The sequence below is a fragment of the Scyliorhinus canicula genome, chromosome 23 (genome assembly GCF_902713615.1).
Source record: "Scyliorhinus canicula chromosome 23, sScyCan1.1, whole genome shotgun sequence".
Lineage (NCBI taxonomy): Eukaryota > Metazoa > Chordata > Chondrichthyes > Carcharhiniformes > Scyliorhinidae > Scyliorhinus > Scyliorhinus canicula.
Window position 1 is genome coordinate 22,953,616 of NC_052168.1, and position 143,792 is coordinate 23,097,407.

The 143,792-nt window shown below is 52.6% G+C and overlaps 2 protein-coding genes across 2 annotated transcripts; one reads left to right on the plus strand and one right to left on the minus strand.

The window, feature by feature from the left end:
- Positions 1–32,718: 32,718 nt before the first annotated feature.
- Positions 32,719–81,700, minus strand: LOC119956578 (chondroadherin-like). The gene is made up of 4 exons (XM_038783897.1): positions 81,589–81,700; positions 66,555–67,005; positions 46,740–47,347; positions 32,719–34,898 (listed from the first exon to the last, which is right to left on the minus strand). Exons 1-4 carry the CDS (start codon positions 81,631–81,633, stop codon positions 34,164–34,166), a joined length of 1,839 nt encoding a protein of 612 aa, XP_038639825.1. The 5' UTR covers positions 81,634–81,700; the 3' UTR covers positions 32,719–34,163.
- A 9,694-nt stretch (positions 81,701–91,394) lies between these two features.
- LOC119956560 (chondroadherin-like protein) lies at positions 91,395–136,516 on the plus strand. The gene is given in 6 exon segments (XM_038783861.1): positions 91,395–91,529; positions 108,274–108,435; positions 111,710–112,106; positions 112,109–113,388; positions 116,767–116,933; positions 136,201–136,516. Coding segments are annotated over 5 exon segments (2,232 nt in total). The 5' UTR covers positions 91,395–91,529; the 3' UTR covers positions 136,427–136,516.
- The last annotated feature ends 7,276 nt before the right edge of the window (positions 136,517–143,792 follow it).

Below are 143,792 nucleotides of genomic sequence, written 5' to 3' on the forward strand. Positions count from 1 at the left end.
ACACCTAGGGACAATTTAGCACGGCCAACCCACCCGATGGGTGGTTAGCGCTGCTGCCTCAGAGCTAATTCTGGCCTGGTGTGACTGGGCGGAGTCTGCACGTTCTCCCCTAGTCTGAGTGGGTTTCCTCTGGGTGCTCCAGCTGCCTCCCACAGTACAAAGATAATAATATAATAATCTTTATTGTCACAAGTAGGCTTACATCAACACTGCAATGAGGTTACTATGAAAATACCCTAGTCACCACACTCCGGCACCTGTTCGGGTACACCGAGGGAGAATTCAGAATGTCCAATTCAGTAACGTCTTGGACTGTGGGAGGAAGCCGGAGCACCCGGAGGAAACCCACGCAGACACGGGGAGAACGTGCAGACTCCGCACAGACAGTGACCCAGCCGGGAACCGAACCTGGGACCCTGGAGCTGTGAGGCAGCAGTGCTAAACACTGTGCTACCATGCCCCCCCCCCCCCCCCCCGGGACAATTTAGTATGGCCAACCGAGGGCGGCACGGTGGCACAGTGGTTAGCACTGCTGCCTCACTGCGCTGAGGACCCGGGTTCGATCCTGGCCCTGGGTCTGCGTGGGTCTCAACCACACAACACAAAGCGGGAGAGGACCTGGGTTCAATCCCGGCCCTGGGTCACTGTCCGTGTGGAGTTTGCACATTCCCCCGGTGTCTCACCCCCACTACACAAACGATGTGGAGATGCCAGCGTCGGACTGGGGTGGGCACAGTAGTCTTCCAACACCAGGCAGCACGGTAGCATTGTGGTTAGCACAATTGCTTCACAGCTCCAGGGTCCCTGGTTCGATTCCAGCTTGGGTCACTGTCTGTGCGGAGTCTGCACGTCCTCCCCGTGTGTGCGTGGGTTTCCTCCGGGTGCTCCGGTTTCCTCCCACAGTCCAAAGATGTGCAGGTCAGGTTAGATTGGCTGTGATAAATTGCCCTTACTGTTGGGTGGGGTTACTAGGTTATGGAGATAGGGTGGAGGTGCTGACCTTGGGTAGGGTGCTCTTTCCAAGAGCCGGTGCAGACTGGATGGGCCGAATGGCCTCCTTCTGCACTGTAAAAGGGGCTGGTTTAGCACACTGGGCTAAAACACTGGCTTTTAAAGCAGGCCAGCAGCACAGTTCGATTCCTGTACCAGCCTCCCCGGATAGGCGCCGGAATGTGGCGACGAGGGGCTTTTCACAGTAACTTCATTGAAGCCTACTCGTGACAATAAGCGATTTTCATTTTTCAATTTTTTCATTTTCAAATTCTATGATAAGGTCCAACAGGTTTGATTCAAACACTAGCTTTTGGAGCACTGCTCCTTCCTCAGATTCAGCTGAAAGCTAGTTTAGATTTAGAATTTAGAACAGTACAGCACAGAACAGGCCCTTCAGCCCTCGATGTTGTGCCGAGCAATGATCACCCTACTTAAACCCACGGAACCCGTATACCCGTAACCCAACAATCCATGGTGGTTAGCATAAATGCTTCACAGCTCCAGGGTCCCAGGTTCGATTCCCGGCTGGGTCACTGTCTGTGTGGAGTCTGCACGTCCTCCCCGTGTGTGCGTGGGTTTCCTCCGGGTGCTCCGGTTTCCTCCCACAGTCCAAAGATGTGCGGGTTAGGTGGATTGGCCATGATAAATTGCCCGTAGTGTTCTAAAATGTAAGGTTAAGGGGGGGTTGTTGGGTTACGGGTATAGGGTGGATACGTGGGTTTGAGTGGGGTGATCATTGCTCGGCACAACATCGAGGGCCGAAGGGCCTGTTCTGTGCTGTACTGTTCTATGTTCTATAATCCCCCCCATTAACCTTACACTACGGGCAATTTATCATGGCCAATCCACCTAACCCGCACATCTTTGGACTGTGGGAGGAAACCGGAGCACCCGGAGGAAACCCACGCACACAGGGGGAGGACGTGCAGACTCCACACAGACAGTGACCCAGCCGGGAATCGAACCTGGGACCCTGGAGCTGTGAAGCATTGATGCTAACCACCATGCTACCGTGAGGCCCCTAGTGTTTGGAACAAACCTGTTGGACTTTAACCTGGTGTTTTACTGTGGGCACAACACAAAGCCAGAGAAGGTGGATTAGCCACGCAATGGGGGAAGGGAGGAAATTGGATACTCCAAGAAACAAAGCAAAGGGAGGGGGTATGAGAGCAGCAAAGACCTGATTCTGCCTTGTAACCATCAGGGGTAGAGTGGAGGGAGATGGAACTGGATGGCAATTGTCGGTAGCCCTCCCCCTACTGTAGGGGGAGCCGTGCCCACCTCCCCGGCCCAAAAATTACACTGGACACTTACACATCCAGTGAAGTGAGTCATTGTCCCCGGCCAAGCAGCCAGCCCGCCTGGTGTCCCTCACCACTGACCACCTTACCCTCAGTGTGACTGCAGCCTGAGCAGACCCCCCCCCCCCCCCGCACACAACCCAATTCACCTCAGCCCCTTTCCCTCATTCACCGCCCGACTCCTCATCCCGACTCCGGATTGACCGGGATCTCTTCCTGGCGCCCGGCTCCATGCCGCCATCTCATCTGCATACACCGGCCAATCGCTGGCCGCCGGCGCGCGGCTGATTGGCCCGGCCGCCTGCCACTCACAGCCCGGCCCCGTCTTCTGATTGGTGGACGTCGCTCCACCAATCAGAAGTGGGGCTTCTGGTTTCCCCTCCCACTCACTTGTTGGCCCGTCCCCTCACCTGCGTTTCTGTAGCGCCTGTCCCCATCCGCTGGACGTCCCAAAGGTCTTTGCGCTCAACTGTTTTTTTTTAATGAAGTGGTCGGTGTTGTAATGCGGGGAATGGAGCAGCGGAGAGCTGCGCCCAGTAAAGCCCCCACAAAGTTAACAGGGGAGGTTAACTTTAGGGGTGAATGTTGGCCAGTATACCGGGGGATCATACTTCCTGCTCTTGTTTGAGAGAGTTGTTTTCATATGACCATAAGACGTAGGAGCAGATTTAGGCCACTCGGCCCATCGAGTCTGCTCCGCCATTCAATCATGGCTGATATTTTCCTCATCCCCATTCTCCTGCCTTCTCCCCATAACCCCTGATCCCCTCATTACCCTATCTATCTCTGTCTTAAAGACACTCAGTGACTTCGCCTCTGCGGCAAAGGTTGAGGAAAGGTTGGACCACGAGGTCACGCTGCAGCTGTACAAAACTCTGGCGCGGCCGCTCCTGGAGTACTGCGTGCAGTTCTGGCCACCACATTATAGGAAGGATGTGGAAGCTTTGGAAAGGGTTCAGAGGAGATTTACTAGGATGTTGCCTGGTATGGAGGGAAGGTCTTACGAGGAAAGGCTCAGGAACTTTTCCTCATCCCCATTCTCCTGCCTTCTCCCCATAACCCCTGATCCCCTCATTACCCTATCTGTCCTATTTGGGGCAGCAGGGTAGCATGGTAGTTAGCATAAATGTTTCACAGCTCCAGGGTCCCAGGTTCGATTCCCGGCTGGGTCACTGTCTGTGTGGAGTCTGCACGTCCTCCCCCTGTGTGCGTGGGTTTCCTCCGGGTGCTCCGGTTTCCTCCCACAGTCCAAAGATGTGCGGGTTAGGTGGATTGGCCATGCTAAATTGCCCGTAGTGTCCTAATAAAAGTAAGGTTAAGGGGGGGGGGGGGTTGTTGGGTTACAGGTATAGGGTGGATACGTGGGTTTGAGTAGGGTGATCATGGCTCGGCACAACATTGAGGGCCGAAGGGCCTGTTCTGTGCTGTACTGTTCTATGTTCTATGACTTGAGGTTGTTTTCGTTAGAGAGGAGAAGGCTGAGAGGTGACTTAATAGAGACATATAAGATAGTCAGAGGGTTAGATAGGGTGGACAGTGAGAGTCTTTTTCCTCGGATGGTGATGACCAACACGAGGGGACATAGCTTTAAATTGAGGGGTGATAGATATAGGATAGATGTCAGAGGCAGTTTCTTTACTCAGAGAGTAGTAGGGGTGTGGAACGCCCTGCCTGCAACAGTAGTAGACTCGCCAACTTTAAGGGCATTTAAGTGGTCACTGGATAGACATATGGATGAAAATGGAATAGTGTAGGTCAGATAGGCTTCAGATGGTTTCACGGATCGGCGCAACATTGAGGGCCGAAGGGCCCGTACTGCGCTGTAATGTTCCATGTTCTAAGTCCAGGCTCTTTCTTTCCGCAGTTTCTAAAAGAGCAAGGGGCTTCTTCATTGTCACACTTACACATGCCAATCTCTTCAGTACCTGTCTCGCCCGACATTCCTGACTCAAGCTGGACAAGTTGAAGGCCCAGCTACCACCGAGGACAGTGTCAAAGTCTAAAAGAATTAGCAAACGAGGAGATGCCCCTCCCTCTTTGTTATCTTATTTGCATATCGGCCACTGGCCAATTACACGGCGATGGCTGTTCGGCCTAACTTCAAGCCACTGATTGGCTCAATGCATGGCAATCACAATAAAACCCTGCCTACCCGATTGGTTGTCCCCAATGTCATAATATACATCTATGTATATGATGGAGTGTAGACAGGCAGTGATTGACACACAGGATGACCAGTGAACACACAGAACACAGCAGCCAATCACCAGACAGGATACGGCCACTATAAAGCCAGAGGGCACCAGGTTTCCCGCTCTCTCGGGATCCAGCCTCTGAGACAGTCAGAGCTCGTGAGCAGCAACTAGAACAAACACCATGTGGTAGTCAGATAGTCTGGTCAGGTTAGCCTCAGGTCTCCAGTCAAGTCAGCATAGTGTCAACCCACAGTTGAACATGTGTAATAGTTTAGATGTTAAATTAAATTGTGTTGCATCTCATCAAATGTGAGGGTTAGGTGGATTGGCCATGAAAAATTGTCCTGAGTGTCCAAAATTGCCCTTAGTGTTGGGTGGGGTTACTGAGTTATGGGGATGGGGTGGAGATGTTGACCTTGGGTAGGGGGTAGGGTGCTCTTTCCAAGAGCCGGTGCAGACTCGATGGGCCGAATGGCCTCCTTCTGTTCTGTAAATTCTATGTTCTATGTTCTAAGTGTTGGAAGTCTGTCTCTCGCTACACTGCATCAAGTGCAGTCCACATCGACCCAGCCTGCCCAACACATCACCCAATGCCACTTAATCCGCACTGTGGCCTTGAGATTGGTGAGGTTTGTTGGGGGAGGAGCAAGGTTCGCTCAAGCCAGCACAGTTGGTAGGATTTCGCAAACCCAGGCCATATAGTGGGGGGGGGGGGGGGGGGGGGGGGGAATGTAATGCGACATGAATCCAAGGTCCAATCTGAGGCCGTACTCATGTGCGGAACTTGGCTATAAGTTTCTGTTCGGTGATTTTGCATTGAATTGTCCTGGCTTGAGACAATTCACACCTCTTTACCCTGGGGATTTCAGATCCAGATCTCTGGATCTGCTCACATTCTAAGCATTGTCTGGCATCTCTGACTTTGTCTATATAAATGTTTCTGGAACATACCTCTCCATTCACCTGAGGAAGGAGCAGTGCTCCGAAAGCTCGTGTTCGAAACAAACATGTTAGACTTTAACCTGGTGTTGTAAGACTTCTTACTGTGCTCACCCCAGTCCAACGCCGGCATCTCCACATCATGGCAATTATACAAGGCATTGGGTAAGACCGCACCTGGGGTATTGGGCACAGATTTGGTCCCATTATTTGAGGAAAGATGTAGTGGCATTGGAGGCAGTTCAGAGGAGGTTCACTAGATTGATTCCAGAGATGAGGGGTTTATCGTATGAGGAGAGATTGAACAGTTTAGGCCGATACTCTCGAGAGTTCGGAAGAATGAGGGGAGGTCTAATTGAGGTATACAAGATGCTAAACGGTATGGATAAAGTAGACGTGGAGCTGATGCTTCCTCTTGTGGGGCATTCTATTCTTTTTAAAAATAAATTTAGAGTACCCAATTCATTTTTTTTTGCAATTAAGGGGCAAGTTAGCGTGGCCAATCCACCCACCCTGCACATCTTTGGGCTGTGGGGGCGAAACTCACACAGACACGGGGAGAATGTGCAAACTCCACACGGACAGTGACCCAGAGCCGGGATCGAACCTGGGACCTCAGCGCCGTGAGGCAACAGGGCTAACCCACTGCGCCACCGTGCTGCCCTCTGGGGGGGGGGGGGATTCTAGAACGAGAGGTCATAATCTTACAATGAGAGGTAGCAAATTTAAAACAGATTTGAGGAAAAACTACTTCTCGGAAAGGGTCGTGAACCTGTGGAATTCGCTACCCCAGAGTGTGGTGGATGCTGGGACAGTGAGTAAATTTAAGGAGGAGTTAGACAGATGTTTAATTGGTAATGGGGTGAAGGGTTATGGAGAACGGGCAGGACGGTGGAGTTAAGGCCAGGATGGGATCAGCCATGATCACATTGAGGGTGTTAAGCTCGGGAGGCTAGATTGCCGACTCCAGCTCCTAGGCCATGTGTTCTAAGGAGAAGATGCTCTGGCTGATTTTGCAATCTTGGTCTGTAGCATTGTAGGTAGCAGATGAGGAACATATCAGCCATGATAGAATGGCGGAGCAGACTCGATGGGCCGAATGGCCTAATTCTGTTCCTATGAAAGGCAGTAGCTCTGATGGTGCCAGCACTCTCTTGAAAATGAAAAAATAAAAATCGCTTCTTGTCACAAGTAGGCTTCAAATGAAGGTACTGTGAAAAGCCCCTAGTCACCACATTCCGGCGCCTGCTCGGGGAGGCCGGTATGGGAATTGAACCCGCGCTGCTGGCCTTGTTCTGCTTTACAAGCCAGCTGTTTAGCCCACTGTGCTAAACCAGCCCCTAAAATTCCTGCTCCAGGTGAGAATCGAACTGACTACCTCGGTATAGCTCGCTGTTTACACTGCTATATAAATACTACGCACTAACTGTTTATGCCACTGGAGCAGATATTGCACTGAATGTCATCCGAGATGTTCATGCTCTCGAACTGCGGGTGGGGTGGGGGGCGGCGGCGCACTGCGTGTGAGGTGGGGGGGGGGGGGGGGGGGGTTCCTGAAACCACAAACACCTGACCCCTCCAGGATTGGCTTGGAGTCTTTGGGAATTGATTCATCTCCAGGGCACTGCTGCGGCCAGCTCTGGAAAAACATCATTGGGATATTAAACTGCTTTGGGTGGTTTACAATGCTTCAGGTGGCGTTTGGTGAGTGAGGGAGTTTGGTTAAGAGAAGGAGAAGGTGCTTCTTTTTACTTCCATAGAAGGGGCAGGGTAGCACAGGTAGTGATTAGCACTATGGTGGCCTAGTGGTTAGCACAACCGCCTCACGGCGCTGAGGTCCCAGGTTCGATCCCAGCTCTGGGTCACTGCCCGTGTGGAGTTTGCACATTCTCCCCGTGTCTGCATGGGTTTAGCCCCCACAACCCAAAAAAATGTGCAGGGTAGGTGGATTGGCCACGCTAAATTGCCCCTTAATTGGAAAAAATAATTGGGTAATCTAAATTAAAAAAAAAAAAAGCACTGCTGCTTCACAGCGCCAGGGACCCGGGTTCGATTCCCGCCTTGGCTCACTGTCTGTGCGGAGTCTGCACGTTCTCCCCGCGTCTGCGTGGGTTTCCTCCGGGTGCTCCGGTTTCCTCCCACAGTCCTGAAAGACGTGCTTGTTCGGTGAATTGGACATTCTGAATTCTCCCTCCGTGTACCCGAACAGGCGCCGGAATGTGGCGACTAGGGGCTATTCACAGTAACTTCATTACAGTGTTAATGTAAGCCTACTCGTGACAACAATAAAGATTATTATTATATTTTGTCAGCCACCGGTAGTTGGGACTTTGGTACAGAGGAAGAAGCTAAGTAACAGGTAAATTATTCTACTTATCATAATTGTAATCAATAAAGTTACAGTATGACTGCTCAACCGAGTGGAATGTACATCCTGTTGTGTGTGGGAAGTCATGGACCCAGTATGTGTCCGAGACAAACACATATGCAGGAAGTGTCCCCGGAATCAGAAGCCTGCGTTCCTGGATTTCGGAGCGCAAGCGGCAGTGGGAGTCGCTGAGGCTGAGAACTACAGGGACAGTATGTCCAGGGAGGTGGTCACACCTCAGGTTAGGAGTGTGCAGGCAGAGAGGGACTGGGTTACAGTCTGAAGAGATGCAAGCAAATAGAGCAGGGTTCCCCTGCCTTTATCTTGCTTATGAATCGGTTTTTCATTTTGGATATATTTTGAGGGCAATGTTTCTTCGGGGTGAGTGCAGCTGGAGCCGAGTCCGTGGTACCATCGATGGCCCAGCTGCACAGGAGGGGGGGAAGAGGAATGGAAGAGCATTAGTGATAGGGGCCACTCGGCCCCTCAAGCCTGCTCTGCCATTCAGTAAGATCCGATTGTAACCACAACGCCACATCTTTTAAAAATTTAAAAGTTTAGTGTACCCAATTAATTATTTTTTAGGGTACCCAATTTTTAAAAAAATTCCAATTAAGGGGCAATTTAGCATGGCCAATCCACCTACCCTGCACATCTTTGGGTTGTGGGGGGCGAAACCCACGCAAACACAGGGAGAATGTGCAAACTCCACACGGACAGTGACCCAGAGCCAGGATCGAACCTGGGACCTCGGCGCCGTGAGGCAGCAGGGCTAACCCACTGCGCCACCGTGCTGCCTTCCTTCAACGCCACATTGATACCGACCCCCAATAGCCTTTCACACCCCCCCCCCTGTTTGTTAATCAAGAATCGATCTAGCTCTGCCTTCAAAATATTCAATGACTCTCTGCTTCTGCCGCCTTTTGAGGAAGAGAGTTCCAGAGACTCGCAAACCTCTGAGAGAAAAAGTTCCCCTCATCTCTGTCTTAAATGAGTGACCCCTTATTTTTCGTAAGAAGTCTTAAAACACCAGGTTAAAGTCCAACGTGTTTGTTTCAAACACAAGCTTTCGGAGCACTGCTCCTTCCTCAGGTGAATCAGGAAGGAGCAGCGCTCTGAAAGCTAGTGTTTGAAACAAACCTGTTGGACTTTAACCTGGTGTTGTAAGACTTCTTACTGTGCTCACCCCAGTCCAACGCCGGCATCGCCATATCATCGCCCTTATTTTTAAACGGTGACCCCCAGTTCCAAATTCTCTGATAAGGAGAAACATCCTCTCCACATCCACCCTGTCAACACCTCTCAGGATCTTAACGGTTTCGATCAAGTGTCCGCTTACTGGGGCAGCACGGTAGCATTGTGGATAGCACAATCGCTTCACAACTCCAGGGTCCCAGGTTCGATTCCTGGCTTGGGTCACTGTCTGTGCGGAGTCTGCACGTTCTCCCCGTGTGTGCGTGGGTTTCCTCCGGGTGCTCCGGTTTCCTCCCACAGTCCAAATATGTGCAGGTTAGATGGATTGACCATACTAAATTGCCCTTAGTGTCCAAAAAAAAGGTTTAGTGAGGTTACTGGGTTAGGGTGGAGGCGTTGGGTGCTCTTTCCAGGACCGGTGCAGACTTGATGGGCCGAATGGCCTCCTTCTGCACTGTAAATTCTATAATCTTCCCTCATAAGACAACCCACCCATTCCTGGTATTAGTAACAGGTGCCGGAATGTGGCGACTAGGGGCTTTTCACAGTAACTTCATTGAAGCCTACTCGTGACAATAAACGATTATTATTATTATTATAGTCTGGTAAACCTTCTCTGAATTGCTTTTAACGCATCTTTCTTTAAATAAGGAGACCAATACTGTACTCAATACTCCAGAAGTGGTCTCAACAATACCCTGTGCAACTGAAGCACAACCTCCCAACTTCACAATGAACACACACGGTCGGCATGGGCTTGGAGGGCCAAGGGCCTGTTCCTGTGCTGCATTGTTCTTTGTTCCGAGATAACATTCCATTAGCTTTCCCTAATTACTTTCTGTACCTGCATTCTAATCTTTTGTGATTCATGCACTAGGGCATCCAGATCCCTCTGCATTTCAGAATTCTGCAATCTCCCACCATTTAGATAATGAGCTCCTTTTTTAAAATTCTTCCTGGTTCTGGGGCAGGTGGGACCTGTACAAGCCGGACAGGCATCAACACCGGGCAGCACGGTAGCATTGTGGATAGCACAATCGCTTCACAGCTCCAGGGTCCCAGGTTCGATTCCGGCTTGGGTCACTGTCTGTGCGGAGTCTGCACATCCTCCCCGTGTGTACGTGGGTTTCCTCCGGGTGCTCCGGTTTCCTCCCACAGTTCAAAGATGTGCAGGTTAGGTGGATTGGCCATGATAAATTGCCCTTAGTGTCCAAAATTGCCCTTAGTGTTGGGTGGGGTTACTGGGTTATGGGGATAAGGTGGAGGTGTTAACCTTGGGTAGGGTGCTCTTTCCAGGAGCCGGTGCAGACTCGATGGGCTGAATGGCCTCCTTCTGCACCGTAAATTCTATGATAATATTCCTGCAAGAGATTTGTTCGGGGAGGGAGGATTGAAAGGAGCTTGTCAGAGGGAGACAAGCCTGAGGGTTGCTCACATTGGTAGGAGGTGATGTTGGTCATCAGACAAGAAGAGGGAGCTCACCCTGAATGTCTGTCCACAGCATTCACAACAAGGTAAATGATCTAAAGGCACAAATGGGCGATCTCGTTGCCGTGACAGATATTGGTCCCAGCTCTGTTGAGGCACCAACTGCCCACCTTTCTGCCCCAGAATATGTTCCATTAGCCCGGGTGACAAATCAAGTTCTTTACCCGTCAGTCTGGCCTCAATAAAACTCGAGAGGGATTTGTAGGTATTGTATTATTTATTTTTAAACAACTTGCAAGGCTGACCCGCTCTATAGAGATTCAGAACACACAGGCAGTCTCCTGAACCGAGTGAAATCAGAGACAAAGAGCACTCTACACATATCATTCAAATGGCATCAAGTTTCACATACAAGATTCCCATAGGTCATCCTTTACACCTCCTGACCTGGCCATATATCCTGATTGACTCACTTCGCATTCCTCAACCCTGGGCCTCTTGTTACCCAGCATCCTTTTCACCTCCCAGCCGCGTTACTCCCTCCATAATACTCCCGTAAGTCAGCTGACTCCTGCTGACCCCGGCAACTCCCGCCACTTCTCCGACCCCTCCCAGCGTGGGGCTACCCCTCCTCCCCAGTGCCCACCAGCAGGCTGTCCTCCTCCCCCTCCCGCGGGAAAAAAATAAATAAAAATTAAGTTTGCGCTTCTCAGCTCCAACCGCGCCCCCATCCACCCTCAGCGCGGGAAAAAGCCCGCGCTTTCCACCTGCCCGACCCCCACCTCCTCTAAGGCAGCTCCCATTGTCGGCCCAAGCCCCTCGCAGGGTCCCAGCCCCCTTCCCAGAGCTTCAATGAAGTTACTGTGAAAAGCCCCTAGTCGCCACATTCCGGCGCCTGTCCGGGGAGGCTGGTACGGGAATCGAACCGTGCTGCTGGCCTGCCTTGGTCTGCTTTAAAAGCCAGCGATTTAGCCCAGTGAGCTAAACCAGCCCCTGCATGTTAACATTAACAAATAATAAAAAGGAATGAGGAATCACCCGTAGTCACCATGAGCACATACAGAGGGCAGCAGGGTGACGCAGTGGTTAGCACTGCAGCCTCACGGTGCCGAGGTCCCAGGTTCGATCCCGGCTCTGGGTCACTGTCCGTGTGGAGTTTGCACATTCTCCCCGTGTCTGCGTGGGTTTCACCCCACAACCCAAAAATGTGCAGGTTAGGTGGATTGGCCACGCTAAATTGTCCCTTAATTAGAAAAGAAAAGAAAATACATAATAGGGCAACACAAGATCCACAATGTAACTACATAAGCATTGGCATCGGATGAAGCATACAGGGTGTAGCGTTAATGAGGTCGGTCCATAAGAGGGTCATTTAGGAGTCTGGTGACAGTGGGGAAGAAGCTGTTTTTGAGTCTGTTCGTGCGTGTTCTCAGACTTCTCTATCTCCTGCCCGATGGAAGAAGTTGGAAGAGTGAGTAAGCCGGGTGGGAGGGATCCTTGATTATGCTGCCCGCTTTCCCCCGGCAGCGGGAGGTGTAGATGGAGTCCATGGATGGGAGGCAGGTTCGTGTGATGGACTGGGCGGTGTTCATGACTCTCTGAAGTTCCTTGCGGTCCTGGGCCGAGAAGTTGCCATACCAGGCTGTGATGCAGCCAGATAGGATGCTCTCTATAGTGCATCTGTAAAAGTTGGTAAGGGTTCGTGTGGACATGCCAAATTTCCTTAGTTTCCTGAGGAAGTATAGGCGCTGTTGTGCTTTCTTTCATGTTTTTTTATACATTTAGTGTACCCAATTCATTTTTCCAATTAAGGGGCAATTTAGCGTGGCCAATCCACCTACCTTGCACATCTTTGGGTTGTGGGGGCAAAACCCACGCAGACACGGGGAGAATGTGCAAACTCCAAACGGACAGTGACCCAGAGCCGGGCTGTTGTGCTTTCTTGGTGGTAGTGTCGATGTGGGTTGACCAGGACAGATTTTTGGTGATATGCACCTCTATGAATTTGAAGCTGCTAGTCATCTCCACCATGCTGACAGGGGTGTCATAGAATCATAGAATTTACAGTGCAGAAGGAGGACATTCAGCCCATCGAGTCAGTACCAGCTCTTGGAAAGAGCACCCTACCCAAGCCCACACCTCCACCCTATCCCCATAACCCAGTAACCCTAACATTAAATGAAATGAAAATCGCTTATTGTCACGAGTAGGCTTCAACGAGGGGCTGGGTTAGCTCACAAGGCTAAATCGCTGGCTTTTAAAGCAGACCAAGCAGGCCAGCAGCACGGTTCGATTCCCGTACCAGCCTCCCCGGACAGGCGCCGGAATGTGGCGACTAGGGGCTTTTCACAGTAACTTCATTGAAGCCTACTCGTGACAATAAGTGATTTTCATTTCATTTCATTTTCAATGAAGTTACTGTGAAAAGCCCCTAGTCGCCACATTCCGGCGCCTGTCCGGGGAGGCTGGTATGGGAATTGAACCGTGCTTCTGGCCTGCTTGGTCTGCTTTAAAAGCCAGCGATTTAGCTGAGTGAGCTAAACCAGCCCCCAATATTGGACACTAAGGGCAATTTAGCATGGCCAATCCACCTAACTTTGGACTGTGGAGGGCAGCATGGTGGCGCAGTGGGTTAGCACTGCTGCCTCACGGCGCCGAGGTCCCAGGTTCAATCCCAGCTCTGGGTCACTGTCCGTGTGAAGTTTGCACATTCTCCCCGTGTCTGCGTGGGTTTCACTCCCACAACCCAAAGATGTGCAGGGTAGGTGGATTGGCCAGGCTAAATTGCCCCTTAACTGGAAAAAATGAATTGGGTACTCTAAATTTTAAAAAAACAAAAAACTTTGGAATGTGGGAGGAAACCGGAGCACCCGGAGGAAACCCACGCAGACACGGGGAGATCGTGCAGACTCCGCACAGACAGTGACCCAGCCGGGAATGGAACCTGGGACCCTGGAGCTGTGAAGCAATTGTGCTAACCACTATGCTACCGTGCTGCCCTCAATGCCCCACAGTGCCAGGGACCTGGGTTCGATTCCGACCGTGGGTCACTGTCTATGTGGAGTTTGCACTTTCTCGCCACGTCTGCGTGGGTTTCCTCCGGGTACTCCGGGTGTGTACAGCACTTTGCTTTCTGAAGTCAATGACCAGCTCTCTAGTTCTCTGGGTCTATTTGTAACACTTGTGTTCTGCCACTAGATGGCATTGGCATGCAATCAGCAGGTGATGTTAAATGCATTCTTTTCCTTGCGAGTTCGATTCAATAGAATGATTTTTAAAAACTTTATTAGCAGAGGTCACATGATTATGGCAAGCTACCTGGGACCTTTAACTATGGTTGCATTTCAAACCAATCACAGGGTTACTTTAGAGACGTTTATAATTTTTTTGGGAGTGGGGGGAAGCAAAGTTCCAATCAAGTGAAGTCATGGCTATTCAGCCATGGGAGTATCACATTTGCTGTTGTCATCCGTAATGCTTGCCGTTGAGTAACTGACTTTCTCATCTCATGTACTGAGGCCAAATGTTGGTCTTAGAACATAGAACATAGAACAGTACAGCACAGAACAGGCCCTTCGGCCCTCGATGTTGTGCCGAGCAATGATCACCCTACTTAAACCCACGTAACCCGTATACCCGTAACCCAACAATCCCCCCATTAACCTTACACTACAGGCAATTTAGCACGGCCAATCCACCTAACCCGCACATCTTTGGACTGTGGGAGGAAACCGGAGCACCCGGAGGAAACCCACGCACACACGGGGAGGACGTGCAGACTCCGCACAGACAGTGACCCAGCCGGGAATCGAACCTGGGACCCTGGAGCTGTGAAGCATTGATGCTAACCACCATGCCCCCTAAAAGAAATAAAACATCTTCTTCATGATGGGCCGAATGGATGCCTCGGCTCAATGTTATTCATTTTCCCTGGTTTGGTTTTGGATTGGGAGCAAGGTGCCAGAGGGTGGCTGTGGATCCAAATCCCTAAGCAGGTCGAGATGGTCAGGAGAGGTAGATGGGAGAAATGATTGGTGCTACTGCTTCCCTTTCCAATCTTACGGCATTGAAACCTTTATTGGCTTCAGTTAATCATAGAATCCCTACAGTGCGGGAGGATGCCATTCGGTCCATCGAGTCTGCACCGGCCCTCTGAAACAGCACCCCACCCCAGCCCTCTCCCCTACCCTTTCCCCCCACAACAGATTCATTAGCACTGTTGCCCCACAGTGCCAGGGTCCCAGTGTTCGATTCCTGGCTTGGGTCACTGTGCGGAGTTCTCCCCCGTGTCTGCGTGGGTTTCCTCCGGGTGCTCCGGTTTCCTCCCACAAGTCCCGAAAGACGTGCTGTTAGGTATTTTGGGCATTCTGAATTCTCCCTCTGTGTACCCGAACAGGCGCCGGAGTGTGGCGACTAGGGGCTTTTCACAGAAACTTCTTTGCGGTGTTAATTTTTTTTTTTTTAATAATTTTTATTGGGATTTTTTACAGAAAATATAACAAAAAGTATAGCAAAAAGCAGTAATATGCAACTAACAGCCCCATAACACCCACAATTCCCCCCATACCGTAACATCACATGTATCACATTCCCCCACCCCCCCCCCCAAACAAGAGAACTTAACCATAAATTAAAATTAGATAAATCAAATTTAAATAAAATAGCTAACATAATCAACGTCCCCCCCCCCCCCCCCCCCCCCCCCCGGGTTGCTGCTGCTACTGTCCCCGTACCCTATCGTTGAGCCAGAAAGTCGAGGAAAGGTTGCCACCGTTTAAAGAACCCTTGCACCGATCCTCTCAGGGCGAATTTAACCTTCTCAAGCTTAATGAAGCCCGCCATGTCATTGATCCAGGTCTCCACGCTTGGGGGCCTCGCGTCCTTCCACTGTAGCAAAATCCTTCGCCGGGCTACTAGGGACGCAAAGGCCAGCACACCGGCCTCTTTCGCCTCCTGCACTCCCGGCTCCACCCCAACCCCAAAGATCGCGAGTCCCCATCCTGGCTTGACCCTGGATCCCACCACCCTCGACACCGTCCTCGCCACCCCCTTCCAGAACTCCTCCAATGCCGGGCATGCCCAGAACATATGGGCATGGTTCGCTGGACTCCCCGAGCACCTGACACACCTATCTTCACCCCCAAAGAACCTACTCATCCTCGTCCCAGTCATGTGGGCCCTATGCAGCACCTTGAATTGGATAAGGCTAAGCCGCGCACACGAGGAGGAAGAATTTACCCTCTCCAGGGCATCAGCCCATGTCCCGTCTTCGATCTGTTCCCCCAGTTCCCCCTCCCACTTCGTTTTCAGCTCCTCTACTGACGCCTCTTCCTTCTCCTGCATAAGCTTGTAGATATCGGATATCTTCCCCTCCCCGACCCAGACCCCCGAGAGCACCCTGTCACTCACCCCCTTCGCGGGGAGCGCAGGGAATCCCTCCACCTGCCGCCTAGCAAATGCCTTTACCTGCAGATATCTAAACATGTTTCCCGGGGGGAGCCCAAATTTCTCTTCCAACTCCCCCAGGCTCGCAAACCTTCCGTCGATAAACAGGTCCTTCAGCTGTCTAATGCCCGCTCTATACCATCCTCAAAATCCCCCATCCATGTTCCCCGGGACGAACCTATGGTTCCCCCTTAATGGAGCCTCCATCGAGCCCCCCACTTCTCCCCTATGTCGCCTCCACTGCCCCTTTGCGGTGTTAATTGTAGCTCAGTGGGCTAGACAGCAGGTTTGTAAGGCAGGACAAAGCCAGCAGGGCGGGTTCAATTCTCGTACCGGCCTCCCCGAACAGGCGCCGGAATGTGGCGACTAGGAGCTTTTCACAGTAACTTCATACTTGTGACAAGAAAAGATTATTATTAATGTAAGCCTACTTGTGACAATAATAAAGATTATTATCGACCTAACCTACTGTGGTGATATGATTTGCATACCTGCCTGCCATTGGGGCAGAACACCGGCTTACCATTGGCCCTGGTCGGTCATGTGCCTCTCGACCGATTGGTCGAGAGGCTGAGTTAACCACGCCTCCTTGCCGAGGTATAAATAGTCAAACGCCCGGCGGTCGTCCATTTTATTGTAGACAACCGCAGGGCTAAGTTCTAGCTTATTAAAGCCTAACTTTTGTAACGCAACTCGTCTCTCGTGCAATTGATGGCTCATCACCTACATATCTTTGGTCACTAAGGGGCAATTCATCATGGCCAATCCACCGAACCCGCAGGGAGTGAGGGTGATTTAGAGATGTGGATCAGAAATTGGCTAGTTGAAAGAAGACAGAGGGTGGTGGTTGATGGGAAATGTTCAGAATGGAGTTCAGTTACGAGTGGCGTACCACAAGGATCTGTTCTGGGGCCGTTTCTGTTTGTCATTTTTATAAATGACCTAGAGGAGGGCGCAGAAGGATGGGTGAGTAAATTTGCAGACGACACTAAAGTCGGTGGAGTTGTAGACAGTGTGGAAGGATGTTGCAGGTTACAGAGGGACATAGATAAGCTGCAGAGCTGGGCTGAGAGGTGGCAAATGGAGTTTAATGTGGAGAAGTGTGAGGTGATTCACTTTGGAAAGAATAACAGGAATGCGGAATATTTGGCTAATGGTAAAATTCTTGGTAGTGTGGATGAGCAGAGGGATCTCGGTGTCCATGTACATAGATCCCTGAAAGTTGCCACCCAGGTTGATAGGGTTGTGAAGAAGGCCTATGGTGTGTTGGCCTTTATTGGTAGAGGGATTGAGTTCCGGAGCCGTGAGGTCATGTTGCAGTTGTACAAAACTCTAGTACGGCCGCATTTGGAGTATTGCGTACAGTTCTGGTCGCCTCATTATAGGAAGGACGTGGAAGCTTTGGAACGGGTGCAGAGGAGATTTACCAGGATGTTGCCTGGTATGGAGGGAAAATCTTATGAGGAAAGGCTGATGGACTTGCGGTTGTTTTCGTTAGAGAGAAGAAGGTTAAGAGGTGACTTAATAGAGGCATACAAAATGATCAGAGGGTTAGATAGGGTGGACAGCGAGAGCCTTCTCCCGCGGATGGAGGTGGCTAGCACGAGGGGACATAGCCTTAAATTGAGGGGTAATAGATATAGGACAGAGGTCAGAGGTGGGTTTTTTACGCAAAGAGTGGTGAGGCCGTGGAATGCCCTACCTGCAACAGTAGTGAACTCGCCAACATTGAGGACATTTAAAAGTTTATTGGATAAGCATATGGATGATAAGGGCATAGTGTAGGTTAGATGGCCTTTAGTTTTTTTTTTCCATGTCGGTGCAACATCGAGGGCCGAAGGGCCTGTACTGCGCTGTATCGTTCTATGTTCTATGTTCTATGTTTGGACGTCACAGCCATGGGATACACCATCCTTCTCCATAGCTCCAGACTGCAACGCGTATGGAGAAAGTGCAGGTTACCACAGCAACCTGGACTCTCGGAGGGAGCATTAACGCACCTTTCCATTGAGGTTGCAGCTTTCAATGAGAATTAGAGAGTGCTGGCGCCAACGGGACCATTTATATTTCTCCAACGTCTCTTCGCTTTCTAAACACAAGCTTGCTGCTTCCCAACTGTGACTTCCTTCAACGCCTCGGCCTTGTGAAACTTGGCGCCCTGCATTCCAGCCCTTGGCTCTCCACATTTACGGGCAGCAGGGTAGCATGGTGGTTAGCATCAATGCTTCACAGCTCCAGGATCCCAGGTTCGATTCCCGGCTGGGTCACTGTCTGTGCGGAGTCTGCACATCCTCCCCGTGTGTACGTGGGTTTCCTCCGGGTGCTCCGGTTTCCTCCCACAGTTCAAAGATGTGCAGGTTAGGTGGATTGGCCATGATAAATTGCCCTTAGTGTCCAAAATTGCCCTTAGTGTTGGGTGGGGTTACTGGGTTATGGGGATAGGGTGGAGTTGTTGACCTTGGGTAGGGTGCTCTTTCCAGACTCGATGGGCTGAATGGCCTCCTTCTGCACCGTAAATTCTATGATAATATTCCTGCAAGAGATTTGTTTGGGGAGGGAGGATTGAAAGGATCTTGTCAGAGGGAGACAAGCCTGAGGGTTGCTCACATTGGTAGGAGGTGATGTTGGTCATCAGACAAGAAGAGGGAGCTCACCCTGAATGTCTGTCCACAGCATTCACAACAAGGTAAATGATCTAAAGGCACAAACGGGCGATCTCGTTGCCGTGACAGATATTGGTCCCAGCTCTGTTGAGGCACCAACTGCCCACCTTTCTGCCCCAGAATATGTTCCATTAGCCCGGGTGACAAATCAAGTTCTTTACCCGTCAGTCTGGCCTCAATAAAACTCGAGAGGGATTTGTAGGTATTGTATTATTTATTTTTAAACAACTTGCAAGGCTGACCCGCTCTATAGAGATTCAGAACACACAGGCAGTCTCCTGAACCGAGTGAAATCGGAGACAAAGAGCACTCTACACATATCATTCAAATGGCATCAAGTTTCACATACAAGATTCCCATAGGTCATCTTTTACACCTCCTGACCTGGCCATATATCCTGATTGGCTCACTTCGCATTCCTCAACCCTGGGCCTCTTGTTACCCAGCATCCTTTTCACCAGCCTGCACGAGGCTCCCCCCCTCCCCCCCCCCCCCCCCCCACACACACCCTCCCTTCCTAGCCATGTTTCGCTGAATCCCTTTGTCCTTTGTCTGCGAGCTCACTACTATCAGACTGGCTCACATCTACGTTATTCTAACTATTAATCCTATTTTGTATCTCATTTGTTTGCTCAATTCCTCACGTGGACCTGAATTCCTCCCTGCCGCACCAATTCACCACTCATTAATGTGTTAGATCCTGCCATTCCTATGCTCATGGAGCTTGGAGTGCTGTTATTTATTCGTGGTGATCTGGGCTTCGCTGGCAAGCCCAACATTAGCCAACATCCCTAATTCCTCCAATCAAGGCAGTTGGGAAGCTGTAGGGCTCCGCCATATTGCCCGGGGGCTGGCGCGGAGACGGGAACCCACGCGCATGCGGGAATTTGCGCCGGCCGCAGCGCGCAAGCGCGAACTCGTGCTGGCCGCGACGTGCCAGCTGGAGCAGCAGAGGCCACTCCGGCACCGACCTAGCCCCCCCAGGAAGGGGAGCATACCTGACAATCGAGGACCGTAGACGCCGGAGTGGTTTGCGTCGCTTTTCACGCTGGTGTCAGATCCTGGCCGCGGGATTGGGGAACCCCGGCCGGTGTATTTGGACTGCCGAAAGACATTTAATAAAGTGCCGCACAACAGGCTTTTCAACCTCTTGGAATAAAACGGACAGTCTCAACATGGTACAGAATTGGCTGGGTGGCAGGAAGCGGAGGGCAGGGGTAAATGGTTTTGTCTGGGGCTGGAGAAATGTTTGTAGTGGAGTCCCCCGGGGGTCAGGACCCATAATCCTCCTGATAATCACCGTGACCCTGGTGTACAGGGCACAGCTGGAAGAGCCGTGGACTGTGAGGAGGATGGTGTAAAACCTCAAAAGAACATTGTTGGGGGGAGAGGCAGTGGCCGGGGGGGGGAGGGATGGGGGGGGGCAGGGATGGGGAGGGAGCCTGTGAGAGGAGAGGTGGTAAACGAAAGAGAAAAAAAATAGGCAGTAGAGCAGGGCAGCACGGTAGCATGGTGGTTAGCATAAATGCTTCACAGCTCCAGGGTCCCAGGTTCGATTCCCGGCTTGGGTCACTGTCTGTGCGGAGTCTGCACATCCTCCCCGTGTGTGTGTGGGTTTCCTCCGGGTGCTCCGGTTTCCTCCCACAGTCCAAAGATGTGCAGGTTAGGTGGATTGGCCATGATAAATTGCCCCTTAATTGTAACATTTAACAAAAAAAACAATCTGGAAGAAGGAACTGAGGCCATTGTTCCAAAGTTGGAACAAACAAACATAGAACAAACAGTGCAGAAGGAGGCCATTTGGCCCATCAAGTCTGCACCGACCCATGTAACCCTCACTTCCACCCTATCCCAATAACCCCTCCTAACCTTTTATGGACACTAAGGGCAATTTAGCCTGGCCAATCCACCTAAACTGCACATCTTTGGACTGTGGGAGGAAACCGGAGCATCCACTGCTCCCTCTCCTCCACACATCTGAGGTAGGAGCAGTGCTCCGAAAGCTAGTGATTCGAGACAAAGCTGTTGGACTTTAACCTGGTGTTGTCAGACTTCTTACTGTGCCTATATTTCATGGTCTTATGAAGTACAAATTTTGTACTTCATACCCCCCCCCCCCCCCCCCCCCCCCTCCCCCGGGGCTGCTGCCACCGCCTAAAGATCCCCTGTACTGATCCCCTCAGGGAAAATTTCACCCTCTCCAATTTTATGAACCCCGCCATATCGTTGACCCAGGCCTTCACGCTTGGGGGCCTCGCATCCTTCCATTGAAGCAAGATCCTCCGGCGGGCTACTAGGGACGCAAAGGCCAGAACACCGGCCTCTTTCGCCTCCTGCACTCCCGGCTCCACTGCAACCCCAAATATTGCGAGTCCCCAGCCTGGCTCGACCCTGGATCCCACCACCCTCGACACCGTCCTTGCTACCCCCTTCCAAAACTCCCCCAGCGCTGGGCATGCCCAGAACATATGGGCGTGGTTCGCTCTGCTCCCTGAGCACCTAGCACACCTGTCTTCGCCCCCGAAAAACCTACTCATCCTCGTCCCAGTCATGTGGGCCCTGTGCAGCACCTTGAACTGTATGAGGCTAAGCCTCGCACAGGAAGAGGAGGAATTCACTCTCTCCAGGGCATCCGCCCACGGCCCCTCCTCAATCTCCTCACCCAGATCCTCTTCCCCTTTACCCTTCAGTTCCTCCACCGAGGCCTTGTCTACTTCCTGCTTCACCTGATACGCTTCCGAGTTCCTCCCCTCTCCAACCCACACCCCCGAGAGCACCCTGTACCGTACCCCACGTTGGGGCAGCAGAGGGAACCCCTCCACCTGCCGCCTGGCAAACGCCCTAACCTGCATGTACTTAAAAATGTTCCCCCGGGGGGGAGCCCGAAATTCTCCTCTAATTCCTCCAGGCTCGCAAACCTCCCATCTACAAACAAGTCCCTCAACCTCCTAACACCTGCCCTGTGCCAACTCAGGAACCCGCCATCGATTCTCCCTGGTACAAACCGGTGGTTCCCCCGTATCGGGGACCCCATCGAGACCCCCACCTCCCCCCTATGCCGTCTCAATTGCCCCCAAATTTTGAGGGTAGCCGCCACCACCGGGCTCGTGGTATACCTCGTTGGAGGGAGCGGCAACGGCGCCGTTACCAGCGCCTCCAGGCTCGTGTACAAACAGGACACCATCTCCATCCTCTTCCACGCTGCCCCTGCCCCGTCCATTACCCACTTACGCACCATCGCTGCGTTGGCAGCCTAATAGTACCCACAGAGGTTGGGCAGCGCCAGCCCCCCCACTATCCCTGCCTTGCTCCAAAAACCCTTCTCACCCTCTGAGTCCCATGCACCCATACAAATCCCATAATACTCCTGTTGACCCTCCTAAAAAGGCCTTCGGGATAAGGATGGGGAGGCACTGGAACAGGAACAAAAGCCTCGGGAGCACCGTCACCTTGACGGACTGCACCCTGCCCGCCAGCGACAGCGGCAACATGTCCCATCTTTTGAACTCCTCCTCCATTTGCTCCACCAGCCTAGTGAGGTTAAGCTTGTGAAGGGCCCCCCCCGATCCTAGCCACCTGGACTCCCAGGTACCGAAAGCTTCTCCCCGCCCTTTTCAGCGGGAGCCTACCAATCCCCTCCTCTTGATCCCCCGGGTGCACGACGAACAGCTCGCTCTTACCCAGGTTGAGCTTATACCCTGAGAAGTCCCCAAAGCCCTGAGAATCTTCATCACCTCCGGCATTCCCCCCACTGGGTCCGCCACATAAAGCAACAGGTCGTCCGCATACAGCGACACTCGGTGCTCCTCCCCACCCCGCACCAGTCTCCTCCAGTTCCTCGACTCCCTCAGCTCCATGGCCAGGGGCCCAATTGCCAACGCAAAGAGCAACGGGGACAGGGGACACCCCTGCCTCGTCCCCCGGTAAAACCGAAAGTACTCTGATCTCCTCCTATTCGTGGCTACGCTCGCCATCGGGGCCTCATATAGCAACCTCACCCAACTGACAAACCCCTCCCCAAACCTTTCCAGCACCTCCCACAAGTACCCCCACTCAACCCTATTAAAGGCCTTCTCCGCGTCTAATGCTACCACTATCTCCCCCTCCCCTTCTACCGCCGGCATCATTATAATATTCAGAAAGGGCAGCACGGTGGCCTAGTGGTTAGCACAACCGCCTCACGGCGCTGAGGTCCCAGGTTCGATCCCGGCTCTGGGTCGCTGTCCGTGTGGAGTTTGCACATTCTCCCCGTGTCTGCGTGGGTTTCACCCCCACAACCCAAAAATGTGCAGAGTAGGTGGATTGGCCATGCTAAATTGCCCCTTAATTGGAAAAAATAATTGGGTAATCTAAATTTATAAAAAAAAAAATAAAAAAAATAATAACATTCAGAAGCCTCCGTATATTGGTGTTCAGCTGCCTTCCCTTCACAAACCCTGTCTGGTCTTCATGAATGACCCCGGCACACAGTCCTCTATCCTTGTGGCCAAGATCTTCGCCAACAGTTTGGCATCCACATTTAACAGCGAGATCGGCCTGTATGATCCACACTGTAGGGGGTCCTTGTCCCGTTTAAGGATCAAGGAAATCAGCGCCCGTGACATAGTTGGGGGCAAACACCCCCCCCCCCCCCCCCCCCCCCCACCTCCCTCGCCTCGTTAAAGGTCCGAACCAACAAGGGACCCAGCAGGTCTGCGTACATTTTATAGAATCCGACTGGGAACCCATCTGGCCCCGGCCCCTTCCCCGACTGCATGCTGCCTATCCCAGTGACCATCCGGCCCCGGCCCCTTCCCCGACTGCACGCTCCCTATCCCAGTGACCATCCGGCCCCTTCCCCGACTGCACGCTCCCTATCCCAGTGACCATCCGGCCCCTTCCCCGACTGCATGCTCCCTATCCCAGTGACCATCCGGCCCCATCCGGCCCCGGCCCCTTCCCCGACTGCATGCTGCCTATCCCTTTAACCAGCTCCTCCAGCTCAATCGGCGCCCCCAGTCCCTCCACCTGCCCCTCCTCCACCTTCGGAAATCTCAGCCGGTCCAAGAAGCGCCCCATTCCCCCCCCCCCCCTCCACCTGGGGTTCGGACCGATACAGTTTCTTGTAGAAGTCCCTAAAGACCCCATTAATGTCCACCCCCCTTCGCACCACATTGTCTCCCCTATCCGTCACTCCACCAATCTCCCTGGCCGTGTCTCGCTTTCGGAGCTGATGCGCCAGCATCCTACTCGCCTTCTCCCCATATTCATACACCGCTCCCTGTGCCTTCCTCCACTGAGCTTCCGCCTTTCCGGTGGTCAGCAAGTCGAACTTGGCCTGAAGGTTACGCCGCTCCCTCAGCAATCCCTCCTCCGGAGCCTCCGCGTATCTCCTGTCCACCCTCACCATCTCCCCCACCAACCTCTCCTCTCTCTTTGCTCTCCCCTCTCCCTATGGGCTCGGATGGAAATCAACACCCCTCTAATCACCACCTTCAATGCCTCCCAAACCGTCCCCACCCGGACCTCCCCATTATCATTGGCCTCTAAGTACCTCTTGATAAAACCCCCGAACCCGCCCACCCACCTTCTCATCCGCCAGCTGCCCCACCTCCAGGCGCCAGAGCGGGCGCTGGTCCCCCTCCCCCAGCTCAAGGTCTACCCAGTGCGGGACATGGTCCGAAATGACTATGGCCGAATACTCGGCATCCTTCACCCTCGAAACCAGCCCCCTGCTCATAATAAAAAAATCGATCCAGGAATAGGCCTTGTGCACGTGGGAGAAGTATGAAAATTCCCTGGCCCTCAGCCTCGCAAACCTCCAGGGATCCACCCCTCCCACCTTGTCAATAAGCCCCCTCAACACCTCAGCCGCCGCTGGCCTCCTCCCCGTCCTGGATCTGGATCGATCCAGTGGCGGATCCAGCACCGTGTTGAAATCCCCCCCCCCCCATTATCAGACCCCCCCGCCTCCAAATCTGGAATCTGGCCCAACATGCGCCGCATGAAACCTGCATCGTCCCAGTTCGGGGCGTATACATTGACCAACACCACCCACTCCCCCTGCAGCTTACCGCTTACCATCACATACCTCCCGCCGCTGTCTGCCACCACATTCGACGCCTCAAACGACACCCTCTTCCCCACCAGGATCGCCACCCCCCGATGTTTTGCATCCAGCCCCGAATGGAACACTTGGCCTACCCATCCCTTCCTCAATCTAACCTGGAGCATGGCCACGTCCGCCTTCAGCCCCTTCAGGTGCGTAACCACCCGGGCCCGTTTGACCGGCACATTCAGCCCCCTCACATTCCAGGTTATCAGCCGGATCAGAGGGCTCCCTGGCCCCCCTCCCCTGCCGACTAGCCATAACCCGTCCCCTGCCCGCTCCAGGCCAGCGCCCCCCCGCTCGGCCCCCCTGCAAACCCCCACCCCGGCCCCCCCTGCATACTCCAGCTCCTTCCTGGCCATTTCAGCAGCAACCCGGTTACCCCCCCCCCCCCCCCCAACCCCCCCCCCACCTCCAAGCTAGGACCCTCCTAGCCGCGTTACTCCCTCCATAATACTCCCGTAAGTCAGCTGACTCCTGCTGACCCTGGCAACTCCCGCCACTCCTCCGACCCCTCCCAGCGTGGGGCTACCCCTCCTCCCCAGTGCCCAGCAGCAGGCTGTCCTCCTCCCCCTCCCGCTCTCACGCTGGAAAAGAAAAAAAAAAGAAAAGCCCGCGCTTCCCCCATCCACCCTCAGCGTGGGAAAAAGCCCGCGCTTTCCACCTGCCCGATCCCCACCGCCTCTAAGGCAGCTCCCATTGTCGGCCCAAGCCCCTCACAGGGCCCCAGCCCCCTTCCCACCATCAGCTCCCCACACTACAAATCTACCCCCCACCTCGAGCCCATCCACCGAACCCACCCAGTGCCCCTCCCGCCCTGAAAACAACACAGAACCAGCATTAAACAAAAAAGCCCCCCCTCAGAAAATAACACAGTTACATACAGACCCCTGCACCCAAACTTCAGTTTGAGTCCAACTTCTCGGCCTGCACAAAGGCCCACGCCTCCTCCGGGGACTCAAAATAAAAGTGCCGGTCCTTGTAGGTGACCCACAGACGCGCCGGCTGTAACATGCCAAACTTCACACTCTTTCTGTGGACCACCGCCTTCGTCCAGTTGTACCCGGGCCCTCCGCTTAGCCACCTCCGCACTCCAGTCCTGGTAGATCTGCACTACCGTGTTCTCCCACCTGCTGCTCCGCTCCTTCTTGGCCCACCTAAGCACGCACTCCCGGTCAGCGAACTGGTAGAACCGCACCACCACCGCCCGCGGCGGCTCATTCAGCTTGGGCCTGCTGGCCAGTATTCTGTGGGCCCCCTCCAGCTCCAGGGCCCCTGAAAGGACCCAGCTCCCATCAGCGAATTCAGCAAAACGACCACATAGGCCCCCAGGTCTGACCCCTCCAGCCCCTCCGTGAGGCCCAGGATCTGCAAATTTTTCCACCTCGACCGGTTCTCCATCTCCTCGAACCGCTCCTGCCACTTCTTATGGAGCGCCTCGTGCATCTCCACCTTCACCGCGAGGCCTAAGGTCTCGTCCTCTCTTTCAGAGGCCTGCTGTCGGATCTCCCGGATTGCCAACCCCTGGGCCGTCTGGGTCTCCAGCAGCTTGTCAATGGAAGCCTTCAGCGGCTCTAGCAACTCCGCTTTGAGCTCCCTGAAGCAGCGCTGGAGAGTCTCCTGCTACTCCTGCGCCCACTGCCGCCATTCCTCTAGGCCTCCGCCGGCCGCCATCTTGTGCCTCTTCCCTCGCTTTTTCGTAGGCGCTGCCACCGCTCTCTTGCTGGCCCCACTCCTGGTCCAAGCCGTACACCGATGGGGGACTGCTGCTGACTCCTTCCCACGTCGGGGAATCGTCGAACAAATGCCGCCGGGGGCCCTAGAAAGAGCCCAAAGGTCCGTCCCTGGCGGGAGCTGCCGAATGTGCGGCTTAGCTCCGCATAGCCGCAACCGGAAGTCCCCGGTTTAACGAATCCATCCTCGCTCTGAAGTAAAAACCTTCCTCGTGGAGGTGGTGTGCTGAACGGAATATGTATTCCAAACGATAAAGCTTTCAGATCTATCAGCACAGTGAGACTGCACGTGTCTGCGTGGGTTTCCTCCCGTTTCCTCCCACAGTCCATCTTTGGTTAGGTGGGGTTGTGAGGATAGGGTGAGGCACTGGACATGGGTAGGGCGCTCTTTCAGAGGGTCGGTGCAGACTCGATGGGCTGAATGGCCTCCTTCTGCACTGTGGGATTGTATGGAATTCTATGGATCTTTCCATAGAGAAAATGGATCAATCCACAGAAAACCAAGGGGGAAACTGTCTAGCGATCCCTATTATATAATATTTTAATCATTTTTTAAAAAGTATTTTTATTCTCCTCCTTTCTCACATTTTCTCCCAAATTTGCTCCCAACAATAAACAATAATCAGTAACGGATGTAATGTCGATCCCCACATCAATAACAACGATCCCATCCCCCCACCAAACCCCCAAGCAGCAGTCTGAAATATGAAATGAAAATCGCTTATTGCCACGAGTAGGCTTCAATGAAGTTACTGTGAAAAGCCCCTAGTCGCCACATTCCGGCGCCTGTCCGGGGAGGCTGGTACGGGAATCGAACCGTGCTGCTGGCCTGCTTGGTCTGCTTTAAAAGCCAGCGATTTAGCCCAGTGAGCTAAACCAGCCCCTGCATGTTAACATTAACAAATAATAAAAAGGTATGAGGAATCACCCGTAGTCACCATGAGCACATACAGAGGGCAGCAGGGTGACGCAGTGGTTAGCACTGCAGCCTCACGGTGCCGAGGTCCCAGGTTCGATCCCGGCTCTGGGTCACTGTCCGTATGGAGTTTGCACATTCTCCCCATGTCTGTGTGAGTTTCGCCCCCACAACCCAAAGATGTGCAGGTGGATTGGTCACGCTAAATTGTCCCTTAATTAGAAAAGAAAAGAAAATACATAATAGGGCAACACAAGATATACAATGTAACTACATAAGCACCGGCATCGGATGAAGCATACAGGGTGTAGTGTTAATGAGGTCAGTCCATAAGAGGGTCATTTAGGAGTCTGGTGACAGTGGGGAAGAAGCTGTTTTTGAGTCTGTTCGTGCGTGTTCTCCGACTTCTGTATCTCCTGCCCGATGGAAGAAGTTGGAAAAGTGAGTAAGCCGGGTGGGAGGGATCCTTGATTATGCTGCCTGCTTTCCCCCAGGCAGCGGGAGGTGTAGATGGAGTCCATGGATGGGAGGCAGCTTCGTGTGATGGACTGGGCAGTGTTCACGACTCTCTGAAGTTCCTTGCGGTCCTGGGCCGAGCAGTTGCCATGCCAGGCTGTGATGCAGCCCGATAGGATGCTTTCTATAGTGCATCTGTAAAAGTTGGTAAGGGTTAATGTGGACATGCCGAATTTCCTTAGTTTCCTGAGGAAGTATAGGCGCTGTTGTGCTTTCTTCCATGTTTTTTTATACATTTAGTGTACCCAATTCATTTTTCCAATTAAGGGCCAATTTAGCGTGGCCAATCCACCTACCCTGCACATCTTTGGGTTGTGGGAGTGAAACCCACGCAGACACAGGGAGAATGTGCAAACTCCACACGGACAGTGACCCAGAGCCGGGCTGTTGTGCTTTCTTGGTGGTAGTGTCGATGTGGGTTGACCAGGACAGATTTTTGGTGATATGCACCCCTATGAATTTGAAGCTGCTAGTCATCTCCACCACGCTGACAGGGGTGTCATAGAATCATAGAATTTACAGTGCAGAAGGAGGACATTCAGCCCATCGAGTCAGTACCAGCTCTTGGAAAGAGCACCCTACCCAAGCCCACACCTCCACCCTATCCCCATAACCCAGTAACCCCAACATTAAATGAAATGAAAATCGCTTATTGTCACGAGTAGGCTTCAATGAAGTTACTGTGAAAAGCCCCTAGTCGCCACATTCCGGCGCCTGTCCGGGGAGGCTGGTACGGGAATTGAACCGTGCTTCTGGCCTGCTTGGTCTGCTTTAAAAGCCAGCGATTTAGCTGAGTGAGCTAAACCAGCCCCCAATATTGGACACTAAGGGCAATTTAGCATGGCCAATCCACCTAACTTTGGACTGTGGAGGGCAGCAGGGTAGCACAGTGGTTAGCATTGCTGCCTCACGGCGCCGAGGTCCCAGGTTCGATCCCAGCTCTGGGTCACTGTCCGTGTGGGGTTTGCACATTCTCCCCGTGCCTGCGTGGGTTTCACTCCCACAACCCAAAGATGTGCAGGGTAGGTGGATTGACCACGCTAAATTGCCCCTTAATGGGAAAAATTGAATTGGGTACTCTAAATTAAAAAAAAACAAAAAACTTTGGAATGTGGGAGGAAACCGGGGCACCCGGAGGAAACCCATGCAGGCACGGGGAGATCGTGCAGACTCCGCACAGACAGTGACCCAAGCCGGGAATGGAACCTGGGACCCTGGAGCTGTGAAGCAATTGTGCTATCCACTATGCTACCGTGCTGCCCTCAATGCCCCACAGTGCCAGGGACCTGGGTTCGATTCCGGCCGTGGGTCACTGTCTATGTGGAGTTTGCACTTTCTCGCCATGTCTGCGTGGGTTTCCTCCGGGTGCTCCGGGTGTGTCCAGCACTTTGCTTTCTGAAGTCAATGACCAGCTCTTTAGTTCTCTGGGTCTATTTGTAACACTTGTGTTCTGCCACTAGATGGCATTGGCATGCAATCAGCAGGTGATGTTAAATGCATTCTTTTCCTTGCGAGTTCGATTCAATAGAATGATTTTTAAAAACTTTATTAGCAGAGGTCACATGATTATGGCAAGCTACCTGGGACCTTTAACTATGGTTGCATTTCAAACCAATCACAGGGTTACTTTAGAGACGTTTATAATTTTTTTGGGAGTGGGGGGAAGCAAAGTTCCAATCAAGTGAAGTCATGGCTATTCAGCCATGGGAGTATCACATTTGCTGTTGTCGTCCGTAATGCTTGCCGTTGAGTAACTGACTTTCTCATCTCATGTACTGAGGCCAAATGTTGGTCTTCTTCATGATGGGCCGAATGGATGCCTCGGCTCAATGTTATTCATTTCCCCTGGTTTGGTTTTGGATCGGGAGCAAGGTGCCAGAGGGTGGCTGTGGATCCAAATCCCTAAGCAGGTCGAGATGGTCAGGAGAGGTAGATGGGAGAAATGATTGGTGGTACTGCTTCCCTTTCCAATCTTACGGCATTGAAACCTTTATTGGCTTCAGTTAATCATAGAATCCCTACAGTGCGGGAGGATGCCATTCGGTCCATCGAGTCTGCACCGGCCCTCTGAAACAGCACCCCACCCCAGCCCCCTCCCCTACCCTTTCCCCCCACACAGGGCCGGCTCAAGGCACGGGCAACTCGGGCAATCGCCCGGGGCGCCATGTGCTGGGGGGTGCCAGAGACTCGGGTCCCGCGCATGCGCAGTTGGGCCGGTGCCAACCAGCGCATGCGCGGTGGCCGCCCTCCCCCAAGGCGCCCCCCCCCCGGTCCGCCCCGCCGCTCGGTCTGCTCCCCCCCCCCGCTCCCCCCCTCGGGTCCGCCCCCCCCCCCCGCCCCCCCGTCGGGTCCGCCCTCCCCCGCCCCCCCCCCTCGGGTCCGCCCTCCCTCGGATCCGCCCCCCCATCGGGTCCGGCCCCCCCCGCCCCCCCCTCGGGTCCGCCCCCCCCGCCCCCCCCTCGGGTCCGCCCCCCCACCCCCCCCTCGGGTCCGCCCCCCCCTCCCCCCCCTCGGGTCCGCCCCCCCCGCCCCCCCCTCGGGTCCACCCCCCCCGCCCCCCCCTCGGGTCCGCCCCCCCCCTCGGGTCCGGCCCCCCCGCCCCCCCCCCCCTCGGGTCCGCCCCCCCCCGGGTCCCCCCCCCCCCTCGGGTCCGCCCCCCCGCCTCCTCCTCGGGTCCGCCCCCCCGCCCCCCCGCCCCTCGGCCCCGCCCAGCCCCCCTGCCCCTCGCCCCCCCCCCCGCCCCTCGGCCCCGCCCCCCCCAAGGGCGCCGAAGTTCAGCTTGCCCGGGGCGCCAGCAACCCTAGGGCCGGCGCTGCCCCCACAACAGATTCATTAGCACTGTTGCCCCACAGCGCCAGGGTCCCAGTGTTCGATTCCTGGCTTGGGTCACTGTGCGGAGTTCTCCCCGTGTCTGCGTGGGTTTCCTCCGGGTGCTCCGGTTTCCTCCCACAAGTCCCGAAAGACGTGCTTGTTAGGTGAATTGGACATTCTGAATTCTCCCTCTGTGTACCCGAACAGGCGCCGGAGTGTGGCGACTAGGGGCTTTTCACAGTAACTTCTTTGCGGTGTTAATTGTAGCTCAGTGGGCTAGACAGCTGGTTTGTAAGGCAGAACAAAGCCAGCAGCGCGGGTTCAATTCTCGTACCGGCCTCCCCGAACAGGCGCCGGAATGTGGCGACTAGGGGCTTTTCACAGTAACTTCATACTTGTGGCAAGAAAAGATTATTATTAATGTAAGCCTACTTGTGACAATAATAAAGATTATTATCGACCTAACCTACTGTGGTGATATGATTTGCATACCTGTCTGCCATTGGGGCAGAACACCGGCTTACCATTGGCCCTGGTCGGTCATGTGCCTCTCGACCGATTGGTCGAGAGGCTGAGTTAACCACGCCTCCTTGCCGAGGTATAAATAGTCAAACGCCCGGCGGTCGTCCATTTTATTGTAGACAACCGCAGGGATAAGTTCTAGTTTACTAAAGCCTAACCTTTGTAAAGCAACTCGTCTCTCGTACAATTGATGGATCATCACCTACACATCTTTGGTCACTAAGGGGCAATTCATCATGGCCAATCCACCGAACCCACAGGCTTGGACATCACAGGCATGGGATACACCATCTTTCTCCATAGCTCCAGACTGCAACGTGTATGGAGAAAGTGCGGGTTACCACAGCAACCTGGACTCTCGGAGCGAGCATTAATGCACCTTTCCATTGAGGTTGCAGCTTTCAATGAGAATTAGAGAGTGCTGGCGCCAACGGGACCATTTATATTTCTCCAACGTCTCTTCGCTTTCTAAACACAAGCTTGCTGTTTCCCAACTGTGACTTCCTTCAACGCCTCGGCCTTGTGAAACTTGGCGCCCTGCATTCCAGCCCTTGGCTCTCCACATTTACGGGCAGCACGGGAGCATGGTGGTTAGCATAAATGCTTCACAGCTCCAGGGTCCCAGGTTCGATTCCCGGCTGGGTCACTGTCTGTGCGGAGTCTGCACATCCTCCCCCTGTGTGCGTGGGTTTCCTCCGGGTGCTCCGGTTTCCTCCCACAGTCCAAAGATGTGCGGGTTAGGTGGATTGGCCATGCTAAATTGCCCTTAGTGTCCTAAAAAATAAGGTTAATGGGGGTTGTTGCGTTACTGGGATAGGTATACGTGGGCTTGAGTAGGGTGATCATTGCTCGGCACAACATCGAGGGCCGAAGGGCCTGTTCTGTGCTGTACTGTTCTAAAAAAAAATTACTGCAAAAAGCAGCCTCGGAGCAACAGAAAGTTCCGCAGGAGATGTGGGAGCGCCGAGGAACAGCGACAAAGGTTTTGCAGGAGAAATTCCAGGAGCCATTATCTTTCAACTATGTTTATTGGCAATCTGAATACAAGGAAGGAGCACTACCCTGAGGCTAAGGGGGCATGGCTCACAGGAAACACTTGACAAGCTTCAATGCCACCAGCTTCCTTTGAAAGAAACACAACATACACAGCAACAGTTCTCCCTTTGTGTCTGCCCATGTTCTGATGGATATTAAGGCCGGTTTGCCCTGTTTCCAGGACCAATTTGTTGAATTAGATTCTTTGACTGTCACATGGGGCTGGATTCTCCGTTTCAGAGGCTACGTGGCGGCGAAAACTCGCGGGCGTTTTATGACCCAAAATTCGGCGGCGAACGCTCATCGATTCCGGGAACGGCGAGGGGCTAGCAGGGGCGGCGGGTGGGACCCCCGGCTCCTGCACGGGAAACGGCCGGGGAATGGACGATTCCCTGGCCGCGCACGCGCACGGTGACGACCTGCAGTGGTCGCGCCGTACAACATGGCGCCAGCCGCTACCCGCCGCCTGCGACCCACAGGTCACCCCCCTGGCCACCCCCCACCAGTACCCCCAGCCCTCACGGAGGCCCCCCCCCCCCCCCCCCCCCCCCCCCCCCGGCCAGCGGCACGGATCCCAGGCGAGTGTGGCAGCGCTGGACACAGTCCGTAGCCGCCACGCCGAGTTCCCGACCGCTGAGGCCACACGTCTCCCGTGCGGTCGGGAACGCGGGCCATCGGGGGCGGAGCATCGCGGGAGGGCCTGCCGATTATGCGCCAACGGCGTTTCTACGGCACGCAGCGGCGACACGATGACGCCATTTTGAAGGGGGCGGAGCATGGCGTGCCAAACCGGCGCTGGCCTGATTTGGGCGTCGGAGCCCATTCTCCGCCCGATCGCCGATTATGATATCGGTGTCGGGCAACGGAGAACCCTGGCCAAGACCTTCCCATTGCAATGATCGTGTGACAAAAGGATCGAAGTTGATTTAGTTACAGTGATACAGTTAAAAAAATTATTTCTGTGGACAGGCGTGTTGCTTGTAATCGTCCATCTCCAACAACCTCAAAGGTGCCGATGAACCATCAGGGAAGGAACAACTGATATATTTCCAAGTCAGGATGGTGAGTGGCTCGAAGGGAGCTTCGGGATGGTGGTGTTCCCAGGCGTCAGCTTCCCTCGGTCCTGCTAGGTGGTCGCGGGTTTGGAAGGTGCCTCAGGAGCCTCGATGGGTTCTTTGCAAGGTGGTGGATCCATCTGCCAGTGGGACAATGTGCGGACAATGAGGAGTGTGAAATGTCAGCTGATGGCTCTAGGTATCGAATTGTTGCCTCTGACAGGATGCTGCTCACTGTGAACCAACTTTGCCATCAGGCCCAGATGCTAGTGAGGGCCTTCTGCATCACCACGATTGCACAGCAGGAGTGCCTTGCAGCCGACCCCGGTGCCTAATCCAACATTCCTGGCAGCGTCAGGAAGAGACAGGCTCTGTCAGAGGAATGCTGCGCAGTAACGGCGGAAGTGCTGAATTTCTGAAACGTCCCTCTCCAAGTCAGGGCATTCCAAAGCATTTCAGTTTTGAGTATCATACGGGAAACACAGCAGCGAATTTACACACAGCAAAATCCCATAAACCGCAATGAGACGATGGGGGAATAATCCGTGTTAATAATGGTTCAGGGATGATTATTGGCCAGGAAATTCCAAACGTTGGATTTTAAATCCTCCACGTTTAATACTGGTCACGGTGCTGCAGTAACTTATCTCAAAAGGTCTTTGCCGGGGGGTGGGGGGGACGGGCAATTATTGGTGTGGTATCATCAGAATAAGGTTGGCGATTTCTTCAATCCACCTTCCAAGGATTCCCCTGCGTAAGTAAATTTAGAAATAATTTGGGCAGGCTGATTAATTTTTAGTGACGACACGGCGTTCCTTTCCACAGGGTATCCGCCGATTGGATTTGGAGATGTTAACCGTTATCTATTTTGAATCATCGAAGCTATGCATGTTCAAGTGGCTGGTTAGAGGTGTATCCAGGCTCCTAGTCGACCTTTGCACGTTGGACCACGTGAAGGAAGTTACACATCGCCCTCGTCAATTATGTTTTCGTAAGCGCCGTTCATTTGATCAAAGCCCATCTTGTTTTGGTCAGTTTCGAAATGCTCGACGTAGGTGCTTGCATCTTCATCGTAGTGTCTCTGGAAGCCGGCGCGGTTTGACCTGTACTTGAGAACGACGATTAAAGCACCGACAATTAACAGGATCATGACCACAGCGATCCCTGTCCCGAGGGCATACTGCCCCTTCCTGCTCTCAGACTGAACGGGCTCCTTGTTGCCACGGAGCCCCAGGGTCTGTGCCACTGTGCATTGATTATCAGAAGGCCTCGTGCATTTATCAATCAGGCTGCTCTGGGGGACGACGCAGATTTTGTAAACGGCTCCAGTGTTGAGCTCACTCAGCTCCATCTCCTGGACGCCCCCGATCACCCGCAAGCCTTGCCTCTCTGCGCCGGTACTGTACCAAAGCTCGTATTCGTCGCCCAGATCTTCCAGAACCTTCCAGTTCACCAGCAAGGAGCTGGCGGTGATTTCGCTCACGACGACCTCTGTGATCCTTTTAGAGAAACAGGGGTCGGGGTTCGTCGGGGTGGCATTTTCTGACGTGGTTGCCCTCGGCGGCGTCAGTCTGCCCCTCGTGCTTGCTGGGGTGGGGCGGACGGTACTTTGAGGCCTTGGACTGTAGCTCTTGGCGGTTCGAGATGGTGTGGCCGAGGCTTTCAGGTTGTCAGGCGCACATGTCAGATATTCCAGCTGAGGAGAGACCACAGTTATTAAAGGAGATACGGACATTGAATTCTCACAAGGAAACAAATACACTGCCCCACTGGCCTGTGCTGGTGTGACGCTTAACACAAGGCTGCTCAAATCCTACTCCAACAAAGAACAAAGAAAGGTACAGCACAGGAACAGGCCCTTCGGCCCTCCAAGCCTGTGCTGACCATGCTGCCCGTCTAACCTAAAACCTTCCGCACTTCCGGGGTCCGTATCCCTCTATTCCCATCCTATTCATGTATTTGTCAAGATGCCCCTTAAACATCACTATCGTCCCTGCTTCCACCACCTCCTCCAGCAGCGAGTTCCAGGCACCCACTACCCTCTGTGTAAAATACTTACCTCGTACATCTCCTCTAAACCTTGCCCCTCGCACCTTAAACCTATGCCCCCCAGTAATTGACCCCTCTACCCTGGGGAAAAGCCTCTGACTATCCACTCTGGCTATGCCCCTCATCATTTTGTAGACTTTAAAAAAAAATAATTTTAATTCAAATTTTCACATTTTCGCAAAAAAGAAAACAATAACAGAAAATTCTAAGAAAGAAAAGAACAGAACCCCCCCCCCCCCCACCCCCCCGTAAATACAAAAGAGAAACAATAAATTAACGCCCGTCGTTGGCAAAAAACAGATATTCAACCCAAAACAAAAACAAAGAGACAACCCCCCCCCCCCCCCCCCCCCCCCCCCACCCCGGGTTGCTGCTGCTCCTGACCTTTTGATTTTACCTTTCTGCCAGGAGATCTAGGAATGGTTGCCATCTCCTGAAAACCCCTGCACTGACCCCCTTAGGGCAAATTTCACCCTCTCCAATTTAATAAACCCCGCCATATCATTGATCCAGGCCTCCACGCTTGGGGGCCTCGCATCCTTCCACTGAAGCAAGATCCTCCGCCGGGCTACTAGGGACGCAAAGGCCAGAACACCGGCCTCTTTCGCCTCCTGCACTCCCGGCTCCACTGCAACCCCAAATATTGCGAGTCCCCAGCCTGAATTGACCCTGGATCCTACCACCCTCGATACCGTCCTTGCTACCCCCTTCCAAAATTCCCCCAGCGCTGGGCATGCCCAGAACATGTGGACATGGTTTGCTGGGCTCCCTAAGCACCTAATACACCTGTCCTCGGTCCCAAAAAACCGGCTCATCCTTGTCCCGGTCATATGAGCCCTATGCAGCACCTTGAACTGTATGAGGCTAACCCTCGCACACGAAGAGGAGGAATTCACTCTCTCCAGGGCATCCGCCCACGTCCCCCCCTCAATCTCCTCACCCAGCTCCTCCTCCCATTTACCCTTCAGATCCTCCACCGAGGCCTCGTCTACCTCCTGCATCACCTGGTACGCTTCCGAGATCCTCCCCTCTCCAACCCACACCCCCGAGAGCACCCTGTCCTGGACCCCATGCGGCGGTAGCAGAGGGAACCCCGCCACCTGCCGCCTGACAAACCCCCTTACCTGCATGTACCTAAAGGTGTTCCCCGGGGGGAGCCCAAACTTCCCCTCCAGCTCACCCAGGCTCGCAAACTTCCCGTCTATGAACAGGTCCCCCAGCCTCCTGACACCTACCCTGTGCCAACTCAGGAACCCGCCATCAATTCTCCCCGGAACAAACCGGTGGTTCCCCCGTAACGGGGACCCCATCGAGGCCCCCACCTCCCCCCTATGTCGCCTCCATTGCCCCAAATCTTGAGGGTAGCTGCCACCACCGGGCTCGTGGTATACCTCGTCGGAGGGAGCGGCAGCGGCGCCGTTACCAGCGCCTCCAAGCTCGTGCCCACACAGGATGCCATCTCCATCCTCTTCCATGCCGCCTCCCCGTCCATTACCCACAGAGGTTGGGCAACGCCAACCCCCTCCATCCCTGCCCCGCTCCATGAACACCCGTCTCACCCTTGGGGTCCTGTGCGCCCACACAAACCCCGTAATGCTCCTGTTAACTCGCCTGAAAAAGGCCTTCGGGATAAGGATGGATCAGGAACAGAAATCTCGGGAGCACCGTCATCTTGACTGATTGCACCCTACCCGCCAGAGACAGCGGCAGCATGTCCCACCTCTTAAACTCCTCCTCCATTTGCTCCACCAGCCTTGTGAGGTTTAGCTTATGCAAGGCCCCCCAGCTCCTGGCCACCTGGACCCCCAAGTACCTGAAGCTCCTCTCCGCCCTTTTCAGTGGGAGCCTCCCAATCCCCCCCTCCTGATCCCCTGGGTGGACCACAAACAGCTCGCTTTTCCCAAAGTTAAGCTTATACCCTGAGAAATCCCCAAATTCCCGGAGAATCCCCATCACCTCCGGCATTCCCCCCACTGGGTCCGCCACATACAACAAAAGGTCGTCCGCATAGAGCGACACTCGGTGCTCCTCCCCACCCCGGCCCAGCCCCCTCCAATCCCCCGACTCCCTCAGCGCCATAGCCAGGGGCTCAATTGCCAACGCAAAAAGTAGGGAGGACAGGGGACACCCCTGCCTCGTCCCTCGGTATAGTCGAAAATACTCCGACCTCCTCCTATTCGTGGCTACGCTCGCCATCGGGGCCTCATACAACAGCCTCACCCAACTGACAAACCCCTCCCCAAACCCGAACCTTTCCAGCACCTCCCACAAGTACCCCCACTCAACCCTATCAAAGGCCTTCTCCGCATCCAGCGCCACCACTATCTCTGCCTCCCCTTCTACCGCCGGCATCATTATAACATTCAAGAGCCTCCGTATGTTAGTGTTCAGCTGCCTCCCCTTCACAAACCCCGTTTGATCCTCGTGGATAACCTGCGGCACACAGTCCTCTATCCTCGTGGCTAAGATCTTTGCCAACAACTTGCCGTCCACATTGAAGAGTGAGATCGGCCTGTACAACCCACACTGCAGGGGATCCTTGTCTCGCTTAAGGATCAAGGAGATCAGCGCCCGAGACATCGTCAGGGGCAAAGCCCTCCCCTCCCTTGCCTCGTTAAAGGTCCTAACCAACAGGGGGCCCAGCAGGTCTGCATACGCCTTGTAAAATTAAACCGGGAACCCATCCGGACCCGGCGCCTTCGCCGGCTGTACGTTCCATATCCCTTTAACCAGCTCCTCAAGCTCAACTGGCGCCCCCAGACCCTCCACCCGTCCCTCCTCCACCCTCGGAAATCTCAGCCGGTCTCGCGCCCCATCCCCCCTCCTCCGCCGGAGGTTCGGACCGATATAGTCTCTCATAAAAGTCCCTGAAGACCCCATTAATGTCTACCCCCCTCCGCACCACATTTCCTCCCCGATCCTTAACTCCACCAATCTCCCTGGCCGCATCCCGCTTACGGAGCTGGTGTGCCAGCATCCTACTCGCCTTCTCCCCATACTCGTACACCGCACCCTGAGCCTCTCTCCATTGAGCCTCCGCCTTCCTGGTGGTCAACAAGTCGAACTCAGCCTGAAGGCTGCGCCGCTCCCTCAGCAATCCCTCCTCCGGGGCCTCCGCGTATCTCCTGCCCACCATTTTGTAGACTTTTATCAGATCATCCCTCAACGTCCGTCGTTCCAGTGAAAACAATTCAAGTTTATCCAACTTCTCTTCATAGTCCTCCATAACAGGCAACATCCTGGTAAATCTCTTCTGCACCCTCTCTAAAGCCTCCACATCCTTCTGGTAGTGTGGCGACCAGAATTGAACACTATACTCCAAGTGTGGCCTAACTAAGGTTCTATAGAGCTGCAACATGACTTGCCAATTCTTATACTCAATGCACCAGCCAATGAAGACAAGCATGCCGTATGCCTTCTTGACTACCTTCTCCACCTGCGTTGCCCCTTTCAGTGACCTGTGGACCTGTACACCTAGATCCCTCTGCCTGTCAATACTCTTGAGGATTCTGCCATTCACTGTATATTCCCTACCTGCATTAGACCTTCCAAAATGCATTGCCTCACATTTGTCCAGTTTAAACTCCATCTGCCATCTCTCTGCCCAAGTCTCCAAACGATCTAAATCCCGCTGTATCCTCTGACAGTCCTCATCGCTATCCGCAATTCCACCAACCTTTGTGTTGCCCGCAAACTTACTAATCAGACCAGTTACATTTTCCTCCAAATAATTTATATATACTACGAACAGCAAAGGTCCCAGCACTGATCCCAGCGGAACACCACTAGTCACAGCCCTCCAATCAGAAAAGCACCCTTCCATTGCTACTCTCTGCCTTTTATGACCTAGCCAGTTCTGTATCCACCTTGCCAGCTCACCCCTGATCCCGTGTGACTTCACCTTTTGTACCAGCCTACCATGAGGGACCTTGTCAAAGGCCTTGCTGAAGTCCATATAGATAACATCCACTGCCCTACCTGCATCAATCATCTTTGTGACCTCTTCAAAACACTCTATCAAGTTAGTGAGACACGACCTCCCCTTCACAAAACCGTGCTGCCTCTCACTAATGTCCATTTGCTTCCAAATGGGAGTAGATCCTGTCTCGAAGAATTCTCTCCAGTAATTTCCCTACCACTGATGTAAGGCTCACCGGCCTGTAGTTTCCTGGATTATCCTTGCTACCCTTCTTAAACAAAGGAACAACATTGGCTATTCTCCAGTCCTCCGAGACATCACCTGAAGACAGTGAGGATACAAAGATTTCTGTCAAGGCCTCAGCAATTTCCTCTCTCGCCTCCTTCAGTATTCTGGGGTAGGTCCCATCTACCTGGGGACTTGTCTCCCTTAATGTTTTTCAAGAAGCCCAACACCACCTCCTTTTTGATCTCAATGTGACCCAGGCTATCTACACACCCTTCCCCAGACTCATCATCCACAAAGTCCTTGTCTGGTGAATACCGATACAAAGTACTCATTTAGTACCTCACCCATTTCCTCTGGGTCTGGTATTGAATCCCATTAGAACATAGAACATAGAACAGTACAGCACAGAACAGGCCCTTCGGCCCTCAATGTTGTGCCGAGCCATGATCACCCCACTCAAACCCACGTATCCACCCTGTACCCGTAACCCAACAACCCCCCCCCCCCCCTTAACCTTACTTTTTTTTTTATTAGGACACTACGGGCAATTTAGCATGGCCAATCCACCTAACCCGCACATCTTTGGACTGTGGGAGGAAACCGGAGCACCCGGAGGAAACCCACGCACACAGGGGGAGGACGTGCAGACTCCACACAGACAGTGACCCAGCCGGGAATCGAACCTGGGACCCTGGAGCTGTGAAGCATTTATGCTAACCACCATGCTACCCTGCTGCCCCAGTGGGCCCCAAGTAGCCCCAAGGGTCCTTGAGTGGGCCCACCCATTCCCTAGCTACCCTCTTGCTTTTTATATATGAATAAAAAGCCTTAGGATTTCCCTTAATCCTGTTTGCCAATGACTTTTTGTGACCCCTTTTAGCCCTTCTGCCTCTTTGCTTAAGTTCTTTCCTACTTTCAAAGAATAAAACACAATACAGCACAGGAACAGGCCCTTCGGCCCTCCAAGCCTGTACCAGTCATGATACCAACCTTGGCCAAAACCCTCAGTACTTCCTTGTGCCGAATCCCTCTATACCCATCCTGTCCGTGTGTTGTCAAGATGCCTTTTGAACGCCGTTAATGTATCTGCTTCCATAATCTCCCATGGCAACGTGTTCCAAGCACTCACCACCCTCTGCGTAAAAAACCTGCCTCGCACATCTCCTCTAAACTTTGCCCCCCTTCCCCGTGTTTGCATGGGTTTCGCCCCCACAACCCAAAGACGTGCAGGGTAGGTGGATTGGCCACCCTAAATTGCCCCTTCATTGAGAATTTTAAAAATTGTTATAATTAGCCTTCTCTCAGTCTAGCACCTTCACCCTGAGGACTAGAACAGTCCCTTAAAACCTACTCAATTATGGTCACTGTTCCCGAAATGCTCCCCTACTAAAACTTCACCAGGCAGGAATGTTCCCTTCCAGTCGGGGAACACGTCAGCAGTCGAGGGCATTCAGCCTCTGATACTCGGGTAAGCGTTCTCCAAGGCGGCCTTCAGGACACGCGACAACGCAGAATCGCCGAGCAGAAACTTATAGCCAAGTTCCGCACGCATGAGTGCGGCCTCAACAGGGATCTTGGATTCATGTCGCATTACATTCACCCCCCACCATCTGGCCTGGACTTGCAAAATCCTACCAACTGTCCTGGCTGGAGACAATTCACACCTCTTTAACCTGTGATTATCCCTCTCCCTGGATCTGTAATGATTTGATTACCCGCAAATGCTCGCATTCCAAGCATTGTCCAGCATCTCTGACTTTGTCTATATAAATGTTTCTGGAACATACCTCTCCATTCACCTGAGGAAGGAGCTGCGCTCCGAAAGCTCATGTTTGAAACAAACATGTTGGACTTTAACCTGGTGTTGTAAGACTAAACATAAGAACATAAGAACTAGGAGCAGGAGTAGGCCATCTGGCCCCTCGAGCCTGCTCCGCCATTCAATTAGATCATGACTGATCTTTTGTGGACTCAGCTTCACTCTCCGGCCCAAACACCATAACCCTTAATCCCTTTATTCTTCCAAAAACTATCTATCTTTACCTTAAAAACATGTAATGAAGGAGCCTCAACTGCTTCACTGGGCAAGGAATTCCATAGATTCACAACCCTTTGGGTGAAGAAGTTCCTCCTAAACTCAGTCCTAAATCTACTTCCCCTTATTTTGAGGCTATGCCCCCTAGTTCTGCTTTCACCCGCCAGTGGAAACAACCTGCCCGCATCTATCCTATCCATTCCCTTCATCATTTTAAATGTTTCTATAAGATCCCCCCTCATCCTTCTAAATTCCAACGAGTACAGTCCCAGTCTACTCAACCTCGCCTCGTAATCCAACCCCTTCAGCTCTGGGATTAACCTAGTGAATCTCCTCTGCACACCCTCCAGCGCCAGTACATCCTTTCTCAAGTAAGGAGACCAAAGCTGAACACAATACTCCAGGTGTGGCCTCACTAACACCTTATACAATTGCAACATAACCTCCGTAGTCTTAAACTCCATCCCTCTAGCAATGAAGGACAAAATTCCATTTCCCTTGTTAATCATCTGTTGCACCTGTAAACCAACCTTCTGTGACTCATGCACTAGCACACCCAGGTCTCTCTGAACAACGGCATGCTTTAATATTTTATTGTTTAAATAATAATCCCGTTTGCTGTTATTCCTACCAAAATGGATAACCTCTTATTTGTCAACAGACTTCTTACTGTACTAAAACTTCGACCACTAGGCCGGGCTCATTCCCCAATACCAGGTCCAGTACAGCCCCTTCCCGAGTTGAACTATTTACATATTGTATCAAGAATTCTTCCTGGATGCTCCTTACAAACTCTGCCCCGTCCAAGCCCCTAGCACTGTGTGAGTCCCAGTCAATATTGGGGAAGTTTAAATCACCCACCACAACAACCCTGTTTCCTTTACACCTTTCCTAAATCTGCATACAATTCTGTTCCTCTATCTCCCGCTGGCTGTTGGAAGGTCTGTAATAAACCCCCAACATTGTGACTGCACCTTTCCTATTGCTGAGTTCTATCTATATAGCCTTGCTCTATATAGCCTTGCTCTATATAGCCTTGCTGCCCTCTGAGGTGTCCTCCCACAGTACGGCGGTGAGATTTTCCTTAACTAGTAGCACAACTTCCCCACTCCTTCCACATACCCCGCTATCCTTTTTTCAAAATAAATTTAGTGTACCCAGTTCTTTTTTTTTCCCAGTCAAGGGACAATTTAGCATGGCCAATCTACCTACCCTGCACATCTTTGGTTTGTGGGGGTGAGACCCACGCAGACACGGGGAGAATGTGCAAACTCCTCACAGACAGTGACCTGGGACAGGGAGCGAACCTGGGACTTCAGCGCCGTGAGGCAGCAGTGCTAACCACTGCGCCACCGTACCGCCCTCAGTGCACTGTTGCAATGTTGAGGGTCAATACTGAGGGAGCGCTGCACTGCCGGAGAGTCAGTATTGAGGGAGTGCTGCACTGTCAGAGGCTCAGTACTGAGGGAATGCCGCACTGTCAGAGGGTCAGTACTGAGGGAGTGCCGCACTGTCAGAGGGTCAGTACTGAGGGAGTGCCGCACTGTCAGAGGGTCAGTACTGAGGGAGTGCCGCACTGTCAGAGGGTCAGTACTGAGGGAGTGCCACACTGTCAGAGGGTCAGTACTGAGGGAGTGCTGCACTGTCAGAGGGTCAGTACTGAGGGAATGCCGCACTGTCAGAGGGTCAGTACTGAGGGAGTGCCGCACTGTCAGAGGGTCAGTACTGAGGGAGTGCTGCACTGTCAGAGGGTCAGTACTGAGGGAATGCCGCACTGTCAGAGGGTCAGTACTGAGGGAGTGCTGCACTGTCAGAGGGTCAGTACTGAGGGAATGCCGCACTGTCAGAGGGTCAGTACTGAGGGAGTACCGCACTGTCAGAGAGTCAGTATTGAGAGAGTGCTGCAGTGTCAGAGGGTCAGTACTGAGGGAGTGCCGCACTACCAGAGGGTCAGTACTGAGGGAGTGCCGCACTGTCAGAGGGTCAGTACTGAGGGAGTGCTACACTGTCAGAGGGTCAGTGCTGAGGAAGTGCTGCACTGTCAGAGGGTCAGTACTGAGGGAGTGCTGCACTGTCAGCGGGTCAGTACTGAGGGAGTGCCGCACTGTCAGAGGGTTAGTATTGAGGGAGCGCTACACTGTCAGAGGGTCAGTACTGAGGAAGTGCCGCACTGCCAGAGGGTCAGTACTGAGGGAGTGCTGCACTGTCAGAGGGTCAGTACTGAGGGAGTGCTGCACTGTCAGAGGGTCAGTACTGAGGGAATGCCGCACTGTCAGAGGGTCAGTACTGAGGGAGTACCGCACTGTCAGAGAGTCAGTATTGAGAGAGTGCTGCAGTGTCAGAGGGTCAGTACTGAGGGAGTGCCGCACTACCAGAGGGTCAGTACTGAGGGAGTGCCGCACTGTCAGAGGGTCAGTACTGAGGGAGTGCTACACTGTCAGAGGGTCAGTACTGAGGGAGCCCCGCACTGTCAGAGGGTCAGTACTGAGGAAGTGCTGCACTGTCAGAGGGTCAGTACTGAGGGAGTGCTGCACCTTCAGATGGTCAGTACTGAGGTAGTGCCGCACTGTCAGAGGGTCAGTACTGAGGGAGAGCCGCACTGTCAGAGGGTCAGTACTGAGGGAGTGCCGCACTGTCAGATGGTCAGTACTGAGGTAGTGCCGCACTGTCAGAGGGTCAGTACTGAGGGAGAGCCGCACTGTCAGAGGGTCAGTACTGAGGTAGTGCCGCATTGTCAGAGGGTCAGTACTGAGGGAGTGCTACACTGTCAGAGGGTCAGTATTGAGAGAGTGCTGCACTGTCAGAGGGTCAGTACTGAGGGAGTGCTGCAGTGTCAGAGGGTCAGTACTGAGGGAGTGCTGCACTGTCAGAGGGTCAGTACTGTACTGAGGGAGTGCTGCACTGCCAGAGGGTCAGTACTGAGGGAGTGCCGCACTGCCAGAGGGTCAGTACTGAGGGAGTGCCGCACTGTCAGAGGGTCAGTACTGAGGGAGTGCTACACTGTCAGAGGGTCAGTACTGAGGGAGTGCTGCACTGTTAGAGGGTCTGTACTGAGGGAGTGCTGCACTGTCAGAGGGTCAGTACTGAGGGAGTGCTGCACTGTCAGCGGGTCAGTACTGAGGGAGTGCCGCACTATCAGAGGGTCAGTATTGAGGGAGCGCTACACTGTCAGAGGGTCAGTACTGAGGGAGTGCCACACTGTCAGAGGGTCAGTACTGAGGGAGTGCTGCACTGTCAGCGGGTCAGTACTGAGGGAGTGCCGCACTGTCAGAGGGTCAGTACTGAGGGAGAGCTGCACTGTCAGAGGGTCAGTACTGAGGGAGTGCCGCACTGTCAGAGGGTCAGTACTGAGGGAGTGCCGCACTGTCAGAGGGTCAGTATTGAGGGAGCGCTACACTGTCAGAGGGTCAGTACTGAGGGAGTGCCACACTGTCAGAGGGTCAGTACTGAGGGAGTGCTGCACTGTCAGAGGGTCAGTACTGAGGGAGTGCCGCACTGTCAGAGGGTCAGTACTGAGGGAGTGCTGCACTGTCAGAGGGTCAGTGCTGAGGGAGTGCCGCACTGTCAGAGGGTCAGTACTGAGGGAGTGCTGCACTGTCAGAGGGTCAGTATTGAGAGAGTGCCGCACTGCCAGAGGGTCAGTACTGAGGGAGTGCCGCACTGTCAGACGGTCAGTACTGAGGGAGCGCCGCACTGTCAGAGGGTCAGTACTGAGGGAGTGCCACACTGTCAGAGGGTCAGTACTGAGGGAGTGCCACACTGTCAGAGGGTCAGTACTGAGGGAGTGCCTCACTGTCAGAGGGTCTGTACTGAGGGAGTGCTGCACTGTCAGTGGTTCAGTACTGAGGGAGTGCCGCACTGTCAGAGGGTCAGTACTGAGGGAGTGCTGCACTGTCAGGTGGCAGTACTGAGGGAGTGCTGCACTGTCAGAGGGTCAGTACTGAGGGAGAGCTGCACTGTCAGAGGGTCCGTACTGAGGGAGTGCTGCACTGTCAGAGGGTCAGTACTGAGGGAGTGCCGCACTGTCAGAGGGTCAGTACTGAGGGCGTGCCGCACTGTCAGAGGGTCAGTACTGAGGGAGTGCCACACTGTCAGAGGGTCAGTACTGAGGGAGTGCCGCACTGTCAGAGGGTCAGTACTGAGGGAGTGCCTCACTGTCAGAGGGTCTGTACTGAGGGAGTGCTGCACTGTCAGTGGTTCAGTACTGAGGGAGTGCCGCACTGTCAGAGGGTCAGTACTGAGGGAGTGCCGCACTGTCAGAGGGTCAGTACTGAGGGAGTGCTGCACTGTCAGAGGGTCAGTACTGAGGGAGTGCCGCACTGTCAGAGGGTCAGTACTGAGGTAGTGCTACACTAGCAGGGGGTCAGTACTGAGGGAATGCTGCACTGTCAGAGGGTCAGTACTGAGGGAGCGCTACACTGTCAGAGGGTCAGTATTGAGAGAGTGCCGCACTGTCAGAGGGTCAGTACTGAGGGAGCGTCGCACTGTCAGAGGGTCAGTACTGAGGGAGTGCCGCACTGTCAGAGGGTCAGTACTGAGGGAATGCTGCACTGTCAGAGGGTCAGTACTGAGGGAGCGCTACACTGTCAGAGGGTCAGTACTGAGGGAGTGCCGCACTGTCAGAGGGTCAGTACTGAGGGAGTACCGCACTGTCAGAGGGTCAGTACTGAGGGAGTGCCGCACTGTCAGAGGGTCAGTATTGAGAGAGTGCCGCACTGTCAGAGGGTCAGTACTGAGGGAGCGTCGCACTGTCAGAGGGTCAGTACTGAGGGAGTGCTGCACCGTTAGAAACACCTCTTTCTCAGTGCTTTGAAAAAAATTTAAATTTAGAGTACCCAATTCATTTTTTTTTCTTAATTAAGGGGCAATTTAATGTGTCCAATCCACCTAACCTGCACATCTTTGGGTTGTGGGGGTGAAACCCACGCAAACACGGGGAGAATGTGCAAACTTCACACAGACAGTGACCCAGAGCCGGGATCAAACCTGGGTCCTCGGCGCCGTGAGGCAGCAGTGCTAACCACTAGGCCACCGTGCCGCCCTCTCAGGGCCTGAAGGATCTGACCCACTGTTCTATTTGGGAGAGAGCAGAGTTGTTGTCTCTCATGCCCGAGACATCATTTATCCCTCAATTAATATCGTTAAAAGCTGATCGGCGAATCATAATGATTATTAATGTTTGTGCGCCATGCCTCACAGGCTGCTCTGCTTCAGAGAGTACTTCATTGGCAGCAAATCTCTTTGGGACATCCCGGGAAGCGATAGGTGCGACATGAATGGGAATTCCCTGGGGGGTTTTTTTTTACCTGCACATTGACCAGTGGCTTCCCTGATTGGGCATCGGGAGAACTGCACCTGACCTCATCCTGATCCGTCACGTTCTGCTTCAGAAGCCAATCCCGGAGCCACGTCAGGCCACAGTCACACCTCCAGGCGTTGCCGCTCAATCCGAACTGCTTGACGGACCGGAACGCGTTGCTGAAGCTGAGAGTTACCAGCCGGTTGCCCCTCATGCTCAGGACCTTCAGCCCCCGAAGCCTGGAAAAGGCCCGGGAGGCAGCGTCCCCCAGTGACGTGTTGTCCAGATAAACCTCCTCCAGGCTCCTGAGCCTTGGGCCGAAAGTGTCGGAACTCAGTGTGGGAATGACATTGTTGCTTAGCTGCAGGACTCGCAGTCTCTTCAAGGAGCGTAGAGCGTCGGTCGGCACCGCGGTCAGCCGGTTTCCCTCCAGGTACAGCTGCGTCAGCTCCCTGCTGCCTCTGAAGGCCTTCGGGGAGATGGCTGCGATGCGGTTGTCGCTCAGGAATAGGTGGCGCAGAGCTGAAACACTCTTGAATGTCTGGTCTCGGAGCGAGGTGAGACGATTGTTGCGGAGATCCAGAACATTCAACCTTTCCAAGGAGTAGAAAACACCTGGTGAGGGAGGGGAAGAGGGACGCCGAGTTACACAAAAATTAAATTGTTCATTGGTTAAAAAAAAAACCTCTTGAGCTGCGAAAGACAGAAAGAGGACGGGCCCTGTCACGGTCGTGTACAGCTGGGCTACTGCGAGTCATGGCTTTTAGTTAGATCCCAGGGCTGAAAACTTGGTTACGGTGATATGTGAGTTGTGTCTGTCACTTGGTCACACAGAACAGGAATATTACTATAATAAACGGGCAACACGGTAGCATGGTGGTTAGCATAAATGCTTCACAGCTCCAGGGTCCCAGGTTCGATTCCCGGCTGGGTCACTGTCTGTGCGGAGTCTGCACGTCCTCCCCGTGTGTGTGTGGGTTTCCTCCAGGTGCTCCGGTTTCCTCCCACAGTCCAAAGATGTGCGGGTTAGGTGGATTGGCCATGCTAAATTGCCCGTAGTGTCCTAAAAAGTAAAGGTTGGGGTGGGGGGGGGTTGTTGGGTTACGGGTATAGGGTGGATACGTGGGTTTGAGTAGGGTGATCATTGTTCGGCACAACATTGAGGGCCGAAGGGCCTGTTCTGTGCTGTACTGTTCTATTCTATTCTATTCTATTCTATTCTAAAAGGAGACATGTCACGGAAACTTTTTATCGTGTATTTATCAGGGCAAGAGTCTCAAATTTCCAACTATCTATCGTACAGGAGACATGACTGATGATTGGTTAGTGAGTCAACTGTGATTTAAGATAATCCATTGAGCTCATGAATTGGTTAATTTACGCTTGCTCAAAGTGACACTCAGACGGGGGCAGCACGGTGGCCTAGTGGTTAGCACAACCGCCTCGCGGCACTGAGGTCCCAGGTTCGATCCCGGCTCTGGGTCACTGTCCGTGTGGAGTTTGCACATTCTCCCCGTGTCTGCGTGGGTTTCGCCCCCACAAGGCAAAGATGTGCAGGGTAGGTGGATTGGCCACGCTAAATTGCCCCTTAATTGGAAAAAATAATTGGGTAATCTAAATTTAAAAAAAAAAAGTGACACTCAGACGAGGGACCCATTCTATGCAAACCAAAGAACAATGTAGCACAGGGAAAGGCCCTTCGGCCCTTCAAGCCTGTACTGGTCATGATACTAATCTTTGCCAAAACCCTCAGCACTTCCTAGTGCCATATCCCTCTGTACCCATCCCAAAGATGTGCAGGTTGGGTGGATTGGCTATGATAAATTGCCCTTAGTGTCCAGAATTCTATGATCTATGATTAACCTAGGACAAAAAAGGTTCGGCACAACATCGTGGGCCGAAGGGCCTGTTCTGTGCTGTATTTCTCTATGTTCTATCCATGTATTTGTCAAGATGCCTTTTGAACGCCGTTAATGTATCTGCTTCCACAATCTCCCCTGGCAAGGTGTTCAGACACTCACCACCCTCTGTGTAAAAAAACCTGCCTCGCACATCTCCTCTAAACCTTGCCCCACGGACCTTAAACCTCTGCCCCCTGGTGACTGACCCCTCCACCCTGGGAAAGAGTGCCTGCCCATCCACTCTATCCATGTCCTTCATAATCTTGTAGACCTCTATCAGGCCACCCCTCAACCTCCGTCTTTCTAATATGAAGTATACGTTTAAATCTTCTGCCTTTTAAACATTACCTGAGAGCTTGGGGAAGCTATAGTTCCCCCTTATTTTCTCCAATGGCAATGCCTTGGCCAATCAGAGTTAACTCACCAATTTTGGAATTCTTGTGTTTAATCTGATGAGTGCAAGGTGAAAAGCTTTGACAACGTCTCCCTTTTCAGCAATATTCATGTTCTCTGTGACCAAACACTTCCCATTTTTCTTACTGTGACCCTCCTTCCATTGTACGTTTAAAAATAGCTTGAAAGCTTCTTCAAAAGGACTTCAGTGCAAACCTGCCCCATTTATCTGGAAGGGCCAGGGTCAATATAGCACCTCTTTCACCCAGACCCAACCTTCCTTTTCGAAAATAAAATTAGGGTTTCCAATTATTTTTTCCAATGAAGGGGCAATTTAGTGTGGCCAATCCACCTACCCTGCACATCTTTGGGCTGTGGGGTGAGACCCACGCAGAGTACATGGATATTGTGCCAACTCCACACGGACAATGACCCGGAGCCGAGATTGAATCTGGCTCCTCAGTGCCGTGAGGCAGCAGTGCTAACCACTGCGCCGCCCTGCTGCCCCCAGACTCAACCTTCCTGATTGATAATCCAACAATGTGTGAGGAGTGGTTGAGGACTCTGGGTCTGTAATCGTTGAAGTTTAGAAGGACGAGGGGGGGGGGGGGGGGGATCTTATTGAAAGATGCAGGGCAGCAGGGTAGCATGGTGGTTAGCATAAATGCTTCACAGCTCCAGGGTCCCAGGTTCGATTCCCGGCTGGGTCACTGTCTGTGTGGAGTCTGCACGTCCTCCCCCTGTGTGCGTGGGTTTCCTCCGGGTGCTCCGGTTTCCTCCCACAGTCCAAAGATGTGCGGGTTAGGTGGATTGGCCATGCTAAATTGCCCGTAGTGTCCTAATAAAAGTAAGGTTAAGGGGGGGGTTGTTGGGTTACGGGTAAAGGGTGGATACGTGGGTTTGAGTAGGGTCATCATTGCTCGGCACAACATTGAGGGCCGAAGGGCCTGTTCTGTGCTGTACTGTTCTATGTTCTATGTTCTATGAAACTTGCAGGATACTGCGAGGCCTGGATAGAGTGGGCGTGGAGAGGATGTTTCCACTTGTAGGAAACACGAGGACCAGAGGCCACAGCCTCAGACTGAAGGGCCGATCCTTTAAAACAGAGGAATTTCTTCAGCCAGAGGGTGGTGAATCTGTGGAACTCTTTGCCGCAGAAGGCTGTGGAGGCCAAATGACAATGTCTTTAAGACAGAGATAGATAGGTTCTTGATTAATAAGGGGGTCAGGGGTTATGGGGAGAAGGCAGGAGAATGGGGATGAGAAAAATATCAGCCATGATCAAATGGCGGAGCAGACTCGATGGGCCGAGTGGTCTAATTCTGCTCCTATGGTCTTAACTGAAATGAAATGAAAATGGCTTATTGTCACGAGTAGGCTTCAAATGAAGTTACTGTGAAAAGCCCCTAGTCGCCACATTCCGGCGCCTGTTCGGGGAGGCTGTTACGGGAATCGAACCGTGCTGCTGGCCTGCAAGGTCTGCTTTAAAAGCCAGCGATTAGCCCTGTGAGCTAAACAGCCCCTGGGAGACGGGGCTTGGCCTTTGTGCTGTGGATTCCGATTCCTGGATTCTGCGTCCATCTGTGGTGTTTCCACTCAGATCTCTCTGCCACTCATAAAAACACCCAGAATCCTTCGCTCATGGTAGCGACAACCCCCATAATGCCCTGCCGCCCGGAACCTGCTCCATCAGTCGCACGTATTTGCCAGTGACAGGGGAGACGATTCGTTCACGGGCGGCTGTACTGTCTGAAGCCAGGGTGAAATGAAGGAACCAGATGCTTAAACAGGGGCGAAAGACACTGACAATCCAGCGAATCCACACTGACCATTAAAGCTCCGGGATTGAAACACCGCTTTGTGTCAAATTGGGTTACCCCAGAGGTGGAGGCAGTGGATGTGAATCATGGGATGGTTACAGAATGTGTCGCAGAGGATGGATCTGTCCACGGAGCTGTGGAAAGCTCCAAGCAGTTGGGCCCTGCTCCACCATCTGTCCCTCATAATAATCTTTATTATTATTGTCGCAAGTAGGGTGGCAGGGCGGCGCTGTGGTTAGCACCGAGGTCCCAGGTTCGATCCCGGCCCCGGGTCACTGTCCGTGTGTGCAGTTTGCAGATTCTCCCCGTGTCTGCGTGGGCCTCGCCCCTGTAATGGTATGGAGACTGACGTGTAACTAAGGGGTTAATCAGAACACCCGGCTGTGGCACGACCACTAGAGGGCACAACACAACTCATTATAAAAGCAGACACGCACTAGAACAGGGGCGGGCAAACTACGGCCCGCGGGCCGCATGCGGCCCGACAAAGGTTTTTATGCGGCCCGCCAATGAGGTGCCCGGAATCATAACCGGCATTTTTGAAAAGCCGCCGGGGAAAAGCCGCTGAAGTAAATGCGCTATAAGCGCATTTACTTCAGCGGCTTTTCCCCGGCGGCTTTTCAAAAATGCCGGTTATGATTCCGGGCACCTCATTGGCGGGCCGCATAAAAACGCGCGTAGTGGGGTGGATGAGTGGGGCTGTCTCATTGGTCGGTTTAGAACATAGAACATAGAACATACAGCACAGAACAGGCCCTTCGGCCCTCAATGTTGTGCCGAGCAATGATCACCCTACTTAAACCCACGTAACCCGTATACCCGTAACCCAACAATCCCCCCATTAACCTTACACTACGGGCAATTTAGCATGGCCAATCTACCTAACCCGCACATCTTTGGACTGTGGGAGGAAACCGGAGCACCCGGAGGAAACCCACGCACACACAGGGAGGACGTGCAGACTCCACACAGACAGTGACCCAGCCGGGAATCGAACCTGGGACCCTGGAGCTGTGAAGCATTGATGCTAACCACCATGCTACCGTGAGGCCGTGTGCGACCAATAGGAGTCCAGGTTACAAACAAAAAGCCTTATTATTGTTTGTAACCTGGACTCCTATTGGTCGCACACCCAACTAAACCGACCAATAAGGCAGCCCCACTCATCCACCCCACTACGCGCGTTTTTATCGTTGACTCGGCCAAGCTGTGCTTCTGTCAGTGTTAAGGATCGGCACAAGCAACTTGACACCTGATTTCAACAAACTGGTAAATGGCTGCAGTCAGATGCATCATTCTCATTGACATTGTTCTGTTACTTACTGAGTTACTTTGTTTTTCAAATAAATGTGCTTTTTTTTCTTTAAAGACCTTTTATTTTGGCTATTTAAAATATTAATTATTTTACTTAATATACTATGCGGCCCTTTAAAATTGTGAATTTCTGAATGTGGCCCTTGCACGGAAAAGTTTGCCCACCCCTGCTCTAGACCCTCGCTCTCACTCCTGGCTGGAACTGGAGGATTAGCACCAGAATAGTTTAGATCTCAGGCTGGGTCACCACATGTGGCCCAGTTGTACAGTTAGTCATTATCACTGAGTTACTAGAGTTGGATCAGCAGAGTGTCGAACTCATTTATCTAGTTGTTGTTACTGAATAAATCCTTTCAACTTCAAAGACTGGAGTGTCTTTCAACGTCGTCTATGGTCAGTAGCAACTTATATTAATCAAACAGCATAACATAACACCCCCCACAGCCCAAAGATGTGCAGGGTAGCTGGATTGGCCACGGTAAATTGCCCCTTAATTGGAAAAATTAATTGGGTACTCTAAATTTATTTTTAAAAAGGAAAAAAAAATTATTGTCCCAAGTAGACTTATATTGACTCCGCAATGAAGTTACTGCCTCATGAAAACGTTTCTGCAGAAAAAAAACTTTTTCTTTCATTGAAAGTACCCATTTCCTTTATTTTCTTCCCATTTAGCATGGCCAATTCACCCACTCTGCACATCTTTGGGTTGTAGGGGTGAGACCCACGCAGACACGGGGAGAATGTGCAAACTCCACACGGACAGTGACCCAGAGTCGGGATCGAACCTCGGTCCTCGGCGCCGTGAGGCAGCAGTGCTAACCGCTGCGCCACCGTGCCGCCCTTTTGATTTGATCGATCAGGAAGTGGTCTGGACATAACGTCCTCTAGGCCCTGCGGGAGGAGGAGCTGTTGGTCCTGTCGAGTGGTTCCCTGAGCAGACTGTATCGAGGTTATTTGGCAGATAACCTCATCGCCAGAACAAGCACCAAGACGTGGCTTGGCTGGTGGTGAGAAAGGCCCTCCTACACGCCCCCGTTCACACTCCCTCGGCACACTGAATTTGTCCTGATCAGTGCAACTCTAAAAGCTTCAACAATGTGTCTCTCCTTCCAGCAACGTTCAAGATCTGCCCGTGTTCCTGGAGGTTTCCAAATATCAGCCAGGATTTGGAGCCTTGATCTCAGCCCACTGGCTTCCGATGAAAAATGCACAAGAGGGGAAGAGAAATTGAGTGTGATGCTCATCCTCCTGTATTTAACCTCACTCACAAAGAATTCTCCGAGGAGGAAGCACCTTGGAGCCGGTGGGAATATTAGCTCAGGTAAAGGCACCTCATGGAAGGGGTTAAGTAGGGGACAGTAAGACACTGGGGCAGCACGGTAGCATAGTGGTTAGCATCAATGCTTCACAGCTCCAGGGTCCCAGGTTCGGTGCCCGGCTGGGTCACTGTCTGTGCGGAGTCTGCAAGTCCTCCCCCTGTGTGCGTGGGTTTCCTCCGGGTGCTCCGGTTTCCTCCCACAGTCCAAAGATGTGCGGGTTAGGTGGATTGGCCGTGCTAAATTGCCCCTTAGTGTCCTAAAAAGTAAGGTTAAGGGGGGGGGTTGTTGGGTTACGGGTGGATACGTGGGTTTGAGTAGGGTGATCATTGCTCGGCACAACGTCGAGGGCCGAAGGGCCTGTTCTGTGCTGTACTGTTCTAAATCTAAAAGAGGATTCTCAGGCAGTCTAGCACCCCTGCAAACCCCCAGCAAACGCACAAGGCTGGATTCTACTGAGGGCATCGGAAACCCAGAATGGAAAACAATTCCCGGGCGCCCCCCCCCGCAACTGGACTGGCTCGCCAATTTTTGCCAGGGGTGGCCCAATGAGAGGGGCCTCGGCAGCCTCACTGGGCGAGCTGGGCGCGGCTGGGGCAGGTGGGCGATCCCGGGAGCATCTCAAGGTGGAGGAGCCTTCATGGGCGGAGGCCGCAAATTAGAGTTCAGGGCGGCTGAGTGGGGAGCGGAGGCCACCACCGATCATCCCTCTGGGGCGAAGGGGAGGAGCTGCCTTTCCTGCACGCCGCCCCCCTGTGGGGGGAACGTGGAACGGCAGCTTTCACGTCTCCCCCAAGGTTTCCCTCCTTGAAGCTGGTCTGTACCATCGAGTTCTGCAAATCCTCTCCATTTAAATAATATTCGACTGTCCATTCTTCCTGCCACGGGGGAGAAGTTTGCTTATTCCCACATTATGCCCCGTCTGCTAAATATTTGCTCCTTGCAGACTCTCTACCTTCTTATAGGGGCTGGTTTAGCTCACTGGACTAAATCGCTGGCTTTTAAAGCAGACCAAGGCAGGCCAGCAGCACGGTTCGATTCCCGTACCAGCCTCCCCGAACAGGTGCCGGAATGTGGCAACTAGGGGCTTTTCACAGTAACTTCATTGAAACCTACATTGGAACCATTGAAACACTTTGTTTCACTGTATGCAGTTCTGGTCACCTCCATTTTAGGAAGGATGTGGAAGCTTTGGAAAAGGTGCAAAGGAGATTTACCAGGATGTTGCCTGGAATGGAGAGTAGGTCATACGAGGAAAGGTTGAGGGTGCTAGGCCTTTGCTCATTAGAACGGAGAAGGATGAGGGGCGACTTGATAGAGGTTTATAAGATGATCAGGGGAATAGATAGAGTAGACAATCAGAGACTTTTTCCCCGGGTGGAACAAACCATTACAAGGGGACATAGATTTAAGGTAAATGGTGGAAGATATAGGGGGGATGTCAGAGGTAGGTTCTTTATCCAGAGAGTAGTGGGGGCATGGAATGCACTGCCTGTGGAAGGAGTTGAGTTGGAAACGTTAGGGACATTCAAGCGGCTATTGGATAGGTACATGGATTAGGGTAGAATAATGGAGTGTAGATTAACTTCTTCTTAAGGGCAGCACTGGATAGCACAATTGCTTCACAGCTCCAGGGTCCCAGGTTCGATTCCGGCTTGGGTCACTGTCTATGTCGAGTCTGCACATCCTCCCTGTGTGTGCGTGGGTTTCCTCCGGGTACTCCGGTTTCCTCCCACAGTCCAAAGATGTGCAGGTTGGGTGGATTGGCCATGATAAATTGTCCTTAGTGTGTACAAATTCTATGATTAACCTAGGATAAAAGTTCGGCACAACATTGTGGGCCGAAGGGCCTGTTCTGTGCTGTATTTCTCTCTCTTACTTTGTGCCATCGGCAAATTTAGCCACCATTCCTTCATCCAAATCATTGATGTAGATTGCAAATTGTTTTTTTTTTTAAATTTAGAATACCCAATTCATTTTTCCCAATTAAGGGTCAAATTAACCAATCCGCCTACCCTGCATATCATTTTGGGTTGTGGGGGTGAGGCCCACTCAAACACGGGGAGAAAGTGCAAACTCCACACGGGACCCAGAGCCGGGATCGAACCTGGGACCTCGGTGCCGTGAGGCAGCAGTGCTAACCACTGTGCCACCGTGCTGCCCCAGATTGTAAATAGTTACGGTCCCAACACTGATCCCTCGTGGCACATCCCAGTTACAGCTTGCCGACCTGAAAAAGACCAATCCATCTCTATTCTCTGTTCGCTAACTAATTCTTAACCGTGCTAATATGTCACCCCCTACACCAGGCAACCCTCACACTCAGAGGAAGGGTCTGCAATTTTTCAGATGATGCAGAGATCTGGGGCGGGATTCTCCCCTACCCCGCGGGGCGGGGGGTCTCGGCTTAGGGGAGTGGCGCCAACCACTCCGACGTCGGGCCTCCACAAAGGTGCTGATTCTCCGGACCTTTAGGGGCTAGGCCCACGCCGGAGTGGCTCCCGCTTCGCCGACTGGCGTCAACGGCCTTTGGCGCCAACGGCCTTTGGCCCTTCGCCAGTCGGCGTGGGTCCGTGCATGCGCCGAAGCCTCAGTGGCCGCTGATGTCACCACCGGCACATGCGCGGTGGGGGGGGTCTCTTCCGCCTCCGCCATGGTGGAGGCCATGGCGAAGACGGAAGAAAAAGATTGCCCCCACGCCACAGACCCGCCCGCCGATCGGTGGGCCCCGATCGCGGGCCCGGCCACCGTGGGGACACCCCCCGGGGTCCGATCGCCCCGCGCCCCCCCCAGGACCCCGGGGCCCGCTTGTGCCGTCTGCTCCCGCCGGCACCAGGGGTGGTTTAAACCACATCGGCGGGAGAGGCCTGACAGCGGCGGGACTTCGGCCCATCGCGGGCCGGAGATTCGCCGCGGAGGGCCCGCCGACCGGCGGGGGCGCGAGTCCCACCCCCCGCCGATTCCCGGGTGGCGGAGAATTCTGGCCACGGTGGGGGCGGGATATACGAAGGCCCCGGGCGATTCTCCGATCCCCGGGGGGGGGGTGTTGGAGAATTCCGGCCCTGTTTGGGTGACGGGACTGTGGATTCCTGACAGCTACAGGAAGATTGGATGTGGTGGGGAGTTGGCTACCCGACTGGTAAATCATCTGGTTAAGTGCGGTGTTATTTTATTTTATAAATTTAGAGTACCCAATTGGTTTTTCCAATTAAGGGGCAATTTAGCGTGGCCAATCCGCCTACCCTACACATCTTTGGGTTGTGGGGGTGAGACCCACGCAGACACGGGGAGAATGTGTAAAAAGTGTGGTGTTATACACGTGGACAGGACTAATACTCAACATTCATGTACCAAAACGTCAAAGAAACAGATCTAGATATACATAGAATTTACAGTGCGGAAGGAGGCCATTTGGCCCATCGAGTCTGCACCGGCTCTTGGAAAGAGCACCCAACCCAAGGTCAACACAGTAACCCCACCCAACACTGAGGGCAATTTTGGACACTAAGGGCAATTTATCATGGCCAATCCACCTAACCTGCACATCTTTGGACTGTGGCAGGAAACCGGAGCACCCGGAGGAAACCCACGCACACAGGGGGAGGACGTGCAGACTCCACACAGACAGTGACCCAGCCGGGAATCGAACCTGGGACCCTGGAGCTGTGAAGCGATTGTGCTATCCACAATGCTACCGTACTGCTCTCATACATATCCTGGTGCACAGATCACTAAAGGTTCACGAGGTGATAGCTGGCGTGAATAGGGTATTGGAATGTATTTGTAGGATAATTAAAGACTTTGTCCTTGCCGAAAGGCTTTGGCCAGGTCTCATTTGGAATCCCGTGTCCAGCTTCGGTCTCCTCAGATGGCGGGCGGATTTGAGGTTTTGGAAACGGGCGTTAGATTTGTTCCCAGTTTAATGCATATAATTGAGTAGGATTTACTGTAAGTGCTGGGACTCTACGCTTAAGCGTCCTTAAGAACACAAAAGATAGGATTTAGCCCATTGAACCTGCTTTGCCAAGACGAAGACTATCTCATACCCCCTAACTCCCTTGTCAATCAAAAACCAGTCCAACTCAGCCCTGAATATATTCAATGACCCAGCCTTCACTGCTCTCTGAGGAAGAGAATTCCTCGGATTAACAGTCCTCTGAGAGAAGACACGTCTCGCCTGTCTTAAGATGGAGAGAGAGCTGAACATGGTTCTGCCTGCCTAGAACGTTGAATGCGTTGAATGATCACGGCCAGAATGATCTCTTCAACTCATTTTCTTTGCCAAATGCACAGTTGCTGGGGGTTACGGGCCAGAGAGAAACTTCCCAGGTATTTTATCCCAAATTGGCCCGGATATCTACGTGGTCACTGCATCCCAGAGACCACAGAGTTTCAGGGTGGAGTGCAGGGTGTGTATACTGGAATACATCAGATACAATGATTCCGTGGGCGAGTCTGATCGAGCGGTACCCTCTCCTGTCAACCTTCCAATGTGTAAAATCAACTGCCGAAATATGGCCTTGCATATCCACAGTGTTTATTCATTCCCGGGGCGGCACGGTAGCATTGTGGATAGCACAGTTGCTTCACAGCTCCAGGGTCCCAGGTTCGATTCCCCGCTGGGTCACTGTGTGGAGTCTGCACGTCCTCCCCGTGAGTGCGTGGGTTTCCTCCGGGTGCTCCGGTTTCCTCCCACAGTCCAAAGATGTGCAGGTTAGGTGGATTGGCCATGCTAAATTGCCCTTAGTGTCCAAAATTGCCCTTAGTGTTGGGTGGGGTTACTGGGTTATGGGGATAGGGTGGAGGTGTTGACCTTGGGTAGGGTGCTCTTTCCAGGAGCCGGTGCAGACTCGATGGGCCGAATGGCCTCCTTCTGCACTGTAAATTCTATCTATGTAACTGTCTGGATTCCATCCCCAGAATTAAGTTCAGCACTGCGCTGTCTCTTGTTGGATCCTCTACACATTGACCTAAAACGTTCTCTTGGTCAGGTTAGGTGGATTGGCCATGCTAAATTGCCCTTAGTGTCCAAAATTGCCTTAGTGTTGGGTGGGGTTATGGGGATAGGGTGGAGGGGTGCTCTTTCAAAGAGCCGGTGCAGACTCGATGGGCTGAATGGCCTCCTTCTGCACTGTAAATTCTATGATTCTATGAATGTGGTGTCGTTGGCGGGGCCTGCATTTATTGCTCATCACTAATTTCACTTGAGAATCGCTACAGTGCGGAAGGAGGCCATTTGGCCCATTGGGTCTACACTGAACCTCTGACAGGGTACCCTACCTAGGGACAGGCCCCCATCCTACCCCCTTAACCCAGTAACCCCACCTAACCTAACCTTTTGGACACTAAGGAGCGATTGATGATTGGCCAATCCACCTAACCCGCACATCTTTTGGACTGTGGGAGGAAACCGGAGCACCCGGAGGCAACCCACGCAGACACGGGGAGAACGTGCAAACTCCACACAGTCACCTGAGGCCAGAATTTAACCTGGGTCCCTGGGGCTGTGAGGCAGCAGTGCTAACCCACTGTACCACCGTGCCGCCCCACCAGACCTCCCGCTGCAGTCCATGAGGTGTAGGTACACCCACTGTGCTGTTAGGCAGGGAATTCCAGGAATTTGACCCAGCGACAGTGAAGGAGCAGTTGATATATTTCCAAGTCGGGATGGGTGTGTGGCTTGTGGGGGACCTTGTGGCGCTCCCAGATATCTACTGGCCTTGTCCTTCCAGGTGGCAGAAGGTGCTGTGGATGAAACCTTGCTGAGTGCATCTTGGAGATGGTACACACGGCTGCCACTGTGCGTCGGTGGTGGAGGGAGCGAGTGTTAAAGTTGGTGGATGGGTTGCCAAGTAAACCTTTGTCTGCCAGTTCTCCTGTGGAGGGTTCAGGCTGGTCACGTGGAACATGCGAGGGTTGAATGGGCCCGTCAAGAGGGTCCGTGTGTTTAAAACGATTGGAGGCGGATGTGGCCAGGCTACAAGAGACACACCTGAAGGTGGGGACCAGAATAGGCTGAGGAAGGGATGGGTTGGGCAAGTATTTCATTCGGGATTGGATTCTAAAACGAAGGGGGTGGCGATTGCGGTGAATGTGATTCACACCGGATTATAATCTGTATATACATGTGTCTATATTGTAAGTGCAGTTGCACTATCTGACCACCAGGGGGGGAGTAGCTCTGGGAATGCTCGAGAATTGTACTGGTTCCGCCCAGGACTCCTCCCCCTGGAGCTGCTGTATAAAGATCAGTGCCACATGGTCAGCCGGCCAGTTCACCGAAAGTTCAATGGCTCACCGGCTGGCTCTGTTGTGAGTATATTAAAACTGCTATTCTAATCCTACAAGCACGTGTCCGTAGAATTGTTGGTTCCATGAGCGATTTTAGTCAATAAGCGGGTAATGTTCGAGGTGGGTAATATAGTGACTGACTCTGGGGGAAGGTCCGCTGTGGTAAGCGGGAAACTGGGGGAGATGCCGGTGGTGTCAGTAAACATCTATGTCCCAAACTGGGACGATGAGGAATTGATGAGGTGGGTACTGGGGAGGATTTCTGACCTGGGGCGGTGTCGTAATCCACGGGAGGCAGGAGTTCCGTCACCACACCAATATTTATTTACAATAACGATATTACAGGAGCAGCTACAAACAGTGCTGCTAGCAGTCCAGTCAACTTAAGACTGGCTCACAAAGCCTACACAGGTGTTTATATGGGCCCCCCCTCAATGAGCTATCATTGAGGGAGCTCATACTCCAATTGGCCAACCAATAAAGCCAATTGGAGTTCATTACAGAGGGGATTCTCTGATCCCCCGCCGGGTAGGAGGATCGCCGGGGGGCCGGCGTGAATCCTGCCCCCGCCGTCTCCCGAAGTCTCCGGCACCAGAGATTCAGCGGAGGTGGGAATCGCGCCGCGCCTGTCAGCGCCCCCCCCCCCCCCCCCCCCCCCCGGCGATTCTCCGGCCCGCAATGGGCCGAAGTCCCGCCGCTGTCATGCCAGTCCCGCCGGCGGGGGGCGGGCCTGTGCCGTGGGGGGTACTCTTTTCCTTCCGCCTTCGCCATGGTCTTCACCATGGCGGGGGCGGAAGAGACCCCCCCTCCTCTGCGCATGCACAGGATTGACGTCAGTAGCCACTGACGCTCCGGCTCATGCGCGGGGCGCCAACCACTCCGGTGCGGGCCTAGCCCCTCAAGGTTAGGTATGGACACATCCACACCTTTGGGGCAGCCCGATGCCGGAGTGGTTCACACCACTCCATCCCGCCGGGACCCCCCGCCCCGCCAGGTAGGGGAGAATCCGGCCCCTGGACTCTGATTATAGGGGGGGGACCTTTAATGCGGTCCTGGATCCGAGACTGGACCGGTCGAGCTCGAGGCCGGGAAGGATGTCGGCTGCAGATAAGGAGCTTCGGGGGTTCCTGGAGCACATTGGGGGGGGGGGCGGTGGATCCGTGGAGATTTGGGAGGCCGAGGGCAACAGAATTTTTGTTTTACTCCCACGTGCATAAGGTGTATTCCTGAATAGATCTCTTCGTGTTTGATAAGACGTTGTTGGCAGGGGCGGTGGATGCTGAATATTCGGCAATAGTGGTGTTGGACATGCCCCCCCCCCCCCCCCCCCCCCCCCCCCCCCCCCACCTGGTGGATTTACGAGGGAGAAAGGGGGGCCCCCAGCCCCCACAATGAAGGCTGGATGTGGGACTGTGAGGGGAGGGTGCCGTGTGCGAGCGGCTGAGGAAAGCCGGGGATATGTAGAGATTAATGACACGGGGGAGGTTACAAAAGGGACGGTCTGGGAACAAAGAACAAAGAAAATTACAGCACAGGAACAGGCCCTTCGGCCCTCCCAGACTCCGCCGATCCAGATCCTTTATCTAAACCTGTCTCCTATTTTCCAAGGTCTACTTCCCTCTGTTCCCGCCCATTCATATACCCGCCTAGATGCCTCTTAAATGATGCTATCGTACCCGCCTCTACCACCTCCGCTGGTAAAGCGTTCCAGGCACCCACCACCCTCTGCGTAAAAAACTTTCCACGCACATCTTCCTTAAACTTTCCCCCTCTCACCTTGAAACGTGACCCCTTTGTAACTGACACCCCCACTCTTGGAAAAAGCTTGTTGCTATCCACCCTGTCCATACCTCTCATAATTTTGTAGACCTCAATCAGGTCCCCCTCAACCTCCGTCTTTCCAACGAAAACAATCCTAATCTACTCAACCTTTCTTCATTGCTAGCACCCTCCATACCAGGCAACATCCTGGTGAACCTCCTCTGCACCCTCTCTAAAGCATCCACATCCTTCTGGTAATGTGGCGACCAGAACTGCACGCAGTATTCCAAATGTGGCCTAACCAAAGTCCTATACAACTGTAACATGACCTGCCGACTCTTGTACTCAATACCCCGTCCGATGAAGGCAAGCATGCTGTATGCCTTCTTGACCACTCTATCCACCTGTGTTGCCACCTTCAGGGTACAATGGACCTGAACTCCCAGATCTCTCTGTACATCAATTTTCCCCAAGACCCTTCCATTGACCATATAGTCCGCTCTTGAATTTGATCTTCCAAAATGCATCACCTCGCATTTGCCTGGATTGAACTCCATCTGCCATTTCTCTGCCCAACTCTCCAATCTATCTATATTTTGTTGTAATCTGAAATGAAATGAAATGAAAATCGCTTATTGTCACGAGTAGGCTTCAAATGAAGTTACTGTGAAAAGCCCCTAGTCGCCACATTCCGGCACCTGTTCGGGGAGGCTGTTACGGGAATGGAACCGTGGTCTGCTTTCAAAGCCGGCGATTAGCCCTGTGAGCTAAACAGCCCCTTCGCTGACAGTCCTCCTCGCTATCTGCAACTCCACCAATCTTAGGCATTAAAGGCAGTGGTCAGGGGGGAGTTTATTTTGATTCGGGCAGGCAGGGAGAAGGCGGAGCGGGTGGAGGTAGAAAGGCTAGTGGGAGAAATCCTGCAGGTGGACAGGAGAGATGCATCGGAAGGGCTGCTAAAGGAACGGCAGAGATTGCAAGTGGAATTCGAGCTGTTATCTACGGGGAAGGCCGATAGGGCAGTTGAGACGGGTGAGAGGGGGCGGTGTACGAGCATGGGGAGAGAGCGAGCAGGATGTTAGCGCATCATATCAGGAAGCAAGAGGCAGCGGGAGAGATTGGGAAAGTGAAGGTCACAGGTGGGAATACTGTCCTGGACCCAGTGGGGGGGGGGTGTTTAGAGACTTTTATGGTTAATTGTACGAGTCGGAACCCCCAGCCGGGGAAGAGGGGATGAGACGGTTTCTGGGAGGGTCGGAGTTCCCGAAGGTTGGTGAGGAGCTGGTGGGGGGCCCCAATTGGGCTTGTAGAAGTAATGGAGGAGCTGGAGGTGATGGAATCAGGTAAGGCCCCGGGGCCGGATGGGTACCCGGTGGAATTTTACAAGAAGTTTTCGGGGTTTTTGGGACCCCTATTGGTGAGAGCCTTCAATGAAGCAAAGGAGTTGGGATTGCTCCCCCCCCCCCCCCCCCCACGTTGTCACAGGCATCGATCTCCCTCATTTTAAAGCGAGATAAGGCCTCGAATAACTGTGGGCCGATCTCCCTGTTAAATGTAAATGCCAAGCTACTGGCAGCGATCCTAGCCACGAGGATCGAAGACTGCAACCCAGGGATAATAGGGAAGGGCCAGACGGGGTTTGTGAAGGGGAGGCGTTTAGTGACCAGTGATCTCGGGATTTGTGTGGGTGGGTTAAGAAGGTGCTCCTGGAGTGAGGGGGGGGGGGGTGGTGCGCGCGAGTGGTGGGGGAGCTGGGGGGCTGCGAGGGGTGGGGAGGGGGGGCTGCGAGGGGTGGGGGGGGGCTGCGAGGGGTGGGGAGGGGGGGCTGCGAGGGGTGGGGGGGGCTGCGAGGGGTGGGGGAGGAGGGGGGCTGCGAGGGATGGGGAGGGGGGGGCTGCGAGGGATGGGGAGGGGGGGGGCTGCGAGGAATGGGGGAGGGGGGCTGGCTCTTCCGAATTTTATTAATTACTCCTGGGCGGCGAATATTGCGATGGTCAGGAAGTGGGTGGTGGGGGGGGGAGGGGAGAGGGGGGCTGCGAGGGGTGGGGGAGGGGGGGCTGCGAGGGATGGGGGGCTGCGAGGGATGGGGGAGGGGGGCTGGCTCTTCCGAATTTTATTAATTACTCCTGGGCGGCGAATATTGCGATGGTCAGGAAGTGGGTGGTGGGGGGGGAGGGGAGAGGGGGGCTGCGAGGGGTGGGGGAGGGGGGGCTGCGAGGGATGGGGGGGAGGGGGGGGGCTGCGAGGGATGGGGGAGGGGGGCTGGCTCTTCCGAATTTTATTAATTACTCCTGGGCGGCGAATATTGCGATGGTCAGGAAGTGGGTGGGGGGGGGGGGGGGGGGGGTCGGTGTGGGAGTGGGTGGAGGCGGCGTCACGTAGGGGGCACGGGTTTAGGGGCGCTGTTAACGGTACCTATGCCCTTGTCGCCGGCTGGGTACTCCACAGGCCTGGGGGGGCCGTGGCAGCTCTGAGGGTGTGGGGGCAATGGCGGCAGCACACGGGGTTGGAGGGGGCGCCGTTGTGGGCACCGATCTGTGATAATCACCGGTTCGCTCCAGGGGGGGGCTGGATGGGCGGTTCCGGAGGTGGCAGCGGACGGGGACCGAGGGATTTGGAGACCTGTTTATTGATGAGGGTTTCCCGGAGGAGTTTGCGTTGCCAGGCGGCAATGGGTTCCGGTATTTCCAAGCGAGGGATTTTGTGCGGAGACAGGTTTCCACCTTCCCGTACTGGGAACTGCAGGATAAGGTGGTGTCGGGAACAGGAGTAGGAGAGGCGAAGGTCTCCCAGATCTATAAGGAGCTGATGGAGCGGACGGTGCCCCGATAGTGGAGGTGAAGAGAAAGTGGGAGGAAGAGCTGGATTGGGATTTGGAGGCGGGGTTATGGGAGGAGACCAGAGGAGAGTTAATACATCCTCATCGTGCGTCAGGCTCAGCCAGATCCAGGTTAAGGTGGTCCACAGGCCACACATGACGGTGTCCTGGGTGGGCGGGTTCTTTGAGGAGTTGGGAGGATAGGTGTGGGTGCTGTGCGGGAGGGGGTCCTGCGAACTATTTCCATATGTTTTGGGCATCTCCGAAGCTGAGGGGGTTTCTGGCAGGGGTTTTCTGACGTCATGTCAGAAGTATTAAAGCTGAGGGTGGGGGCTGTTGTGTTATGCACTCTGGGATAACACAGGCTGCAACTCGATGCAGCTTTGACCAAAAGATACTCCAGACTTTGAAGTCAGTTCAATGTGATTTATTGAACCATTAGCACAGTTCTCTGTGAGTTCGACTCTCCTGCTAATCTTGCTATATTAACTCAGTCTAACTAACCAGTCTGCTCTAAGCCACGTGGTGGGTGTGATGCTTCTGATCTGACCTACTGTCCTACTCTTTAAGTGTCGCCTGTGGAAAGAGGCAGAGCATGTGTGCCCTGTCCTTATATATGGGTTGTGTAATGCCCCCTTGTGGTAGTGTCACCTCTGGGTATCTTGACTGCCCATTGGCCGTGCCCAATTCTATGTGTTCATTAGCTGTATGTCTGCACGTCTCTGGTGCTCCCTCTAGTGTTTATTTAGTTAGAACATAGAACATAGAACAGTACAGCACAGAACAGGCCCTTCGGCCCTCAATGTTGTGCCGAGCCATGATCACCCTACTCAAACCCACGTATCCACCCTATACTGGTAACTGAACAACCTCCCCCTTAACCCTACTTTTAACACTACGGGCAATTTAGCATGGCCAATCCACCTAACCCGCACATCTTTGGACTGTGGGAGGAAACCGGAGCACCCGGAGGAAACCCACGCACACAGGGGGAGGACGTGCAGACTCCACACAGACAGTGACCCAGCCGGGAATCGAACCTGGGACCCTGGAGCTGTGAAGCATTGATGCTAACCACCATGCTACCCTGCTGCCCCAAAGTTGTAGTGTATTTACATTAACCCCTTGTGTATTTACAGTGATGCATATCACCACAGTGCCCAGACCAGAGGTGGCGATGTTTGGCGTGTCGGAAGACCCGGGTGCCCAGGGGGTGAAAGAGGCCGACGGCCTGGCCTTTGCCTCCCTGGTGACCCGGTGAACAGATCCTGCTAGGATGGAGGGACTCGGAACCCCCAAAGTCAGGGGGCGTGGGTCAGAGACATGGCCGGCTCTCTCAGACTGGAGAAAATTAAATTTGCCTTGAGGGGGTCATTGCAGGGGTTTGATCGGAGGTGGCAGCCGTTCGGGGGGCGGGGGGGGGGGGGGGGGGGGGTGGGGGGGGCGGGGGGGGGGGGGAGTGGGAGAGATGAGTAAGGGCAGGAGAACCATCAGAGTTTCAAGGCAGGCCAGCAGCGCGGGTTCAATTCCCGCACCAGCCTCCCCGAACAGGCGGCAGATTGTGGTGACCAGGGGCTTTTCACAGTAACTTCATTTGAAGCCTACAATAAGTGATTTTATGGCAGCACGGTAGCATGGTGGTTAGCATAAATGCTTCACAGCTCCAGGGTCCCTGGTTCGATTCCCGGCTGGGTCACTGTCTGTGCAGAGTCTGCACGTCCTCCCCGTGTGTGCGTGGGTTTCCTCCGGGTGCTCCGGTTTCCTCCCACAGTCCAAAGATGTGCGGGTTAGGTGGATTGGCCATGATAAATTGCCCGTAGTGTCCTAAAATGTAAGGTTAAGGGGGGTGTTGTTGGGTTTCGGGTATAGGGTGGATACGTGGGTTTGAGTAGGTGATCATTGCTCGGCACAACATCGAGGGCCGAAGGGCCTGTTCTGTGCTGTACTGTTCTATGTTCTAGAGGGTGGGATGGGGAAGGTGACACTGTGTCAGCCATGTTGGCTGGGGTTTGTGCCCGAGGGAGTTTGTTGGTTATGTTGCGCTGCGTCACTGTTTTGTTGAAATTTGATGTTTAAAATTGTCAAAATTATAGATGCCTCAATAAAATATTTTCCAAAAAAATGCCTCGGGTTGTGCACGCACGCAGTTAACTATTCCTTACAACCTTGCTAAGCAAAATGCTTGATGGGTAAAAGAGCTTTGGCTACCTGGCATTAAGTTGGCGATGAGGTTGTTTTCCAGGTGTAGGTACGTCACAGTGGTTACCTCCCTGAAAACCCCAATCTCCAGCGCCTCAATGCTGTTGTTGTTGAGATGGAGATACTGCAGCTGGCTCAGTCCATTGAAGGCACCCGGCTTGATCTGCCGGATGTTGTTGCCGCTCAGGTGCAGAGCCATCAGGTGGCTCAGGTTGAGGAAGGAATCCGCCGGGATGATGGGCAGGTGACCGGCGGTGAACTGCAGCTCCGTGGTGACCTCGGGTAGCTGAGTGGGAAGGTCACCAAGGCTGATGTTGGCACAGTTGATGCGATGGTACAGTTGGCACACACAGCCGTTTGGACACTGGATGTCCGCTGAATGGGAAACTGAGTTCACTGCCAGGGTACAGCGCTGCATCAGGGTCACCGAGCACAGGAGGATCCCAAAGAATGGCATGTTCTGTGTAAACAAGATAATAGCTAGTTGAGCACTGTTGATCGCATATTAGGATATAGCAGTCATCTCACAAGCAACAAAGCCCCATCGTTGTGGCAAAGGACTTTACGCAGGTGGACATTTTCCCCGTTTGTACCTGTAAAGGAAGCGATCAGGTTTCCATTGCACCCGGGGTTGCACCCGGTGGTTAGCACTACTGCCTCACAGCACCAGGGACCCGGGTTCAATTCTGACCTTGGGTCACTGTCTGTGCGGAGTTTGCACGTCCTCCCCATGTGTGCGTGGGTTTCCTCCGGGTGCTCCGGTTTCCTCCCACAGTCCAAAGATGTGCAGGTTAGGCGGATTGGCCGTGCTAAATTGTCCCTTAGTGTCCAAAGGTTAGATGGGGTTATGGGGTTAGGGCAAGGGTTAGGGTAGGTAGGGTTCTCTTTCAGAGGGTTGTCCAGACTCGATGGGCTGAATGGCCTCCTTCTGCACTATAGGGATTCTATCCTATTCAACCCCGAACACAAGGACTCTATTCCTCCATCTCTGCCTCCTGCTCCATTCTCCGCTTCGTTCACTCGACCATCAGCAGCTACGTCCCCAGCTGCCTCAACCCTCATTTCCCCAGCCGCCTCAACCCTCATTTCCCCAGCTGCCTCAACCCTCATTTCCCCAGCTGCCTCAACCCTCATTTCCCCAGCTGCCTCAACCCTCATTTCCCCAGCCGCCTCAACCCTCATTTCCCCAGCTGCCTCAACCCTCATTTCCCCAGCTGCCTCAACCCTCATTTCCCCAGCTGCCTCAACCCTCATTTCCCCAGCTGCCTCAACCCTCATTTCCCCAGCTGCCTCAATCCTCATTTCCCCAGCTGCCTCAACACTCATTTCCCCAGCTGCCTCAATCCTCATTTCCCCAGCCGCCTCAACACTCATTTCCCCAGCTGCCTCAACCCTCATTTCCCCAGCCGCCTCAACCCTCATTTCCCCAGCTGCAGCAACCCTCATTTCCCCAGCTGCCTCAACCCTCATGTCCCCAGCTGCAGCAACCCTCATTTCCCCAGCTGCAGCAACCCTCATTTGCCCAGCTGCAGCAACCCTCATTTCCCCAGCTGCCTCAACCCTCATTTCCCCAGCTGCCTCAACCCTCATTTCCCCAGCTGCAGCAACCCTCATTTCCCCAGCTGCCTCATCCCTCATTTCCCCAGCTGCCTCAACCCTCATTTCCCCAGCTGCCTCATCCCTCATTTCCCCAGCTGCCTCAACCCTCATGTCCCCAGCTGCCTCAACCCTCATGTCCCCAGCTGCCTCAACCCTCATTTCCCCAGCCGCCTCAACCCTCATTTTCCCAGCTGCAGCAACCCTCATGTCCCCAGCTTTACCATGTACCTAAACCCCGCCCTCTGACCAAATATCTGACGGCCTGTCCTAAAACCTCCTTACGCGACTTGGTGGCAGTTCGTGTTCGATGACACTGACCTGTAACTCCTTGGGAGATTCCAGGCCGCTATACAAATAGAAATTGTTGTTGTTACTTGAGGTCTTTTAAAACTCTGTTCCCCGACCTACGTTGCCTCCCGGCCTAGCAACGTCTTAACTTCACAATTCCCATCCTTGTCTTCAAAACCCTTTATGGCCTCGCTCCTCCCTATCTCTGCAATCGGCACGGAGGCACATTGGTTAGTGGTTAGTGCCAGAGACCCGGGTTCGATTCCAGCCTCGGGTCACTGTCTGTGCAGAATCTGCACGTTCTCCCCGTGTCTGCGTGAATTTCCTCCGGGTGCTCCGGTTTCCTCACACAGTCCAAAAACGTGCAGATTAGGTGGATTGGCCAAACATATGTGTGGTGAATGTGATTCACACCGGATTATAATCTGTATATACATGTGCCTATATTGTAAGTGCAGTTGCACTACCTGACCACCAGGGGGAGTAGCTCTGGGCATGCGCCGAGAATTGTACGGGGCTTCTCCCTTGGTTCCGCCCAGGACTCCACCCCCTGGAGCTGCTGTATAAAGATCAGTGCCACAGGGTCAGCCGGCCAGTTCACTGAAAGTTCAATGACTAACCGGCTGGCTCTGTTGTGAGTATATTAAAACCACTATTCTAATCTTACAAACACGTGTCCGTAGAATTGTTGGTTCCAAGAATATGCATGTTAGGTGAGGCTAGGGTTACAGAGATAGGGCACCCTTTCAGTGGGCTGTTGCAGACTCGATGGGCCGAATGGCCTCCTTCTGCACTGTAGGGATTCTATGATATTGTAATTCTATAATTCTCTAGGATGCCTTCTACGATGCATGTGTAAAAATTGGTAAGAATCATTGTGGACATGCTGAATTTCCTTAATTTCCTGGGGAGGTATAAGCTGTTGTGCTTTCTTGGTGGTAGCGTCGACGTGAGTGGACCAGGACAGAGCGTTGGTGATGTGCACCCTTAGGAATTTGAAACTGCTAACCATCTCCACCTCGGCCCCGTTGATGCTGACAGGGTTGTGTACAGTACTTTGCTTCCTGAAGTCGATGACCAGCTCTTTAGTTTTGCTGGCATTGAGGGAGAGATTGTTGTCGCTGCACCACTCCACTAGGTTCTTTATCTCCCTCCTGTATTCGGACTCGTCGTTATTTGAGATCCGACCCACAATGGCCCTGTCGTCAGCAAACTTGTAGATGGAGTTGGAGCTGTATTTTTCACGCAGTTGTGTGTGTATAGGGACTATAGTAGGGGGCTAAGTACACAACCATGCGGGGCCCCGGTATTGAGGACTATCATGGAGGAGGTTGTTTAACCTCACAGGTTGTGGTCTGTGAGCCAGGAAATCGAGGATCCATTTGCAGAGGGAGGAGCCAAGACCGAGGTTTTGGAGTTTAGATGTGGGCTCGGCTGGGTTTATGGTGTTGAAGGCGGAGCTGTAGTCAATGACCAGGAGTCTGATGTAGGTGTCCCTGTTGTCGAGATGCTCCAGGGATGAGTACGGAGCCAGGGAGGTACCATCTGCTGTGGACATGTTGTGGCAGTAGGTGCAATGGATCAAGGCGTTCTGGAAGGTTGGAGTTGATGTGTCTCATGTCATCAGTCCGAGGGAAGTCTCGTCACGATTGTCCTGGGGGGGGGGGGGTTGGCAGGTGGCAGTGATGTAAAGGGGATTCCCGCTGAACTTTACAAAAATCTAAGTTGGTGGCTGAGCCCACCCCAGCAGCTGGGCATCATGGGACCCACCTCTTGTATATTCCTCATGATACAGGGGAGGAGGCCGCTATTGAGGCCGGCAGCTTCACCGCTACTTTTCCCGTCACTTTTCTTATCAACATAAGAAATTGTCGTATTTTATGGTGCGTCTGGACAAAGGAGTTGCTTCCAGGGCTCTCGGCTGAGCAGAAGGTTTTCAGCTTGTTCCTAAAAAAAAAATCCCAAGGACTCTGCACCAAGATAAGCAAGTAAAACCTGGTTGTTAACTTTATACATGGGTTTACTTTATTGGAATGTAGAGGCAGATTTCAGGAATGGGGCTGGTTTAGCTCACTGGGCTAAATCGCTGGCTTTTAAAGCAGACCAAGGCAGGCCAGCAGCACGGTTCGATTCCCGTACCAGCCTCCCCGGACAGGCGCCGGAATGTGGCGACTAGGGGCTTTTCACAGTAACTTCATTGAAGCCTACTCGTGACAATAAGCGAATTTCATTTTCAGGAAGCAAGTTAAGATGTCGTACCTGTTAACTGTAAAGCTCTTTCTTGGTTGCCAATGTGTTTAATTCTATGTTCAAATGAAAGTTTGTTTTAATATAAAAGCTATCTGGTCAGTGCTTCAAAAAAAAATTTTTTTTGAGTTTATAGTTTTCCAATTAAGGGGCAATTTAGTGTGGCCAATCGGCCTACCCCACACATCTTTGGGTTGTGGGGGTGAAACCCCACGCAGACACGGGGAGAATGTGCAAACTCCACACGGACAGTGACCCAGGGGCGGGATTCGAACCTGGGACCTCGGCGCCATGAGGCAGCAGGGCTAACCCACGACGCCACTGCTACCTGGTCAGTGCTATCGCTCCTGTGTTGCAGTAACGTTCCCTCACACTTTTACCAAGTGCAAATAGTTGGGATCTCATCCGGAATCTTAACCAAAGTCGGGGTTGTGTTCCAGACCCATAACATCGCCGACTGTGACACTTTAAAACAATAACTTCTGCTCTCTATTGCAAAGAGCAGTGGGCCAACTAAAACATCTGGCTTGCAAAGGAGCACATTGACACATTGAACTCAAAAGCGTCAGGAAATTGATGTCGGAAGTGATTTGAGAGGAGCTGACATCTGCACAATTCCAGGCAGGATTCCCTTATCAGAGACGCACAGCGTGCGCCTCAGGTTTTCCTGCTGTTTTCTTTCCACACTTTAACACTAACCTCTGGTGAGAGGCGCTGATGAATTCAACAGGAAGTCGAGCAACTTTGAACCTTGTGAGGTATCAAACAATTGATGCAATGAACAAGCATTGAACGGGAACACACAGCTGCTGAAACCTGCATTGGTCCCAGTGAATCGTCTCAACCCTTCAGGAAATTACACCCATTACGCAGACAGAAAGAAAAACTTGCATTGATGTAGCACCTTTCATGGCCATCGGGTATCTTCAAAGCATTTTGCCGCCAATGACGTGCTTTAGGAAGTGCAGTCACAGGTATAATGTAGGAAAAGCAGCAGCCATTTTGTGCACAGCAAGATTCCACAAGAGGCATAAGAACCAGGAGCAGGAGTCGGCCATCTGGCCCCTCGAGCCTGCTCCGCCATTCAATTAGATCATGGCTGATCTTTTTTGGACTCAGCTCCACTTTCCGGCCTGAACACCATAACCCTTAATCCCTTTATTCTTCAAAAAACTATCTATCTTTACCTTAAAAACATGTAATGAAGGAGCCTCAACTGCTTCACCGGGCAAGGAATTCCATAGATTCACAACCCTTTGGGTGAAGAAGTTCCTCCTAAACTCAGTCCTAAATCTACTTCCCCTTATTTTGAGGCTATGTCCCCTAGTTCTGCTGTCACCCACCAGTGGAAACAACCTGCCCGCATCTATCCTATCTATTCCCTTCATAATTTTATGTTTCTATAAGATCCCCCCGCATCCTTCTAAATTCCAACGAGTACAGTCCCAGTCTACTCAACCTCTCCTCATAATCCAACCCCTTCAGCTCTGGGATTAACCTAGTGAATCTCCTCTGCACACCCTCCAGCGCCAGTACATCCTTTCATACAATTATCATTGAATTTACAGTGCAGAAGGAGGCCATTCGGCCCATCGAGTCTGCACCGGCCCTTGGAAAGAGCACCCCACTCAAGCACACACCTACTCCACCCCATCCCCTTAACCCAGTAACCCCAATTAACCTTTTTGGTCACTAAGGGCAATTTATCATGGCCAATCCACCTAACCTGCACGTCTTTGGACTGTGGGAGGAAACCGGAGCACCCGGAGGAAACCCACGCAAACACGGGGAGAACGTGCAGACTCCGCACAGACAGTGACCCAGCCGGGAATCGAACCTGGGACCTAGAGCTGTGAAACAATTGTGCTAACTACTATGCTACTGTGCTTACCTTTCTCAGGTAAGGAGACCAAAACTGAACACAATACTCCAGGTGTGGCCTCACTAACACCTTATACAATTGCAGCATACCCGCCCTAGTCTTAAACTCCCTCTCGCAATGAAGGACAAAACTCCATTCGCCTTCGAAATCAGCAATGGGACAATGGCTAGATGTTCTGTCCGTGCCTCGCTGTTCTTCAAATTCTCCTTCGTTACTCCAGGCACCGTTCAAATGCTGACTTGGCTGAGCCCCGTTTCCACTCTCCTGCGCTTAGGAAAATCTCTGCTTCCCATCTCCTGAGTATCATCCATCGCTAAGCTACAAATGGACCCCGCAATGCCTCGTTTGTAAACTCATCATTGTCGTTTTCAGACCCCTCCCTGACCTGGCTCCTCCCCGTCCCTCTGCTGTTGAGCAGTCGCACAACTTCTGAGATCTCGGCCCTTCTCGGCCGTTAGTGTCCCTGCTGATTTTACCTGCAGGGAGTGCAGCCAGCTCCAGCTCCTACAAGACCGAGTTATGGTACTGGAGCTGGAGTTGGATGAACTTCGGATCATTCGGGAGGCAGAGGTGGTCATAGATAGGAGCTTCAGGGAAGTAGTTACACCAAAGACTGGAGATAGATGGGTAACTGTAAGAGGGACTGGGAAGAAGCAGACAGTGCAGGGACCCCCTGCGGTCGTTCCCCTGAGTAACAAGTATACCGTTTTGGATACTTGTGGGGGGGACGACTTACCAGGGGTAAGCCATGGGGTACGGGCCTCTGGCACGGAGTCTGTCCCTGTTGCTCAGAAGGGAAGGGGGGAGAGGAGCAGAGCATTAGTAATTGGGGACTCAATAGTCAGGGGCACAGATAGGAGATTTTGTGGGAGCGAGAGAGACTCACGTTGGTATGTTGCCTCCCAGGTGCAAGGGTAAGTGATGTCTCGGATCGTGTTTTTTCGGGTCCTTAAGGGGGAGGGGGAGCAGCCCCAAGTCGTAGTCCACATTGGCACTAACGACATAGGTAGGAAAGGGGACAAGGATGTCAGGCAGGCCTTTAGGGAGCTAGGATGGAAGCTCAGAGCGAGAACAAACAGAGTTGTTATCTCTGGGTTGTTGCCCGTGCCACGTGATAGTGAGACGAGGAATAGGGAGAGAGAGAGCAATTAAACACGTGGCTACAGGGATGGTGCAGGCGGGAGGGATTCAGATTTCTGGATAACTGGGGCTCTTTCTGGGGAAGGTGGGACCTCTATAGACAGGATGGTCTACATCTGAACCTAAGGGGCACCAATATCCTGGGGGGGAGATTTGTTAGTACTCTTTGGGGGGGTTTAAACTAATTCAGCAGGGGCATGGGAACCTGGATTGTAGTTTTGGGGTACGGGAGATTGAGAGTATAGAGGTCAGGAGCACAGATTTGACTTTGCAGGAGGGTGCCAGTGTTCAGGTAGGTGGTTTGAAGTGTGTCTATTTCAATGCCAGGAGTATACGAAATAATGTAGGGGAACTGGCAGCATGGGTTGGTACCTGGGACTTCGATGTTGTGGCCATTTCAGAGACATGGATAGAGCAGGGACAGGAATGGTTGATGCAGGTTCCGGGGTTTAGGTGTTTTAGTAAGCTCAGAGAAGGGGGCAAAAGAGGGGGAGGTGTGGCGCTGCTAGTCAAGGACAGTATTACGGTGGCGGGAAGGATGCAAGATGGGGACTCTTCTTCCGAGGTAGTATGGGCTGAAGTTAGAAACAGGAAAGGAGATGTCACCCTGTTGGGAGTTTTCTATAGGCCACCTAATAGTTCTAGAGATGTAGAGGAAAGGATGGCGAAGATGATTCTGGAAAAGAGCGAAAGTAACAGGGTAGTTGTTATTGGAGACTTTAACTTTCCAAATATTGACTGGAAAAGATATAGTTCGAGTACATTGGTCGTTCTTTGTACAATGTGTGCAGGAGGGTTTTCTGACACAATATGTTGACAGGCCAACAAGAGGTGAGGCCACATTGGATTTGGTTTTGGGTAATGAACCAGGCCAGGTGTTAGAGCTGGAGGTAGGTGAGCACTTTGGAAACAGTGACCACAATTCGGTGACCTTTACGTTAGTGATGGAAAGGGATAAGTATACCCCGCAGGGCAAGAGTTATAGCTGGGGGAAGGGCAATTATGATGCCATTAGACATGACTTAGGATGTGTAGGTTGGAGAAGTAGGCTGCAAGGGTTGGGCACACTGGATATGTGGAGCTTGTTCAAGGAACAGCTATTGCGTGTTCTTGATCAGTACGTACCAGTCAGACAGGGAGGAAAGGGTAGAGCGAGGGAACCGTGGTTACCAAAGAAGTGGAATCTCTTGTTAAGAGGAAAAAGGAGGCCTATGTGAAGATGAGGCGTGAAGTCTCAGTTGGGGCGCTTGATAGTTACAGGGAAGCGAGGAAGGATCTAAAGAGAGAGCTAAGACGAGCAAGGAGGGGACATGAGAAGTCTTTGGCAGGTAGGATCAAGAAAAACCCAAAAGCTTTCTATAGGTATGTCAGGAATAAAGGAGGACTAGGGTAAGAGTAGGGCCAGTCAAGGACAGTGGTGGGAAGTTGTGTGTGGAGGCTGAGGAGATAAGCGAGATACTAAATGAATACTTTTCGTCAGTATTCACTCAGGAAAAAGATAATATTGTGGAGGAGAATGCTGAGACCCAGGCTATTAGGATAGATGGCATTGAGGTGCGTAGGGAAGAAGTGTTGGCAATTCTGGACAAGGTGAAAATAGATAAGCCCCCGGGGCCTGATGGGATTTATCCTAGGATTCTCTGGGAAGCCAGGGAAGAGATTGCTGAGCCTTTGGCTTTGATTTTTAGGTCATCATTGGCTACAGGAATAGTGCCAGAGGACTGGAGGATAGCAAATGTGGTCCCTTTGTTCAAGAAGGGGAGTAGAGATAACCCCGGTAACTATAGGCCGGTGAGCCTAACGTCTGTGGTGGGTAAAGTCTTGGAGAGGATTATAAAAGATACGATTTATAATCATCTAGATAGGAATAATATGATTAGGGATAGTCAGCATGGTTTTGTGAAGGGTAGGTCATGCCTCACAAACCTTATCGAGTTCTTTGAGAAGGTGACTGAACAGGTAGACGAGGGTAGAGCAGTTGACGTGGTGTATATGGATTTCAGTAAAGCATTTGATAAGGTTTCCCACGGTCGGCTATTGCAGAAAATACGGAGGCTGGGGATTGAGGGTGATTTAGGGATGTGGATCAGAAATTGGCTAGTTGAAAGAAGACAGAGAGTGGTGGTTGATGGGAAATACTCAGAATAGAGTTCAGTTACGAGTGGCGTACCACAAGGATCTGTTCTGGGGCCGTTGCTGTTTGTCATTTTTATAAATGACCTCGAGGAGGGCGCAGAAGGATGGGTGAGTAAATTTGCAGACGACACTAAAGTCGGTGGAGTTGTAGACAGTGCGGAAGGATGTTGCAGGTTACAGAGGGACAAAGATAGGGGCTGGTTTAGCTCACTGAGCAAAATCGCTGGCTTTTAAAGCAGACCAAGCAGGCCAGCAGCACGGTTCGATTCCCGTACCAGCCTCCCCGGACAGGCGCCGGAATGTGGCGACTAGGGGCTTTTCACAGTAACTTCATTGGAGCCTACTCGTGACAATAAGCGATTTTCATTTCATTTCATTTCAGATAAGCTGCAGAGCTGGGCTGAGAGGTGGCAAATGGAGTTTAATGTGGAGAAGTGTGAGGTGATTCACTTTGGAAAGAATAACAGGAATGCGGAATATTTGGCTAATGGTAAAATTCTTGGTAGTGTGGATGAGCAGAGGGATCTCGGTGTCCATGTACATAGATCCCTGAAAGTTGCCACCCAGGTTGATAGGGTTGTGAAGAAGGCCTATGGTGTGTTGGCCTTTATTGGTAGAGGGATTGAGTTCCGGAGCCATGAGGTCATGTTGCAGCTGTACAAAACACTAGTACGGCCACATTTGGAGTATTGCGTACAGTTCTGGTCGCCTCATTATAGGAAGGACGTGGAAGCTTTGGAACGGGTGCAGAGGAGATTTACCAGGATGTTGCCTGGTATGGAGGGAAAATCTTATGAGGAAAGGCTGATGGACTTGAGGTTGTTTTCGTTAGAGAGAAGAAGGTTAAGAGGTGACTTAATCGAGGCATACAAAATGATCAGAGGGTTAGATAGGATGGACAGCGAGAGCCTTTTCCCGCGGATGGAGGTGGCTAGCATGAGGGGACATAGCCTTAAATTGAGGGGTAATAGATATAGGACAGAAGTCAGAGGTAGGTTTTTTACGCAAAGAGTGGTGAGGCCGTGGAATGCCCTACCTGCAACAGTAGTGACCTCTCCAACATTGAGGGCATTTAAAAGTTTATTGGATAAGCATATGGATGATAATGGCATAGTGTAGGTTAGATGGCCTTTAGTTTTTTTTTCCATGTCGGTGCAACATCGAGGGCCGAAGGGCCTGTACTGCGCTGTATCGTTCTATGTTCTATGTTCTATGTTCTATGTGCAGGGTAGGTGGATTGGCCACGCTAAATTGCCCCTTAATTTGAAAAAATGAATTGGGTACTCTAAAATTTAAAAAAAACCCCACAATTGGGCAGCACTTACTGAACACTCCTGAGTGCGCTGATAGGTATAGCAACAGCCAGTTGAGGATATTTAGTTGAGTTCATAACATGCCTCATTTACACTTGCTCGAAGCGACGTACATTCAGACGCAGGGACCCAACCTCTGCAAACAGAGACATTGACAATCCAGTGGGTCTGCAAAGGACCTGGATTGAAACACTGCTTTCTGTCAAATTGGGTTCTCCAGAGAAGGTGCAGTGGATGTGAATCATGGGGATGGTTACAGAATGTGTCGCAAAGCTCCAAGCAGTTGGGCCCCGCTTTACCGTCTGTCCCTCATGAATCGGTTTCTGTAGATAAACCTTTGACCACATGTTGATCGGGCAGTGATGCATAACGTCCTTGAGGCCCTTCGGGAAGAGGAGATGGTGGATCCAGGCGGGTGGTTCCCTGGGCAGACTGACAAGGTCATTTGGCAGAATGTGTCATCGCCAGAACTTTCAAACAAGCACCAAGACCTGGCTTGTCTGGTGGTGATAAAGATCATCCCGGTCAGATCCTTCCCACACGCCCGGAGTCTCATCCTATCCACATGAGGGGCCTCACGGTAGTAAGGGGCCTCACGGTAGCATGGTGGTTAGCATCAATGCTTCACAGCTCCAGGGTCCCAGGTTCGATTCCCGGCTGGGTCACTGTCTGTGTGGAGTCTGCACGTCCTCCCCGTGTGTGCGTGGGTTTCCTCCGGGTGCTCCGGTTTCCTCCCACAGTCCAAAGATGTGCGGGTTAGGTGGATTGGCCATTCTAAATTGCCTGTAGTGTAAGGTTAATGGGGGGATTGTTGGGATACGGGTTACGTGGGTTTAAGTGGGGTGATCATTGCTCGGCACAACATCGAGGGCCGAAGGGCCTGTTCTGTGCTGTACTGTTCTATGTTCTATGTCTATGTCTATGTGGCCCTTGGGGTGACTGTGGTGAGGAAGAGACCGTTACCCATCTCCTTGTGGACTGTGTCTTTGAAAAGAAGGCCTGGAGAGAGATGAGGTGATGTTTGTCGAGGTTCATCCCGAGCAGCTCCGCGGACGCAGGACTCTGTGCTCGACGGGCTGTTCCCAGGGACGCACTCCGAGACAAACATCAACTGCTGCTGGAGGGTCATCAACTCGGTGAAAGATTCTCTTTGATCTGCCCGAAGCCTGTTGGTTTTCCAAGGACAAAGAGTTGTCCCTGACCGAGTGTTGCAGGCTGGCACAAGCCAGGACTACGTGCTGAGGGGCGCCCTAAAGCTTGGGGCAGTCGTCACAGAGGGCGGCACAGTGGTTAGCACTGCTGCCTCACAGCTCCAGGGAACTGGGTTCAATGCCAGCCTGGGGTGACCGTGTGGTTTGCACATTCTCCCCGTGTCTGCGTGGGTTTCCTCCGGGTGTTCCGGTTTCCTCCCACATGGGGTTAGATGGGCTTACAGGGAATGGGTGGGGGTGTGGGCCCAGGTGGGTGCTCTTTCAGAGGGTTGATGTAGACTCGATGGGCCGAATGGCCTCTTTTTACGCCGTGGGGGATTCTATCCTCCTATGATTCATTGTCTGGAGGCCGTGCTCTTAGGTCCCTGAGATTGTTCAACGTAAATGAAAGCCATTTCCCCACCATGCCTCTCATTGGGGTACATCTCTGTGGTCAGCAGTTGACCTCTGACCTCCTTGCCGTGCTCAACCATGAAGGACACGGCTGAGCACTGCCCTGTCCCTTGGTCACCAGGCACCTGGTGTTCATCAGTCGCAGTTGTCACTTACTTTCCCTCCCCACCCTCTCTCCCCCCCCATCACCACTTCCTCACCCCAAGGGTCTAATTGAAACAAACAAAGAACAGAGCAAAGTGCAGCACAGGAACAGGCCCTTCGGCCCTCCAAGCCCGTGCCGACCATGCTGCCCGTCTAAACTAAAATCTTCTACACTTCCTGGGTCCGTATCCCTCTATTCCTCTATTCTTGGGGCAGCACGGTAGCATTGTGGTTAGCACAGTGGCTTCACAGCGCCAGGGTCCCAGGTTCGATTCCCGGCTTGGGTCACTGTCTGTGCGGAGTCTGCACATCCTCCCCGTGTGTGCGTGGGTTTCCTCCGGGTGCTCCGGTTTCCTCCCACAGTCCAAAGATGTGCAGGTTAGGTGGATTGGCCATGCTAAATTGTCCTTAGTATCCAAAATTGCCGTTAGTGTTGGGTGGGGTTACTGGGTTAGGGGGATAGGGTGGAGGTGTTGACCTTGGGTAGGGTGCTCTTTCCAAGAGCCAGTGCAGACTCGATGGGCCGAATGGCCTCCTTCTGCACTGTAAAAAAAAAAAAAAATTCTATTCCCATCCTATTCATGTATTTGTCAAGATGCCCCTTAAACGTCACTATCGTCCCTGCTTCCACCACCTCCTCCGGCAGCGAGTTCCAGGCACCCACTACCCTCTGTGTAAAAAACTTCCCTCGGACATCTCCTCTAAACTTTGCCCCTCGCACCTTAAACCTCTGCCCCCTAGTAATTGACCCCTCTACCCCGGGGAAATAGCCTCTGACTATCCACTCTGTCTGTGCCCCTCATAATTTTGAAGACCTCTGTCAGGTCGCCCCTCAACCTCCGTCGTTCCAGTGAGAACAAACCGAGTTTATTCAACCGCTCCTCATAGCTAATGCCCTCCATACCAGGCAACATCCTGGTAAATCTCTTCTGCACCCTCTCTAAAGCCTCCACATCCTTCTGGTAGTGTGGCGACCAGAATTGAACATGATACTCCAAATGTGGCCTAACTAAGGTTCTATACAGCTGCAACATGACTTGCCAATTCTTATACTCAATGCCCCGGCCAATGAAGGCAAGCATGCCGTATGCCTTCTTGACCACCTTCTCCACCTGTGTTGCCCCTTTCAGTGACCTGTGGACCTGTACACCAAGATCTCTCTGACTGTCAATACTCTTGAGGGTTCTACCATTCACTGTATATTCCCTACCTGTATTAGACCTTCCAAAATGCATTACCTCACATTTATCCAGATTAAACTCCATCTGCCATCTCTCCGCCCAAGTCTCCAACCGATCTAAATCTTGCTGTATCCTCTGACAGTCCTCATCGCTATCCGCAATTCCACCAACCTTTGTGTCGTCCACAAACTTACTAATCAGAAACATCCACTCCTGGGCTGAATTGTCCCCTCTGTGCTGTAACAATTCGATAATTGTTTTCCAAAAAGCATACTTTATTCATACCATTTGGAAAGATACATTACAAAATATTACATCTTGAAAAATAGAGAAATGCAATAAATTTTAACTTGTCTCCATACAGTCTGTCCCTCCCTGAGGTGCCTCGATACAATTTCAATACTCCTGATATTCACAGTGGCCAAGCCTTGTCTGGCGTACAGCTCTAGGGGCTTCTGTACAATTCCCAGATCCTCAGTTCTCTATGGCTGAAAGGTCTTACACAGCGACCTTCCCCCATTGTGCCTCTACATATAATCTACATAGAATTTACAGTACAGAAGGAGGCCATTTGGCCCATCCCTAAGGACATCCTACTTAAGCCCACTCCTCCACCCTATCCCCATAACCCAGTAACCCCACCTAATCGTTTGGACACTAAGGGACAATTTAGCATGGCCAATCCACCTAACCTTAGTTTTTTTTCCTAATAAATTTAGAGTACCCAATTCTTTTTTTGTAATTAAGGGGCAATTTAGCGTGGCCAATCCACCTACCCTGCACATCTTTGGGTTGTGGGGGTGAAACCCACGCAGACACGGGGAGAATGTGCAAACTCCACACGGACAGTGACCCAGAGCTGGGATCGAACCTAAGATCTTGTGGCAGCACGGTAGCATGGTGGTTAGCATAAATGCTTCACAGCTCCAGGGTCCCAGGTTCGATTCCCGGCTGGGTCACTGTCTGTGTGGAGTCTGCACGTCCTCCCCGTGTGTGCGTGGGTTTCCTCCGGGTGCTCCGGTTTCCTCCCACAGTCCAAAGATATGTGGGTTAGGTGGATTGGCCATGCTAAATTGCCCGTAGCGTCCTAATAGTAAGGTTAAGGGGGGGAGTTGTTGGGTTGCGGGTATAGGGTGGATACGTGGGTTTGAGTAGGGTGATCATTGCTCGGCACAACATCGAGGGCCGAAGGGCCTGTTCTGTGCTGTACTGTTCTAAATTCTAAATTCTAAATTCTAAATCTCGGCACCGTGAGGCAGCAGGGCTAACCCACTACGCCACCGTGCTGCCCCTTCCAATCCACCTAACCTGCACACCTTTGGACACTAAGGGAAAATTTGGCATCGCCTGCACGCATTTGGAGTGTGGGAGGAAACCGGAGCACCCGGAGGAAAACCCACGCAGACACGGGGAGAACGTGCAGACTCCGCACAGACAGTGGCCCGAGGTTGAGTCCCTTCTGCTGTACGACCTTTGGTCACCGCCAGAGAATAAATGTTTTGTACTCACCGCGGAGGAGGGAGAGCGAGTCAGAGAGTCCACCCCAGGGTCCATGCCTGTCCGGCAGTAAAGCCGCACAGTGTCACTGGCACAGCGGAGTCCACCCACCCTGGCTGTTGGTTGTCAGGAGAGAGGAGACTGCAGGCAGTGGACGGTCCATCGAGCTGTGGGACAAGGCTGCTCTGCGTGGACAGGAAACTGAGGCTGGGAGCGAACATTTCCTGTCATTGTCTGGCAGCCTGGGAGAGAAGCGAGGAAAAATAATAATAGGTTCTGTTGCTGTGAACTGCAGCGGGGCGGTGATAGCAGAGAAGCACAGCAAAGGGCAGCAGCGAGGAGCAAGGGGCCATGTCCCGTGCTGGAAAACGAGCCTTTCTCTCTCCCCCATTTCCTCCCTTTGCCTCCTGCTGATGCTGCAGCTTTGCTACAATGGGCCTTCTCTGTTGCCTTCCCCAAATGATTGGTGGGGTTTGAACCCAGCAGCGTTGGCCTGGGCCTCTGCACTGCAAATCCAGCGACATCACAAGGTACCAGACCACCTCACCGTGCCAGGGTCGCAGGTTCGATTCCCCGCTGGGTCTGTGCGGAGTCTGCTCGTTCTCCCCGTGTCTGCGTGGGTTTCCTCCGGGTGCTCTGGTTTCCTCCCACACTCCAAAGATGCGCAGGTTAGGTGGATTGACCGTGCTAAATTGCCCCTGAGTTTCCAAAAGATTAGATGGAGTATTGGGTTACGGGGACATGTGGCTAGGTACGGTGCTCTTTCAGAGGGTCAGCACAGACTCGATGGGACAAATGGCCTCCAGCTGCACTGCAGGGATTCTATAGAACATAGAACATAGAACAGTGCAGCACAGAACAGGCCCTTCGGCCCTCAATGTTGTGCCGAGCCATGATCACCCTACTCAACCCCACGTATCCACCCTATACCCGTAACCCAACAACCCCCCCCCCCTTAACCTTACTTTTATTAGGACACTACGGGCAATTTAGCATGGCCAATCCACCTAACCCGCACATCTTTGGACTGTGGGAGGAAACCGGAGCACCCGGAGGAAACCCACGCACACAGGGGGAGGACGTGCAGACTCCACACAGACAGTGACCCAGCCGGGAATCGAACCTGGGACCCTGGAGCTGTGAAGCATTTATGCTAACCACCATGCTACCCTGCTGCCCCATGGACGACTAAGAACCTCCAACCAAGCTCAGCACAGACGATTGACTGAACAGGCACCTCATCGATTATCCTACCTCAGCCAATCAGGGCGGGGTACTGAGACACAACAAGATGGCTGCCGTACGGGCTCCTATCCCACGGAACCAGTCAGCCAGAATTTGCCAACTGAGATTAAATATATTCCCGGAGGTTTCATCGCACGACTTGCCCCCATGCTTCCGCCATTAGTCTGGCAACACCGGTGTTGACGTGCTGACCTACCTACACCAATAGGAAAGCGAAGAGACTCATTACCCAATTGGATAATACTTGGACTGTTGTAAGGAGTCACTCCGGTTCAGAGACAGTCACTGGACGTAACAGAAACGAGAGATTGTGACGAGTATTGTGTTAAAACAATAATTTTATTGACTATTGAAGAATGATAATAATAATTTGATTAATTGATAATATCAAAGGAATATACGAGAAAGATGATTCATAGAATCCCCACAGGGCAGAAGGAGGCCATTCGGCCCATCGAGTCAGTACTGACCCTCTGAAAGAATACCATACCTAGGCCCACTTCCCCGCCCTGTCTCTGTAATCCCACCTAAACTTTTTTGGTCACTAAGGGCAATTTATCACGGCCAATCCACCTAACCTGCACATCTTTGGACTGTGGGAGGAAACCGGAGCACCCGGAGGAAACCCACGCAGACACGGGGAGAACGTGCAGACTCCGCACAGACAGGGACCCAGCGGGGAATCGAACCTGGGACCCTGGCGCTGTGAGGCAGCAGTGCTAACCACCGTGCCGCACCCTTATTTACATAAAATGCAAGAATGATAACTTTATTGAAAGAAGAAAGCATTTTGTTTTTATTGGAAGAGAAGAAGTCAGATCGATGTTTGTTCAAACACAAACAGTTATACCCAATACAGTCTGTTAAGCAACAGCTCCCCCCCAGGTTATTACGCACATTACTATCTCCTCTGTACACACGTTACTGTCCCCTCTGTACACACGTTACTGTCCCCTCTGTACACACGTTACTGTCCCCTCTGTACACACGTTACTGTCCCCTCGGTACACACGTTACTGTCCCCTCTGTACACACGTTACTGTCCCCTCTGTACACACGTTACTGTCCCCTCTGTACACACGTTACTGTCTCCTCTGTACACACGGTACTGTCCCCTCTGTACACACGTTACTGTCCCCTCTGTACACACGTTACTGTCCCCTCTGTACACACGTTACTGTCCCCTCTGTACACACGTTACTGTCCCCTCTGTACACACGGTACTGTCCCCTCGGTACACACGTTACTGTCCCCTCTGTACACACGTTACTGTCCCCTCTGTACACACGTTACTGTCCCCTCTGTACACACGTTACTGTCCCCTCTGTACACACGTTACTGTCCCCTCTGTACACACGTTACTGTCCCCTCTGTACACACGTTACTGTCCCCTCTGTACACACGTTACTGTCCCCTCGGTCCACACGTTACTGTCCCCTCTGTACACACGTTACTGTCCCCTCTGTACACACGTTACTGTCCCCTCGGTACACACGTTACTGTCCCTCTGTACACACGTTACTGACCCATCGGTACACACGTTACTGTCCCCTCTGTACACACGTTACTGTCCCCTCTGTACACACGTTACTGTCCCCTCTGTACACACGTTACTGTCTCCTCTGTACACACGTTACTGTCCCCTCTGTACACACGTTACTGTCCCCTCTGTACACACGTTACTGACCCCTCGGTACACACGTTACTGTCCCCTCGGTACACACGTTACTGTCCCCTCTGTACACACGTTACTGACCCCTCGGTACACACGTTACTGTCCCCTCGGTACACACGTTACTGTCCCCTCTGTACACACGTTACTGTCCCCTCTGTACACACGTTACTGTCCCCTCTGTACACACGTTACTGTCCCCTCTGTACACACGTTACTGTCTCCTCGGTACACACGTTACTGTCCCCTCTGTACACACGTTACTGTCTCCTCGGTACACACGTTACTGTCCCCTCTGTACACACGTTACTGTCCCCTCTGTACACACGTTACTGTCCCCTCGTTACACACGTTACTGTCCCCTCGGTAGACACGTTACTGTCCCCTCTGTACACACGTTACTGTCCCCTCGGTACACACGTTACTGTCCCCTCGGTACACACGTTACTGTCCCCTCTGTACACACGTTACTGTCCCCTCTGTACACACGTTACTGTCTCCTCGGTACACACGTTACTGTCCCCTCTGTACACACGTTACTGTCCCCTCTGTACACACGTTACTGTCCCCTCTGTACACACGTTACTGTCCCCTCTGTACACACGTTACTGTCTCCTCGGTACACACGTTACTGTCCCCTCTGTACACACGTTACTGTCTCCTCGGTACACACGTTACTGTCCCTCTGTACACACGTTACTGTCCCCTCGGTACACATGTTACTGTCCCCTCTGTACACACGTTACTGTCCCCTCGTTACACACGTTACTGTCCCCTCGGTAGACACGTTACTGTCCCCTCTGTACACACGTTACTGTCCCCTCTGTACACACGTTACTGTCCCCTCGGTACACACGTTACTGTCCCCTCGGTACACACGTTACTGTCCCCTCTGTACACACGTTACTGTCCCCTCTGTACACACGTTACTGTCTCCTCGGTACACACGTTACTGTCCCCTCTGTACACACGTTACTGTCCCCTCTGTACACACGTTACTGTCCCCTCTGTACACACGTTACTGTCCCCTCGTTACACACGTTACTGTCCCCTCGGTAGACACGTTACTGTCCCCTCTGTACACACGTTACTGTCCCCTCGGTACACACGTTACTGTCCCCTCGGTACACACGTTACTGTCCCCTCTGTACACACGTTACTGTCCCCTCTGTACACACGTTACTGTCCCCTCTGTACACACGTTACTGTCCCCTCTGTACACACGTTACTGTCCCCTCTGTACACACGTTACTGTCCCCTCTGTACACACGTTACTGTCCCCTCTGTACACACGTTACTGTCTCCTCTGTACACACGTTACTGTCCTCTCTGTACACACGTTACTGTCTCCTCTGTACACACGTTACTGTCCCCTCTGTACACACGTTACTGTCCCCTCTGTACACACGTTACTGTCCCCTCTGTACACACGTTACTGTCCTCTCTGTACACACGTTACTGTCCCCTCGGTACACACGTTACTGTCTCCTCTGTACACACGTTACTGTCCCCTCGGTACACACGTTACTGTCCCCTCTGTACACACGTTACTGTCCTCTCTGTACACACGTTACTGTCCCCTCGGTACACACGTTACTGTCTCCTCTGTACACACGTTACTGTCCCCTCGGTACACACGTTACTGTCCCCTCTGTACACACGTTACTGTCTCCTCTGTACACACGTTACTGTCTCCTCTGTACACACGTTACTGTCCCCTCGGCACACACGTTACTGTCCCCTCTGTACACACGTTACTGTCCCCTCGGTACACACGTTACTGTCCTCTCTGTACACACGTTACTAACCCCTCGGTACACACGTTACTGTCCCCTCTGTACACACGTTACTGTCCCCTCTGTACACACGTTACTGACCCCTCTGTACACACGTTACTGTCCCCTCGGTACACACGTTACTGTCCCCTGTGTACACGTTACTGTCCCCTCTGTACACACGTTACTGTCCCCTCGGTACACACGTTACTGTCCCCTCTGTACACACGTTACTGTCCCCTCTGTACACACGTTACTGTCCCCTCTGTACACACATTACTAACCCCTCTGTGCACACGTTACTTGCCCTTTGGGTTAGCACTGCTGCCTCACAGTGCCAGGGACCCGGGTTAGCACTGTTGACTCCAGCCTCGGGCCACTGTCTGTGCGGTGCTCTCCCCGTGTCCACGTGGGTTTCCTCCGGGTCCTCCGGTTTCCTCCCACAAGCCCCGAAAGTCGTGCTTGTTAGGCGAAGTGGTCATTCTGAATTCTCCCTCTGTGCACCCGAACAGGCACCGGTGTGTGGCGACTAGGGGCTTTACACAGTAACTTCATTGCAATCTTAACATCAGCCTACTTGTGACAGTAAGGATTATTATTATTGTGAATCTGTGGAAGTCTTTACCTCAGAGAGCTATAGAGGCTGGGTCGTTAAGTATGTTCAAGCCTGAGATAGACAGGTTTTCAATCAGTCAGGGGACCGAGGGTTATGGGGATAAGGCGGGAATGTGGGGTTGAGGATTATATCAGATCAGTCACGATCTCACTGAATGGCGTAGCAGACTCGATGGGCCGAATGGCTACTTCTGCTCCTATGCCTTGTGGTCTTGTGGCAATCAGAGACTGTAAGGCGATCTTCTTTTGTTCCTGTTGATACTTGATGGTTAAAATTGTTAAAATTCTAAATGCCTTCATAAAACATTTTCCAAAAAAAGAGATTGCGGAGGAGGGGGGGAGATGTAGTCTAATGGTTTTATTCCAACTGCTTAATCTATTAATCAGGCACAGGAAGATTGTGTCCAATCATTCTTGGGAAGGGGAGGGGGGAGGGGGTTTCGATGATAGGTTCGGCCCTCTTGCTTCCTGGTTTATTCCCCTCGAAATATTGAGTGGTATCGGCTTGAGTAGGGTGATCATTGCTCGGCACAACATTGAGGGCCGAAGGGCCTGTTCTGTGCTGTACTGTTCTAAAAAAAAAAGGGCCAAGTGGCCTACTCTGTGCCTTAAGTGACTCTGCAGCTTGCATTGTCTTTTTGAAAATCTTTTTATTGGCTTTTCTCATATTTATAAACAGTTATTACTGATATAAATTACATTTTTCTTGCCCACGCTAATTTGCTTTATTTTACAGAGAGGTTGACTAACTGTCCGTACATTTTGCTGCCCCCTGGATCGGTCTATGATATCCCCCCCTTCCTCCCCCTATTGGTTTCAGCATCCTTCTTCCTCTTCTCTTGTGCCCCCCCCCCCCCCTCCCCCCCCCTCCCCTCCCAACGAGCAGGATTCTCCGGCGTGCGATTAGGGAAGCGAAAGCAAGGACGTTGGCCCCCTTCCCCATATTGGGCTTGGCTTCACCCTCACCCCCACAACCTCGGAGAAGGCTGTCCAGAACCCAGCACGTTTGGGACATGCCCAGGGTTGTGGGTGTGGTTGGCCGGGCCCCCCTCTGGCACCGCTCACATTTGAAAAATGGAAATCGCTTATTGTCACGAGTCGGCTTCAATGAAGTTACTGTGAAAAGCCCCTAGTCGCCACATTCCGGCGCCTGTCCGGGGAGGCTGGTACGGGAATCGAACCGTGCTGCTGGCCTGCCTTGGTCTGCTTTAAAAGCCAGCGATTTAGCCCAGTGAGCTAAACCAGGCCCACATTTATCCTCCCCCCTCCGGGAAGAAGCTGCTGATTCAGGTTCTGCCCGTACTGCGCTGTAGTGTTCTATGTTCTATGTACTGGAGTTCTGCACTCACAGAAGCAGTCCACTCAGACTCACCTTAAAATGTTAGTTTACAAGGATTTCGGAACTCTGTATTTAAGGCCATTTGAGTGGAGATGCTGCAGTGTTCAAATATCACCCATCAGACCCGTCAGGAGCAAAAGCACAAAGGGACTTTAGGAGTCCTAGTTCAAAATTCTCTGAAGGTTAACGTGTAGGTTCAGTCAGCAGTTAGAAAGGCAAATGCAATGTTAGCATTCATGTCCAGAGGGCTAGAATACAAGACCAGGGAGGTACTTCTGAGGCTGTATCAGGCTCTGCTCAGACCCCATTTGGAGGATTGTGAGCAGTTTTGGGCCCCGTATCTAAGGAAGGATGTGCTGGGCCTTGGAAAGGGTCTAGAGGAGGTTCACAAGAATGATCCCTGGCATGAAGAGCGGTTCAGGATTCTGGGTCTGTACTCGATGGAGTTTAGAAGGATGAGGGGTTGTCGTGTTAGGTACACCGGTCTAACACTGGCTGCAACTGGAAGCAGCTCAGATCAGAAAGATACTCCAGAGCTTGAAGTTAGTTCAATCAGGTTTATTGAACTAATAGCACAGTTAGCACAGTTCTCTGTGAGTTCGACTCTCTGCTAACCTAAGTGTGGTTACTCTGTCTGACTGAACCAGTCTAGCGCTTAGCCACGTGGTGGGGGTGTGAGATTGGAACAACACCCTTGACTGACTCTCTAGATGTTCATCAATGGAAAGAGGTGCAGTGTAAGTGCCTCGTGTCTTTTATAGTCAGATCCCACCCCTGAGTGTCCTGCCTGCTTATTGGTCATGTCCTGTTCTCTGTGTCCATTAGCTGCTTGTTGGATATCATTATGTGTGTATCTGCATATCATGACAGGGGGATCTTATTGAAACTTACAGGATACTGCGAGGCCTGGATAGAGTGGGCGTGGAGAGGATGTTTCCACTTGTAGGAAACACGAGAACCCGAGACCACAGCCTCAGACTGAAGGGACGATCCTTTAAAACAGAGAAGTGGAGGAATTTCTTCAGCCAGAGGGTGGTGAATCTGTGGAACTCTTTGCCGCAGAAGGCTGTGGAGGCCAAATCACTGTGACTTTAAGACAGAGATAGATAGGCTCTTGATTAATGAGGGAATCAGGGGTTATGGGGAGAAGGCAGGAGAATGGGGATGATAAACATATCAGCCATGATTGAATGGCAGAGCAGACTCGATGGGCCGAGTGGCCTAATTCTGCTCCTATTTCTTGTGGTCTTATAGGAACTTGATGTTACATATCTGTGGATTTTTGTTATTCATTCACGGAACATGGGCGTCGCTGGCTAGATCCGTAATTGTTGCCCATCCCTAATTGCCCTTCAGAAGGTGGTGGTGAGCTGCCTTCTCGAACCGCTGTAGTCCCTGAGGTGTAGGTACACCCACTGTGCTGTTAGGGAGGGAGTTCTAGGATTTAAAAAAAAATAAATTTAGAATACCCAATTATTTTTTTCCAATGAAGGGGCAATTTAGCGTGGCCAATTCCACCTACCCTGCACATCTTTTGGGTTGTGGGGGTGAGACCCACGCAAAGACGAGGAGAATGTGCAAACTCCACACGGACAGTGACCCACTTTCTCCTCTTAATAACCTCTCCTCTTCACCATCTGTCCAAATCTCTCGTGTCTCTGATACCCCTCGTTTGATTACACTCCTGCGGCGAACCTTGGAGTGATTTACAATGTTGAAGACACTATGTAAATGCAAGGCGCCATTGTTTTCTCCATTCCAGTTTTGTGTAGCCACACACGGTCGCATAGTTTGGCCCAGGACCCTGATCTATTGAGATTGGATGGATCTAATTCCGCCTGCTTTCTCCTAAGAAGTCCCCCTCCCTCCCCAGTTTCCCGGCCAAGCCTTGAATATTAATTGAGCACCGCTTAAAAAAGAGGCAAGCTGTCAAAGTTTTTGTTCTTGAACGCACCAGGACAGGTTCGCAAGAATGCCCAATCTCAAAGAGAACAACAATTTACACTGCATGAGAAGAGGGTGTTGATTGATCGGCAAGTCGACTCCGATTGATAGAGCTGTTGCCGTGGGGAATGCACCAGGGGACAGTTAACTGCCAAGCCGTTGTTTAAATTCAAACCAGGCAAGTGGACTCTGATTGGCCGAGGCATTGTCACGGGGACTGAACCAGGGAATGGCGGTCCTCCGAGCTTGAGCTTTGTTGAAATAATGAAACTATTAATTGTCCCCCGTACCTCTGGCATCAAAGAGGGAGGACAAAAAAGAATCAGCCGGGGGCCTAATCGAATCGCTAACCTGTGATGACCTTGCCACAAAGAGCGCGTGGGGTAATGAGGAGAGAGCTGTGTTGATCCTGCCAGTGATGAACTCCGAGCGGAATGGCCTGCCTAAAGACCATGAGACCATAAGGCATAGGAGCAGAATTAGGCCACTGGGCCCATCGAGTCTGCTCCGCCATTCAATCATGGCTGATATTTTCACATCCCCATTCTCCTGCCTTCTCCCCATAACCCCTGATCCCCTTAATAAGACCATAAACTGGGGTGGCCTGTCGACGACTGTTGACTTGTCACTCTGTCCCTGCAGGAACCAGCTCCAAAAGAAAACATTAGTGTTTGGATTGAGCCCCGTCAGCTCTGGGACTCAGTAAACAGAGCGGACCAACAGCCCAGGAGAAAGATCTCTTTGTTCCCTCGTTTCCAGGTTCAGTAACAGCTCCTTCTGGAAATAGAAATCCCTGGATGCTTCTGCAGGCAGTGGAAAATTCCAGGTCCTCTCTCTCAGTCACCGGGCCTCCCCCCCTCCACACACACACACACACACACATCACACTCCCACCTCCTCCCCCCTCTCTCTCAGACACCGTGCCTCTCCCCCCCTCCACACACACACACACACATCACACTGCCACCTCCCTCCCCTTCTCTCTCCGACACGAGCTCTCGCAGCGCCGGTGGGACTGGGGGCCTCTCACTGGAAGGATGTAAAGGCACCGAACCTGCCCCCTCCCTCCCCTCACTGCCACCTTCAAAGTTTCACAGCCACAGGCTGCTCGTCTGCCGGAGATTCCTCAAACAGCTTCCAGTTTCAGTCCTGAATCCATAGCGTGGGCAAAACAGTTGGCGGGGTGGTGGGGTACGGGCGGCGGGGGGGTGGGGGCGGGTGGGGGGGGCAGGTCTGCACATCTGAAACTCTCAGTACACAGGAAAGCCCCCCCTTTATCCCTCTACCCTTCCCATTCAAGTTCAAGTTTGAGGAGGTTACAAAGACAAGTCACGTTCCCAGACAGACTCCACCTTAAGGAAAGGTAAGTGATTTGTGCATAAGTAAAATAATCTTTATTGGTGTCACGAGTAGGCTGACATTAACGCTGCAATGAAGTTGCCGTGAAAAGCCCCTAGTCGCCACATTCCGGCGCCTGTTCGGGTACACCGAGGGAGAATTCAGAATGTCCAATTCACACAACAAGCACGTCTTTCGGGACTTGTGGGAGGAAACTGGAGCACCCGGAGGAAACCCACGCAGACACGGGGAGAAGGTGCAGACTCCGCACAGACAGTGACCCAAGCCGGGAATCGAACCGGGGACCCTGGAGCTGTGAGGCAGCATTGCTACCCTGCCGCCCCAGTGACTTTATTGTTATTTTCCTCGAATCCCTTTTTCTCCTCTCTCCGGGCGTCGGGCCCAGTTCCACAGGCTTTCGGTGTCTCTGGTGGTGAAGGTTGGCACGTTGCCGGGCATGGCCATAGCAAGCGGGTACACTTTGCAATCAGACGCTGGAGGCTGGGACTGATATTAACCCTTTGTAGCTGGGGTGGGCTGGCGTCCGTTTTGCCCTCCCCCTGCTGAGGGGTGTCTGCTGAAGGTCGGTCACAAACTGACAGCGAGGATCAAATTGCTGAAAGAGACACGATACTGAGTTTTAGGGAAGTTGTATTTTTCTCGAATTCTCCGCTATTTTCTCCCCCTCCATCCCGGAATTGCCCAGTCAGTCTGACGGAGCTTGAGGTTCACAATCGTTGGAATTGAAAGTCTCCATAGTTCCCAAGGACCGTAGTCGGTTCTCCCCCTTTGAGGGGGGGGGGGGGGGGGGGGGGGGGGGAGCTGACAGGTGGTGGTTTAACCCGAGGGTCACCTCGCCTCAGGTGAGGGGCCAGGTTAAGAAGGCCCATGGATGACCCCAGCCGGTACGGGAATCGAACCCGTGCTGTTGGCCCCGCTCCGTATCACAAGCCGGCCGCCCAGCCAACTGAGCTAAACCGACCCCACGAGTCAGAGGATAACGCAGCGCATTCATAATTTAGAATAACACCTTTGCTTCACTGTTGCTGGGTCAAAATCTGGTGCCTGTCTGTGTGGAGTCTGCACGTCCGCCCCGTGTGTGCGTGGGTTTCCTCCGGGTGCTCCGGTTTCCTCCCACAGTCGCAAAGACGTGCTGTTAGGTGGATTGGCCGTGCTAAATTGCCCCTTAGTGTCCAGGGATGTGCAGGTTGGGTCACAGGGCTACGGGGATAGGGTGTGTTGGGGCTGTGGAATTGGGTGGAGTGCTCTTTGGGAGGGTCAGTGCAAATGGGCGAATGGCCTCCTTCTGCACTAATGATTCTATGAAAATCCTGGAACTCCCCAACAGCACAGTGGGAGTACGTACACCACATGGACTGCAGCAGGTTCAAGAATGCGGCTCACCACCACCTTCTCGAGGGCCGGGCAGTAAATTCTGGGCCTCGCCATCAACGCCCACATCCTGAGAATGAATTTTACAATGCACAAAGGGGGCCATTCAGCCCATCGAGCTCGTATTGACTCTCTGAAAGACAGTGGACGGGATTCTGCGGGAATTGGCGGGGCGGGAAACTCCGGCGAGAAGGAGTGGCGTGAACCACTTCGGCGTCGGGCCGCCCCAAAGGTGGGAAATCCTCCGCACCTTCAGGGGCTAGGCAGAGTGGTTTGCGCCGCGTTGGCTGGCGGGGAAGGGGCTTGGTGCCACGCCAACCAGGCGCCGAAGGGCCTCCGCCGGCCAGTGCGAGTTGGCGCATGCGCGGGAGTGCCAGCGTGTGCTGGCGTCATCCCAGCGCATGCGCAGGGGGGGGGGTTCATCTCCGTGTTGGCCATCGCAGAGCACCACAGCGGCCGATGCGGAAGAATAGAGTGCCCCTACGGCACAGGCCCGTCCGCGGATTAGTGGGCCCCGATTGCGGGCCAGGCCACCGTGGGGGCACCTCCCGGGGCCAGATCTCCCCCCGGGGACCCCGGAGTCTGCCCGTGCAGCCAGGATCCGCCGGCAAATACCTGGTGTAATATAGCAGGACTGGCCGAAAACGAGCGGCCACTCGGACCCGCCATTGTTTCCATTTCAAATTCTTCTCCAAATCCCTCTTCCAGTTTATTGGTCAATCTAAAGATTCTCTTTTCCTCCCCTTTTTGGTTCTTTTGCTGATTGTCTCAAAATTGTGTCCCCTGGTTGGCAACCCCGCTCATTATTTAGTCTATCAAAGACGCTCATGACTTTGAAATCCTCTGTCCAATCTCCCCCTATTGCTCGCTGCTCCAAGGAGCAGCATGGGGCTTTCGGTAGTAAACCGACCGACATAGAACCCTCCAGACTCACTCGGTTGGGTAGCACTTGCTTGGACTCTGCTGTGCGTTCGATGCCAGGGTCGAAGACTAGGCACGATGTGCAGAGCACGTGCACTTCTACTTTTACGCCAATAATATCACGGAAGCCGAAAGGCAAACGTTGATCTTGTTGACGACGTGAGGGGCTCTGACATATGGGGCTATCTGAGACCTCCCACATCCGGATGCGCCGGACATCCATACCTTAGCCCAGCTTGTGGAACTTGTTGGCCGGCATTTTAGCGCACCTCGTGGGTTAGCCCTGCTGCCTCACAGCACCGAGGTCCCAGCTTTGATCCCAGCTCTGGGTCACTGTCCGTGTGGAGTTTGCACATTTTTTTAATAGAACATAGAACATTCAGTGCAGAAAGAGGCCATTCAGCCCATCGGGTCTGCACCAACCCACTTAAGCCCTCACTTCCACCCTATCCCCGTAACCCAATAACCCATCCAAACCTTTTTGGACACTAAGGGCAATTTAGCAATGGCCAATCCACCTAACCTGCACGTCTTTGGACTGTGGGAGGAAACTGGAGCACCCGGAGGAAACCCACGCACACACGGGGAGAACGTGCAGACTCCGCACAGACAGTGACCCAGCCGGGAATCGAACCTGGGACCCTGGAGCTGTGAAGCCACAGTGCTAACCTCTGTGCTACCGTGTCTGCGTGGGTTTCGCCCCCACAACCCAAAGATGTGCAGGGTAGGTGGATTGGCCACGCTAAATTGCCCCTTAATTGGAAAAAATGAATTGGGTACTCTAAATGTAAAAAAAAATGTTAGCGCACCTCCCTCTGTGATCGTCCAGCAATCCTGTTTTAATATGACTAACGTGCCCCGGGTGAGTCTGTGACTGATTTCATGACCAGACTGTACCAGCTGACTGAGGTTTGCCAATACGGGACCTTGCTCTCAGACACGTTACGGAATCGCCTTGTCTGTGGCATCGGTGACGCCGAGATCCAGCGAAAGCTCTGGGTGAGCCCGCTTTGACACTCCAGCAGGCGCTCCAGATTGCCATGTCCCGGGAGAGCGCGGCGTTCAGGAAATCCAGGGAATGAGGGTCAACGCCCTGGGATCTTTGCAGCTGACAGGCCCTGATCAGTGGTCACCGCACCGCCCTCCACAACCAGAACCTTTTTCTGGACACTGGCACGGCAATGTCGGCACTGGGCCAGAGCATGTTCGCCATTATTCGACGGGGTGTTCGGACATTGGCTCCTCTGGCTACATATACAGGGGAGCAATTGTAGATCATGAGGACGGTGTGGACCCTGTCCTTTATGGCCGTCAATCGTTCCAACTCCCCTTATTGTAGTTGGAGACGATGGTCCCACCCTCCTGGGGCACGATTGGCTACCCCGCCTCCGCTCGGACTGGCGCCGCACCCTACAGGGTCTGGCGGACTGGGCGAGGCGCTGGGGAAGTTCCCCAAAGTTTTCCAGCCGGTTCCTGGGTCCATCCAAGGCTGACTCTGGAGGCGACTATTCGTCGTGTCAAACGGCGACTCTCCTCGTCTGGAGCCTTGACCCACTGTGACCCGGGTAAACCCCCGATAGTCACGTGCGATGCAAAGCCATACAGGATCGGGGCCGTCCTGGCCCATTGGATGCTGGACGATAAAAGGTGAATGGCGGGCAGCACGGTGGCGCAGTGGGTTAGCACTGCTGCCTCACGGCGCCGAGGTCCCGGGTTCGATCCCGGCTCTGGGTCACTGTCCGTGTGGAGTTTGCACATTCTCCCCGTGTCTGCGTGGGTTTCGCCCCCACAACCCAAAGATGTGCAGGGTAGGTGGATTGGCCGTGCTAAATTGCCCCTTAATTGGCTAAAGTTTATTGGGTATTGTAAATTAAAATGTAAATGTCGCCGAGGGGGCACCGTGTGGATGAGAAATAGGGAGGGGGGGGGGAACAAGGATAGATCCTTGCGGGACACCAAAGGTAATGGGTTAGGAGCAGATTCTGTGACTATGTTAGATGGACAAGAATGGGAACAGGTGGCATAGAATTTTACAGCGTTACAACAGGCCATTCAGCCCATCTGGTCTGTGCCAGTATTTATGTCATACACCAGCTTTTCCCACTCCTTTTGCTCCCATCCTATCTATAAACATTTCTATTCTCTGAGTTGTGGTAATGTTATTGGACTAAATCTCTGAAAGCATGAATTAAAATCTTACCACAGTAGCTCGGGGAATTTAAATTCAATTAATTAATTCAGTTAAGACGCTGCGACAACGAATGAACGGGCATCGTGCGACAATCACCAGGCAGGAATGTTCCCTTCCAGTCGGGGAACACTTCAGCAGTCAAGGGCATTCAGCCTCTGATCTCCGGGTAAGCGTTCTCCAAGGCGGCCTTCAGGACACGCGACAACGCAGAATCGCCGAGCTGAAACTTATAGCCAGGTTCCGCACGCATGAGTGCGGCCTCAGAAATGTAGGGGCTGGTTTAGCTCACTGAGCTAAATCGCTGGCTTTTAAAGCAGACCAAGCAGGCCAGCAGCACGGTTCGATTCCCGTACCAGCCTCCCCGGACAGGCGCCAGAATGTGGCGACTAGGGGCTTTTCACAGTAACTTCATTGAAGCCTACTCGTGACAATAAGCGATTTTCATTTCACTTAATTTTCAACCGGGATCTTGGATTCATGTCGCATTACATCCACCCCCCACCATCTGGCCTGGACTTGCAAAATCCTACCAACTGTCCTGGCTTGAGACAATTCACACCTCTTTAACCTGTGATTATCCCTCTCCCTGGATCTGTAATGATTTGATTACCTGTAAATGCTCGCATTCCAAGCATTGTCCAGCGTCTCTGACTTTGTCTATATATATGTTTCTGGAACATACCTCTCCATTCACCTGAGGAAGGAGCAGTGCTCCGAAAGCTCGTGTTTGAAACAAACCTGTTGGACTTTAACCTGGTGTTGTAAGACTTCTTACAATTAATTAACGACCCTGGAATTAAAATGTGAGTCTCATTAATAATGATCAGGAGCTATTGGGATTGTTGAAAAAAAACCATTTGGTTCACTAATGTCACAAATGGGGAAGGACGCCTTCCGTCCTTACCTGGGCAGCACGGTAGCATGGTGGTTAGCATAAATGCTTCACAGCTCCAGGGTCCCAGGTTCAATTCCCGGCTGGGTCACTGTCTGTGTGGAGTCTGCACGTCCTCCCCGTGTGTGCGTGGGTTTCCTCCGGGTGCTCCGGTTTCCTCCCACAGTCCAAAGATGTGCGGGTTAGGTGGATTGGCCATGCTAAATTGCCCGTAGTGTCCTAAAATGTAAGGTTAAGGGGGGGTTGTTTGGTTACGGGTATAGGGTGGATACGTGGGTTTGAGTAGGGTGATCATTGCTCGGCACAACATCGAGGGCCGAAGGGCCTGTTCTGTGCTGTACTGTTCTATGTTCTATAACCCCCCCCCCCCCCCCCCCCCCCACCTCTCCATTGTTGATCTCCCTGTAGGACTCGTGCAGTATGAGCTTCCTACTGGGGTGGCACAGTGGTTAGCACTTCTGTCTCACGGTGCCGAGGTCCCAGGTTCGATCCCGGCTCTGGCTGTAGCCACCTAAGATGGACACTGGGCTAACAAAATGGAGAACTGCTAAGACTGCAGGGAGAAAGCAGTTTTAGCCAAGACAAGCAGTCTGCAAAGACTAATTAGCATTCTGCACGTAGCAAAACTAGTTTATGGCCAGGTGGAAGATCTCAACCAAAGGTGCAAATGGAAAAACGCTTTGCATAGTAATGAGGCAATCCAGATCTGGGCACACACAATAGCAACATTTGGTTTTGAATGTATACTTTGAGTGGACGCCCAGACGAAACGGCACCAGAAGTATCCATCACAAAAGACCCTAGAGACCGCCCCACCCATCGAGAAGAGACCCTCAGATTGGGGGATTTGTGAGGCATCGATTGGGAATTGATCCAATCGATGCATGGCAGGTAAAGCCCGCCCCGAAAAGGCACGGACATTGGGGGCCCTATAAAGATAGACCCCGCACATGGTCCTGTCTGTTTTTGTGCTCCGGCTTGGACTGCTGTTTTGACTTCGACCCAGATCTGCTGTTGTATCCTGACTCCGACTCCAGCCGTTGATCCTGTCTTCCATCACCAGCCGTTGAGCACCAGCCATCGTTCAGTAAGTCCCAAAACGACGCTCGCTACGTGAACTTATACAGTACTCGACTAGTAACGAACAGAAGGTGCAGCCCAGAAAGGAACAAAGGCCTTGTCCCCTGACCTTGCTGGTTCCCACTTAGATAAGTATTTAGTCGTTTATTAGTAGAAATAGGTATTAGTCTTTAGCGTGTGCATGCGTATTTATTATATTTGTATAATAAATATTGATCGTTGGAACTTATTAATCGGTGTATAGTTTTATTACTTTGAACCTGACCTTGAGATACTTGTGAGGTGTCTATATACGGCACCTGGCGACTCCGAGCTGAAAATACACACACAGAGCTGTAGCAGTGTTAAGCACACGGCCTTTAAACGGAGGCGTGTTAATACACTCCAATAAACGCGTAATACACTCAAGTAAAACGTGCAACATGGCTCACTGTCCGTGTGGAGTTTGCACATTCTCCCCGTGTCTGCATGGGTCTCACCCTCACATCCCAAAGATGTGCAGACTAGGTGGATTGGCCACGCTAAATCGCCCCTTAATTGGGGAAAAAAGAATTTGGGACTCTAAATGTATTTTTAAAAACGTCCTGGGCTGGGACTCGAACCGGAGCTCCTGGGTCAGAGACAGCATGCTAACCCGCTGAGCCACGAGAGTTCCAGCTATAAAGTAGCCATTGATAAATTAAATTGGGAATTCAGGTGAAATCTGTTGGCGTAGAGTGGTAAGAATGTTGAATTTGTGGGGTGGCCTAGTGGTTAGCACAGCTACCTCACGGCGCTGAGGACCCGGGTTCGATCCCGGCCCTGGGTCACTGTCCGTGTGGAGTTTGCACATTCTCCCCGTGTCTGCGTGGGTTTGGCCACGCTAAACTGCCGCTTATTTGGAAAAATTAAAAATAAGTAGAATGTGGAATTCGCTACCACAGTTGAAGCAAATAACATTGACGCTTTTAGGGGCCAGCTGAATTCGAGATGTTCTGTTCTTGATCCATTGTTTCTCGTGAGGAGAGGGCTGTGTTTGGGGATCGGGAGAGGAGGCGGATGGGTTTAACTGGTAAATCCCAACTGGAGACCCATAGATGGAAAACTACCGAATGACACGCACAATCGAGGCGTGTCGGTGCCATGGCGATGATATCACCGCACCAGCATCTTCCGGAGAGAGGCGAAAAATTGCATTTGTCAGTCATGTTATAGAACTATATAGAATTTACAGTGCAGAAGGAGGCCATTCGGCCCATCGAGTCTGCACCGGCTCTTGGAAAGAGCACCCTACCCAAGGTCAACACCTCCACCCTATCCCCATAACCCAGTAACCCCACCCAACACTAAGGGCAATTTTGAACACTAAGGGGAATTTATCCTGGCCAATCCACCTAACCACATCTTTGCACATCCGGAGCACCCGGAGGAAACCCACGCACATACGTGGAGGATGTGCAGACTCTGCACAGACAGTGACCCAGCCGGGAATCGAACCTGGGACCCTGGAGCTGTGAAACGATTGTGCTATCCACAATGCTACCCTGCTGCCGTGTTATTCAGGGATAGTTCCCAATTCTCTTCCCACACCTCGCGATGCACTGAGGCAACTTTGTCTGTTTCGGTAGCGGGTAATTCCCGGGTAAATCGCCAGGGCCCGATGGGTTGAGGACTCCACGGCACATCAAGCACGGCTGGCCTGGAGCGTCTCCCCCTCTTACCACCAGTCCTTGGAGAGTTTGGAAGGATTTGCGGGTTGATGGTCAAATTGTTTCTCCGCGTTAAGAACCCATCTTCCTTGGCCATCAGGTCCTGGGGCGGGACCTAAACTATTTGAGGATAAAGCCATGTTTTATTTACAAGTCGTGTCAAGGGGAGGGATCAAAACCGGGCCCCGCGTTCATATTTGAATTTTATGGATTGAGAACATTTGAAGGTGATGAGCACGAGAGATGAGTTGCTTTACAAAAGTTAGGCTTTAATAAGCTAGAACTTAGCCCTGCGGTTGTCTACAATAAAATGGACGACCGCCGGGCGCTTCGACTATTTATCCCTCGGTAAGGAGGCGTGGTTAACTCAGCCTCTCGACCAATCGGAGAGCTGTCACATAACTGGTCTCAACCAATTGGTCGAGAGGCACATGACCGACCAGGGCCAATGGTAAGCCGGTGTTCTGCACCAATGGCAGACAGCTATGTAAATCATATCACCACAGAAGGGTCATTGCTAATATGGTCATAAGAAATAGGAGGAGGGTTAGGCCATTTGGCCCATCTGTTCAGCTCGATAATGGCTGAATCTATCTAATCGAGGCCTTAACCCCACTTTCCTGTCTGCTTCTTATAACCCTTGACCCCCCCCCCCCCCTTGTCGATCAAAAATCTAACGCGGCCTTGAATGTATTCAATGACCCAGTCTCTTTGGGGAAGTGAATTCCAAACATTAAAGGCCCTTTCAGAGGAGAAATTCCTCATCATCTCCATCTCAATCCCTTATCTTTCATGCACCAGGACACCCAGATCCCTCTGGAATGCAGAATTCTGCAATCTCTCTCCCCATTTAAGTAATATTCATGGGGCGATTGACCAGCCACGCTACGCCCGAAGATCAGTGCGTCGCGGCGCAGAACGTGGTCGATAGAAGCCAGGAGAACCCGCTCTTGGGATCTAACCGGCTTGCAACGCGTTAGATCTCACGAGACGTCGCAATGTGACTCCCGCCCATTGTGGGCAGGATCACATTTTGACAAATCTGCATATTAGAGTGAGACAGCTAGTCTCACTGTAATATGCAGTTTCCCAAGGCACCCAAAGCATTGGGATCTTCCCCACTTCACCTCGGAAACATTGGGCAAGCTCTGTACTCATTCAGTCCTCATCTCTACAAGGGCTGCCCTCTCTCCTGTTCCTGTATAGAACCCTTTGCCGGGTCCATCAGGAAGGATCCGGGTATGAGAGGAGTGACGGTCCCAGGTAGCGGAGGCGTGCAAGTCAAAGCCTCCCTGTACCTGGACGACGTCGCCATTTTCTGCTCGGATCCCGCGTCTGTACGCAGGCTCTTGGACACCTGCGGCCGTTTTGAACTGGCCGCGGGAGCCAAGGTAAACCGCGGCAAGAGCGAGGCCATGTTCTTTGGGAACTGGGCCGACCGGTCCTTTGTCCCCTTCACTGTCAGGTCAGATTACCTGAAGGTGCTGGGGATATGGTTCGGAGTGGCTGGGGCGTGCACCAAAAACTGGGAGGAACGCATTGCCAAAGCAAAACAGAAACTGGGCTGATGGGAGCAATGCTCCCTCTCCATTGCGGGCAAAACCCTGGTCATCAGGTGTGAGGTACTCTCGGTGTTACCGTACGTAGCGCAGGTCTGGCCCATTACCCAACCCTACGCCGCAGCAGTCACCCGGGCCATCTTCACATTCATCTGGAGATCCAAGATAGACCGGGTCAGAAGGGACACCATGTACAAATCTCTGGATAAAGGAGGGAGGAACGTACCCGATGTCTCCCTCATCCTGATGGCCACCTTTGTGTGCAGCTGCATCAAGCTGTGCGTAGCCCCCGGGTATGCAAACACCAAGGGCGCAATTCTCCCGACGTGAGTGCGGAGAATAGCGGGGTTCGTAAAATTGTACGGCCACGCTAGTCTGACGCCCTCCCGCTATTCTCCCCCCCCCCCACGCCCGACTCCCGATACGAATCGCTGCCGCCGTTTTTTTACGGCCGGCAGCGATTCTCAGCTGGCCGATGGGCCGAAGTCCCAGCCCTTTACGGCTGTTTTTACGAACGGCAAACACACCTGGTCTGGCCGTTCGTAAAAACGGCCGTAAAGTGCCGATTTTTAAAACCATGGCACCGATTGGCACGGCAGTACCACGGCCGTGCCAAGGGTGCCATGGGCCCGCGATCGGTGGGCACCGATCGCGGGCAGCGGGTCCGATACCCGCGCACTCTTTGTCCTTCCGCCGCCCCGCTGTATCACTTCGCGGGGCGGCTGAGCGGCATGACGTCATCCGCGTATGCGCGGGTTGGAGTCTTCCAATCCGCGCATGCGCGGCTGACGTCATGTGACGCGTCAGCCGGCGCAAACTCTGGCAAGCGGGCTTAACGAAATTCGTTAAGCCCGCGATGCCGGAGTTCACGGCGGCGGCATGCTTGCCCCGACCGGGGACCAGAATCGGTTCCCGGTCGGGGAGGGGGAGGCTGGCGTCAAACCCGCCCGGATTTGACGCCAGCCTTACGATTTCTCCCTGTTTGGGAGAATCGCGCCCCAAGTGTCGCTACATACTGAGGTTCTACCTGTCCCCGGTGTTACGAAGGATGGGCCTGGCCTCATTGCCGCGGAACGCTCCAAGTAGTTGGACCGTGCTGTACCACCTGTCCCTCGTGGAAAATTTTTGACGAAAAACACCTTTGACCACAAAGCAATGAAGCAGTGGCCAGCACGTAATGTCCTCGAGACCCTCAGAGAAAAGGAGACTGGAGGGCGTTGGATGGTTCCCTGAGCAGACTGTCAGAGTCATCTGGCAGAACGCCTCATCACCAGAACTTTCAAACAAGCACCAAGACCCAGCTTGGCTGGTGGTGAGAAGGGCCCTCCCCGTCAGATTCTTCATGTACACCCGAAGGCTCAGCACCGTTGCTGCCCTCGGAGTGGCTGTGGGGGAAATGAGACAGTCACACACCTCCTTGTGGAATGTGTCTTTGCAAAGCAGGTCTGGAGAGAGATGCAGTGGTATTTGTCCAGGTTCATCCCGAGCAGCTCAGTAACACAGGACTCTGTGCTCTACGGACTGTTTCCAGGGACACACACTGAGACAAACATCAACTGCTGCTGGAAGGTCATCAACTCGGTGAAAGATTCTCTTTGGCCTGCCCGAAACTTGCTGATCTTCCAGTGCAAAGAACTGTCCTCGACCGAGTGTTGCAGACTGGCACATTCCAAGGACCAGGACTACGTGCTCAGGGACGCACTCAGGCTTGGGGCAGCTGCCGCCAAGCCGCAATGGGGAAAAACCACAGTGTAAGGTCTGACCAGCAAATGTACCCCGAGGGGTGGGTAACAGTGTAAAACCCCTCGGTCCGGGCCTTCAATACTCCAATGTATAAAAGAAACATGGCAATGTAAATATTTACAATAGAATTGTAAAGTAAACAGGGAAATGTGTGGAATGTCATCCCAGTTGAATGCAAGAAAGTCAAGTGAATATGTAACTTTGATGGAAATGTACAGTCACAACAATTCATAATGTTCTGTAATGTCTATTAGAGATTTTATGAATAAAGTATATATTTTTTAAAAACTCATCTCCACAAATAAGGATCATACAGAATGGCACTTGAAATGAAATGAAAATGGCTTATTGTCACGAGTAGGCTTCAAATGAAGTTACTGTGAAAAGCCCCTAGTCGCCACATTCCGGCGCCTGTTCGGGGAGGCTGGTACGGGAATCGAACCGTGCTGCTGGCCTGCTTTAAAAGCCAGTGATTTAGCCCAGTGAGCTAAACCAGCCCCTTGTGGGGGCTTGTGGGGGTCGCCAAGGAGATCGGAAGCCCCCAGGTACATGCCCTTTGGGAAGGGTGGTACTCGATGCCACCTTGGCACCCTGGCACTGCCCAGGTGGTGCTGACAGGGACACTGCCAGGGTACCAGGTTGGCATCTTTCACGTCGTGGGGCGGGTGCGGGGAGGCCCCACTTGGGGCTTGGGAAGGGGGGGGGGTTTGGGGGACATGTCGGGGTTCTAGAGATCAGACGCCATTTTGAAACGGCGTCCCAATCCCTCGCTACACTGAGGGGGTCCCAGCGAGAGGACCCCCTCAGTACAGAGAACGGGGCCGAGTGCGGGCCCCGCTGAAGCCCCCGGGCTAACCAGAGCCGCGTTTTACAGCGTTGTGTTTCTCGGTGCTGTGACCCCCGGGAAACACGCGGCTAAACCCGCTCGCTATGGGACTTTCTTCCCATTTAGTTCCATCGCGCCCTCTGTCTTTCTACTCTCCCAGCCAAACTTAACTTCCCTTTCAGCCACTCTCCGTGTCATTTGCCGGTCCTGCGGCAAAAGGCCCCCCCCCCGGATGTGAACAGACTCTTTTGCTGCCCCCTCACGTTACCCGTGCCGTCCGCAATTACACCCACAGTGGGCAGGACTGGAAAATCTAGGCCTTTGTATTCGCCTTAGGCTTGTTTTCCTTCCCATCTTTGTATAGTCAGCAAACTGGCTGCCGTACACTCGATCCCAAACAATCGGACTGGATCCCAGGGTGACAATGGCTCAATTCAAACTATGTTAAAGTTAAATGTTAATTCATTTTTCTGAATGTTATTAAAGTTAAGTGGACACGAGCCCGGAGGCGCTGGTAACGGCGCCGTTGCCGCTCCCTCCAACGAGGTATACCACGAGCCCGGTGGTGGCGGCTACCCTCAAAATTTGGGGGCAATGGAGACGGCATAGGGGAGAGGTGGGGGTCTCGATGGAGGCCCCGATACGGGGGAACCATCGGTTTGTCCCAGGGTGCATTGATGGCGGATTTCTGGGCTGGCACAGGGCAGGGGTTAGGAGGTTGAGGGACCTGTTTGTGGAGGGGAGGTTCGCGAGCTTGGGGGAGTTAGAGGGGAAGTTTGGGCTCCCCCCGGGGAACATGTTTAGGTAAATGCAGGTTAGGGCGTTTGCCAGGCGGCAGGTGGAGGGGTTACCCTTGCTGCCCCCACGAGGGGTGCGGGATTGGTTGCTCTCGGGGGTGTGGGTTGGAGGAGGGAGGATTTCGGACACATACCGGGTAATGCAGGAGGTAGACGAGGCCTCGGTGGAGGAGCTGAAGGGTAAAGGGGAAGAGGAGCTGGGTGAGGAGATTGAGGAGGGGACGTGGGCGGATGCCCTGGAGAGAGTGAATTCCTCCTCTTCCTGTGCGAGGCTTAGCCTCATACAGTTCAAGGTGCTGCATAGGGCCCACATGACTGGGACGAGGATGAGTTTGGGGGCGAAGACAGGTGTGCTAGGTGCTCGGGGAGCCCAGCGAACCACGCCCATATGTTTTGGGCGTGCGCAGCGCTGGGGGAGTTTTGGAAGGGGGTAGCAAGGACGGTGTCGAGGGTGGTAGGATCCAGGGTCAAGCCAGGCTGGGGGCTCGCAATGTGTGGGGTTGCAGTGGAGCCGGGAGTGCAGGAGGCGAAAGAGGCCGGCATTCTGGCCTTTGCGTCCCTAATAGCCCGGCGGAGGATCTTGCTTCAATGGAAGGATGCGAGGCCCCCAAGCGTGGAGGCCTGGATCAATGATATGGCGGGGTTCATCAAATTGGAGAAGGTGAAATTTGCCCTGAGGGGATCAGTACAGGGGTTCTTTAGGCGGTGGCAGCCTTTCCTGGACTTCCTGGCAGAACGGTAGGGAAATAGGCCGACAGCAGCAGCAACCCGGGGGGGGGGGGGGGGGGGGGGGTGAGGATTGGGGGGAGGGAGAACTGTGTACATGGGTCTGTGGGATGTGGCGGGTGTTATCTCTTTCCTTTTGGTGTTTGGGTGCTCTTTTGTTTTTTTTCCCTTTTGTTTGTAGTTGCTTTTGAAGTTGGGGGGGTATTGTTCTTGGGGCGTTACCGCGGTTGTTTTGTTAATAGAGTCAAGATGTTTATATTTTGTTAAAATTTCAATAAAAATTATTTTTAAAAAAAAACAGAGAAATGTCCGCAGGGAATCTTTTACTTCCAGTTTGGATGTTGTTTAATTGTTTTACTGGGAAGTAGCAGACTACGACAAGCCCTGACTACTGCGCTGATGTGTCAATCTCAGTTAGTTACCCAGGTCCCTGACTTCGGAGCTTGAGGCTATAAAGCTTCTCCTTCAAAGGGAAGAGTTACCCACTGCACTCCGGCTGAGAGCTTTGTGAACGTTTTCAAGTGCATCTGTTTCCTGTGACCTTTGTCTGGACAATCCCAGGGGACTTTACGGGATAGAACATAGAACATAGAACAGTACAGCACAGAACAGGCCCTTCGGCCCTCGATGTTGTGCCGAGCCATGATCACCCTACTCAGACCCACGTATCCACCCTATACCCGTAACCCAACAACCCCCCCATTAACCTTATTTTTGTAGGACACTACGGGCAATTTAGCATGGCCAATCCACCTAACCCGCACATCTTTGGACTGTGGGAGGAAACCGGAGCACCCGGAGGAAACCCACGCACACACGGGGAGGATGTGGGAGTCACTGGCTGGGCCCAGCATTTATTGCCCATCCCTAGTCGCCCTTCAGACGGTGGTGGGTGAGCTGCCTTCTCGAACCCGCTGCTGTCCCTGAGGTGTAGGTACACCCACTGTGCTGTTAGGGAGGGAGTACCAGGATTTTCCCCAGTGACAGTGAAGGAACGGCCGATATATTTCCCAGTCGGGGCGGTGAGTGACTTGGAGGGGAACCTCCAGGTGGTGGGGTTCCCAGGTATCTGCTGCCCTTGTCCTTCTAGATGGTAGAGGTCGTGGGTTTGGAAGGTGCTGCCTAGAACATAGAACATAGAACAGTACAGCACAGAACAGGCCCTTCGGCCCTCAATGTTGTGCTGAGCCATGATCACCCTACTCAAACCCACGTATCCACCCTATACCCATAACCCAACAACCCCCCCCCAAACCTTACTTTTATTAGGACACTACGGGCAATTTAGCATGGCCAATCCACCTAACCCGCACATCTTTGGTCTGTGGGAGCCTAAGGAGTCTTGGTGAGTTCCAGCCGTGCATCTTGTAGATGGTACACACGGCTGCTACGTCGGTGGTGGAGGGAGTGAATGTTTGTGGAAGGGGTGCCAATCAAGCGGGGCTGCTTTGTCCTGGATGGTGTTGAGCTTCTTGAGTGTTGTTGGGAGCTGCGCTCATCCAGGCAAGTGGAGAGTCCATCACACTCCTAACTTGTGCCTTATTGCTCGCCGTAGGATTCCTAGTCTTTGACCTGCTCTCGTAGCCACAGTATTAACATGGCTCGTCCAGTTCAGTTTCTGATCAATGATCACAGCTCCAGGGACAAAAACAGAAAATACTGGACAACCTCAGCAGGCCTGACATCATCTGTGGAGATAAAAGGGAGCTCACGTTGCCAGTTTAGGATGACTCTTTGTCAAAGTTGTCCAGACTCGAAACGTTAGCTCCCTTCTCTCTCTCTCCACAGGCGCTGTCAGACCTGCTGAGATTGTCCAGCATTTTCTGTTTTTGTTTCAGATTCCAGCGTCCGCAGTAACGTTCACAGCGCCAGGTTCCCAGGTTCGATTCCCGGCTGGGTCACTGCCTGTGCGGAGTCTGCACGTCCTCCCCGTGTGTGCGTGGGTTTCCTCCGGGTGCTCCGGTTTCCTCCCACAGTCCAAAGACGTGCAGGTTAGATGGATTGGCCGTGATAAATCGCCCTTAGTGACCAAAATGTGAGGTGGGGTTACTGGGTTAAGGGATTTGCCTGAAGGTGTGGGCTTAAGTCGGGTTATCTTTCCAAGGGTCGGTGCAGACTTGATGGACCGAATGGCCTCCTTTTGCACTGATGGGATTTAGAATTTAGAACAGTACAGCACAGAACAGGCCCTTCGGCCCTCGATGTTGTGCCGAGCAATGATCACCCTACTCAAACTCACGTATCCACCCTATACCCGTAACCCAACAACTCCCCCTTAACCTTACTTTTTAGGACACTACGGGCAATTTAGCCTGGCCAATCCACCTAACCCGCACATCTTTGGACTGTGGGAGGAAACCGGAGCACCCGGAGGAAACCCACGCACACACGGGGAGGACGTGCAGACTCCGCACAGACAGTGACCCAGCCGGGAACCGAACCTGGGACCCTGGAGCTGTGAAGCATTGATGCTAACCACTATGCTACCGTGCTGCCCACGGTTCTATGATTCTATTGTGCAGGATTCAGCAAGGTAATGCCAGCTTGTGTGGTCTGAATGTAACTTGTCCCTTGTCAGCCCCAAGCCTGGATATTGTCCAGGTCTTGCTGCATTTGGCCATGGACTGCTCATTATCTGAGGAGTCACGAATGATGCTGAACATTGTGCCGTCATCCCCAAACATCCCCACTTCTGACCTTATGATGGAAGGGAGGTCAGTGACACAGCCACTTCACCACCATTTCCCCCAATTCAATACTGATGCTGCCAACCCCAGCCACTGCTGAGGACCACCCCATCTCACCAACCCCCGCTCAACACCTCTCACGCCCCCTAAATGTGTGGGGTGGTGGGGGGAGGGGTTCATACCAATTCAGAGGCAGTAAAATGGGGCTCAGACCGGGAAAAGGTTTGGGACGCCCGGAGCTAACTGGAGTGCTTCTCTTTTTTTTAGATGCTCTCACCGTGTTCCAGTCACTGGCTCCTGGGAGCTGTGTTTACCACCCTTATGGCGGGTTCGCTGGCCTGTCCGCTTTACTGCATCTGCGACAACATTCAGCGAGTGGTGACCTGTATCAAGAAAGAGCTCACAGAGGTCCCCATCACCATACCAGAGGTTTGTGTTGGCTGAACGGTAAAAGGCGCATATCGAGGTTTCCAACTCTGCGCAATGTTCCGGCTGCCAGGTTTGGGTTTGGGTTCGCACATTCCCCCCCGTGTCTGCGTGGGTCTCGCCCCTACAACCCAGGGTAGGTGGATTGGCCACGCTAAATTAACCCTTAATTAGAAAAAATGAATTGGGTTCTCCAAATTTATAAAACAAAAAGGTTTGGGTTTGGGATCCAACTTGATAAGTCACCAATCTTCATAGCGTTCTCCCGCCCCCTCTTCACCTTGGACCTCCATCCAGTCACCAGGAGAGACAAAGGGCTCTCCACTTCTTCTTCGAGCCCAACCACCACTCTCCTCCGCCTTGTTCCCTCGTTGAATAATTTCTCCTTTAACTTGTCTCCCTTCCTCCTAATCAAAGGATAATCACATGTCCCTAGTAATGCCTGTTCTTTTGTGGGGGGAATGTAGGACACGGCACTGTGGTTAGCACTGCTGCCTCACCACGGCAGGGTCCTGGATTCGATTCCGACCCTGGGTGACCGTCTGTGTGGAGTCTGCACGTCCTCCCCGTGTCTGCGTGGGTTTCCTCCGGGTGCTCCGGTTCCCTCCCACAGTCCAAAGATGCGCGGGTTAGGTAGATTGGTCATGATCAATGTGCGGGGGATAGGGTGGGGGAGTGGGCCTAGGTAGAGTGCTCCCTCTGCTGGTACATGTGTGTCCGATTTGATGCCTCAACATCTTCATACGGTTTCCTGAGGCACTGATGGAGATTGCGTATTTTCTGGTTGGGCCTGCGTTGGCGATGCCTCTGGTTGGTGTTAGAAAGCAGCAATAATAAAGCCAAATAGACACAATTGGGGTGGATTGCTTTATCTTTCTTGAAAAGCCCAAGTAAAGGTTTATAGAATTTATAGAATTTACAGTGCAGAAGGAGGCCATTCAGTCCATCGAGTTTGCACCGGCTCTTAGAAAGAGCACCCTACCCAAGGTCAACACCTCCACCCTATCCCCATAACCCAGTAACCCCACCCAACACTAAGGGCAATTTTGGACACTAAGGGCAATTTATCCTGTCCAATCCACCTAACCTGCACATCTTTGAACTGTGGGAGGAAACCGGAGCACCCGGAGGAAACCCACGCACAGACGGGGAGGATGTGCAGACTCCGCACAGACAGTGACCCAGGCCGGAATCGAACCTGGGACCCTGGAGCTGTGAAGCGATTGTGCTATCCACAATGCTACCGTGCTGCGGTGAAGACTGTGAAGTGACTCGCATGAACACATGAGTGAAAATTTCTGACATCAAAGATGACGCCTAGGCCCTCCCTCTCGATGTGTGAATATCCCCTATCTGCATCAATCCGGGTCCGTGAAACATTGTCAGTGGGCCTTCCTATCCCATAATTCATTGCAGGTGACAAAACAGCGCAAACCCCATATGGAGACTCATCATAAGTGAGTCTTATTTCTTTAGAAGGATCAAATTGGATTACGTAGTAATCCACGGGAGGCAGGAGTTCCGTCACCACACCAATATTTATTTACAATAACGATATTACAGGAGCAGCTACAAACAGTGCTGCTAGCAGTCCAGTCAACTTAAGACGGCTCACAAAGCCTACACAGGTGCTTATATGGGCCCCTTCAACGAGCTATCATTGAGGGAGCTCATACTCCAATTGGCCAACCAATAAAGCCAATTGGAGTTCATTACAGATTAGTAAACATGTTGATTGAAAGTCTTGTCTGACTTGTTTGAATGATTCAGTCTGTCCAAAGACGTGCAGGTTAGGTGGATTGGCCATGATAAATTGCCCTTAGTGGCCAAAAAGGTTAGGTGGGGTTGCTGGGTTACGGGGATAGGGTGGACGTGTGGGGTTTAAGTCGGGTGCTCTTTCCAAGGGCCGGTGCAGCCTCGATGGGCCGAATAGCCTCCTTCTGCACTGTAAATTCTGTGAAATTCTCTTGTGTTTTCCAACACCTTTTCTGAGTTTTTTTTAATAGCACATAGAATGTAGAATTTACAGTGCAGAAGGAGGCCATTTGGCCCATCAAATCTGCACCGGCCCTTACAAAGGGAACCCTACTGAAGTCCACGTATCCACCCTATCCCTGTAACCCCCACTTACCGCTTTTTGGACACTAAGGGGCAATTTAGCATGGCCAGTTCACCTAACCCGCACATCTTTGGACTGTGGGAGGAAACCGGAGCACCCGGAGGAAACCCACGCGCACACGGGGAGGACGTGCAGACTCCGCCCGAGGCCAGAGTCGAACCCGGGTCCCTGGCATGAAGATACGGGGGGGGGGGTGCGGGGGGGGGGGGGGGGGGGGGGAGGGGGGGGGGTGGGGGGTGGGGGGGAGGTGGTGGGGGGGGGTGCGGGGGGTGGTGGGGGGGGTAGGGGGGTGGGGGGGGTGTGGGGGTGGGGGGGTGGTGGGGGGTGCGGGGGGGTGGTTGGGGGGGGGGTGGGGGGGTGCGGGGGGGGGGGGGGGTGGGGGGTGTGCGGGGGTGGGGGGGGGAGGGTGGTGGGGGGGTGGTGGGGGGGGTGCGGGGGAGGGTGGGGGGGGGTGCAGGGGGTGTGGTGGGGGGCAGTGGGGGGGGTGGGGTGGGGGGTGGGGGTGGGGGGTGGGGGGGGGTGGGGGGGTGGGGGGGGGGGGTGGGGTGGGGGGTGCGGGGGTGGGGGGGGAGGGTGGTGGGGGGGTGCGGGGGGTGGGGGGTGGGGGTGGTGCGGGGTGGGGGGGTGGTGGGGGGGTGGTGGGGGGTGCGGGGGGGGTGGGGGGTTGGGGGGTGGTGGGGGGGGTGCGGGGGGGGTGGGGGGTGGTGGGGGGGGGCGGTGAGGGTGGTGGGGGGGGGTGGGGGGGGGGTGTGGGTGCAGTCTCAGGATACGGGGTCGCTCATTCCGGATGAGGTGAAATATCTTCAGCCAAAGGGTTGTGAATCTATGGAACTCTCGGCCCCAGAGGATTGTGGATGCTCCGTTGTTGAATATATTTAAGGCCGGGATGGGCAGATCTTTGGTCTCTCAGGGGTATGGGGGTGGGGGGGGGGGGGGGGGGGGGGGGCGTGAAAATGGAGTCAAAGCCCAAATCAGCCGTGATAGTATTGAATGGTGGAGCAGGCTCGATGGGTCGAATGGGCTACTCCTCCTATTTTTTAATGTTATGTTTTATGACATTATATAAGCCAATTCCAGGCAAAAATTAAGCATGCTTGACACTAAAAATATATTAACAATGCATTAACATTATGCATTAATGCATTTTCTCTATTGCAGGAGACTAAGAAGCTGGACATTAAGGGGAACAATATCAACATGATTCCAAATGGAGCCTTCCTGCCTATTTCCTATCTTACTCACTTAAACTTACAGAAATGTAAGATTCACCATCTTGCAGAAGGTGCCTTTCGTGGTCTTGGTCAACTGACCTACCTGAACCTCGGCTTCAATAACATTGAATTCATCTACCAGGAGACCTTTGATGGCCTCATGTCCCTTCAACAACTCATCATTGACAACAACAGGATTGAGGAGATCAAACCGGGAGCTTTCAGCCAGCTGGGGTTCCTAAACTTCTTAAATCTGGAAAGCAATCTCCTGGTCTATTTGCCCCCCTTAGTCTTCCAGGGTCTCCAGCAAATCAAACACCTCCGCTTGTCCAAGAACCTGCTCAACATATTGCAGACGAGGCCTTGGCTGGACTCTGGACGCTAAAGAGACTGAGTTTGGATGACAATGAGCTCCAATATCTGCCAACGGAGGCCTTGTCCAGGCTGAAAAAAGTGGCCAGACTGGACCTCGGCCGGAATCCTATGACGTACCTTGGGGAAGAGTCCATCCGGGTGCATTCCCTGAAGCATCTGGCTTTGGACAACATGGCCCTCCAGGAAGTATCTCATTCCGCCTTCGTCCACAGCCCTCAGCTAACGGTTATCGACCTGCGTTACAACCAGCTGCAGGTCATGCAGCCCCCAGAGGGGGTTGAGTCCTTGAGGATGATCAACCTGACAGGGAACCCAATCCAGTGTAACTGCCTGATGAGGCCATTCCGGGAATGGATAGCCGGCCAGGCCAAGCCCAAGGCAGAGGTGTTCTGCGGCGGCCCAGCTGCGTTCCGAGGCGAGCGGTTGGATTCGCTGCGACTAGTTGATCTGAAGTGCATAAGCCACCCTTCAGACTATGAAGACGAGGAGGAGCTCAAGTTGGAGAACAAGCCAGACACAAATAATGAAGAAAACCTTCCATGCCCAGAGCACTGCGATTGCAAACATGATTTGCAGCACTCCAGCTGCGAAGGAAAAGGTCTACGCAAGATCCCAAAGGGTTTCCCCATCGATGCTCAACTGCTTGACTTGCGTTATAATGACTTCTATTTAGTGCCTAAAGGCGCCTTCCCAGATTTGAAAAAACTTGTTTCACTTCACATGCAGAAGTGCAGAATTCATGACATTCACGCCGGTGCCTTCCGGGGACTAAAGAAGCTAATTTACCTTTACCTCTCCGGGAACGAGATATCGCGCCTCGAGCCAGAGATCTTTGACGGATTGCCTGACCTGACGTATCTCTACTTGGACTACAACAGGTTGTCACTCATACCCAAGGGAGCCTTCAAGCTGCTGCCCAATCTCTTTGCCCTTCACTTAGAATACAACCCCATCCCCCGCCTGATCGACGACAATATGGAAGGGGCGGGGCAGATACGCTGGCTCTACCTGACGGGCAACAATATCACCTACATTTCCCCGACGGCCCTGCAGTCCGTCGGGGAACTTCAGAAGCTGTTCTTGGATGAGAACAAGCTGACGGCTGTCCCCACCATTGCCCTGACGGGAATGCCTGCTTTGGATGAGTTGAGACTGTCCAACAATCCCATCAAACAGATCGGCGACGGGGCCTTCCTCCCAGTGGCGGGGTCTCTCCAACACCTGTGGTTGGGTCACATGGGTCTGGAGAAGGTAAGATGTCGTTTCGAAGCCCGAACCTTCAGTGATAACTTCTCATGTGCCATCGTCTTCAACACCTTCTGAAAATCCAAATATAGTACATCCACTGGCTCCCCCTCATCTACCTTCCCAGTTGCACCATCAGAAATCTCTAAATAGATTTGTCAAACGTGATTTCCCTTATCAAAAGGCCATGTTGAATCTGCCTCGTCTTATTCTGATTCCCGAAATGCTCTGTAGTCATAAAATTCTGGCATTTTCCACACCTATGTCAGGCTAACTGGCCTACTGCTCCCTGTTTTCCCCTCGCTCTCCTCTCCTGAGCAATAGTATTGCATTAGCTGCCTTCTAATCCACAGGGAGCATTCCGGAATCGGGAGAATTTTGGTTGATCAAAACCAATCCATCCAGTATCTTGGCAATGATCTGGTTGAAGGCCCAAGGGCTGGATTGTCTCGCCCGTCCCGCGAGTGGGATCTTCTGGTCCCACTGAAGGTGACCCCCCCCCCCATCCCCCGCGGCGGATTCCCAGGCCACACAAATGCCCTGGATGTCGGCGCGGGACAGGAAGGTCCCGCCATCGGCTACCACCACTGGCCACAAACACGCCGCTGGGGTGGGGGTGAAGGGTGAGGGTGTGGGGGGGGGGGGGGGGGGGGGGGGGGGGGTTGGGTAGGGGGTCAATCTTACCCCTCGGATGTAGGACATCGGGTCTAGGGGTTTTGCTGAATTTCAGTCCCATTATTTTCTCCTTCCTTCTTCACTGACATTAGTTACGTGGAGCCTCGCATTTGACTCTTGCTTCACCTCAATTTTCACCAACGTTCCTTGCGTCTTCCTCAGCAAAGATTAAACCAAAGGGCAGGATACCCTGTTCTGCCAGCCGGGTTTTCCTGCACGGAGCACCCTGTTCTGCCAGCCGGGATTTCCTGCACGGAGCACCCTGTTCTGCCAGCCGGGTTTTCCTGCACGGAGCACCCTGTTCTGCCAGCCGGGTTTTCCTGCACGGAGCACCCTGTTCTGCCAGCCGGGTTTTCCTGCACGGAGCACCCTGTTCTGCCAGCCGGGTTTTCCTGCACGGAGCACCCTGTTCTGCCAGCCGGGATTTCCTGCACGGAGCACCCTGGTCGGCAGAGAGATCCTCCATTCTGGCAGCTAACCAATGGGATATCCGAGGATCCCAACAGAGAATCCTGCAGCAAATATTCAATATCGTTGTTATTTCCTTATTTCCTGTAATATTCTTTTTTTCTCTTTTTATAAATTTAGAGTACCCAATTCATTTTTTTCCAATTAAGGGGCAATTTAGCGTGGCCAATCCACCAACCCTGCACATCTTTGGGTTGTGGGGGCGAAACCCACGCAGACACGGGGAGAATGTGCAAACTCCACACGGACAGTGACCCAGGGCCGGGATCGAACCTGGGACCTCAGTGCCGTGAGGCAGCAGTGCTAACCACTGTGTCACCGTGCTGCCCTTTTCCTGTAACATTCTTGTGTCCAACGTGTTGTTAATTTTTATTTGTTTATTTATTTTTTTAAAATTTAGATTCCCAATAATTTTTCCAATTAAGGGGCAATTTAGCGTGGCCAATCCACCTACTCTGCACATTTTTTTGGGTTGTCGGGGGGAAACCCACGCAGACACGAGGAGAATGTGCAAACTCCACACGGACAGAGACCCAGAGCCGGGATTCGAACCTGGGACCACGGCGCCGTGAGGCAGCTGTGCTAACCACTAGGCCACCGTGCTGCCCTTAACGTGTTGTTAATGACGGTTGTTGGTGTTCCGAGGTATGGCATAACATCAACTTTATTCAAAAGATAACAAATAATTACACTGAGAGCAAGCCTTCATCCTTTCCACTAGGCCGCAAGAGAGAACTCCATCATAGGAACAGGAGTAGGCCAGTAAGCTCCTTGAGCCTGTCCCGCCATTTAGTGAGATCATGGCCGATCTGTTGACGAACTACATCTCCCTCCTTTTGGCCCATAATCCCTTAATATCTTTGCTCAACAATAATCTGTAAAACATGCTGCTGTGCAGAGATACCTGGGTGTGCTAGTGCATGAGTCGCAAAAAGTTGGTTTACAGGTGCAACAGGTGATTAAGAAGGCGAATGGAATTTTGTCCTTCATTGCTAGAGGGATGGAGTTTAAGACTAGGGAGGTTATGTTGCAATTGTATAAGGTGTTAGTGCGGCCACACCTGGAGTATTGTGTTCAGCTTTGGTCTCCTTACTTGAGAAAGGACGTACTGGCACTGGAGGGTGTGCAGAGGAGATTCACTAGGTTAATCCCAGAGCTGAAGGGGTTGGATTATGAGGAGAGGTTGAGTAGACTGGGACTGTACTCATTGGAATTTAGAAGGATGAGGGGGGATCTTTTGGAAACGTATAAAATTATGAAGGGAATAGATAGGATAGATGCGGGCAGGTTGTTTCCACTGGCGGGTGAAAGCAGAACTAGGGGATATAGCCTCAAAATAAGGGGAAGTAGATTTAGGACTGAGTTTAGGAGGAACTTCTTCACCAAAGGGTTGTGAATCTATGGAATTCCTTGCCCAGTGAAGCAGTTGAGGCACCTTCATTACATGTTTTTAAGGTAAAGATAGATAGTTTTTTGAAGAATAAAAGGATTAAGGGTTATGGTGTTCGGGCCGGAAAGTGGAGCTGAGTCCACAAAAGATCAGCCATGATCTCATTGAATGGCGGAGCAGGCTCGAGGGGCCAGATGGCCTACTCCTGCTCCTAGTTCTTATGTTCTTATATCGATCTCAGATTTAAAATTAACAACTGTTCCAGCTCCGACTGCTATGTGTGGGAGAGAGTTCTAAACCGCTCCCGCCCTTTGAGTCCAGGAATTCTTCCTGACATCTCTCCTGAAATGAAAAAATGAAAATGAAAATCGCTTTATTGTCACGGGTAGGCTTCAATTAAGTTACTGTGAAAAGCCCCTAGTCACCACATTCCGGCGCCTGTCCGGGGAGGCTGGTACGGGAATCGAACCGTGCTGCTGGCACGCTTGGTCTGCTTTAAAAGCCAGCGATTTAGCCCAGTGAGCTAAACCAGCCCCTTAGGTCTGGCCTTAATTTTCAGACTATGCTCCCCCCCCTCACCCCTCCTCCCCCAAGTTTTAGAATCATGATAGTCTTATACACTTCCCTAAGATGATGTGAACTGTCTCACTTGCACATTCACATAAAATCTTTCCATTTTCCCATTCCATTTGCCATTATCATCTCTCTGGCCTGGTAGCCACAATGTTTATTTGACCAGTTCAGCTTCTGGTCAATGGTAAACCTCACCCCCCCCCCCCCCCCCTCCCAATCCCAAGAAAGAACAAAAGTTGCCTGCTGTTGTAATATTGGGTTGCGATTTCTCACTGCAGATCTTTGAAGGGGCCTTTGATGGACTGGGTGCAAGGTTAGAGAGCCTCTACTTGGAGAATAACAAGTTGAGCTACGTTCCCAAACTGAAAAAGTTCACAAACCTTTACATCATCGATCTATCCAACAATCCCTGGAACTGTGACTGCCCACTCCTTCACCTCCGCAGGTAGGTACCTCTTAACCAGTGTCCGGAACAGCTTTGTGATTACTGCTTGGGCCAGACCAACAGGGGTATAAAGGCAACCATATTGGGTCTCTCTCTCTCTTTTGGGTGTACTGTGATCAGATCAGGAGCATCAGATTAGTTCAAATGGTTAGTGGAGTTATGTTTAGTCACTGTAGTTAGATCTTGTTAACCTTATTACGGAACAGCACGGTAGCATGGTGGTTAGCATTAATGCTTCACAGCTCCAGGGTCCCAGGTTCGAATCCCGGCTGGGTCACTGTCTGTGTGGAGTCTGCACGTCCTCCCCGTGTCTGCGTGGGTTTCCTCCGGGTGCTCCGGTTTCCTCCCACAGTCCAAAGATGCGCGGGTTAGGTGAATTGGCCATGCTAAATTGCCCGTAGTGTACTAAAAAGTAAGGTTAAGGGGGGTGTTGTTGGGTTACGGGTATAGGGTGGATACGTGGGTTTGAGTAGGGTGATCATGGCTCGGCACAACATCGAGGGCCGAAGGGCCTGTTCTGTGCTGTACTGTTCTATGTTCTATGATTGTGGTTTGCATCTTAGAAAGTTACCAAACCCCACACTCAATTACGAACTAAGGTTTAACGGACTGCGCAATTAGGCCCTCTTCTCAGGTGCGTTCTGAGATAAATCCTGAGCTAGTCGAGCCGAAAGTTCCATGTTGCTTTCTCCATGGCAACACCTCGGCCAATCAGAGCTGACTTGCACACCTGTCAGCACCCTTCTCTCCTGCACTGTAAATTGTTGTGATATTTTGAAATTTGCTGTTCTTGCATTTGTCCAGAGATGCTTCACTCGACTCACTCCTGGGAGGTGGGGGCTTATCTGAAGAAGAAGGTTTGGGCCAGTGCCCTTTGGAGTTTAGAAGCAACCGTGAGCAGCGGGGTGGCACGGTGGTTAGCACTGCTGCCTCACAGCGTCAGGGATCCCCGGTTCAATTCTGACCTCGGGTGAATGTCTGTGCGGAGTCTGCACGTCCTCCCCGTGTCTGCGTGGGTTTCCTCCGGGTGCTCCGGTTTCCTCCCACAGTCCAAAGATGGGAAGGTTGGGTGCATTGGCCATGATAAATTGCCCCTAGGTGTGGTTATGGGGATAGTGTGGGGTTTGGGCCTAGGTAGGCTGCTCTTTCAAAGAGCCAGTGCAGACTCGATGGGCCGAATGGCCTCCTCCTCCACTGAAGAGATTCTAAATTGAGATATAGGATCCTGAGGGATTTTGACAAACCAAATACCAGGGGGGATGTTTCCCCCAGTGGGAAGGAGCCGGACTAGGAGACACAGTTTAAGAATAAAAAGCCCACTCTGTTGTTTAAGGTGAGGATGAGGAGAATTATTTTCTCTCAGATTGTTGTTAAGTCTGTGGAATTCTCATTCCCAGAGAGCAGTGGGGATGTGGGTCACTGAATTTATTCAAGGCCGAGTTAAACAGATTTTTGATTGTCAAGGGTTACAGGAAAGTGGAGTTAAGGCCACAACCAGATCTGCCATGACCTGATTGAATGGCAGAGCAGGCTAGAGGGGCTGAATGGCTCCATAGTGTGGTGAATGTAATATATAGATGTATATATTCAGGGCCTCACGGTAGCATGGTGGTTAGCATCAATGCTTCACAGCTCCAGGGTCCCAGGTTCGATTCCCGGCTGAGTCACTGTCTGTGCGAAGTCTGCACGTCCTCCCCGTGTGTGCGTGGGTGTCCTCCGGGTGCTCTGGTTTCCTCCCACAAGCCCCGAAAGAAACGTGCCGTTAGGTGAATTGGACATTCTGAATTCTCCCAAACAGAATGTGGCGACGAGGGGCTTTTCACAGTAACTTCATTGCAGTGTTAATGTAAGCTTACATGTGACACTAGTAAAGATTATTATTATCGACATTAAGCTCCCTATTAAGGTCCATCATTCCCTATTTTCTCTCTCATTCCCTTTTTAAATAGTGGAGTTACATTCGCTACTCTCCAATCTGGAGGAACTGTTCCAGACTCTGTAGAATCTTGGAAGGTGACCATCTTTTTACCACCTGACCCAAATAGGGGCCTCACGGTAGCATGGTGGTTAGCATCAATGCTTCACAGCTCCAGGGTCCCAGGTTCGATTCCCGGCTGGGTCACTGTCTGTGTGGAGTCTGCACATCCTCCCCGTGTGTGCGTGGGTTTCCTCCGGGTGCTCCGGTTTCCTCCCACAGTCCAAAGATGTGCGGGTTAGGTGGATTGGCCATGCTAAATTGCCCGTAGTGTAAGGTTAAGGGGGGGATTGTTGGGTTACGGGTATACGGGTTACGTGGGTTTAAGTAGGGTGATCTTTGCTCGGCACAACATCGAGGGCCGAAGGGCCTGTTCTGTGCTGTACTGTTCTATGTTAATATCTATGTCGTAAAAACCCATCTGGTTCATTAATGTCCGTTGGGGAAGGAAATCTGCCGTCCCTACCCGGTCTGACCGACATGTGTCTCCAGACCCCACAGTGATGTGGTTTATCCTTAAATGCAATAAATGCTGGGTGCAGCCAGTGACCCCCACACCACATGAATGAATAAAGAAAAAAAGAACCATTTCCCTATTAATACTGATTTCTTTCAGGTCCTCCATCTCACTAAACCAGTGTTTTTCAAACTTCTTTTCCCGGGGCCGACTTTTACCAACCGGCCGACTATCGGGGCCCTTGCCGGCCGACCTCCACAATTCACCATTTTCTCTTACCTTTAATGTGAGGGTGAACCTGCTTAGTCTTCACGATCTCACTCCAATCAGGTTCGCTGGAGGAGAGGGCTATGTGCATGTCAGGTGCAGAGTTCAGCCGGTTCCTTTGTGCTGTCTTCACCTTTGTGAAATTCCAACCTCGCACATGCGGGTCGTTGTGAGGGGCAAGCCCAACAAAATGCTTGTTTTACTCAGCACTGGATTCTCCTTGGAGCCTCTACTCCAGAATGCGGACCACCTCATGGACTTGTGCCGTGTTTTTAATATGCTGTCACAGCTGAGGCGCAGAAGTTCAACCTCTTCATTTGGAGTCAGCTGTAAGTTTTTAAAAAATAAATTTAGAGTACCCAATTAATTTTTCCAATCAAGGGGCAATTTAGCGTAGCCAATCCACCCACACGGCACATCTTTGGGTTGACACGCAGACACGGGGAGAATGTGCAAACTCCACACGGACAGTGACCCAGGGCTGGGAACGAACCTGGGTCCTCGGCGATCAGAGGCAGCAGTGCTAACCCACTGCGTCACTGTGCTGCCCCTGCTGTTTTCTTTAATGTGTTGCAGCAGTGTGGGGAACATGTAGTAGTTTTGGCTTTGTAGTCGCACTTGCCAAACTTTCAATGACTTTTGGAAAGCATCTATTTCTTCACCGTGCCGAAAGCAATCACCCTCCTCCTTCTCTTGTAATTTCAGCTTCAGTTCCTTTAGAATTGAAAAGATTTTTTTTTTAACTAATTTGTATTGAGATTTTCAAAAAATATCAAAAACAGAAAATAACAACAAGAAAACACTATTAACAACAACAAAAAGAAAAACACAATAACCCCAAAACCAAAACCCCCCCACCCCCCCAGTAACTACAAAAAGAAGAAATAGATAAACACCCGGCATATTCAATAAACACATGTACACATTTCTCCCTTCCCCCGGGACGAACCCCCCCCCCCCCCCCCCCCCCCCCCCCCCGGCCGGGTCGCTGGTACTGCCGGCCTATTTTCCTACCGTTCAGCCAGGAAGTCCAGGAAAGGCTGCCACCGCCTAAAGAACCCTTGTACTGATCCCCTCAGGGCAAATTTCACCTTCTCCCAATTTTATGAACCCCGCCATATCATTGACCCAGGCCTCCACGCTTGGGGGCCTCGCATCCTTCCACTGAAGCAAGATCCTCCACCGGGCTACTAGGGACGCAAAGGCCAGAACACCGGCCTCTTTCGCCTCCTGCACTCCCGGCTCCACTGCAACCCCAAAAATTGCGAGTCCCCAGCCTGGCTCGACCCTGGATCCTACCACCCTCGACACCGTCCTTGCTACCCCCTTCTGAAATTCCCTCAGCGCTGGGCATGCCCAGAACATATGGGCGTGGTTCGCTGGGCTCCCTGAGCACCTAGCACACCTGTCTTCACCCCCGAAAAACCTACTCATCCTCGTCCCAGTCATGTGGGCCCTGTGCAGCACCTTGAACTGTATGAGGCTGAGCCTCGCACAGGAAGAGGAGGAATTCACTCTTTCCAGGGCATCCGCCCACGTCCCCCCCCCCCTCAATCTCCTCACCAAGCTCCTCCTCCCATTTACCCTTCAGCTCCTCCACCGAGGCCTCATCAACCTCCTGCATGACGTGGTCCACGTCCGAAATCCTCCCCCCTCCAACCCACACCCCCGAAAGCACCCTGTCCCGTACCCCACATGGGGGCAGCAGAGGGAACCCCTCCACCTGCCGCCTGGCAAACGCCCTAACCTGCATGTACCTAAACATGTTCCCCGGGGGGAGCCCAAACTTCCCCTCTAATCCCCCAGGCTCGCGAACCTCCCATCCACAAACAGGTCCCTCAACTTCCTAATACCTACCCTGTGCCAGCCCAGAAACCCGCCATCGATGCTCCCTGGAACAAACCGGTGGTTCCTCCGTATCGGGGACTCCATCGAGCCCCCCCACCTCCCCCCTATGGCGTCTCCATTGCCCCCAAATTTTGAGGGTAGCCGCCACCACCGTGCTCCTGGTATACCTCGTTGGAGGGAGCGGCAACGGCGCCGTTACCAGCGCCTCCAGGCTTGTGCCCACACAGGACGCCATCTCCATCCTCTTCCATGCTGCCCCTTCCCCGTCCATTACCCACTTACGCACCATCGCTGCGTTGGCAGCCCAGTAGTACCCACAGAGGTTGGGCAGCGCCAGCCCCCCCCATCCCTGCCTCGTTCCAAAAACCCTTCTCACCCTCTGAGTCCCATGCGCCCATACAAATCCCGTAATACTCCTGTTGACCCTCCTAAAAAAGGCCTTCGGGATAAGGATGGGGAGGCACTGGAACAGGAACAGAAACCTCGGGAGCACCGTCATCTTGACGGACTGCACCCTGCCCGCCAGCGACAGCGGCAACATGTCCCATCTTTTAAACTCCTCCATTTGCTCCACCAGCCTAGTGAGGTTAAGCTTGTGTAGGGCCCCCCAGCTCCCAGCCACCTGGACTCCCAGGTACCGAAAGCTCCTCCCCGCCCTTTTCAGCGGGAGCTTACCAATCCCCTCCTCTTGATCCCCCGGGTGCACGACGAACAGCTCACTCTTACCCAGGTTGAGCTTGTACCCAGAAAAGCCCCCACATTCCCTAAGGATCTGCATCACCTCCGGCATTCCCCCCACTGGGTCCGCCACATATAGCAATAAGTCATCTGCGTATAATGACACTCGATGCTCCTCCCCACCCCGCACCAGACCCCTCCAATTCCTCAACTCCCTCAACGCCATGGCCAGGGGCTCAATTGCCAACGCAAAGAGCAACGGGGACAGGGGACACCCCTGCCTCGTCCCCCGGTACAACCGAAAGTACTCCGACCTCCTCCTTTTCGTGGCTACGCTCGCCATCGGGGCCTCGTATAGCAACCTCACCCAACTAACAAACCCCTCCCCAAACCTTTCCAGCACCTCCCACAAGTACCCCCACTCAACCCTATTAAAGGCCTTCTCCGCGTCTAATGCCACCACTATCTCCGCCTCCCCTTCTACCGCCGGCATCATTATAACATTCAGAAGCCTCCGTATATTGGTGTTCAGCTGCCTTCCCTTCACAAACCCTGTCTGGTCCTCATGAATGACCCCTGGCACACAGTCCTCTATCCTTGTGGCCAAGATCTTCGCCAACAGCTTGGCATCCGCATTTAACAGCGAGATCGGCCTATATGATCCACACTGTAGGGGGGTCCTTGTCCCGTTTAAGGATCAAGGAAATCAGCGCCTGTGACATAGTTGGGGGCAAAGCCCCCCCCTCCCTTGCCTCGTTAAAGGTCCGGACCAACAGGGGGCCCAACAGGTCTGCGTACATTTTGTAAAATTCGACCGGAAACCCATCCGGCCCCGGCGCCTTCCCCGACTGCATGCTGCCTATCCCTTTGACCAGCTCCTCCAGCTCAATCGCCGCCCCCAGCCGCTCCACCTGTCCCTCCTCCACCTTCGGAAATCTCAGCCTGTCCAAGAAGTGCCCCATTCCCCCCCCCCCCCCCCCCCCCCCCCCCCCCCCACCGGGGGCTCGGACCGGTACAATTCCCCATAAAAGTCCCTGAAGACCCCATTAATGTCCACCCCCCTTTGCACCACATTGCCTCCCCTATCCGTCACTCCACCAATCTCCCTGGCCGCGTCTCGCTTACGGAGCTGATGCGCCAGCATCCTACTCGCCTTCTCCCCATATTCGTACACCGCTCCCTGTGCCTTCCTCCACTGAGCTTCCGCCTTTCCGGTGGTCAGCAAGTCGAACTTGGCCTGAAGGTTACGTCGCTCCCTCAACAGTCCCTCCTCCGGAGCCTCCGCGTATCTCCTGTCCACCCTCACCATCTCCCCCACCAACCTCTCCTCTCTCTTTGCTCTCCCCTCTCCCTATGGGCTCGGATGGAAATCGACTCCCCTCTAATCACCGCCTTCAATGCCTCCCAAACCATCCCCACCCGGACCTCCCCATTATCATTGGCCTCTAAGTACCTCTTGATAAAACCCCCGAACCCGCCCGCCCACCTTCTCATCCGCCAGCTGTCCCACCTCCAGGCGCCAGAGCGGGCGCTGGTCCCTCTCCTCCCCCAGCTCAAGGTCCACCCAGTGCGGGGCATGATCCGAAATAACTATGGCCGAATACTCGGCACCCTTCACCCTTGAAATCAGCCCCCTGCTCAGAACAAAAAAATCGATCCGGGAATTGGTGCACGTGGGGAAAAAAATGAATACTCCCTGGCCCTCGGCCTCGCGAACCTCCACGGATCCACCCCTCCCATCTGGCCCACGTCCGCCTTCAGGTGCGTAACCACCTGGGCCCGTTTGACCGGCACATTCAGCCCCCTCACATTCCAAGTTATCAGCCGGATCAGGGGGCTCCCTGGCCCCCCTCCCCTGCCGACTAGCCATAACCCTTCCTCTGCCCGCCCCAGGCCAGCGCCCCCCGCTCGGCCCGTTCCCCACGGCGGCAAACCCTCACCCCGGCCCCCCCTGCATACTCCAGCTCCTTCCTGGCCATTTCAGCAGCAACCCGGTAATCCCCCCCCCCCCCCCCCCCCCCCCCCCCCCAGGCTAGGACCCCTCCCAGCCGCGTTACTCCCTCCGTAGCACTCCTGTGAGCCAGCTAACTTCTGCTGACCCCGGCGACTCCCGCCACACCTCCGACCCCTCCCCCCCCCCCCAAACGTGGGGCTACTCCTCCTCCCCAGACCCATCAGCAGACCCTCCTCCTCCCCCTCCCGCTCTCGCGCGGGGAAAAAAGCCCACGCTTCTCAGCTCCGACCCCGCCCCCATCCACCCTCAGCACGGGAAACAGAAGAAAAGCCTGCGCTTTCCCACTGCCCGACCCTGCCCACGCAAAAAAGACAGCACCCCACCCACCCTAGAAACAACACACAACCAGCTTAAAACAGCGTAAAACAGCGTAAAACAGAGACCCTTCCCACCAAAAGTTAACATAGTTATTTACAAACCCCCGACCCTCAGTCAGAGTCCAACTTCTCGGCCTGCACAAAGGCCCACGCCTCCTCCGGGGACTCAAAATAAAAGTGCCGGTCCTTGAAAGTGACCCACAGACGCGCCGGCTGTAACATGCCAAACTTCACACTCTTTCTGTGGAGCACCGCCTTCGTCCGGTTGTACCCGGCCCTCCGCTTAGCCACCTCCGCACTCCAGTCCTGGTAGATCCGCACTACCGTGTTCTCCCACTTGCTGCTCTGCTCCTTCTTGGCCCACCTAAGCACGCACTCTCGGTCAGCGAACTGGTAGAACCGCACCAGCACCGCCCGTGGTGGCTCATTCGCTTGGGCCTCCTGGCCAGTATTCTGCGGGCTCCCTCCAGCTCCAGGGGCCCCTGGATGGACCCAGCTCCCATCAGCGAGTTCAACAAAACGACCACATAGGCCCCCAGGTCTGACCCCTCCAGCCCCTCCGTGAGGCCCAGGATCCGCAAATGTTTCCGCCTCGACCGGTTCTCCATCTCCTCGAACCGCTCCTGCAACTTCTTATGGAGCGCCTCGTGCATCTCCACCTTTCCCGCGAGGGCCGCGGCCTCATCCTCTCTTTCGGAGGCTTGTTGTTGGAGCTCCCGGATCCCCACCCCCTGGGCTGCCTGCGTCGCCAGCAGCTTGTCTGCATTCGCCTTCAGCGAGTCTAGCAGCTCCACTTTTAGCTCCTGAAAACATCGCTGGAGAGTCTCCTGCTGCACCTGCGCCCACTGCCTCCATTCCTCGAGGCCTCCGCCAGCCGCCATCTTGATTCTCTTCCACCGCTATTTTGCTGCCCCGCTCCTGGTCCAGACCATAGACCACTGGGGATCTGCTGCAGACACCTTCCCACGTCGGGAACCGTCGAGCAAGTACCGCTGGGGGCCCTTAAAAGAGCCCAAAAGTCCATTCCTGGCGGGAGCTGCCGAACGTGCGGCTTAGCTCCGCATGTCTGCAAGGTAAGCCATAGTTAGCATCCAGGTTTCATCATCATCAAACCAGCCAGATAGGAGACGATTTCTCCAGAAGGAAAGCATGGATTTCATACATTCGCGCCACACGAGTGTGAGGCAATGACCATCTCCAACAAGAGAGGATCTAACCACCGCCCCCTTGACTTTCAACGGCATTACCATCTCTGAATCCTCCACTAGCAACATCCTGGGGGTTCATCATTGATCAGAAACTGAACTGGACCCAGCCACATTAATACTGTGGCTACCAGAGCAGTTCAAAGGCTACAAATCCCATGCTGAGTAACTCGTCTCCTGACCCCCCAAAGCCTGTCCACCATCTACAAGGCACAAGTCAGGAATGTGATGGAATAGTCTCCACTTGCCTGGATGAGCGCAGCTCCAACAACACTCAAGAAGCTCAACACCATCCAGGACAAAGCAGCCCCGCTTGATTGGCACCCCTTCCACAAACATTCAAACCCCCCCCCCCCCCCCCCCCCACCACTGACGAACAGTGGCAGCCGTGTGTACCGTCTACAAGATGCACTGCACCAGGGGGTGGATTGTGTGAAATGGGGTGAGGGGGTGGAGTGGGGGGGGGAATTGGGTGAGGGGGAGGAGTGGGGGGAATGGGGTGAGGGGGAGGAGTGGGGGGAATAGGGTGAGGGGGTGGAGTGGGGGGGAATTGGGTGAGGGGGAGGAGTGGGGGGGAATGGGGTGAGGGGGAGGAGTGGGGGGAATAGGGTGAGGGGGTGGAGTGGGGGGGAATTGGGTGAGGGGGAGGAGTGGGGGGGAATGGGGTGAGGGGGGGGAGTGGGGGGATGGGGTGAGGAGGTGGATTGGGGGGGATGGGGGGAATGGGGTGAGGGGGAGGAGTGGGGGGAATGGGGTGAGGGGGAGGAGTGGGGGGGAATGGGGTGAGGGGGTGGAGTGGGGGGATGCGGTGAGGAGGTGGAGTGGGGGGATGGGGGGAATGGGGTGAAGGGGTGGAGTGGGGGGGATGGGGTGAGGGGGTGGAGTGGGGGGAATGTGGTGAGGGGGTGGAGTGGGGGGATGGGGTGAGGGGGTGGAGTGGGGGGGATGGGGAGGAGTGGGGGGATGGGGTGAGGGGGAGGAATGGGGGGAATGTGGTGAGGGGGTGGAGTGGGGGGATGGGGTGAGGGGGTGGAGTGGGGGGGATGGGGTGAGGGGGTGGAGTGGGGGGGATGGGGGAATGGGGTGGAGTGGGGGGATGGGGTGAGGGGGAGGAATGGGGGGAATGGGGTGAGGGGGTGGAGTGGGGGGATGGGGTGAGGGGGTGGAGTGGGGAATGGGGTGAGGGGGTGGAGTGGGGGGGATGGGGTGAGGGGGGGATGGGGTGAGGGGGTGGAGTGGGGAATGGGGGGAGGGGGTGGAGTGGGGGGGATGGGGTGAGGGGGGGATGGGGTGAGGGGGGTGGAGTGGGGAATGGGGGGAGGGGGTGGAGTGGGGGGATGGGGTGAGGGGGGGATGGGGTGAGGGGATGGAGTGGGGAATGGGGTGAGGGGGTGGAGTGGGGGGGATGGGGTGAGGGAGTGGAGGGGGAATGGGGTGAGGGGGTGGAGTGGGGGGGATGGGGTGAGGGGGGGATGGGGTGAGGGGGTGGAGTGGGGAATGGGGGGAGGGGGTGGAGTGGGGGGGGATGGGGTGAGGGGGTGGAGTGGGGGGGATGGGGGGAATGGGGTGGAGTGGGGGGATGGGGTGAGGGGGAGGAATGGGGGGGAATGGGGTGAGGGGGTGGAGTGGGGGGGATGGGGTGAGGGGGGGATGGGGTGAGGGGGTGGAGTGGGGAATGGGGGGAGGGGGTGGAGTGGGGGGGAATGGGGTGAGGGGGTGGAGTGGGGGGGATGGGGTGAGGGGGTGGAGTGGGGAATGGGGGGAGGGGGTGGAGTGGGGGGAATGGGGTGAGGGGGTGGAGTGGGGAATGGGGGGAGGGGGTGGAGTGGGGGAATGGGGGGAGGGGGTGGAGTGGGGGGGAATGGGGTGAGGGGGTGGAGTGGGGGGAATGGGGTGAGGGGGTGGAGTGGGGGGGATGGGGTGAGGGGGGGATGGGGTGAGGGAGTGGAGTGGGGGGGATGGGGTGAGGGGGGGATGGGGTGAGGGAGTGGAGGGGGAATGGGGTGAGGGGGTGGAGCCAGGCAGGGGTGTCTCACTTGCTGGTGTTCCTCCGATCTGTCCAGGGGCAACCTCCCGGCCCTTTGCTGTGCCAACGCGGTCCAGTGCCCTCCGCTCGTGGACCGTGAGGGGGTGCAGTACGGAGGGACTCCCTCCCCTTCTCTCCTGCTCCTTGTGGTTGTGGCCGATCTGATCCGGGGGGGGGGGGGGCGGGGCGAATGCATTAGAGTTAGACGGTCCGCCGCATGCTGGGCAGCTGTTGGCTAGATGATGGCATGGGAACACGGGGCACCCGGCTAAGGCAGCTCACCTGGGTGCCTGCATGGGGGGAATGGGAGCCACTCTCAGATGTGTGGGTGGTAGGGGTTGGGGGTCGTGCCAGGGGCACGTCTCAGTGTACTCACCCTGGCTGCCCTGGTTAGGCCGTACATCTTCTTGCGGCATTGTTGGCCGGTCCGTGGGGTGTGCCCCACTGCGCTGACGGCGATGCCCACCTCCCTCCAGTGCTGCTCGGGTGGCAGTGTCCCCGTCTGGGGCACAGAAGCGCCCTCCCCTCCTCGACCTCGTCCAGCAGCGTGTCGCGGTCGTGGTCCCTGAACCTCGGGGTGGTACGGTGGGCGGTGTCCATCTTGCGGGTGCCGGGACTGTGCGCCACTCGCGCACCTTTAGGCGCCGTAGCGCCCCGTCATTGACGCCTCCCATGTATCCGACGACGGTCTGGCGCCACGCGCCCTGCGCTACTCGCCTCGCCCGTGCTGGCCCCATGTGCGGGCCTGAATCGCTCCTCAGAGCGGCTCGTTCACGCCGTCAGAAATCGCGACGGCGTTTATGACGGCATCAACGTTCTGCCGCGGGATGAGAGAATCCCGCCCCAGGTGTATTAAATAAATGTTATTAACACAGTATTGAACTAACTTTAACATCATAAAACAAAGCTTAGAATTACCAGTTGAACAATGCTTAACAATAAAATGAAACACTTTAACTCCTAACTGCTTCTGTATCTCCAATCAAGCAAAACCCAGCACAGGTCAAAATCCACTTTGAAATAAAGTTAGCAAACACAGGATAGCTTCAATTAAGTTACTGTGAAAAGCCCCTAGTCGCCACATTCCGGCGCCTGTCCGGGGAGGCTGGTACGGGAATTGAACCGTGCTGCTGGCCTGCCTTGGTCTGCTGTAAAAGCCAGCGATTTAGCCCAGTGTGCTAAACCAGCCCCATCTTTGAAAGACTGCTTGAAGAGAGAGAGGGATCATTTCAGTAATCACCTGCAGATCCCTTTTTTTAAATTTAGAGTAACCATTCTATTTTTTTCCAATTAAGGGGCAATTTAGTGTGGCCAATTCACCCACCCGGCAGATCCTTTTGGATTGTCGTGGTGAGACTCATGAGACACAAGGAAGTCTGCAGATCACTGACTGTCAGATTTGTGCTGAATCTAACAGCCTTTCACAAAAGCTGTTGTTCAGCTCACAAGTTCCAGAAAACTAAACTAAACTAATATAGCTTGCTACAAACCTGGCTGCTCCCATTAATGACTTCATCTTGATTCCACTCAAATTCCAAGACTTACTTACTTACTTAAGCCTCAGCACAATGTCTTGAATTCTCACGGTAGCATGGTGGTTAGCATCAATGCTTCACAGCTCCAGGGTCCCAGGTTCGATTCCCGGCTGGGTCACTGTCTGTGTGGAGTCTGCACGTCCTCCCCGTGTGTGCGTGGGTTTCCTCCGGGTGCTCCGGTTTCCTCCCACAGTCCAAAGATGTGCGGGTTAGGTGGATTGGCCATGCTAAATTGCCCGTAGTGTAAGGTTAATGGGGGGATTATTGGGTTACGGGCATACGGGTTACGTGGGTTAAGTAGGGTGATCATTGCTCGGCACAACATCGAGGGCCGAAGCGCCTGTTCTGTGCTGTACTGTTCTATGTTCTATGTTCTATCTACTCCCCAGGGAATCCCCAGAAATCATAACAAAATCCAATTAGGCCTCTCCTTGTAAACAGAAACATGGCTTGGCAAACAAATGATGATCTCACCTTTACGACATCTTAATTGCACCTTTTTGCTGCCGCCAAGTTTGTCTGTTCTTTAAGCCAGTTTAAAAATGTATCCCTGCAGCAGATATATAAAACAATATATATAATAATACTAACCTTTATTGTCACAAGTAGGCTTACATTAACACTGCAATTAAATTGCATTTCTTAAATTCATCTCAACATCTTTCCTAAAGTGTGGAGCCCAGAACTGGACACAATACTGCAGTCGAGACTGAATCAGTACTTTATACAAGTTTCACGTAGCCTCCGTGCCTTTGTACAATTTCATTTATTTTACGGGATCTTTTGTGCTCCCGTTCTGTTCCTGGAACTTCTCCGTAACTCTTAGAACATAGAACATAGAACGATACAGCGCAGTACAGGCCCTTCGGCCCTCGATGTTGCACCGACATGGAAAAAATCTAAAGGCCATCTAACCTACACTATGCCCTTATCATCCATATGCTTATCCAATAAATTTTTAAATGCCCTCAATGTTGGCATGTTCACTACTGTTGCAGGTAGGGCATTCCACGGTCTCACCACTCTTTGCGTAAAAAACCCACCTCTGACCTCTGTCCTATATCTATTACCCCTCAATTTAAGGCTATGTCCCCTCGTGCTAGCCACCTCCATCCGCGGGAGAAGGCTCTCGCTGTCCACCCTATCTAACCCTCTGATCATTTTGTATGCCTCTATTAAGTCACCTCTTAACCTTCTTCTCTCTAACGAAAACAACCTCAAGTCCATCAGCCTTTCCTCATAAGATTTTCCCTCCATACCAGGCAACATCCTGGTAAATCTCCTCTGCACCCGTTCCAAAGCTTCCACGTCCTTCCTATAATGAGGCGACCAGAACTGTACGCAATACTCCAAATGCGGCCGTACTAGAGTTTTGTACAACTGCAACATGACCTCATGGCTCCGGAACTCAATCCCTCGACCAATAAAGGCCAACACACCATAGGCCTTCTTCACAACCCTATCAACCTGGGTGGCAACTTTCAGGGATCTATGTACATGGACACCGAGATCCCTCTGCTCATCCACACTACCAAGAATTTTACCATTAGCCAAATATTCCGCATTCCTGTTATTCTTTCCAAAGTGAATCACCTCACACTTCTCCACATTAAACTCCATTTGCCACCTCTCAGCCCAGCTCTGCAGCTTATCTATGTCCCTCTGTAACCTGCAACATCCTTCCGCACTGTCTACAACTCCACCGACTTTAGTGTCGTCTGCAAATTTACTCACCCATCCTTCTGCGCCCTCCTCTAGGTCATTTATAAAAATGACAAACAGCAACGGCCCCAGAACAGATCCTTGTGGTACGCCACTCGTAACTGAACTCCATTCTGAACATTTGCCATCAACTACCACTCTCTGTCTTCTTTCAACTAGCCAATTTCTGATCCACATCTCTAAATCACCCTCAATCCCCAGCCTCCGTATTTTCTGCAATAGACGACCGTGGGGAACCTTATCAAACGCTTTACTGAAATCCATATACACCACATCAACTGCTCTACCCTCGTCTACCTGTTCAGTCACCTTCTCAAAGAACTCGATAAGGTTTGTGAGGCATGACCTACCCTTCACAAAACCATGCTGACTGTCCCTAATCATATTATTCCTATCTAGATGATTATAAATCGTATCTTTTATAATCCTCTCCAAGACTTTACCCACCACAGACGTTAGGCTCACCGGCCTATAGTTACCGGGGTTATCTCTACTCCCCTTCTTGAACAAAGGGACCACATTTGCTATCCTCCAGTCCTCTGGCACTATTCCTGTAGCCAATGATGACCTAAAAATCAAAGCCAAAGGCTCAGCAATCTCTTCCCTGGCTTCCCAGAGAATCCTAGGATAAATCCCATCCGGCCCCGGGGACTTATCTATTTTCACCTTGTCCAGAATTGCCAACACTTCTTCCCTACGCACCTCAATGCCATCTATTCTAATAGCCTGGGTCTCAGCATTCTCCTCCACAATATTATCTTTTTCTTGAGTGAATACTGACGAAAAGTATTCATTTAGTATCTCGCTTATCTCCTCAGCCTCCACACACAACTTCCCACCACTGTCCTTGACTGGCCCTACTCTTACCCTAGTCATTCTTTTATTCCTGACATACCTATAGAAAGCTTTTGGGTTTTCCTTGATCCTACCTGCCAAAGACTTCTCATGTCCCCTCCTTGCTCGTCTCAGCTCTCTCTTTAGATCCTTCCTCGCTTCCTTGTAAATATCAAGCGCCCCAACTGAAACTTCACGCCTCATCTTCACATAGGCCTCCTTCTTCCTCTTAACAAGAGATTCCACTTCTTTGGTAAACCACGGTTCCCTCGCTCGACCCCTTCCTCCCTGCCTGACTGGTACGTACTTATCAAGAACATGCAATAGCTGTTCCTTGAACAAACTCCACATATCCAGTGTGCCCAACCCTTGCAGCCTACTTCTCCAACCAACACATCCTAAGTCATGTCTAATGGCATCATAATTGCCCTTCCCCCAGCTATAACTCTTGCCCTGCGGGGTATACTTATCCCTTTCCATCACTAACGTAAAGGTCACCGAATTGTGGTCACTGTTTCCAAAGTGCTCACCTACCTCCAGATCTAACACCTGGCCTGGTTCATTACCCAAAACCAAATCCAATGTGGCCTCGCCTCTTGTTGGCCTGTCAACATATTGTGTCAGGAAACCCTCCTGCACACATTGTACAAAGAATGACCCATCTAATGTACTCGAACTATATCTTTTCCAGTCAATATTTGGAAAGTTAAAGTCTCCCATAACAACTACCCTGTTACTTTCGCTCTTTTCCAGAATCATCTTCGCCATCCTTTCCTCTACATCCCTAGAACTATTAGGTGGCCTATAGAAAACTCCCAACAGGGTGACCTCTCCTTTCCTGTTTCTAACCTCAGCCCATACTACCTCAGAAGAAGAGTCCCCATCTAGCATCCTTTCCGCCACCGTAATACTGTCCTTGACTAGCAGCGCCACACCTCCCCCTCTTTTGCCCCCTTCTCTGAGCTTACTAAAACACCTAAACCCCGGAACCTGCAACAACCATTCCTGTCCCTGCTCTATCCATGTCTCTGAAATGGCCACAACATCGAAGTCCCAGGTACCAACCCATGCTGCCAGTTCCCCTACCTTATTTCGTATACTCCTGGCATTGAAGTAGACACACTTCAAACCACCTACCTGAACACTGGCACCCTCCTGCGAATTCAAATCTGTGCTCCTGACCTCTATACTCTCAATCTCCCGTACCCTAAAACTACAATCCAGGTTCCCATGCCCCTGCTGAATTAGTTTAAACCCCCCCAAAGAGCACTAACAAATCTCCCCCCCAGGATATTGGTGCCCCTCAGGTTCAGATGTAGACCATCCTGTCTATAGAGGTCCCACCTTCCCCAGAAAGAGCCCCAGTTATCCAGAAATCTGAATCCCTCCCGCCTGCACCATCCCTGTAGCCACGTGTTTAATTGCTCTCTCTCCCTATTCCTCATCTCACTATCACGTGGCACGGGCAACAACCCAGAGATAACAATCTCCTCAGTCTGCTGATTAGTTAATACCCATTCCTTTTGGAGATTTCCCAACACCCCTCTGAAAATCAGGATAGATGCCGCGTGCCAACATCTCCCTTCAACAGCCTCAAAACCCATTTCTTTAACCCAGCCCCTGATTAATCGTCCAGTTCCTCCCAGTTCTTGTTTAGAGGAGATGTACGAGGGAGGCTTTTTTAAACAGAGGGTAGTGGGTGCCTGGAACTCGCTGCTGGAGGAGGTGGTGGAAGCAGGGACGATAGTGACGTTTAAGGGGCATCTTGACACATACATGAGTAGGGGGGGGGGCACGGTAGCATAGTGGATAGCACTATTGCTTCACAGCTCCAGGGTCCCAGGTTTAATTCTTAGCTCGGGTCACTGTCTGTGCGGAGTCTGCACATCCTCCCCGTGTGTGCGTGGGTTTCCTCCGGGTGCTCCGGTTTCCTCCCACAGTCCAAAGATGTGCAGGTCAGGTGGATTAGCCATGATAAATTGCCCTTGGTGTCCAAAAAGATTAGGTGGGGTTTTTGGGGAGAGGGTGGAGGTGTGGGCTTAGGTAGGGTTCTTTTTCCAAGGGCAGGTGCAGACTCGTTGGGCCGAGTGGCCTCCTTCCGTATTGTAAATTCTATGAATAGGATGGGAATAGAGGGATACGGACCCCGGAAGTGTAGAAGGTTTTTAGTTAGACGGGCAGCATGGCAGCTTGGAGGGCCGAAGGGCCTGTTCCTGTGCTGTACTGTTCTTTTGTTCTTTTGAGTTCTTCATTCCTTCCTTTGTGAGAAGTATTTTGGGTAGTTTGTTATATCAGACATTGGTGTAACTCACCGCACTCAGATGGTTGTGGGTTTGGATCCAGCCCCATGGCATGGTTCCAGGTGCCGTCTTTTTGGAGGAGAGGGTCTGGTTTGCCCTCTTCGTGGGTTATAAACGTTCCCTGGCATTATTCACAGATCAGCAGGGAGAAGATCTCCCTGATACTGAGGCAGTGTCACATTACTGATTGTGAGAACTCATTACAGGCCCTAAACTCTCTTTCCCAGTGAGTCACCACTTTACGGGCACCTCTTTCTTTCTTTTTAAAATTAAATTTAGAGTACCCAATTCATTTGTTTCCACTTAAGGGGCCAATTTACCGACCCGGTTCGATCCTGGCCCTGGGTCACTGTCCGTGTGGAGTTGACACATTCTCCCCGTGTCTGTGTGGGTATCACCCAGCAGAAACATTTGTGCAGGTTAGGTAAATTGGCCACGTTAAATTGCACCTTAATTGTGAAAAAGAAGGGCAGCACGGTGGCCTAGTGGTTAGCACAACCGCCTCACGGCGCTGAGGTCCCAGGTTCGATCCCGGCTCTGGGTCACTGTCCGTGTGGAGTTTGCACATTCTCCCCGTGTCTGCGTGGGTTTCACCCCCACAACCCAAAGATGTGCAGGCTAGGTGGATTGGCCATGCTAAATTGCCCCTTAATTGGAAAAAATAATTGGGTACTCTAAATTTAAAAAAAAAGAAATCGTGAAAAAGAATTGGCTGCTCTAAATTTTTTTTAAAAGGGGGCAATTTAGCGTGGCCAATCCACCTACTCTGCACATCTTTGGGTTGTGGGGGCGAAACCCACGCAAACACAGGGAGAATGTGCAAACTCCACACGGACAGTGACCCAGAGCCGGGATCGAACCCGGGTCCTCGGCGCCGTGAGGCTGCAGGGCTAACCACTGTGCCACGTGCCGCCCTTGTGACTGATTCTTTATGGTCCTCTGACAAGGGCATGCAAGCCACTCAGTACAAAGATAATTAGGGATGGACAAAAAATACTGGCCTTACCAGCAATGCTCACACCCCATCAGTGATTTGTTTTTTAAAGTGTTATGGGCCAGGGTTTAGAGAACCCCAAAGTGTATCATGGAGTTCACCTGACCCACAACTTTTACTAGATTGTGGTATGGGGAGCACACAGCCCACTCTACAGGTGTGGCACAGCAGAAATCTAAAAGTACTTTTTAAAGCAAAACAATGTTTATTCTATGAATATTCTATTCTAAGGGCAGCAGGGTAGCATGGTGGTTAGCACAATTGCTTCACAGCTCCAGGGTCCCAGGTTCGATTCCCGGCTGGGTCGCTGTCTGTGCGGAGTCTGCACGTCCTCCCCGTGTCTGCGTGGGTTTCCTCCAGGTGCTCCGGTTTCCTCCCACAGTCCAAAGATGTGCAGGTTAGGTGGATTGGCCGTGATAAATTGCCCTTAGTGTCCAAAATTGCCCTTAGTGTTGGGTGGGGTTACTGGGTTATGGGGATAGGGTGGAGGTGTTGACCTTGGGTAGGGTGCTCTTTCCAAGAGCCGGTGCAGACTCGATGGGCCGAATGGCCTCCTTCTGCACTGTACATTCTATGATATCTATATGAACTCAAGTTAACCTTTTTAAAACATACAATGAACATCTTAGCAACCATCAATTCAAATGCACCCCCCAAAGAATACAACACTAAGTAAACCTTTAAGCTTTCCTTTTTAACATCCATCCGATTTAAAAACAAAACCTTTATCAGAAGCACATCAGGTTAGAGTCACTTACTGAAAACATTTATAATTCTGAATTCACCAAATGATCAAGAGATAGTCTTTTCATGGCAGAGAGATCAGCAGTACACCCGCTCGGTCTGGCTTCAGCTCCAACACTGAAAACGAAACTAAAACCCACCCCTGCAGCAAACAGCCTAAAACGAAAGTAAAAAGCTGGCTGACAGCCCAGCTCCACCCACTCTCTGACATCACTGAAAAAGACCCATTTCTTAAAGGTACTCTCACGTGACAAAAGTCATTATTTTCTAGTCCCCCCGTTGCGTGCGGGAGGGGTGTACCGTTACGTGAAGTGGTGATTTTCTTTCATTGACAAGCTTTATCTTTGAAAGGTGGATTGAAAACACCAATCTAAAGGTCACGGCTGTGTGCGACCTCCCGGGAAACGTCACGGGGCTGAGCGTGGAAGATGCCCCCTTCAAGAACTGCAAAGGTAGCCTTCCCGAGGAGGCAGGACGTGCGGTGGCTAAAGCGGGCCCGGAAAGCGATCGGAGCCAAAGGAGACCCAAAAAGAAGAAGAAACAAGGGAGGAAGAAGACAAAGAATAAAGTGCAGTAGACGATCTAGCGGAGCTGACAATGTTCGGAGCGGCAGGCTGCGCTGCACAGAGCGGTGGGAGGTGTAGAAGGTTGGGGGGGGGGGGGGGGGGGGGCTAGTTGGGCTTTCAAAGATGTTTTATTGGCTGTGTTCACCCCCTTTAGAGTTTAGAAACTGCGGCGGCTATGTAATAAATAGAAACTAATATTTAATGGCTGTTAATCAACGTGGGATATGTCATTACCATGCAATGAATAAACATTCCTCGAATATTAATAGGACCAAGCAGATTGGTGAAGCTGAAATCAGCAGGCCGAGACCTACTTTGTTCAGACAGTTTGTTGACGTTTCCAGTCTCCCAGCTCTCCTCCGACTCAATCCTGGCCGTCCCCTATTTATGTGCGCTCAAAGACAACCAGTGCCCCCCACCGATTTCTTCCAACAATGTAAGTCGGGTTGCCCTTTAACCGGGCAATACTATCAATTTGTTTAAAAACCTGTTCCACCATTCAATGAGATCAAAGTCGATCCTTTCCTCCATTTTCCTGCCTGCCTCCATAATCCTTTACTCGTCCCTGATAGGTGAAAATTCTGCCTACTTCGACCTCGAATATATTCAACGACCCGCTCGGACTCCACGCTCCACTTTCAAAAGAGCTGAAAATGTTGGAAACAATCGGCAGGTCTGGCAGCATCTATGGAGGGAGAAACAGGATTAACATTTCAAAGTACAATCAGACTCGGAACACTAACTCTGTTTCTCTCTGTGGTAGTATGACTAGAGGTACTACGGTACCTGGGAGTGTGAGCTGCTATTGGTGGAGAAAGCTCGCTGCTCATTGGCCCAAGCGTTGCGTTCTCATTGGTCAAGATGAAGGTAGCTCCGCCCAAGGAGGCGGGGTATAAGAACCTGTGTTTCCCAGCAGCCATCGTTCGTTCAGTACTCAAGCTGCTGGGGAAACATCTTGTAGATTAAAGAACAAAGAGAATTACAGCACAGGAACAGGCCCTTCGGCCCTCCCAGCCTGTGCCGATCCAGATCCTTTATCTAAACCTGTCTCCTATTTTCCAAGGTCTACTTCCATTTGACCCTCTACTTCACGCTCACTTTTGGGAGGCCTATAGTAAAGTTCCAACAATGTTACTGCACCCTTCCTATTTCTCAGCTCCACCCATATTGCCTCAGTGCTCGAATCCTCTATCGTGCCCTCCTTGTGACATCATCTCTGACGAGTAATGCAACTCCTCCCCCCCTTCTACCTCCCTCTCCATCCCTCCTGAAGCATCTATACCCTGGGATATTCAGTTGCCAGTCCTGCCCTTCCCTCAACCAAGTCTCAGTAATACCAATAGCATCATATTCCCAGGTACTAATCGAAGCCCTAAATTCATCTGCCTTACCTGCTACACTTCTCGCATTAAAACAAATGCACCTCAGACCACCTGGCCCTTTGCGTTCATCATCTCTTCCCTGTCGACTCTTCCCCTTAGTCACATGGAGTTTATTGTCTCAGACCTTACCGGCTTTAGTTGCTGCTTCTTTACTGACCTCTAACTTCCTAATCTGGTTCCCATCCCCCTGCCACATTAGTTTAAAACTTTAGTCTAAAGCCTTCAATTCGGACTACTCCTTCGTTTCTGTGGTTATTGATCGCGCATCACTCTCTCCACAGACACTGCCAGACCTGCTGAGATTTTCCAGCATTTTCTATTTAGATTTCAGATTCCAGCATGTATTTTGCTTTTAGCTCCGTCTCCATCGCTCACTGGGGTAGGAAGTAAATCCAAAGAACAACATCCCTCACAGAGAACAAATTATTCCTCGTCTCTGTCTTCAGTGGGAGACCACTGAGTTTCAATCCGTATCCCCCTTCATCCAGAATCCCCCACGAGGTGAGACATCCAGTCATAGAACCCCTGCAGTGCAGAAGGAGACCATTCTGCCCATCGGGTCTCCACCCACCCCTCGAGTGTCCTACCTCGACCCACTCCCCCATCCTATCCCCGTAACCCCCCCCAAACTGCATATCTTTGGACACTAAGGGGCAATTTATCATGGCCAATCCACCTAACCCGCGCATCTTTGGACTGTGGGAGGAAACCAGAGCACCCGGAGGAAACCCATTCTTTTTTTCCAATTAAGGGGCAATTTAGCGTGGCCAATCCACCTACCCTGCACATCTTTTGGGCTGTGGGGGCGAAACCCACGCAGACACGGGGAGAATGTGCAAACGCCACACGGACAGTGACCCAGAGCCGGGATCGAACCTGGGACCTCGGCGCCGTGAGGCAGCAGTGCTAACCACTGTGCCAATATAGAGCAAATTTGACCTTTAAACTGTTAAATCTTTTCTTAATCTTTCACTTGTCTTCTTTTTTTATTTAAGGAATTTTCATATAACCCGTCTTCCCCATTTTAAACCCCGTATCTCCCCCCCCCCCCCCCCCCCCCCCCCCACCTGTCGCTCGCCCACATTGTTTAGCTCACTCGGCTAAATTGCTGGCTTTTAAAGCAGACCAAGCAGGCCAGCAGCACGGTTCGATTCCCGTACCAGCCTCCCCGGACAGGCGCCGGAATGTGGCGACTAGGGGCTTTTCACAGTAACTTCATTGAAGACTACTCGTGACAATAAGCGATTTTCATTTTCATTTCATTTGAGTAGTGTATTTTACCCTCTGACCTCTCTGCTCATTGACCCTTGACCTCTGCTCAGTGGCCTTTTCCCTCCTCTCATGGCTCAACTGGGGTCAGGAATTCACCATGCCAAGAATGGCAGGTACGAAGCCTCTATCACCCTGTGTGACATGAGACATTGAAAAATAGACCTGCTTTTTCTTCGCAAGTCTGGAATCTTCAAAGGAGTTGAAGTCTCAGTTATGTCTCAAACTTTGATAAATGTCCTCGGACTCCCGACTGTGCACAGAATGAGCTCACACCTCTGGCTGAAGCTATTAAGGGAAAACAGGGAACATTCAGCCACTTTATCACAGCAGGGAGTGTTCGGCATTTGATATTCTAAAGCAAATCCTTTGCAAATTATATGTTTCAGCATCTTTGAGTGTTTGTACATGGGGCAGAGGACATGCATGTTAAATCGTGCAGGACTATTATTGTCTGGAGGAAAGAAAGAAAATTGTATTTGGAATGTTTGATGGTGCATTGGCAGAGTTAAGGGCAGCAGGAGGGTGGTCTTCAAAGGGCTGAATGGTTCATTCCTTATTGAGCGCAATCACTTCGCTTTCACGTGATGGAGGGACCGAGGGAGCCAACAATCAGCCTGATGGCAATGAGGAAAACCTGCTCCCAATAGGCCCACCTCAGTCACACGGCCCAATCAATCAGTATTAGTAATAGTAATCTTTACTGTCATAAGTAGGCTTACATCAATTAACACTGCAATGAAGTTACTGTGAAAATCCCCTAGTCGCCACATTCCAGCGCCTGTTCAGGTACACCGAGGGAGAATTCAGAATGTCCAATTCACCTAACAAGCCCGTCTTTCGGGACTTGTGGGAGGAAACCGGAGCACCCGGGGGAAACCACACAGACACGGGGAGAACGTGCAGACTCCGCACAGACAGTGACCCAAGCCGGTGATCGAACCTGGGACCCTGGAGCTGTGAGGCAACAGTGCTAACCACTGTGCTACCATGTCCTGTCCTGATCTTCATAGCGAGAGGATTTGAGTACAGGAATAGGGATGTTTTACTGCAATTGAATAGGGCATTGCTGAGGTTACACCTGGAGTGCTGTGAGCAGTTTTGGTGTCCTTATCTGAGGAAGGATGTTCTTGCTATGGAGGGAGTGCAGCGAAGGTTTACCAGGCTGATTCCTGGGATGGCGGGACTGTCACATGAGGGGGGACTGAGTTGGTTAGGATTATATTCATTGGAGTTTAGAGAGTGAGAGGGGATCTCACAGAAACAAAATTCTAACAGGATTAGACCGGGTAGATTCAGAAAGAATGTTCCCGATGGTGGGGGAGTCCAGAACTAGGGGCCATAGTTTGAGGATAAGGGCCTTTTAGGACTGAGGTGAGGAGAATTTTCTTCACCCAGAGAGCGGGGAATCTGTGGAATTCACTCCCTCAGAAAGTAGTTGAGACCAAAACGTTGTGTAATTTCAAGAAGGAATTAGATATAGTTCTTGGGGCTAAAGGGATCGGGGGGATATGGGGGGAAGACGGGATCAGGGTATTGAACTTGATGATCAGCCATGATCATAATGAATGGCGGAGCAGGCTCGAAGGGCCAAATGGCCTCCTCCTGCTTCTATTTTCTATGTTTCTATGTATATTAGCATGTGCAGTCCAGTGACATTGCCACCCTTAGTCACAAGCTAGATCTACTTTCCAAGCAGTAGGTTCTTTTCCTCACAGACGTTGGCCGTGTTGGAGGACACATATCTGACAGGACATCAGTGAGACCCACCCCACAGGGAGTCTCCCACCCCCCACAAAATGGGCAGAAGGGCCCTTGAGGAAGGAGATGTGATGTACGAGCGTGTTTTAGTTAAACACCTCATTAGAAGCAGGAGGAAAATGGGAAGCAATGAACAAAGAACAAAGAAAAGTACAGCTCAGGAACAGGCCCTTCGGCCCTCTAAGCCTGTGCCGACCATGCTGCCCGTCTAACCTAAAATCTTCGATACTTCCGGGGTCCGTATCCCTCTATTCCCATCCTATTCATGTATTTGTCAAGATGCCCCTTAAAAGTCACTATCGTCCCTGCTTCCACCACCTCCTCCGGCAGCGAGTTCCAGGCACCCACTACCCTCTGTGTAAAAAAACCTGCCTCTTACATCTCCTCTAAACCTTGCCCCTCGCACCTTAAACCTATGCCCCTTAGTAATTGATCCCTCTACCCTGGGAAAAAGCCTCTGACTATCCACTCTGTCTATGCCCCTCATAATTTTGTAGACCTCTATCAGGTCGCCCCTCAACCTTCTTCGTTCCAGTGAGAACAAACCGAGTTTATTCAACCTCTTCTCATAGCTAATGCCCTCCAAAGCAGGCATCATCCTGGTGAATCTCTTCTGCACCCTCTCTAAAGCCTCCACATCCTTCTGGTAGTGTGGCGACCAGAATTGAACACTATACTCCAAGTGTAGCCTAACTAAGGTTCTATACAGCTTCAACATGAGTTACCAATTCTTATACTCAATGCCCCGGCCAATGAAGGCAAGCATGCCGTATGCCTTCTTGACTACCTTCTCCACCTGTGTTGCCCCTTTCAGTGACCTGTGGACATGTACACCTAGATCTCTCTGCCTGTCAATACTCTTGAGGGTTCTACCATTCACTGTATATTCCCTACCTGTATTAGACCTTCCAAAATGCATTACCTCACATTTGTCCGGATTAAACTCCATCTGCCATCTCTCCGCCCAAGTCTCCAAATGATCTAAATCCTGCTGTATCCTCTGACAGCCCTCATCGCTATCCGCAATTCCACCAACCTTTGTGTCGTCTGCAAACTTAATTATCAGACCAGTTACATTTTCCTCCAAATCAGTTATATATACTACGAACAGCTAAGGTCCCAGCACTGATCCCAGCGGAACACCACTAGTCACAACCCTCCAATTAGACAAGCACCCTTCCATTGTTACTCTCTACCTTCTATGACCTAGCCAGTTCTGTATCCACCTTGCCAGCTCACCCCTGATCCCGTGTGACTTCACCCTTTGTGCCAGTCTGCCATGAGGAACCTTGTCAAAGGCCTTACTGAAGTCCATATAGACAACATCCACTGCCCTACCTGCATCAATCATCTTTGTGACCTCTTCGAAAAACTCTATCAAGTTAGTGAGACACGATCTCCCCTTCACAAAACCATGCTGCCTCTCGTTAATACGGCCCCTTGCTTCAAAATGGAAGTAGATCCTGTCTCGAAGAATTCTCTCCAGCAATTTCCTTACCACTGATGTAAGGCTCACCGGCCTGTAGTTCCCTGGATTATCCTTGCTACCCTTCTTAAACAAAGGAACAACATTGGCTATTCTCCAGTCCTCCAGGACATCACCTGAAGACAGTGAGGATTCAAAGATTTCTGTCAAGGCCTCAGCAATTTCCTCTCTCGCCTCCTTCAGTATTCTGGGGTAGATCCTATCCGGCCCTGGGGACTTATCCACCTTAATATTTTTCAAGATGCCCAACACCTCGTCTTTTTGGATTTCAATGTGACCCAGGCTATCTACACACCCTTCTCCAGACTCAACATCCACCAATTCCTTCTCTTTGGTGAATACTGATGCAAAGTATTCATTTAGTACCTCGCCCATTTCCTCTGGCTCCACACATAGCTCCCTCCCCTGCCCTTCAGTGGGCCAACCCTTTCCCTGGCTACCCTCTTGCTTTTTATGTATGTGTAAAAAGCCTTGGGATTTTCCTTAACCCTATTTGCCAATGACTTTTCGTGACCTCTTCTAACCCTCCTGACTCCTTGCTTAAGTTCCTTCCTACTTTCCTTATATTCCACACAGGCTTCGTCTGTTCCCAGCCTTCTAGCCCTGACAAATGCCTCCTTTTTCATTTTGACACGGCCTACAGTATCCCTCGTTATCGAAGGATCGCAAAATTTGCCGTATTTATCCTTCTTCCGCACAGGAACTTGCCGGTCCTGAATTCCTTTCAACTGACAAGTCCAAAGATGTGCAGGTTAGGTGGATTGGCCATGATAAATTGCCCTTAGTGTCCAAAATTGCCGTTAGTGTTGGGTGGGGTGACTGGGTTATGGGGATAGGGTGGAGGTGTTGACCTCGGGTAGGGTGCTCTTTCCAAGAGCCGGTGCAGACTCGATGGGCCGAATGGCCTCCTTCTACACTGTAAATTGTGTGTTGTGTGTGTGTGAAAGTCTCCCACATGTCAGATGTTGATTTACCCTCAAACATCCTCCCCAATCTAGGTTCTTCAGTTCCCGCCTAATATTGTTATAATTAGCTTTCCCCCAATTTAGCACATTCACCCCAGGACCACTCTTATCCTTGTCCACCAGCACTTTAAAACTTACTGAATTGTGGTCACTGTTCCCGAAATGCTCCCAAAATGAAGGTGAACGGGATGAAAGGGACAAACGGATGTCCCATCGGATTTTCCGATCCGGGTTCGTCCCACGGCTGCCAGCGACAGCGGAGAATTTGGCGCTCCATCCGGGATGGAGCGGGATGGAGAATCCCGCCGGCGGGAACGGACGGAGAATCGCGGCCAAAGTTTCAAGCCCGACATCCTTTGGAACGGGAAGCGAGGTAAAAATGGGATGGGGGGGGTTTACACTGTTGTGAAAGGGGAGGATCAGGGGGAACGACAGAGAGCGTCAGCGACAGGTTAGAAGGTCGGGAAGAACGAAATGACAAAGGTGTCATGGAGCAGGAAGAGACTTGGCACGA

Coding starts and splice junctions, on each gene's coding strand:
- LOC119956578 (XM_038783897.1), bottom strand. CDS start 81,633: ATGGACCCTGGGGTGGACTCTCTGACTCGCTCTCCCTCCTCCGCG. Junction 67,006..81,588: donor CTCGCTCTCCCTCCTCCGCG/GTGAGTACAAAA, acceptor TTGTTTACACAG/AACATGCCATTCTTTGGGAT. Junction 34,899..46,739: donor AGCCACTGGTCAATGTGCAG/GTAAAAAAAAAC, acceptor GTCTCTCCTCAG/CTGGAATATCTGACATGTGC.